Source organism: Pteronotus mesoamericanus, unplaced genomic scaffold (genome assembly GCF_021234165.1).
Source record: "Pteronotus mesoamericanus isolate MK-2021 breed Mesoamerican mustached bat unplaced genomic scaffold, CSHL_Meso_final scaffold_651, whole genome shotgun sequence".
NCBI classification, from domain to species: Eukaryota; Metazoa; Chordata; class Mammalia; order Chiroptera; family Mormoopidae; genus Pteronotus; species Pteronotus mesoamericanus.
The window spans coordinates 32,742,669-32,867,700 of NW_026555325.1; the positions used below are offsets into that span (position 1 = coordinate 32,742,669).

At 41.0% G+C, this 125,032-nt stretch overlaps 3 protein-coding genes across 4 annotated transcripts; 2 read left to right on the forward strand and 1 right to left on the reverse strand.

Moving 5' to 3' along the window:
• Positions 1–13,339: 13,339 nt before the first annotated feature.
• Positions 13,340–87,396, forward strand: METAP1D (methionyl aminopeptidase type 1D, mitochondrial). The gene is made up of 10 exons (XM_054562346.1): positions 13,340–13,400; positions 69,148–69,305; positions 71,228–71,377; positions 73,008–73,156; positions 73,719–73,761; positions 77,574–77,737; positions 84,437–84,534; positions 85,837–85,884; positions 86,755–86,833; positions 86,961–87,396. The coding sequence occupies exons 1-10, from the start codon at positions 13,361–13,363 to the stop codon at positions 87,037–87,039; spliced, it is 1,008 nt and encodes a 335-aa protein (XP_054418321.1). The 5' UTR covers positions 13,340–13,360; the 3' UTR covers positions 87,040–87,396.
• Positions 87,397–91,450: 4,054 nt separating this feature from the next.
• DLX1 (distal-less homeobox 1) lies at positions 91,451–94,887 on the forward strand. Of its 2 annotated transcripts, XM_054562377.1 has the most exons (4): positions 91,451–91,505; positions 92,241–92,636; positions 93,285–93,484; positions 94,633–94,887. In XM_054562377.1, exons 1-4 carry the CDS (start codon positions 91,451–91,453, stop codon positions 94,885–94,887), a joined length of 906 nt encoding a protein of 301 aa, XP_054418352.1. The 2 variants fall into 2 exon arrangements, with proteins under 2 accessions (XP_054418352.1, XP_054418353.1); XM_054562378.1 differs by lacking the exons at positions 91,451–91,505; positions 93,285–93,484 and having other exon boundaries at positions 92,324–92,636; positions 94,633–94,655.
• Positions 94,888–107,050: 12,163 nt separating this feature from the next.
• DLX2 (distal-less homeobox 2) lies at positions 107,051–109,020 on the reverse strand. The gene is made up of 3 exons (XM_054562413.1): positions 108,627–109,020; positions 107,969–108,153; positions 107,051–107,458 (listed from the first exon to the last, which is right to left on the reverse strand). The coding sequence occupies exons 1-3, from the start codon at positions 109,018–109,020 to the stop codon at positions 107,051–107,053; spliced, it is 987 nt and encodes a 328-aa protein (XP_054418388.1).
• Between the last annotated feature and the right edge of the window lie 16,012 nt (positions 109,021–125,032).

A 125,032-nucleotide genomic window follows, 5' to 3' on the forward strand; every position in this document is an offset into this window, starting at 1 on the left:
CTTAACAAAAAAGCCACAGTAATGGTAAATTGCTTAATATAGTCATACTTTATTTTTATTGAAGTAGAGTATAAATTACTTGATACAGAATCATAAAAGCTTGGTGTTTATAATGTGTGCCAGTAAGGTTATTATATAACCCTAAAAATGGGATATAACTTGAACTTCCCTTTTTTTTTTTTTTTTTTTAACCCTTACCTGAGGACATGTTCATTGACTGTAGGGGTGGGGGAAAGAAACACCAGTGGGAGAGAGAAACATTGACTGGTTGTCACTTGTATGCACCCCGACCGGGAATCTAACCTGCAAACTTTTTTAGTTCATGGGATGATGCTTCAACCAACTGAGCCACAATGGCTAGGGCTGAACTTTATTTTTTAAATTTGTTCAATGCCTAAGGCAAAATCCCAACTTGGACAAGTACCATCTTGTCCTTACATCAGCTTCCCTTCAGTAAAACCTGTCAAACATAGGCTAAGCAGAGTAACTGGTACCCTCTGGACACAAAATAGCTGTGGCCAACAGCATAGCAAGGGCACTAAGCCATCCCCTCAAAATTGGGGTGTTGTAGAAGTTCTCAAAAGTGTATATAGATAAAGCTTGTTGATTTTGAGAGTATATGTATATGCACATAATTTGTTACAGATAGAATAAACTAGTTAGGGTAAAATCCTTCTTGAAACTATGAAAGCAGTTTGTTTCCCATCTAGCTAAATTTTTAACTTTTTATTGAAAATTGATACCTAAACACATGCTCCAGGGTGAAAAAAAAAATCAGTACCATCTAAAATTACCTTTCAACATACTTTTATGTAGAAACCAGTAAAAGCCAATGTGATACCAATTTCTGTACTTTTTTTCCAGCAATATTCTATGTGCAGTTAATGAATAAAGATCTGGTTTAGCAGTAATCTTTGGGACTTGAAAGGTTGCACCTACATTTGGCGTTAGACAGGTAAAGTCTGATAATTAGATCTGCACCTTGTGTAGGATAATTAAATACCAGGATAGACATATAGGACTGTGTATGAAACCTAACACAGCTGCCCTCCAGGGCCTGGTGCTCACTCTCCACCCTCTAGTAGTAGCTTTCACCCCTTTTATCCACATACATGTCTACTGTATTTACTACTTGCCTTTACCTTTTTCACTGTCCTTCCCCCCCTTCTACCTTTAATTTTTTACCCTGTCCTCTTCAAATTGCATTTTCTCTATATGTAATATCATGTTTCCTTTCTGAGTATCAGTTTTTTTGGTATGTAAATGAGGTTGTACTAGAATGATCTCTAAGCTCCCTCTCTGTTCTAAGAGCTGTGCTTATTTTTTTCTCCATCTTTTCTCCTGAAGCTTTTTTACTCAGATGTGGATGTAGATATGAGATATGTCTAAAATAAAGCATTTTTGTAAATGACACAAAACTCACAGTTTATACATGAATTAGTTTGTGTGAGAGGGGAAAAAAAACTTCTTTGTCCCTGATTGCCTCCTAATTGCCAGGGCCCCAGCTTGCTGTACCAGAACCATGTCTATTCTGAAGACTTATCTGATCCACCAGCATCCTTGCCCACTAGAAGAAAATTGTCAGCAAAGCCCCCAATACCGTAACAGAATGATTAGAATCATAGACCTTACAGTCAAATATTTAATTCTTTAAATTTATTCTTAAATTCTTTTTGTTCAAATTAAAAAGCCAGTTTAACAATATTAAATGTTGATTAAATAAGATACCCATAATTCTTCCTTCTAAATGGAATTATTTTACATTTGTATATTATTGAATATGGTAGTTTCTTTTTAACAGATGTTTCCAGTTTTCAAAATAGTTCTCAGATGTACAATATTTCATGTTCATTTGCCCACATTCAAATGAATTGTCTCTGTATATATATTTTTGTATCTGTTAAATCATATTCTTAGATAAATTCCTGGGAAATGCATCTACTGAATCAAAGGTAGGAATATCTCTATGGCTTGGTTACACAAACATGCCATATTTTCCAGAGTGGTTGGTAAATTACTAATAGATATGAGTGTGTATAGTGGCTTTAACAGGATTTCAAAAGCATGGGATGTTGCTTTTGTTGTTTTAATAGGTGTAAAATCTCAAATTTATATTCCTTTTGCTTAATAGGAAGGCTGAACAAATGCTTTCACAAAAACATTTTTCCACGTTTTTCTGAAATTCTTTCCCTGATACGAATTACCCATTCAATTTTTTTATATTTTGTCTTTTAGGATCTACATTCATTTTATAGATGGGCAATAGATCCATATTGTTTAAGGTCATACCTATGAATTCCTGGTAAAGACAGGACTGTAGGCTCCTGACTTCTCCACTGCATCTCATCTTCTGTTAAGTAGGACAAGTAAATCTTAAGCATGCTGGACCACTAGACTTCATAAGAGGGGCTTTTCCCCTCCACCATCTAGAAAATACTTCAGTTGCATAACATCGGCTCTAGTCACCAGACAAATGGACAGTCACCAACTGCCCTCTGGTTTTTATGACCTGAGAGGAGAAGGTACAGGAAAAGGATGTTTGATTATAATGATTGAAATTATTGGTGCCTCATTGGAAGTATGGCTTGAGGTTCCTCATTTCCTCAACATTTTCAGCTTTTCAATATCTACAACTTTTCTGTGTTTCCATATTGGCTTACACCTTTATTGTAATACACATTTAATTCTTGTATTACATGTTTCAGTGGAATTATACAGTGTAATTCATTCATTTATATAATTAGTATGCACGTAGTACAAACAGGCAAAAGGAAATATAACTGCTGTTTCTTACATCTTGCATATCCTTCAGAGAGAGAGAGATAAATGAGCATTTATGTATATGTCTTTTATATATCATACATAGGGTAACCTCCCACACATGTTGTTCTCTAAATTGCCTTTTAAACTTAGTATCTTGAAGATCATTGGAGCCATCTTGTTTAATGGCTACATGGTATTCCATTATATGGATATACCAGAAGTTACTCGACCAGTTCCCTATTAGGTTATTTTCAGTATTTTCCATTACAAACAATGCTGCAGTGCATATTCTTGTACATATGCATCAATGGGTAAGTAGACCACTGAAGAACGCAGGGGTTAAGGGATCCACTCGCCCTCATATAACAAAATCCACCTATAACTTAGGTCAGTCCTCTGCATATACAGATTCCCAACTGGATCAGAAACACAGTTGACTTTTGAACTGTACACGTCCACTTAAATGCAGAAATTTTAAATCTGTATATAACGACCCACACAGCTCAATCCCAAGTTGTTCAAAGGTCAACTGTGTACCTATAGATTAAAGCCCTAGAATCACAGACTTTAGTATGACCTCATTCTTCTAGTGACTATATCATGTTTACAACAGTTAAAATGATTAACAGGAACCAAGGTTACAGAAGTTTGATACTGTACCAATCTGGAATAAATTCTATGCAAACAGGCTCATACTGGACTTCAACCATCCTCCACAGCTAGAAATGTGAATTAAGGCACTGTGAGTGGCATGCTTAGGCCTATGCACATGACTAAAAATGTTTAAGCCCTCAATCCATGAGCCATGCCAGCTAGGGCTAAATATGTTCTTATTGATTTGAGAGAGGGAAGCATCAATTGGTTGCCTCCCATATATACCCCGACTAGGGATTGAACCCGCAACCTTTTGGTGTATGGGACGACACTCCAACCAACTGAGCCACAACCACCAGCCACCAGGGCGTATATGACTTTATTGTTTGAGTCTCGCTTGGCTCTTCTCAAACCTTATCATTCAGGACTGCTCTAACAGCAGGGTTTCTCAACCTCAGCAACACTGACATTCTGGGCCAGACCATCATTATTTGTTGGATGGGGCTGACCTGTGTATTGTGGGCTGGCTTCCCTGCTTCTACCCACTACATGCCAGTAGCACTACCCCAACCTCCAGTTGTGACAATCAAACATGTCTCTAGCCACTGCCATACATCCTCTGGGAGGCAAAATCACCTTTGGTAGAGACCTACTAGTATACGGGGTTGAATATTCTCCCACTGAAAGCACTATTTTCCCTTAGTAATGTTGACATAGTACAAAATTCAAAATGAGCAATAAGAGTACTGGCTGAGAAGTTGCCCTCCCTTCCACCCAGTCATCCAATTCACTTCTCCAGAGACAATTATTTTTATCAGTTCCTTTTTTTCTCCTCAGAGTTAGTTATTAGTCTGTAAACATCCATAAATTTTTAACACAAATGATGATATACCTCATGCACTATTCAGAATCTTTAAATTTCCCTCATATCTTTATTACTACATATTAGAACACATAGTTTGATTTCATTGTGTTTAACCCAATCCTATATTAATGGACATTTAGGTTGTTTCCTATCCTGCTCTAACAAGCAGTGCTGCAGTGAATATTCTTGTATAGACCCCATTTTGTACATGTGGGAGTATGTATGCAAGTTGGTGATGGAATCACTGAGTGAAAGGGTATGATGCTGTAGATTTTGTACACAATTAAGACAATAGAGAAATTTGAATATGGACTCTATTAGATGATATGGAATTTTGTTAATTTTCACAGTTGTGATAGTAGTATTGTGATTGTGTAAGACAGCAATTTTCAACCAGTATGCTGAGGCACTCCGGTGTGCAGCAAGAATTTTTAAAACATGCAATACCTGACTACCCCTTGTGATACCTGACAGTCCCTTGGATTGTCAAATTAAAAAAGTGACAACAGACAACAATAGCCATCCAGGGTGAATGAATCAAAATTATACCTATTTTTTAGTCAGGAAGAAAATATATTTTTTGGTGTGCCACAGAATTTTAGTAATTAATTTATGTGTGCCATGAGATAAAAAAGGTTGAAAATGGCTGGCATAGGAGACTGTCTTTATTCCTAGGAGTCACATGTTTAAGAATTTAGGATTCGAGTCATGATATATGCAAGTTACATTCAAATGATCTAGAAAAAGAAGAATGTGTAGGTGGGGTATTCATATACATACATACATATATACATAGACATCTATATATATAAACAGAAAAAGTAAATGTGACAAAAATTTTTAAATTACTGAATCTAGATGAAAGGTATATATGGGTGTTCACTGTATGATTCTGTCAACTTTCTGCATGTTAAGTTTTCAAAGGAAAAATTGGAAGGAAAAGATATTGCATATATGAAACAAAACCACTACTATGAAAAAGGAACGATCATGAATAAGAAAGTGCTTAGAAATTTTAAATGATTTTTCTAATTCAAGCAGCAGAAACTTGGGGTATAAAGTTGAAGAAATTTCCCAGAACATCAAAAAGAGAGGAAACAGAAGAGATAAGTCAATGGGGGAAATCTGATAACCAGCTTATTTTCATTTTAGAGAGGAAAAGCAAACAGAAGGATGTTACCAAAGAATGAGAAGATAATTCCTCAGAATTGAAGAAATGAATCTTCAAATTAGAAGTGCTCACTGAAGAATGAACAATATTAAATCATCATCACTAACATCTATTGAATGCTTACTATCTGCTAAGTACTTGTATCAGTCACCTCAGTTTTCACAACCCTCTGATGCAGGGGGTATTATCAAGTGAGGTTATTTTGCCTGAGGTCACACAGGAAGTAGCCAGGCTGGGATTTTAGCCCAGGCAGTATAATTCATTTGCATTCTTAAGCACCATACCACTTACCTTAAAAGATCTACATGTAGACTAAATCATTAAATTTCAAAACACTTAGCATAAAATAAAGATTGGAAACACTTTCAGAGGGAAAAACCTGATAGAGGTGAGGGAATTTAAATAGCATTAGACTTCTCAGCCATACTTCAGGCTAAAAGACAATGGAACAATGTCTTCAAAACTCTAATGGAAAATTATTTTGAAACTAGAATCTTACACCCAAACTATGAGTCAAGGGTGAGAGCAAAATAAAGGTGGTTTTGGAATTCTAAGAATCCACAAGTAACTTCACACACTTTCTGATGAAGTTACTTGTAGATCTATTTTAGCAGCATGAAGGAGAAATCAAAGAGCTTGTTAAGATGTGGAGTGCAGTACAAAAAATAGTAAAACTGATTTCAATAAAAAGAAATGTAAGCATGGCAACTGAATTACATGTCTAAGAAAGTAATTGGTCCAAATTAGAATAGAACATTATTAACTCCGAAAAAAGTGTACAAGAAAGTCAGAGCCCAAATATAATAAACTACAGTTGGCATGGCTTTGAGCAATGACCAGAAACAAAACAGTTCAGAGTGGTTAAGTCTGGAGTCAGACTAGGCAGAGGTGGGATGGGAGACTTGCTTTTCATTATAAACCTTGTTATTACTGAATTTTTTTAAAACTATGTGTTACTTTGAAATAAACTTTTATTTAAATAGTATTGTTCAGCAACTGAAGCTTCATATAATTGTCAAACAAAATACAACTGTAAACTAAGGAAAAATTTTAAATAAGTTTATCTGACGCAGACAAATTTTACCTTCATACAGTGAGATTGCACAGCCTTTTACAGGGTAGAATTTGCCAAAAGATAGTGAAGAGCTTTATTTTTTTTAAAAAGAGTAATACTCAATCTTTTTCTTTGGAAATTGATTCTCAGAGGAATCATAGTTTACTTGCACTTGATTTGGCTACCAAAAACAAACTCTCTGCAGTTTTGACACCCTGGTTCTATGAATCAACAAACACTAAGTATAAAACCAAAGCTTTGAAAACTTTCATGTCATAATTTGGGGGCTTTCCATTAACCATATGGAGGAATATAGTGCCATAAAAATGAAATGCCATCTTTTATGAGTATCTGGAGAGCTATTGTGCGTAAGATGCTACAAGAATTGCCTTATAAATGTTTTTAAACAATACTTTTTCAGCCCTGGCTGCTGTGGCTCAGTGGATTGAGTGCTGGCTTGCGAACCAAAAGGTCACCAGTTCCATTCCCAGTCAGGGCACATGCCTGGGTTTTGGACCAGGTCCCTAGTAGGGGGCACGCAAGAGGCAACCACACACTGATGTTTCTCCTCCCTCCCTTCCCCTCCATCAAAAAATAAATAAATAAAATCATTAAAAAATATTTTTTAAGACCTGCAGTGTTATAATGTACACAGACTGGAACAAGGGTGAATCTTGCCTCTCACGATTTTTCTGGACCTGCCTTAAAATTGGAAGGGGTAGAGTTAGAGTTGGATTAGGTGATCTTTGAAGCCCTTTCCAGTTCTTCAACTGTATTCTCCCTTCCAACTAAATAAAAGGCCAGTTGGAAAATGTGCTTTGGTTAGACTCTCAGTTCACGTGGACAGTTTAGATTTTTAATTAATATTTTTGGCAGGTGAATCTGTGCGGAAGTCTTGGGCTGTACAGTTTGTTTGCCTAGCTCTCTGAATCCCCTTTGTGAAGGCTGTGGGGCCACCACAGTGAGGCTCATTTGCTGTCTGTTCCTAGAGCAGCTGCGTCTTTTCTTCCTTTATCCTTCATCAAGCAAAAGAAAATGCAGTGATGTTTGTGTGTGCTTCAGATGAGGAGAATGCTCTCCAGACAGGTTATTCTCTGGGCTAAAGTGGATGGGTGAGCACACAGGAGCTCAGCTCAATGGGAAGAGAGGTCAAGGCAGCATCTGCCCTCTTGATTGTTTCAACAGTTTCAGTTTTGAATATAGAATGTGTTGAATGAGAAGCAAGCAGAAGAAGTTAAGAAATGCACTACTGCTTAGTTTGTCAGCCAGTTTGGGGAGTGGAGGCGGAGAGTGGGAGGAGAGGAAGGGACATACAGCTGGGGTTTGTTTTTTTTTCTATTATTAAATTCCTTGTTATTTCATAATCTCCACTTTGAAGAGTCTTACTGCAGTGTATTCTGCATAACTGTTAATTGACCAAGGAGAATTGTTTCATGCTGATGTGCAGGAAATATGAAAATCACAAATATTTTCAACCTCTGACATTAATGGTCAAGCTGCTTTCTCTACAAACTGGTCTCACACAATCTTACAGGACCATATATTTTTACTCAAACATACTAAGAATTAAACAGCAAACACAGAACCGTAAGTCCAGCCAAAGAATACACACAAAGATGGAAAAATATAAGGAGGTAACCAGGAATGTACCTTCACTTAAAGAGGGAAAGGGAAAAAACCAACAGTACAATCAGTAATATCACAGAAGGGTAGAAACGATCACAGAAGAGAAACAAGTGCAGAGTGAAGGCAAAAGGGAAAAAGGAGAATGCACAGTAGACTAACACAAAGGCAGGTGATATTGTGCCTTCTTGTCCCTTTGCATGTGGTTTGCCTAGTCCTCTGTCTTTTATTCTATGTAGATATGTGACTGGCCATGGTAAAAATACACACCTTCCCTTTGTAAGTCCAGCAAATGGCATATGTGTAGAAAAAAATCTGGGTGAACATGCATCAACTCATTAGCACTGATTACCTGGAGAGAGCTTTTCTGGAGGACTTATACTTTCTGTGTTGTACATTTCAGTATCTTTTAAATGTTTTTAAAGAGCACATTTTACATACATGTGTAAACAGGAAAGAAAAACCAAAACACTTTAAAAATAATTCCAACAAGGAGAGGGAGAGCATTTTCCTTTCTCTTTTTTACAAATGTGGATTGCAGGTGCTAAAGGAAACATTTCTGTATCTATCACCTTCATCTTTGCAAGGAAGTGAAGGAGCTCAAACAGGTGCAATTTCCTGGGAACTTATATAATTAGAGTTCAGCATTTTTCACAGTTCTCAGCAGCCAGGGATAGCCAAGATCTGTAACTGCTCACTCCTGGAGTTGCTCCTATGGGGCTTATAGTCTCAGGGGTATTTGGTTTTTCTCTACGGGCAATCCTGTGAGCATATTAGTCTCAGCTTTCCAATTAGTTTCTCAGGAACAAAAATAATATTGTATCTTCTTGGAGCTAGAGTAGGCACTTAAGCATTAATTGATTGGCTGATTGATCACTGAATTCTCTTGGAAACTTTTTCTTTCTTCCTCACTCTGAACGAATTCTTCATTCTCCAGAAGTGTATAGACAAGTGCTACGTTCTCAGGACTTACTAACTGGGAGTAGATGGCAGTCGCTAATGACACATATGTTAATTAAATTTCACGAGGGCAAACGCACACTTCTGCTTTAATCCAGCTTCCCTCAGAGCCAGTTCCAAGAGATGAGGCCAGGAGAGCCTGGCCCCTCACACCTGCACAGTTCCAAAGCCACCTCTGACCAAAGCAAGCAGTAGTATCAGAAAACTTGGATGCATCAGTGAGTGAGGTCTGGGACTACCCACATCCTCTCCTCTACAGCTTTCCTGTACCTCCCTCCCTTGATCTCACCCAACCATTCCAGGTGGGCAACCGCTCCATCAACAGATAGGCTGTTGCTGCAGCATGATTTCTGCTTACAATCTCCCGTAATATCTTTCAAGCCAAGGGGTTGAACCAGCTTGAAAAAAATATGGGCTAGACTGGGCCTGAGAACAACTCCCTTGGTACAATGTTTTGGTCTTAACCTACAGTTGAGTTAGCCTTGTTCTGGTCCCACTGCACTCCGCTCACCCTGACAGGCTGCTCAGGATGGTGCAGCGTGCTATTTGCTGAGCCCATCTGGACTAGATCTAAACATGACTGTAAATCCTGAAATCTTCAGAATTTCAATGTAGGAGGGGCTTGGGTAGGGCAGTCTTGTTAGAAGGGAGGGGCACTTGAAGCTCATTTGCATAGGAATTATATGACTGAGAAAATGTCATTAGATAAACCAAAAATGAGAGGGGCATGAGGGTCACATACAACTAAATACCCTCTCCCCTCATCCGGGCTCCCTCTTGGCAACAGTAGATCAAGAAAAGGGCACAAGTACAAGGAGAAATCCACGTGATTTCACAACTGCCTTGCATATGGCATTACTTTTCCTCAAAAAAACATGGGCATTTACACATGTTCTCTAAGGGTACCCCTAGATTACCAGTAACATATCCATTATTTTCTCAAATGACTGGTATAGGAAATGACATTCTGCCAGCAAGTTGGCTAAAAGAGAGCCCTAGAAACTTTCTGCTTGAACCGACAATCTTTTGAAGCTGAACCCTATTTTTACAGGAGTCCAATCAACTACAAAAAGGAGTCCCTGTTGTATGTGCAGATTATATTTATGCAGGACTCCTAGTTCTCGGAAAACATGTCTATTTGACTTAAAAAATGGAAATAAATAAAAGTCTTTCCTCAAACTAAAATTGGAGAAATTAGAAGGCAGGACTGGGAACACTATTCTGAAGCTATCGATTACAATGCTAGGAAATGATCCTGAAATCTAAACGAAAGGCTAATTATTCTGATTATCAGATGGCAAAACTGATAAGCAAGTTCAGGAAGGGTGAATGAAGCCTGGATACCAGTCCCACGGAAGCTGTGCAGGTCCCAGGGCACCAGCTGACTTAACAGGCCATAGAACCTGCTCTGCACCCAGTTAAACGTGCCACATTTTTTGTTTTACATGTTCACATGTAACAGTTTTATTCTATAGATATGTAAGCACCTTAGTCTTTATTTAATAGTCTATATTTTTAAGTATCTTGCATTATATGTAATCCTAATGAATATTTAAAATCTAAACTTGTGAAACAAGTTATAAAATGATGTATAACAAAGTTTATTTTTAAAGGATTTCACTGTCATATAATCCCCTAGAACATTTAAAAAATGTGAATGTGAATTACAAATTCAATATATACATTACAGAAACTGGTAAAATTTATTATCACAAACTATATATAACTTTTGAAAAACTTATATGGTATAAGTCTATAATAAAATATTAGGTAGAAGAAGAACGGTAAAACTGACTTCTCAAAAATACAAATATCAGAATTTATTTCTCATTTATTTCTTTTATAAAAAAAGATACAATTTCAAAGGATGCTAATAAGAGATGATCTTTTAAAAACCAAGGTAAAAGACCTATAAAGCAGTAATTAGTCATAATTAATAAAAATATTTTACCATTGAAGAATGAATATTTTGGACACAGAAACTAAAAGCATTAAGAAATTATTCTTTATTTCTTGAACCCTGGTTTTGAAAAATTACTCGACTTTTCCTCAGGAACCCCAAGTACAAAATCTGAATAATAGACGCAGTTCAAGTCAGTGGGGTGCCACACAATATAACTAACTTTCACTTCACAGGTGGGGCGATGTACACAGTGGTGAGTCAGGAGTGGTTACTCATCTAGATGAAAGCATAATGCCCTGTATGCCCAGGATCACAGAATGTTAGACTTGCAAGGGGTCTCAGATTATCAGTGTTCTGGCCCTTTTGGTCAGTGTACATGTATCTCATAAATGGATGATTTAGAGGACACATGCTGGCAGCTTTTAATCCTTTTAATATCAGAAGGATGTGGTATGAAAGAAGCCAAATCAAGGATCAACGGATAAGCTATCACCTGTGCAAGTTACCATCTGCTTCATTTCTTGCTCATCTTAGATATTTACATTTTCTGCTGGACTAAATGGGGATTCCATCATGGTGGTGCCACCTGAGTCTTCATAGTGTTTCCTTTTTCTTGTCCTTCTAGTTACAGAGGAATAAACTGTGCAATTGTTTTTCTCCAGGTTGGCTGACCTAAATCATGTGAACATGTGTCCTATTTAAGACGTGTTTGAAATTGGGTTTAATGCTTTCTGACCTTTCATTAGGAACTTCTGGGTTTCTTTTTTCTGCACATTTCCTGGGACTCTGTGCCCTGCTAACTCTCAGGGTCCTTTACTGTACTCACGTTGTTGGCTTCAGTTTTACAGAGGACGGATTTACCATATTCAAAAACCCTTTCCCTGGAATTGATCTGAGTTTGAAAAAGCTGGGGCTTGAAGTAACCTGTAGGAGTATTTTTCATTCTCATCCTTGTACAGCTTATTTACATTAGTGGGAAACATTATTTGTCTTTATTTTTCAAGGTGACCCCAAAGCATCCAAAACTGGATCTCCAAGAAGTACAGCATGTACCCTCTAATGAACTGCCAAAATCCATGTTCTTTAAAAGTAAAAATATCAGGACTATGTAGTTATTAAAAAGAATGAGCTCAAGCTAAGTTCTGAGATTTGATGTTTATGATGAATAGGAAAGAAATTAAGTCATAACAGTAAGTCTGTGATTCCATTTAAAATATTTACACATTTATTTGCTTTTTTTTTTTTTTTTTGCCTGTAAAAGTCACAGAATGATGCACACAGGAGTGGCATCTAGAGAGTGGGACTGTGGAGTGTAGATGTGTGAGGAAGGAGACTTGCACTTCTTCCTTTACTCATTTCTGAACTGTCTGGATTTTTCACTGAGTATATCATTAAATTAAATTCCTAAAAATTAATTAGGAAACACATTTACCAAGAATCCTTATCAATCTTCACTGCATTTAAAGTCCGGGAAACTGTTACCTTCCTGGTTTGACAGGCTCCACGGAGAGTGCAATTCCCACCGGACATTCCTCGCATACCAGTTCTTTGCTGGGCACCAGGCTACCAAGATGAATAATACCTGATCCATGACAGGATGGAATCTGCCCCAGAACGCAGATAAGAGGCAAAGTGAATTTGGTACAAATGGGCACTGTCATCACTACATCGGCTCCCTTACTTGACTCACAATTGGCCTTCCGTAGTCTGCATCTTTTGGCAGCGCAATTGGCAGACGTCATCCTCTCATTCTTAAAAGTCAAATTTAGGATTACGACTCCAGTTAGTACAGCGAAGCGGGAGCGGGGGTGTCCTTGGGAAATGAAGAAGTCCCGTGAACATACCCACCGGAGTACTCAGAATAGATTTTGCAGCTGCACATAAATCCTGTCTTGTCGTCTGGAGTCTCTGCTGAGTAATGTAGATTATAGGACTGCCGAGGGGCAGCTGCTGACTTTGAACCAAATTTTACCTTTCAACTGAATCCAGGGAAAAAATTTGCAACAATGTGGCAAACAATGCAAAGTGCTATGTTGAACGTTAGATTGTGCTTTATTTTTTCCTCCTAACTTCACGTTTCCATGCACCAAAATGTTGATGCTACAAATATTGGATGCCAAGCTTACCTGATAGGCTTCTTCCATCCCACCTGGACGCCGGGGCTCAGAGCGAGCGCGCGAACCGCGGCTGGAGCCCGCCTCTCGCGGCCGGAGCGGGCTCAGCCGGCCGCGGGTCCCCTCCCTAGCCCGGGTGCCGGAGCCGCTCCGCCGCCCCGGCTCCCGCAGTCAGGCCCCCGCGCGCACGCGCGCTCCCCTCGGGCGGTCTCGGTGCCTCGGGTTTTCCGCAGAGCAGCGACTGGACCGCTCCGGCTGGCGGGACGGGGCGGGGCAGCGAGCGAGTACATGCGGTCACGTGACCGGCGCCAAAATGGCGGCGCCCATCGGCGTCCACCTGCTCGTCCGTAGAGGTAAGCCCCTGGAGGACATCTCCACGCGGCTTCGCACCGTCGCTCACTCGCTGTGCACTCGAGTTCAAAGGGATACACATTCGTGCTCGCACATCGCGGCGCACACGACTGTAATTCTAGTTCGGATACGCGGAAGCACACACGATGACACGCTGACACACCGCAGATACACAGACTAAACATTTGTCACTTGCCTAGACCACATCACTGCGTGGCGTCTATTCTCAGTCACTCCTTGAGATTTGTGGGACGTTGTCTGAAGCTTTCTTCCCCCACCTGAGTTGACAATATGCTTAGTGCAACAAACGTATTTATTTCGGCTGCTGGGTAATGAACCTGAGGTAACTGAAATGCGCCGGGACACCCAGTTGCCACAGAGAATGCGCTTGTACCTGCTGTTTCTGTCGGCATGCTACAACATGTCTTTTGGGAAACTTGCAAAATGGGATTACGCTCTTCCAGAGACTTAAGGTTTAGAAGAGGAGAAATTATCTCTGGATAGCTCTCAGTAAGTGTTATTCTTGTGTGTGGTGAAATTTTAGTAAATATACAAATACTTATGCAGCTGAATGAGGGAAATCTTCGTTGGATTTGAACTAGTTTATGAATCTTTGTTGGAAAGATGGGGAGCTAACATATTTTGAGAGACTACTTACGTGTCAGGCATGTAGGAATAACAGCATGAGAGGTAAATATTATATTTACACTAAATAACTGTTTATTAAGTACCCTGCAGTACATGATACTGTGCTAAGCACATTATATATGCTAACTACCTTATAAAACCCAATGAGTTATGCATTCTTCTATTTGCAGATGAGAAAAGTGAGAAAGGTTAAGTAATATGACTGACTAGTCGTACAGATTGTAAGAGGCAATATAGGCATTTAAACATGACTGATTTTTTTAAGGCTCATTTCTCTACTGCATGGCATGATTTCTCTATAGAAATCAGTGTGCAAAGTGCAAGTGAGACAGGACAAGAATGATGTGTACACGTGCGTATATGTGTGTATGAAAAGCAAAGAGGAAAATGTTTTTATAGAGGAAGGAGGTTGGTATGCAGAAACCTCAGTATTTCAATGTTAGTGGAGATGAGTAAGGAGCTAGAGAAACATTTAAGGTGAGAGATATGTAAGAGGAAGATGATATAGGTGATAATTTTGAACTGGTTCAATGGAAGAGTGGCATCAACGTGAAAGTGCAGCCATGTGAAAAGAGCACCGATTTACATCTCTTAAGATCTGGGCTCCAGTCCAAACTCTATTTACTAATCAAGTTACTTTTCTGTTTCCTCTTTTGACAATAAATAACGGCAGTTAGACTTCTGTTTTGTGCACTGCAGGGAATGGTGAAGAGGATCTGGGGAGACAGTCAAGGCAGAAGAGGAGGCAAAACACTCATATATACACACACCTATATATGTATGTATGTGTATAGAATACACTCTTTGCAGATTACAGAAATAACATATTAATGTTTTTGTCACTTAGGATTTTGACAAATGCTGGTTCAGACAATCTTGGGAAAAGCTACCATAGGGAAGCCAGGTCAGGATGTTGGTTGCGATAATGCATTCCGCAAAACCCCACAGCACTGCAACAACTGAGAACGGGATCTCATTAGAAGAGGAGGGGAAAATGTGTCATCAGGAAGAGATTTAGTGATGGGGAAAGCCCTTTATGGATTATTCAGAGCTAGTTTTAAATTACAGACAGGTTTCCTGTACTACCTGCTCCCCACCTCCCCTGTCCCCTCAGGTTGAAAATGAAGAGTAAATTCATAAAGTCTCCTCTTTCCTCTCTCTTTTTCCTTTTCACACATTTAGAGTGATGTACCTCAATTTACTGTAAACCTTTATGTGCCAAGATTTACCATCAGCATCTGTGTGTACCTTTCCCCCTGGAAAATGGGAGGAAAACATTTTTTAACCTCCTAAGAAGAGCATAAAGTTTTTCTCATGACTCTCAGGCTCATTGTAGCTTTAGTAACAGTATGCTCTCTATATAGTAGTTACCAGCCTCCTCTCACCTTCTGCACTTCTAGATTGTTAGTTCTTGTTGAGCTGTGTCTTCTCTGTCTTAACAAGCACAATACCTGGCCTGAAGTTAAACTCATTAAAAACATACTGAATGGAGAGACTGTTAAGACTTGTTCTCATGGGCTAAGGGGTGGGTAGAAACTGTGAGTAGTGACATTGGAAAGTACAGATCAGTCTCTTGGAACCAAGAGATAACAGCCTTTTAGGGAGCACAGTATCTGCACATACTAAGTACTCAGTTTCATAACTGAATGAAAGACCTTTCAGAACGGAACCTCCTGTAGAAATATTTGTGCACAAAAGTTATGTGGCCATCCTAAAGATTAATTACCTCAAAATGTCAGTTGTCTTCACGTGACAAGCCAAGACAGTAACTTTATTTCTCTCTCTCTCATCTTCCATCTCTCTCCAAGAACAATTTAAGGCAATTTTACTTATTTATATCTTTTCTTGGCATCTGTGAGAATTTAATTCCAGGTAATTTGAATTGTGAGTCAGATTTATTACAGATTATTAGAAAAAAAGGTTAGAATGGGAGGAGGGAAAAAGTCTTAAAAAAAGAAAAAGAAGCTTGAAATTTAAGCAGTGTAGCCTTGGAAGATAAGGAAGTTGATGAAAGTAAACCCTTGACCTAAGCACTGTCCTGCTATCCTTCCACAGTTCATGTGGAGGAAGCTGAAGCTATTGGCAAGTTCAGCAGAAAGTCTAAGAAAAGCCCGATTGGTGCATGTGAGCAATAGTTTGGCTGTTCCAGAGGGCTACATGGCAATGTGCATCAAGGTATAAGGTATATATACCTTTTATCTAACAATTCTGCTTTTAGGAATTTATCATAAGAGATCAATAGGATGAATGTGCAAAGATATATGAATAATAATGTAACTTAATAATAATTGAGAAATATTGGACAGAATCTAAAATGTCCATTGGTAAGAGAATGGCTAAATAAATTATGGTTCATCCATGCAATGGAGTGATATGCAACCATTAAAAAAAGTGATGTAAATGTATGGTAGACTTAAACAGCGATTGACAGACATATACTGGGGAAAAATAGGCAGGGTATAGAACAGTATATCCCACTTATGTAAAGCACATATCTTTGTTTTCTTATATATACACACATAACAAGATATCAAGAATGATGTTCACCTAAATGTTCATAGCAGTTATTCTAGATGGTGAGATTGGAATGATTTTTACTTTCTTTGCATTTGATGAGTTAGGATTTAAACAGTGAGAAGATAGCAGTTTTGTTATCCAAAGTGGTGATTATACTTTTTTTTTTTACTATGTTAAAAAAGAGAGTGAGAAATTAAAAAAGCACAGAATGTTTGACTGGGGTAAGACCCAGGGGAAAATGTCTGTTACTATGCATACTCTCTGCACCAAAGCAAAATGTCTATGTAATTTGTAATATAGGAAAAGAACATCTTTAAAATTTTCATGATCTAAATGCTAGATGGAAACTACTTCTACATACTCATTACTGTAATTTAAGATGCATATAATGCTACTAATATTATATTATTCTTGGGGTTTTCTTTGTTTTAACAAATGTAAAAAACATTTACAAATGCTTCTGTTTATTCGTGACTCTAAAGCCATAGAGTCTTCCACTGAGAATTCTCTTACCAATAGTAGTTTTTCAAAACTTTAACTTCTACATAGGGGAGGGGCTATTGTACATCATGAAATGAGAACTTTGAATTTTGTCAACTGACCCGAGATCCTTACTATCTTGTATAGCTTCTGCAGAAAAATGTGTTCTATTTTGCCAAACTAACTTAGAATTAAATTTTGGTATGCAGTCCATGTGTGATGTGGAAAATGCTAATGTTAATAAAGGGTTTCCAGTGACTTAAACTCTATTTATGTAGCTAGCTGGAGAATAAAAATGGATTTTTTGTTATATGATATTTTTTAAAGAATACCTCTCAAAACTATTATAATACGGATGGTTATTACATAGGTTAAGATATACTTAATCAAAAGACCTAAATCTAAGACTAGAACCTTAAAACTCCTTGAAGAAGACCTAGGCAGTAAAACCTCCAACATTTCTCTTAGCAATATTTTTTCTGATCTATCTCCTCTGGCAAGGGGAACAAAAGAAATAAATGAACAAATGGGACTACATCAGACTAAAAAGTTTTTGCAGAGCAAAGGAAGCCACTAACAAAACACAAGGATAACACACTGAAGGGGAGAAGATAATCACCAGTGACACATTTCATCGGGAGTTAATATCCAAAATTTCTAAAGAACTCATTCAACTCATACCAAAAAAGAAAAAAGAAATCCAATTAAAAAATGATCAGAGGACCTGAATAGACATTTCTCCAAAGAGGACATTCAGATAGACAGCTAATACATATATGAAAAGATGTTCAAGGTTATTTATCATCAGAGAAATGTAAATTAAAACCCCAATAAGATACCACCCTACACCTGTGAGAAGGGCTATCAATAAATCAACAAACAAGTGTTGATGAGGCTGTGGAGGAAAGGGAACCCTTGTACACTGTTGATGGGAATGCAGATTGGCGTAGCCACTGTGGAAAACAGTATGGAGATTCCTCAAAAACTTAAAAATGGAACTGCCTTATGACCCAGTGATTCCACTTCTGGGTATGTTTCTGAAGAAACCCAAAACACTAATTTGAAAGAATATATGTTCATTGCAGCATTATTTACAAGCACCAAGATATGGAAGCAACTTGAGTGCCAATCAATAGACAAGTGGATAAAAAAGTGATGGTGTATATATCCAGTGGAATTTTACTTGGCCATAAAAAAGAATGAAATCTTACCACTTGTGACAACATGGATGGACCTAGAGGGTGTTATGATAAGTGAAATAAGTCAATCAGAGAGAGACAAATACCATATAATTTCACTTACATGTGGAATCTAAAGAGCAAAATAAATGAACAAAATAGAAACAGACTTAGAGAAAACAAACCGACGGTTGCCAGAGAAAGGGGTAGGGCGTTTGGTGGAAAAGGTGAAGGAATGAAGAAGTACCATATTTTGCTGTGTATAATGCACACATTTTGGCCCACATTTTTGAAGGAAAAATAAAGATGGGTATTATACATGGGCAGTACTAATTCTGTATCCATATAAATGTTTCCTTTTATTTATGCTTATGCATTGAAAGTGTAACTCTAGAAAACAATAATGATATCCATATGCAAAATAATACCCTGCAATATGATAGTCGGTTTTGTTTCTAAATGTAAATAAATAATTGAATTAAGAAATTAAGATGAAAGATTTTTTTTCCCTGAAAGTTTGGGCTAAAAACATGGTGCACATTATATACATAAAAAAATATGGTATATATTGGTAGTTACAGAATTGTCTGGGGGATGTAAAGTACAGAATAGGGAATATAGTCAATAATATTGTAATAACAGTATGTGATGTCAGATGGGTACTAGAAATATTGAGAAGACCACTTTGTAAAATGCATGTTTTTCTAACCACTGTTCTGTATACCTGAAACTAGTACAAAATAATATTGAATGTAAACTGTAATTGAAAAACAATATTTTTTAAAAGGATATATTTAATTAAATTATGGCCCTAAAGTCCCTGAAGTCAGATGTGTCCCTAAAGCTACATATGCTTTTATGTTTCTCCTCTGTTTGAAGCAGCTTTCTGTCATACAGAGAGTTCTTGTCTCCCATTGAAGTTGTGAAATTTCACGGTAGGATACAGGACATGTAGACCCTTAATGATGACTACAATACAGTCATTAAGAAACAAAATGATATTAACCTGTGTTTGTTGTCATAGAATGATGTTCACAACATATATTATTTGGAAAAATCAAATTATAGACTGGTTTAATATATAGTCCCATTTTGTAAAATCAAACACCTGTATCTCCGCGTGTGTTAAGTGTATAGCATATGTACACGTACAAAGAGAGAAAATGGCATTTACCTAAATATTCACTTTTTATGAAATGGCCACTTTTCCCAACCATTGGAAATCTTTGAAAAAACAGAGTGGTCGGTACATATCGGGAATTTGGCAAAGGTGGAAGCAGAATAATATGTATGCAGAGCTTCATTTGAACATCTTATGTTACAGTTAAAACAGCTTTTTATTGTGGAGATTGGATTTTCTTTTAAGGTTTTGAGTATGGAAAACTTCAAACGTACACAAAAGTAGACAAAACAGCAAAATAAACTGCCACATGCCAACACTTAGTTACAATAATCACCAATTTATGGCCACTTTTGTTTTATCTTTACCCCTAGCCACTTCCCCTCCCCCAAACTGGATTATTATGAAGCATGTCCCATGTAATTTCATCTGTAGATTTTTTCATTATGTATCTCTAAAAGACAGGGAACTTTGTATTTTTATATCTTGTACTTATTAATTATAGAATTTCCATGTGGTTCTTTTCTTATAGTTTTCATTTATTTCTTGAGATTTCCCAGCTGTTTACTCATTATGTCCATCTTTTTCTTTAAGTATTTGAACATACTTATTTATTCCAGCTCTTTTCAAGTCCTTGTCTGTTAATTCTGTCATCTGGGTGATCTCAGGGTCTGTTTTTGTGTTATTGACTGCTCCTTTTTCCCTCTCTTGATTGTGGGTCACATTTTCTGCTTCTTCATATGTTAACCAATATGTAATTATATATTTGACATACTAGATAATACCTTGTGGAAATTACGTATTGTTGTTTTTTTTCCTTTAAAACATGTTGAAATTTGTTCTGGCAGACAGTTAAATTACTGGCAAATCTTTTTGATTCTTCCAGGCTCAGTTTCATTTGTTTTGCCCTTCATCGTAGAGTGTAGCCCTTACTCCAAAACAGAGATCAGCAAAATCAACATGTCCAAACTTCTAAAACTGGACTTCTAATCTCTTCACTAAAATTTGCTCAACTCCAGATACTTCCCTACTTCAGTTTATGGTAACTTTGTCCTGTCAATTTTTCAGAACATAAACTTTCAAATCACTCCCAATTTTTTTCTTTCTCTCACTCTGTACCCAATCTGTCAAGAAATCCTGTTGAATCTGCCTTTAAAATATACCCAGAGTGCAGACATTTTTGTCACTCCCAGTTTCACCACCCTGAACTGAGCCGCTCTCATATCTGGATTATTGCAGTAACCCACCACTGTGGGCTTCTCCCCTTGCCCTTGTGTGCTTGATTTGCAGCACAGCAGCCAGACTGATCTTTTACAAATATAAGTCAGATCATGTCATTCTTTTGCTCAAAACGGATTTCACTCAGAGTAAAAGCCAAAGTCATAATAATGTCCTATACGGCCCTACTCATAGCACTTAACACTTTTTAACACACTGTATAGTTTACTTATTTTTCAGGTTTATTGTCTGTTGCCCATCTCCCCACTAGAACGTAAGTTCCACAAGAAGCAGCATTGTTTTTTCAGTTCTCTGATGTACTCCTAGCACCTGGAACAATGCTTGACATATAATAAGCATTCAATCAAGTTTTTTTAATGAATAATGAAAAATGGCTAGTTTATGGTAATACAGTAAAGTTAATAATAAATATTTATAAATCAAATAAAATGTTAAAATACATAAAGCAAGAGCTGTTAGAAATAAGAGTGAAATGGGTAAAAACACAATCATAGTAGGAAACTAGCATGCCTCTAATGCAAGTTAGGTAGACATGATGAGGTTTATGAATGTTAGAATGTTATAATTATTAAATTTGATTTAATAAATTTGATACCTGAGATGAAAGGTTTTTGGGTTTTTTTTTACAAATATACATGAAATAGGATAAAACTTGCTGGGTTATGCCAGAAAAAAGCTCAGTAAATTCTAGGAAGAAAAATTGTATAAACTGCATTCTCTGATCACAAAGCAGTAATACACAAATTAATGAGGAGAGACCAGAGATTTGACCCAAGTATTGTGGAAACACAAAAGGAATGTAGATGGTGAGGAACATGCCATTAACACTGTATTGGACTTGAAATACATAGTTCTTGTTCACAGTCCTTTAGGGGAACCAGACATACAAATCAGTTATTATACAGATACGCAGGGAGAGACAGGCAAACAGTGCAGTGGAATCATCCAGTAGAAACAGACATCTCCACCTTCACAGAGGAGGAGAAAAATGGGTTGAGTTCTGTGCAAGAAGGACCTAGTCAGATGAAGGAGCCTAGAGACAGAGAGGGCCTCTTGTCCAAAGGCAGAGAAAGAAGTGGGAACTGTGCAGTTTTCTGGGAACTCTGCCAGGTAATAGGACAGGCAACTAGTCTGAGAACTAGGGAGTTGCCACAAGGGAAGCTGAAGATAGCTACTTTTGGCAGTAGAATATACAGGACTTGGGGACCACCTGGATGGGACAACTGAGGCATGTGTGTGAGAAGGGGTGGAGATACCAGACTCCTGCTCCCTTAGGGTTAAAGGAAATGATAGGTGTACATGCAGATAGTTTTTCACGTGGGAGAAAATTGAAGAAGCTCCTCATTCCCCAAAGATTTCTGTTTCTTTTTGTACATTTTTGCAGAGATTAGAGATGAAAGTGGGTAAGAGATTTGTAAAGGAGGAAAAACCAATGAGGGATAATAGAAGGATTGCCCTGCGCTGTTAAGATGCAAGTGAAATCAGAGACAGTGGTCCCATTCATTGCAACTGTGTGATTTTCTCCTAGTGGGCATCATCTTGTGTGTGTAAAAGAGTGAGGGTAGATAGTTGGACTTACTGGAATTTTCCAGATGGGTGCACTGGAAAGACCAGGGAGTACAACAACAGGAGGGCTTGGCAAGAGGGAGATTAAATTAATGAATTCTAAAATCGAGGCCCAGCCTGGAAGTTTCCTAAAGACATGTGACCTTGTCTAATTGTTTGTTTCTGGGTCCATTATTATTACAATGAATAATCTAGAGTATAGAAGTAAACAGAAGAGGCTGATAGTTTGCGGGGGGGCGGGAAGGGGGGAAGAGTTGTCCTAAGATGAGAATTCCCAGCAAGGTCAAAGAACAGGGATTGTGGTAATGAAGAGAGAACTGGAAATTTTGGGTAGTAACCTGGAGTTTCATGATGGAGGTGACTTCTGAACTAAGATATATATGGAAGCTTAATACATATAACAATGCAAAACAGTATAATCGTGCTCTGGGAATAAGAGGAAGGAAAGATAATTTGGGGCTGGAGTAATCACTTCATAAAAGAAATGAGAGTTGAATTGAGCCTTGAAGGATGAGTAAGGTGGGCCGCAGAGAGGCTGAGCAGTGGAGGAGGGGGCGTTACTGAGGGGATAAGGAAGGGGAACAAAAGGAGATGGGAGAAACAGAAAGCCTATTCAGGAGGAAGGCTCAGCACGACTCAGTAAAGGTTAGAGAATTTGGCTGCGAGGAAGCCCTAGTGACTTAGACCAAAATTTTAGCAGTGGAAAGAATGCATAAAAAATGATAGTTGGTGTTGGCCGTAGAAAACTGCAGAGGTTTGGGGTTCTTTTTTAATAAAAACCTTATCAAGATATAAATCATAGAACATACAATTCACCTATTTAAAGTTTACAATTCAATGATATTTAGTATATTCAGAGTTGTGCAACCATCAGCAATCAGCAATCAATTTTACATTTTTATTACCCCCAAAATGATTCTTCTACCCATTAGTAGTCATTCCCCAACACCCTCCTTCCCCATCAGCCCTTGGTCCTTGGTAACTTCTAATCTACTTTCTGTCTCTATAGATGTCCTATTCTGAACATTTCAAATAAATGAAATCACACAGTATGTGGTCTTTTGTGACTGGCTTCTTTCACTTAGCATGGTGCTTACAAGGTTCATCCATGTATATTGTAGCATATATCAGTACTTCATCCCTTTTTATTGCCAAATAAGATTTTACTTTATAGATGTATCACATTTTGTTTATTCTTTCACCAATTATGGGAAACCTATACAAACTTTAATTTCTTCACTCTTATGATTGGAATGCAACAAATACCTACTTTACTGGGCTGTTATGAGGATAAAATAAATAATCTGTATTAGTTACCTACCACTGTGTAACAAATTACCCCAAACAGCAAAGACTGACTAGGTCACAGTTCTGAGGGCCAGGAATCCAGCTGTGGCTTAGCTGGGTGCCTCTGGCTCAGGATCGCCTCAGGTTGCAGTTGAGCTGTTGGCTGGAGCTGCAGTCCTCCCACAGCTTGACTGAGGCTGGAGGACCTGCTCCTGGGCTCACTCTCATGGCTCTTGGCAGGGCTCAATTCCTGCTGAAGGTTTTACTTTCTTGCCACCTGTGTCTCTTCATAGGACTGCTCACAACATGGCACCCTGCTTCTTCGAGAATTGGGGATCCAAGAGAGAGAACCAGAGTGCCTGTGACAGAAATCAGCCTTTTTTAACCAAATCTCAGAAGTGACTTCCCGTCATTTGTGCCATTATGCCCTTGGTCACACAGACCAGCCAGAGTGGCAGGCCAGGTGTGAATACCAGGAGTTTGGGTCATTGGGGGACCCATTGGAGGCTGGCTACCACAGCAGCTCTTAGCACAATGCATGACACATAATAGGCTCTTAACTATTCATAGTGGTAGTATTGAGATATTATAGAAATGTATAAAGAAGAAAGTAAAAGTTACCTGTGGTCTCAAAATAGATAGAAGGATTAGGCATTTTAAAAATAATTTTTCCTCCTATGAGGGGCTGCTCATAGTACAACCATGGTTTAAAAAAAATTTCTACCACATCCATAAGAGAAAGCTTATTAATTACTAAAATATTAACTTTTGAGATCCTTTTATTGCTCACTTTTGGAGTCCGTATATCACACTCTTATTATCCTTCTATCCAGCATTGTGATAAACCTGAATTTGGGGCATCACATATCCTGTCTCTGTCATCAGTGAGATTATGATTTTCCAATAAGATCAAACAGAAATAGGTCAAGGATGAAAAGAACACCCTTGTCATGCTCTCTGCCAACTGGCTCATGCTGCTGAAAACCAACCCCTCTAGGAATTGCTATTTCAAAAGACAGCTCCTCTCTGTTTTCTTCTGTCATTTCTTCCCTACTTTATACTCTGTGAATAGCAGCTGTTCAGGGCATCATTGAACACAGGGGAGCTGCAATCAGAAAAGTGAGTGAGTGACACAGCAGGAGAAGGCTGGGGCGTAGGGAGGCTGTTCTCTGCTAATACAGTAAGCGGGAGACACGGATAAACAGCTAGATAGCAGTTTGATGGCCCATTCGGAAGCACTGAAAGATTATCAATTACTTAGATTTAAAAAATGAAAGCCCTTGAACGTCTCATTCACCAGTCACTTTTCAGTAAAGCTTTCTAACTTAGGGGACAAGGAGACAGTACGTGTTAAAGAATAATCACAGCTGCCCAAGAGAGTCTTATAAAGTCAGCTTAGGTAGATTAGTACTTGTGTTAGCTTCTTTTATAAGGGTCAGATTAATTTTCCAATACTCTTTTCTACTTTAATGTATTGCTTTAATCATTAGACTACCACCAATTCCTTCAGGCAATAGGAAATGATTGAAGATTTAATGAGACTCATATTGCTTATGCTTAAATGTTGATGACTTCCTGCATGCATATTAATCATTCCTGACCTTGATCTTAAATTCCTTCCCAGTACAAATGCTCATCAGGCATACCTACTAGATAGATCCCTCAGTGTTTACCAGATACCTGGTTTGTTTCCAAAAGTACATTAACTCTAATGTTCAGGATGTCAGGTTTTTCAGTACCCTCATCTGAATTGTCTTCCATTTCTTATTTAGGACTATAAATCCGGAAAATTGAGGGGGAGAAAAATCAGCAACTCTTAACAGGAAATTTAGCCTAGTTTAAAAGACTGCTCTGTTCAGCAGACCTCGAACATGCCTTAATTGGTTGTCTAGGTCAGTATGTCCAACTGGCAACTCTCAGACCCCATCCAGGCCCCAGCGCGTCTCTGTGTGCACTCCGGCTGTCGACGGCTGTCGAGCAGCAGGACTCAGCCTCTGCCCTCTGCTTTGGCGGCCCCATCTTTTAGTCTACGCCCACCCCCTCCTGCCACAGAGGCCTGGGAAACCCTGGCTGGCCACCTGGTCTCCTCATGTCCCACATGCATATATCTGCACCCCACCCTTGCCCCAATTATCCCTTCAGCCACCCTGGCAGATTTCCTGACCAATAGTCCTGTCCAGAACTAGGACTCAGGGCAGCAGTTGTTGGAGCATGTAAATGTAGAAGTAAGGGGGCCACGGTGTCTGAGGGAAGATGAACATGAGAGTGAAGGAGTTGAAGAGAAAATAGGTATATAAGAAATTGAAGGTGAGGGGGGACATATGCATGGAGACCCAATGTGAGTGGGAAGTGTGTAAGAGGTGAAGAAGCTCGTGTATGGTGATCCCCATCAACAAGATGAAAAAAAAAGAGGTAAATTTGTGTGTGAAAGAGGCCACAGGTGAGAGCTGAGGAGGAAGGAGAGAGCAAAACAACAGCTCTGCTTGGCTGAAGGTAACCACGCACAAGCGCATCATTGGGAAACAGTATGATTTTTTCAGATTTACGAATATATTTATAACAATAAAAGTATTGTTACCAAAAAGTTAAACCACAAATAGATATACCCATAGGAGATTACATTACACATTGAGGTTATTTTAGAATGTCACAAATGTGTAGTCCTTTGCTTCAGAATCACAACCTGCTTGTTGGCATGTTGATTGTTTTAAACGTGGCGCATCCCAACCAAGAAGTTGGACAGTATTGATTTTGATGACTTAAGTGCTTACCATTTTTAAAAAAATAAATGGATAATTTCTGCATTCAAATAGCAGTTTTTTCTCTTTTAAAATTAGGTAATCTTCTATTGGTATTTAACTGAATAGGTGGGAGGTACCCATTTTGTGAGGTAGATTCCTCATATTTAATGATCAAAATCTTTATCTTTTAAAAATAGCCACAAATTTCATACCTTTTAACTCAGTTATTTGTCTGCTTTTAGAAATCTATATTCAGAAAAACCAGAGATGCTAGCAAAGATTTAGTTTCAAGGATGTCTATCACAGTGTCACTTATATTACAATGCAAGGAACTGGAAATACACTAAATATCCAATAAAATAAAGGAATAATTAAACAAATTCTGATATATTGGTATGAGATGGTCTTTTGTGCAGTCATTAAACTACCTCCTCCAATTCATGTCCATACTGCAGACAAGCAGCCTTTTTAAAAACACCTTGGATCATTTCTTTCCCCCCTTAACACCTTCCCCTGGCTTCCCATTGCACTGCCATGAAGAACCTGACTTCCGAGGTCCGCTGGCCTCGTCCCTCCACTCCTTTCTACTGGCCTGCTTTTCAGGGGCTCTGATTCTCTAAGCCCTTTCTTTGTGCTTAAATTGCTTTTCCCCAAGTTTTCATTTGGCTAACTTTGGCTTATTCTTGAGGTCTTAGCATCATCAGAGGACTTTCTTGACCTTCTCTAGCATCCACACACTCCACCTCCCAGGATGTTCTCTCATTGTGGTCTGTGCGTCATAACACATACCACGTTTTAAAATCTTGTGTTCATTTGTATGTTTGTTCTATTAATGACCAGGTCTCCTCTGGACTTTATCATTTTCCTCTCTTCTTTCTGGGAGTTTCTCAAGTTTATTCTCTGCTCCTTTAGTTGAGGTTTTTATTTCTGTTGTTAATGTTTTAATCTCCAAGAGTTTGTCTTTTTCCCTGAAATATATATTTTTTTAAGTTCAGAGTTTTACACCAACTTTATTTTTAAAAAATTTTTATTGAATTTATTGGGTGACATTGGTTAATAAAATTATGTAGGTTTCAGGTGTGCAATTCTATACTACATCATCTGTACATTGTATTGTGTGTTTGAAAGTTTTTTTTAAATAGTATTTTGTTCTTGTTTCATGGTTGCAATATTTTTTAGTATATTATGAATAGTCTTCTAGAAATTTTCTTCTATGTATATGCTCTGTTTCCTCTGAGTTTTTTTGTTTGTTTGTTTGGTATTTATCTTTTATATAAAAGAGGCTTTCTCAGATATCTAGAAATCCATGGTTATTTGCTTTTATGTAAGACTGGGGGATTTAATAAGCTGATTGGGCACATGAAAGACAAGGAAAGATGGAGAAACTGTCACAAATTTGTAGAAAACTAAGAAGGCTTAACTAATTACATTGTGGAATATTGATTGGATCCTGAAACAGAAAAAAAGGCATTAGTGGAAAAACTGGTAAAATTCAAATAAGATCCACACTTTAGTTAACAGTTATCTACTAATGTTAATTTTCTGGTATTGATGATAAAATTATGGTTATGTAAAGTGTAACATTAGGGAAAACTGGATGAAGGATGTATGGAAACTCTCTGTACTCTTGTTTTCCTTTGTACTATTTTCTGTAGGTCTAAAATTATTTCAAAATGAAAAGTAAAAACACGACAAACTGAATGAAAACTCTGAGCAGGTTGAGTGAGCAGGTTGTTATGGGTTAGCTCTGAGCTGTGGAGTGATCTGATTGGGCCATTATCCTAAAAAGTCTCTTGTCAGTATCTTTAGGTCATTTTTTTCTAGGCTATTCAGAGTCCCCAGAGGTGAAAGCCTGGCTGCCAACACTGTGGAAGCTAAGTGCTGGGGCTAGAAGTGGGGAGTGGGTCTCTGCACCCAAGTATGTACTTATTCACTTAATCCTCTCTCTTCATTGTAGTACCCCACCCTCAACTCTTCCCGTTCTCCACTCAGAGACCTTCTTTCTGCATGACTCTGTCCTGAGAGTAATTCTTTTACCAAAATGGTAGAGGAGCAGTCATCTCCCTTTGTAGAGTATGAGAGCTGGAGGTTTATGTGTGTCTAAATTAATGTAGACTTTCAACCACTCTTTCTTATTTTAGCTCAACTTCACCCTTACATAGAGAGAAACCTTGTGCCACCAGTTGGCTCCTGGGAATTATCACTCTCCACTTCCTGAACAGGATTCAGTTTTCTTGGTTCTACGAAGTCATTTATGTCCCGTCATCTGCTTTTCAGCTTCCAGTTTTCTTTCCCCACACTTCACTGATCTCTTCCCCTATTCTCTCTGATCTTCCAGGTTCATTCCTTAATCTACAAGAGACACAGTAAAAGTAGATGATGCACATTCAGTTCACCATCTTTATTGACTACTTTTCTTGCACCTTGGGCAGAAATGTTGCTCTTATATATGTCAGGTTTTGTTTCATTTTACTTCAGTTTTATAATTTCTTCTGGAGGATAACCTTCATCTAATTTTCAATCCTTTTTCTTTACCCAGTGATAGTTATTCAACTTGCTGAATGGTTCTCAGGGTCTTACCTTCTCAGGTATGATGAAAGTTAAGGGGTTTTGAGTCTTTCTGCAAGTCCTTTTCTTTTTCTGTTAAATCCTGGTCAACACTCTTAATCTTTGAAGATTGATATAGCCACAAATCACATTTCATTTCTATTCCTAATTCTTCTTCCTATACTTTCTTTTGCTGTAATACTTCATATCTGGTAATTTCATTAGTCAGAAATGCTTCAAGCACTTACCGTGCCTGGGACTTCAATGATGAAGACATAGTCCCTGCCTTCAGGGAGCATACAATCTAATGGAGAGTACAGAGCAATATGGTGGTATTAGCAGTGCATGTATTAAGGGCTGGGATGAAGGTAAAGTGTCTGTAAAGCAGAGCATCAGGACACCTACTCCTGTCTTTATTTTATTTTATTATTTTTTTTAATCTTCACCCAAGAGACTTTTTTCATTGCTTTTAGAGAAGGGAAGGGAGAGAGAGAAACATGGATACAAGAGAGGAGCATCGATTGCGTGCCTTCTGTACGTGCCTGGACTGGGAATCAAACCACAACCTTTTGCTTATGGAATGATGCTCCAACCAACTGAGCCACACCGGCCAGGGCACCTACTCCAGTCTTAAGGGATCAAAGCAAACATCCCAGCGAAGGATTTTTTAAGAGATGACTTGAGGATAAATGATACTGAAGTGGAAGAATATTCAAGATAGAGAAACAACATATAAATTAGGCCTAACAGGGAAAGAACCTATCATGTTTGAAGCAGATAACACCATGACAGTACTGGGGCAAGGGCCACGTTTTAGGTGATGAGGCATTAGAGGTAGTCAGGATCCAGATCATAAGTTTATAAAGTACGTTAATGTGGTAGATTGCAAAAAGGTTACAAGTTCTTCTTTCTTGTATGTGTGTTGCTTTGTAGTGTGACTTTGAGGCTGCTGCTATCAAAAGATAAACTCTTGTTTTTCCACTGTTTGAATCTGGGCTTGGCCATATAAGTTCTTTGGCCAATTGGATGAGATAAACAGAGGCTTGAAAAGCACTTGTGTTTTGGAGCTTACTTTCTGCTGCTCCTGGGAACCCTCTGACCACCACCATGTGAATAACCCCATGCAGGCCTATGGGATGATGAGAGATACAAGGCTGAGTCTTCACCATCTCTTCAGCCAACCTTCAGACATGTGAATGAGTCTCCACAAACCTCCAGGTGACTACCATAGAGAGTAGCTGAGTTGGCTCAGACCAGGAAAACCACCCAGTTAGTCAGGGAGTTGAGTGAGAAATATTATAAGCAAGGGGATAACACATTCAAATTAGCATTGTATAAAGATCTCACTGGCTTCAGGAAGGAGACTGGTTTGGAGGAGGATGACTATAGAAACTGAGAGAACAGTAGGGAAGCAATTACACTTGTTTGGGATGAAAGATTATAACAGCATGGACCAGGGTAGTGTGTTGGAGAGAAGTAAATGATTTTAGTAGATATTCGTGAGGTAGATGCACAAAAAATATTGCCTGGATTTATGGATGGTGGTGATGGAAAAGGACAAGTGGTGGATGAAGGTTCTGGTTCAGGCAGTTGAGTAGATAATGGTGACATTCATCGAGAATACTGAAAGGAGGACAAGGTTTGGAAGACTCTATGATCAGTTAGCACGGGTCATGTTGAGTGTGAAGACTGGAGACAGCCAAGTGGAGATTTCTGGTTGGCAGAGGAGATAAACAAATTAGGAGAGTTCTGGGGAGGATCTGCGCTAGAGATTCAGACGCCATAAACGTAAGATGGCAATAGAAGCTCCCTAGGGGAAGGTGGGAGACTAAGAGGAAGAGGAACTTACAGAACCCTAAGAAAAACTGATATGTAAGGAGTGATCAGGAGAGGGAAACCTATAAAAGAGGATGAGGAATATCTAGAAAATTAGGAAGCCTTTGTTAATTACTTTTCAATTAATACTTTAAAATGTCATCAAATTTTGAGGTAAGTTCCCAGATTCAATATGATTGACATGTGTCCTCAGCACCAATCCTGCCTTACCAAATGCCTTCTAGACACCCTTACATGGGATCCTGCTGCTACTTTATATTCAGTACATCAAAGCCAAACTAAGACTTCCCCAGACCAGAACCAACTCATCTTTCTGTGCTCCCCCTTTCTGTTAATGGCACCATTGTCTTCAGAATCACCTTTGACTCCTTTCCCCTCATCTGTATCTGTACATATTTAACCAATTGTCAAGTTATGTGAATTATACAAGGTCTGTCCGGAAAAAGTCCAACCATTGTTAATATAATGAGAACAGTCTGTGTGACATTGATGTAACCTGGAAGCCAAGGAGTGTGGACTGGACTGCATGTGCATGAACAATGACAACTTCACTGCTTACTCGTCAGTGGGGTGGTGGACCTGTTGAGTGAGCATGTGGACTGTGTGGCCATTACATTCAAAATAACTGAGCGAGTAGAGCAACGAATCTGCATCAAATTTCACATCAAGTTTAAACATTCCTCCGTGAAAACTATTCTCATGATTCAGAAGGCCACAGCTATGGGCAACTGGTGATTGGCAGCTTCTTCACAACAACACACCTGCTCATTCATCACTCCTCATGGATAATTTTTGGGAGAAACATCAAATCACTCAGGTGACTCAGGTTCCCTGCATCCCAGATTTGGTGCCCTGTGACTTCTGGCTTTTCCCAGAACTAAAACCACCTTTGAAATGGGAGAGATTTCAGACTGTTAATGAGATTTAGGGAAATACAGCGGGTCCACTTATGGTCATTGGGAGAGCTGTGTGAGGTCCCAAGGTGCTTACTTTGAAGGGGACTGAAGCATCATTGTCTGTTGTACAATGTTTCCTGCATCTTCTTCAATAAATATCTCTGTTTTTCATATTACATGGCTGGATACCTCCAGACCAACCTCATACCTCTGCAGTCTCTTGCCTCCATCTCCTTTCTTATACCCCTAAATTACTACAAGGTTTAATCCCCATTACTTCTCATCTGTCCTCTTATAATAGCCTCCTAACTGTACTACATGCTGATTCTCTACTCCAATCCATTTTACTCTTTTAGTTTCCCTAAGGAGTCATTTCTGATATTTGCATTCCTCTACTCAAAAACTTCACAAATTGCCAAGTTAAATCTAAACTCTTCACCCTAAGCACTTTAAACCTTTCAGATTATGGCCTTTTTTACTCTTCCAAATAAGCCTACTCACTACTTTAGCAAAAATCAGACCACTCAACACTTAATGTACTCTGAGCTGTCATAACTCTACACTTTTGTTTATATGTTACCCTCAACCTAGTATGCAGTTCCCTTGCCCTTCATTTTTGTCAAAATCCTATCTATTTGTCAAGGACTGTGTCAAGAACCACATTCTCTATAGGTCTTCTCTTGGTCTGCCCCAGTAATTGTGATCTTGTCTGTCTGCCTCCCTTTTTTACACCAATGTTGGAACCCCACCAGTCGGGGTTACATTGCAGGAAACTAAAGTCGTTCTAGCTATTTCAAGTGGAAGTGCCTTTACTATAGGAACTGGGTGTTCTTAATCGTTGGGAGATTAAAGAAATAGCCTGTAGCCTGAGCCTACAGGAACAACTTCCAGAATAGCTCCTCTGAACTGGCCTACCAGGGGAGCTAACCTGCTCCCACCTCCAAATCCTACTCAGCACTCATTGAAGCTATGGGACACTAAAATGCTGCTCAGGAAAATCTAACATTTCCACAACTGTGCTCACCACCAGAAAAAAAAAAATAGCAGAAGCAACAATAAGGAGGCTGCCACCACATCTCCCCATGCAGATCCCCCATGAATGCATCTTAGAGTGAAATTCAGCTGTAGAACCCCCATGTAAGAGAGTCTGGGAAATGAAGTTCTTAACTATCCAGTCTCTCTGGTATGGAAGATAACTTAATAAAGGTTGGGATAATGGGATGCCAAGTTCATTTCCTCGATAGCCACTTACTGTGAGACATGGGCTGTTATATTTGTAATAGTTTTCACACTGACCTTATCACACTAGTGGATTTTCAAAACTGCTAAAGCAGGAAATATGTATAATTTTTATACCTCCGCCATGGTAAATATACAAGTTTATATAGAAAGCAAGAACTAAATAACTATTTGCTAAATGAGTGAAATTTAGTCATCTTGCCAAGAGTAGCATCCTTACTTGGATATAAGAGAAAACATTTTAATATTAACCCAACACAAGACAAGGTAGTAGTTAGAAGGGAGTCTTAAAAACCCCTGGGTTTGTTTATGTAAAAAAATAGAAATTTAATTGAGACTACAGCTACAAATATGGTAACTCTTTTTCCCAACATTGAAGACAGCATGTGAATGGTCCACTGAATAGGAGGGAGTGTCATATGGGAGAGGTGCAATAGCCACTGAACATCGTGTTTGGAGTGAGAAGATTCAGGAAGGTAGATGGAATTGAGTCCTATGAATTTGTCTCTGCTAATTAAGCACAGAAGCAGATGACCTGCTGTGATGATTAAGATATAAAAGCAGAGAAGTTTTAAAAAGAAAAAAGTGTTATTAGAAAATATGCTCATGTGGGAAATAAGAGGAACTTCCATGCCACAGATAGCAAAGGTGATTGACTTGACTTCATGACTACTGACAAATTTATGAGAATGTAAGGACTCTAATAATGAATTGCAGTCGGAGTTTGAAAGATAACTTGTTATATTAAGATGCAACAAATAAAATTAGCTGTATTATAAATCTTTATCTGAAATGAGGGGCTTGCTTAAGAGACACTTCTGAGTAGTGCAGAAGTAGGATCACAAGACTGTATGAGGAATGGTAACTTCAGCTCTGGTTGTAATTTACCATGTAACCTTGTGTCTTGGTTGTCAGCCTATGGCTTCAGCTGCCACTCCTTTCCCATCTATCTATGTGTCTATCTCATTCCCCAAAGGTAACTTATCCTTTGGAGCTAGAGATTAGTCTGTCTCAGTGGTTACAAACTTCAGTGTGCATTAGAATTTGGAGGGCTTGTTGAAACAGACCTAAGCTCCACCTAGCTCTCCAAATTTATATTTCTAATGAGTTCCCAAGTGATAACAGCCTGGAGAATCACACTTTGAGAACCACTGCGATGTCATCGTGTCCAAAATAGAATTCATTATCATTGCCCAAAGAGTCTGCCTCTCCTCCTCTTTTCCCTGTTTGGGTTAGTAACTCCACCCAGGATCCTAGGCCCGAGATCTAGGGGGAGGAGAGAAAGGGATAAGTAATTCCTAGACTTCTCCATCTTACTTATCTCACACACAGCCACTTTGTCTCAGAAAGTGTTTTTTCTCAGTCACTCATCCCCTCTGTACTACAAAAGAGTCTTTTCCTTTATCTTCCTGCCCCTAATCTGCCCTTAACCCCAGTTCACTCTATTCTTCAGAAATTTAACTTAAAATTAAATTTCTACAACTAAAATATGATCATGACTTTTCTTTGCCCAAATCTTTAATGTCTTCCTCCTGTCTTTAAGATAAGCTCCTTATTTTAGAACACAAAGATCTGCATGTTTTGACCCTCTGACTTCATTTCTAATCTTGTGATAGGCACTCTTCCCTCAAGCTATAGCACCTATAGATTATACAGAGATTACTCTGTGTGTGAAATGCATATACCCCCACTGATATTCATCTAACAATCCATTTCTGCTCAAACTTTAGAGTTCAGATCAAGTATACTTTGATTTATATGCACTACCTCTTGGTTCCAGCAGCATCTTGATCACACCTCTAGTGCCATATTGTAACTGTGGGTTAAACAATGTATCTTTTTTTTTCTTTCTAGACAACATAGCTATTGTCAGTACGTTTGTAGTGGGTGATAGGAATCTGATGTTCAAACGAACTTCTTGGGGGATTCTGAAGGGACAGACCTCAGTTTTAAGTGGTTTCTAAGACCTACTTCAACTCTGAAATATCAAGGCTTTTTCTACTTGCATTTTAACTGGTGTTGTCAAGGAGGAAAACAGCTTTTGGGTAGTTGATTAAAAACAACAAAAAAACGTATTGTAATACTTTTTTATACCTACAATAAGAGCTTATTACACTGAAATACAGAGTAAGGTAGATAAATAGAAATAAGACAAATACCCTTATTTCATTTAATAGTGTTTTCTTAATTTCTTCATCAACTGTTTATTCATCAATTCTAAGGCTGTTTATTGAAGGTTTGCTATGTGCCAGACACTGTTCTAGACATTTGGAGTACATCAATAAACAACAGACAAAATTCCCTACCCTCAAGAAGCCTGCATTGATAGGCAATAATCAAATATAATGAGTAATTCACAGACTATTTTAGAAGGTAATAAGTGCTATGGAAAATGGAAGAGGGGCATTCTTTTATTTTGTGAGGACATAATAGTGAATCACTAGAGGCAAAAGTTTACTTAATTTGAGCTATTTAAATAAGCCATACTTTAAATGGCAGTCTTTAATCTGCACCCAATCAGAAGAGAGTTTAGGATTTGCAAAATTCAAGAATGGTTTTCTTTTCTAAAATCAACAATAACTGGCTTTCCCATTTTGTCAGTGGAAGAGAAATAGTTTAGGAAATTGCTTCCAAGGAATCCTAAATGAATTATGTGTTATAAATTTTTTACTACTATAAATAAAATGAAAAAATTAAGTCACAGACTAGTAAAAAGAAGTTTGTGTTTTATACGAATCTACCAGGCTGATTTAATTTTATTATTTAAAAAAAAAAAAGAACTTAATTTCCAAACCTCTTTTCTTGTCTCCTTACTTCCCCATTTAAATTTTTTGTTTTTGCTTGTTTGGATTTTCATATTTAGGTAAGAAGTATCAGTCCTTTTAGAATTTATAGGGAAGATTCATGGTGTGGATGAGAAAGCTTAGGACTTCAGCTTTACCTCTCTGGGGCTCTCAGAAGTAAGAGAAACTGGTTCCGTGGGGATCGTTTCTTCGTCTTTACTTTTAAATAACCAAATTAAAAGAGCTAACATTTCACTGTAAACACTTTTAAAAGTTAAATTAATGTCACCTGCAGAGTAAGCTAAAAGAGTTATAAATATTTTTTGTGCACAGCAGTTGAAATTGTTTTCAGAGTCCTAACACAATGAAAGACTTTTCGTGCTCTCCTTAGAAACTAGAACTGTGCGGTAATTCTGATGACTGTCAGTTCCTGTGGGGTGTTTACACAAAGGTACTTACAAATGAAGAGTCATTTTTAGAGCAATTAGAGAAGAGGCTAGACAGAGAATAGCCAGCTCAGGGGCCTGGCAGGTCGGGGTTAAGGTTTATTGACAGGACAGGGTCAGGCGTCTGCTCCACCACCAGTGCCCCTCTACCTGCCCTCCGGATACACCCAAGACCTCAGCCGGCCTCCGCTCCCTGCCTTAAGCCAAACTCCCCTGCAGAATGTGGAGAGGAGAAAAAAGAGAAGAAAGAGGAGAGGAAGTTCTGCCGAAACTTTACAGTTCCGTATGGAAATGCAAGTTTGAAACTATATGTGTGTATTTTTCTAGCCCAGATGTTGTGTCACATTAGGAAGAAGAAATTTTGAAACATACAAAGAATTGTCTGTTCTTTCAACTTTGTAGTTTGCAGTTATTGCATCCTGAAGAAAGAAATTGCCTGGCCAAAGTAGTCTTTTAATTTCATTTTTCAGTTTTGAGTTACAGGTTTCTGGCAAGCTCCCTGACCACTACTGTTACCTGGTGGCGCCTATATTTCATCAAATTTAGACATGCAGACTACCTGGATCCAGGCCCAGATGAACTGTTGTGACTGATAAACATGATCCTACTCTGGCCCCGTGCATGCTCCTGCTTTTCCCTTTAAGGGAATCTAAGACTTTGAGTCCCTAGGTCCCCCAGGGAGTTAAAGAAAAATGTGTTCCGGTTTTCGGTATTCGAGTTTGTTCTGTGGTTTTCTGCGCTGCATCTCTGCTTGCCCCAGAGGCTGGGGAGCATCCCAGCAGTGCCCCCTGCTTCTCCTGTGTTGGTAATTAATGCAGGGAAAATTTTTTGTTTTTAATAAAAGCAAGAACATCTATCAGTACCCACAGTCAAGGCAGAATTTGTTTGACATCTTGTGATTGCTGCTTACAAAGAAAATGACAGCAGTTATTAAACAAATAAGAAAAAAGATGCTGTTTATTGGTAGTTTTAAGATATCTTAAAAATATCCTTGTAATATTACTGCCTTTGCTTGCACGAGTAGAACATAGTAGAATGAAAGAATTATTAATTTTTGAAATCTGTGTTCCATTAGATTTAGAGAAATAATAAGAATTCAAATATTAAACAAGCGTATTTTTAGCTGTGTACTATACTAGGGGCTTTTCCTTTCATTAGAATATATTTTAAACATTTGGTTTTATGATTGCAGGAGGTGTATTAGCATTCAATGTAATTAAATTGCATTTCCCATGTGAATTATTTTTAGTCTCTTTTTAAAATGCATTTATGACTCTTCTTCTGTATTAGCTATTCCTGTAGGTCTGCCTTGATAAAAAGTTATGAAAAAATTGTCTGTTTGCTGGGAAACAGTCAGAAGTTTAATTTAGAAGTTTTAATCTAATTTAGAAGTTTTGAAATAAAACTTTGGGATATAGCAAAGTGGGAAAAGCATGAAAATGTTCAGGGTCTGATGTTTTTGTTTTCATGTCATGTTCATAGGATCTAGGAAAAATAGTTGATCTGTCCTGTGACCTAAATTATCCTACTTGGGAAGTGTTACAATAATTTGAGTCCCACCTCACCAGACGATGTAGAAGCATCAGACCATGTATTTCTGTAGGTACTGGGTAAAGGTGGGATTGCTGGGCAGGAAGGAGTGGAACTTCCTGGGCGTTTGGTAATAGTCTGTATCTTGATCAGTATTTGGTTACACAAGTGTATACATTTGTCAGAACTCATCAAATAATATGCTTAAGATTTGTGCATATCATAGTATTTTACCTCAAAATACAAAAAAAAAGAACTCTAAACACATATTGAAATTTGGTTAATGGATATATATGTTGAAGGAAGGGGGAGTGGGTTACTGATCTTTTGAAACTCACTTTGAATTGCATCCAAAAAAATGGATAATAAAATGTTTAGAAATGTGGTGAAGAATAACTGTAGTACAATGTTAATTGTAAAATGTAGGCAGTTTACTATGTGTTTACTGTAAAATTCTTTGAACATTTTTGTATGTTTGAAAATTTTCATAACATTTTGGTGGAAAAATGAAAGTGCTTGTTTCTGATCATTAAAGGACCTGTGTACCTCCATATTTAATTCTTACCTACCCCTTAAATTCAGAATCAAACCACTTGGATTAATACCAAAATGGGGGAGGGTGTGCATATAGCCATTTAGATAAATAGAAAATTGTGCCCACCTCATACTTTCTCTAGTTACTTTTTGAAAGGCCATTACAAGCATGGAAGCCAAGGGTGTTTTTACAAACAAGAACTCTGGGAAACCCAAACCATGGAGCCCAATCAGTGACCTGTCTGGGCAGATAAAAATTGGCCTCCAGAACCCTCACTGTGGAAAAGGACATGACCTCCTGACACATAATCTTCACCAATGGTAAGCAGGTGATCCCCCTGCTATATACCTTATACCAGCGCCCTATCAAATGAAAATGGGCTTTCGGTCTTCAGCCAAATCCCAGAGATTTGGCCATGAACACCTGCACTTTCATCAGAATGCCAAGCTATCTCTTACATCCTGATAGAGCTCTCTTTTTAAAGATATCTTACATGGGACCCCTGCAATACTTATGTTGTGTGTGTTGTAGCCTTAAAGGGTCAAAAGGGTAAATTGGTTCTGGTGGAATTTGAACCAAACTTTTAAAAGCTAATGATAATATATTTTAAAACCACGTTCCTTAGTTGGTGCTTGAACTGGAAAGTCAAGATTTGAGAGACTCAAAGATCTCAATTATTTTAAGGTCTCGAAGTGAACTCTGACCAGTTAACTTATTTTCATCCTTTTATTTTCTCACTTGGAAAGTGAGAGATGAAACTGATACAAAATGCCCAGTCACTGGTTCTCAAACTTTAGTGTTTATAAGAATCACTTATGTAAGAAACTTTAGTGTGTGTAAAAATCATTTAGTTTGTTAAAACAGAGATTCTAGCTCCCATACTTGACTTTTCTGAATCAGTATGTCTGGAACAGAGCTCAAAAATCTGCATTTTCATAAACACATTGTGATAGTAATGCAATTATTGGACCATGTGAGAACTGATATAGCCGTGTTTTGATGGGTGCGATAGTAACTGATAAAAGATTTTTCTTAGGGAAAATTTTAAGCATATACTAGAGAGAATAGTATAATGAAAAACTTACACGGGCCAATCACCCAACTTCAACAATCTTGGTTTACTTCTACACTCATCTATTCCCTGTATTCCTCCTCCACAGATTATCTGTGGAAGCAGATCTTAGATATCCCATTACATCCATAAATATTTTAGTAGGCAACTTTAAAATATTAAAACATAAGTACTTAAAAAATACACCATTGTTAAACCTTACAAAATTTGAGAATAATTTCTTAACATCAAATATGTCAGTGTCTTGATTTCCTGGATTTTTTTTCACAGTTGATTTGTTGGAATCAAGAACCAGACATAGTCCACGCATTGCATTTGATTGATGTGTCTCTTTAATCTTTTAATCTTTAAATAGGTTTCCCCTTCCCTCTGTTTCCCCCTTGTGATTTATTTGTTAAAGAAGCCAGGTCATTTGTTCTGTAGACTTTCTCAGTCTAGATTTTCTGATTGGATCCTCATGATGTCATTTCACATTTTTCTTTCCCTTGTATTTTCTATAAACTCCATCACTGCCATCCTGAAGTTTGAGCAGATTAAATGTCTTTAGGGTTTTTGTTTGTTTGTTTGTTTTGTTTTTTGGCAGGAATACATCACAGGTAGTATCATATACTTCCATCAGGAGGCACATATCTGGTTGTCTCTCTTTTGTCATGTTAGCAGCCATTGATGATCATTGCTGAGATCTGTTATTTTCTAGGGAGAGCCCCATATTTTAACTTAGTAAGCAGCTCATGAATGGACCTTCTCCCTCTCATTGTGGATTTGTTCTTTTCTAAGCAAGGATTTTAACGCTTTCACAGTGAACCCATTGCTGCCTCCTTAGATATTGTATTTGCTGCAGAAAACAGAAAGGCTTTCTTGCTTTCACATCTTAGTCTCATCTTCACAATTTGTCTTAGTGTCTTCAACATTTATTTCAGTTTTTGAGACATTGAAATGAATAGATGACCACAATTGAAGAGGAAGTTTGGGGCCCAATAATGAAACCACAGTTGCAGGCTAGTTGATCTGCTATAAGTACAAGTGAGTCAGAGCCATCAGTTGTGTACCACCATCCCATCCTGAGGGAAGGCAATGAGTTTTTAAAATCTATATTTATTGATTTTTGTCCTGAAAGCAAACATGAGGTTTCTGGATCAGGGCAGACACTTATTACTTAGAGCAATAGCCACAATGGTTCCTTACACCCATTTTCCCCTTCAGTGCAATGTGAAGGGATCTAGAAGAATGAGGTGGGATATACCAAGATCACTTCTAGAACTGGGAATGAATGAGTTCATCCCTTCATTCAACAGACACTTGCTGATTGTTGACTATATGCCAGACATAGAGCCAGCACTAGGGTAGATGATAAATACTAGATAACACCCAGCTGAACATATAACCATATACCTCTGTGCCTAGATTTAGCCATCAGATATCATATTTATAGGTAATCAGCTATATATACATCTATATACAGTATCCAGCAAAAGTAAGGTTTGCTTCAATGTGATTGGTAGGGTAAGTGAATGTTTTGCACAATTTGAACATTTCACCTAAAATGTGCTGGAATGTGATATTGTTCTGTTACAGAAGTAAATGCTTATGATTTTGTAATTAAAAAGGGGCGTTATTTGTGCCAGACCGTCTATATTACATATATGTGTATGTATTTGATTACACAGAGGAATTGCTTCCAGGACACCCACGGATACCCAAATCCTTAGATGCTCAAGTCCCTTATATAAAATGGTGTAGTATTTGCATATAACCTATTCACACCTTCCTATAAACTTTAAATCATCTCTAGATTACTTATAATTCCTAATCCAATGTAAATGCTATGTAAATAGTTGTTGGACTGTATTGTTTATAGTATAATAATAAGAAAATATGTCTGTACATGTTCAGTACAGATGTAACCATCAGTAGGCCTAAATGTGGGTTAGCCAAAAAGTTCATTTGGTTTTTTCCATAAGATGGTTCTAGTAGCTCTTAGCTGTCTTTAACTTCATTTGAAAAAATTCAGTTAGGTTGTATTGTGACAGCTGTCATATTGGCGTGCATTTGAAAAAACATCAAAATTGGTGAATTTTTGGTAGCCATTTTAATATTGAAGATGGAAGAAAATATGCAACATTTTTTTGCATATTATGCTTTATTATTTCAAGAAAGGTAAAAATGTAACTGAAACACATAAAAATATTTGTGCAGTATTTGTAGAAGGTGCCGTGACTGACTGACTGTGTCAAAAGTGGCTTGCGAAGTTTCATGCTAGATTTTTCTCGCTGGATGATTCTCCACAGTTCGTAGACCAATTGAAGTTGATAGAGATCAAATCGAGACATTAATTGAGAACAATCAACATTATACCATGCGGGAGATAGCCAACATACTCAGAATGTCCAAAATCAATAAAGTTATTGGTGAAAACGAAAAATGTGTACTTTATTTTATGGAAAAAAACCATACAGACTTTTTGGCCAACCTATACATAGTACACATCAGCAACAATGTAACTTTTCCCCACCAATGCAGTTGACCCTTGAATAATGTGGGGGCATTTTCTCAAATGCCTTTCTCAAAACTTTGACTCTCTCAAAACAGCTGCTACTAACCAGCCTAGTGTTGACTGGAAGCCTTACCAATAACATAAACAGCCTACACAACTTTTGTATGTTATATGTATCATATACTGTATTCTTACAATAAATTAAGCTAAATAAAAGAAAATGTTATTAAGAAAATCATAAGAAAGAGAAAATACATTTTCTGTAATTATTGAAAAAAAATCCATGTATAGGTGGACCTGCACAGTTCACACCTGTGTTGTGCAAGGGTCAACTGTATTTTCCATCTGCAGTTGGTCGAATCCGATGATGCAGAACCCATGGATAGGGAAAGCTGACTGTATGTACATAATTTAATACATATGTAGGCACATATATATGATTGTGTATGTGTTATTTAAATTTCCTCTCTGACTGACATTATAATTTCCAAAACAATTGTTTACTTCATTTTTAATTTATCTACAAATGCCATTTGCCCTGAAGTTTGCATGAAGTTTTCTCTTCCCCAGCTCTTCAGAAAGCAAATGATTTGACTATACTTGACACCTACTGGTTTTTGCTCATGTGAATAGTTCTTTTGGCAAGAAAGTGAAATCCAAATTTTAAAAATTAGACTCTGAAAGAAGAAAATCCAGATGTAGCGTACTAAAGATTTTACCAAGCTGAAGAGGTCTAAAGAAAGAGAAGGACAAACCCCAACAACTGCTGTGGTAAGGGCTCGAGTTTAGAACTTGTGGTGTTGGTGTTCTAATAAGGAGGCAAAAAGACACAGAAAACATGATAACACCAGAATGGGAAAAGTTCCTTGAAGGAAATAAGTTAAAAGTGAGTGAGTAACTAACTGGGAAGGCCACTTTGGAGAGAGTGCTCCCAAAAGGCATCTGATGAAATGACATTTGAGCTGAGGCCTGAAGGATGTGAATGAGCCACTCATGTGAGGAGCTGGTAAAAGAGCAAATGCAGAGACAAGAAAGGACTTAAAATGTCTGAGGAACAGAAAGGGATCGCTGTGGCTGGGGGGCAGCAAGTGACAGGGAGAGTGGAGTGTGAGGAGGCCAGAGAGGTGGAGGGGGCGAGACCATACAGAGCCCTGTAGACTATAAGAAATGAGAATTAATGTAACACTGAAGAATTTTAGGCAGGAAAACTTAATGATCCTCTCCAAGACTTGTTTTTTCAATGCATGTGCAGATGTCTATGTATGTGTGTTTTTAGTGACATCATACTATACATGATCTGCAACTTGCTCTTTCATTTACCAATAACATCATGGGCATCTTTGAAAGGAAGAGTTGTAAAAAATAAATAATAATAATAAGTTTGTTTTGCTGTGAACTACTTGACAGATTTACATATGTAAGAATTTGAAGCTATGGTAAAAAATTAGTTTCTTGGTCGGGGTTAAAAGAAGGATAGTGCTTGTTTTTAATGTCAATTATAAATACACATTCACTTCAATAATTTAAGAACATTAAAAACATATTCTAACTTCATTCTTGATTTTCTCAAACTTATCGTGATTCATATGTTACTTTAACCATGAATTTATTTGTTAAAGCAACTTTATAGGCCATTTTTAGTCTTCTAGATACAAGCAAATCCTGAACAAAGAAGGAAAATAGAGAAATAGGAATTCAACAGGAAGTACCTGGTCAAACCATAACAAACCAGGAGAGGTTCAATTAATTCCACAGAGAATGTATTACCTTTAAAAATATAGTTTACTATTTTCAATAATTATAAATTTACTTATGTATTCTCTTTTAAAATATATTTATTGTGAAAAATACACTTAAAAATCCTTGAACTACAGAACTCCAGCATCTTTTAGTTCTTGCCTATTTGCAAATTTTAAGCAAAAGCATGAATAGAAGAAACATCCTATGTTACGGTAAAACAGAGATAGAGATAATGTTTTCTGGTCTTCAAGTCCCCTATTTTATGGGCATCTACAGCAAACATTTTCCAAAATACCAGATGAATGAAAGAACTATAGCACACAAAAATGACCACCTCAAATTTGGCTCATTTTTATGCCTACATTTAAAACAAAAAAAAACAAAAAACATTGCAGAAATGGAAACAAACTAAAGCAGGCTAGAAGTAAGGGGGTCTGAAGATGTATAACACAACATTGCTATCATATTACAGGAGGGATACTCTGGACAAAACCCCCGTCTGCATTCTTAACCGATGAACTCTGGCCCAAGCCTTCAGCATTTGAAATTATCTTTCTGAATTCAAATTTTTGATATGTTCCTGGCTTTGTTATAAAGTCAAAAGCAATAGTAATGCAGTTATCAAATACCTTTCTGCCTTTTATCTTAAAGTCACTGGAGCAACATCAATTAGTGAGAAATATTGTTTCTTAATAAAATCTTTCATTTAACTTCCTTCTGTACTTAAAATTGAAAATACACTTAGATTCTCCAAATATTTAATTGTATGTGATCTGTTTGTTAAAAGATGTCTTAATTCCATGATTAAAAACACACCTACATGCATGCATGTTATATATGTCATACATCAAAAAAACTTCCTGTTACTTAGTTTTAAGAAATTATTTTGAAGAATAAATATGAAGGACAATTTAGAAAATTCATTTTCAAAAATTCGTAATTCAGAAATATTTCACTAGAAGGGAAGACTAAAGACATTTATAGCACTTCCCCCAAAGCTTCATTTTTTATGAAACATTATTAACAATGGTGTACCTGAAATTATTGGAAAGGTCCAATTGCCCCAAAATATCTTCCCCTACAATCTGTTTGGAACATAAAATTTCCAACTACTAGAATCGTTCCTTGGGGTTAAGGGACTGCCTGCATAAAGCATTAGTTTAATTGAAATTATCACTCCTGTTTTGCTAAAATTATCTTAGAATGAGTTGACATGTTTTGATAGTCTTTGTAAAGAGGAGGGTAAGGATTCACGGTGGGATAGTAGGGAGACACTCCACTACCAACAGATCCAAAGGAAGGCTCTAGGCCGCGGGAAAGGCAAAGCCCCGACTTCATAATTATGCAGTGTCTACTTAGGTGAGAGCTGTATTTAAAACTGAAAGTACTGTGTACTCAGATCTGTTTCAGAATGAATATAAGATAGACCATCTCATTCCTGAATACTTTTGTCTCTTTTTGAGTATAATGCCAAAGGGTTTGCAAAAGAACTTGGCACTTTCACTTCCTCCACAGATTGGGGGTAGAGTCCAGAAAACAGTCTAGTTGAATTCTCACATGGGTTTTTGGCAAGAAGACAAAGTGGCTTTATCCAGCTTGTCTCTGATGTTACTCATTGAATGTCTGAAAGAAAAGGGAGGATTTGTGGACCTGATTAAAACAAGGAACTAACCCAGTGACTTAAAGAATCCTAAAATAAAGGCCTCCCTCGTTGACTTTTCAGCCATGGGAATAACCAGTTGCTTCATTGTGTGTTTTGTCAAAGTGCCTCAGCCATTTGGCCAGCCTGATGGTTACCTGCTGCCTCTTTTTATAGCCTCTGTGTCCTTTGTTGTTGCCCTGCTGGTCAAACATGTGTAACGGTGCCCTGGGGCACCAAGCGTGCCCTCAGGGAGCTAAGTGCTGCCAGATGTGGAGAGCAAGGGTTGATTCACATGGCCATAATTTCCAATAGCTAATTTTACCTGTTTTCTTTTGGTTTTGAATTTCTTTCTTAAAGAAAAATCCATTTGGAGTTGGGTTTTTGCCCCCTTTAAATTGCAGTCTTGTCTTGTTACCACTATTCTTCTAGTGGTAGCCCCACCCCACCCCCAAAATGAAAGTGTGAGAAGAACAGCGTGGAGAAGATACGTGATTTATTAAATCTGTGTGATTAATGTTTTACTTTATGATAAAAATTAGTGAAGTATTTTTGTTTTACTGGACTCAGACCAGTGTTTTTGCTTCAAAGTGAAATTAAGTTTCACTGATTCAGTCTTTTACATAAAAATTATTTACACAGAAATAGATAATATTTTAGATCAAACCTTTCAGACAGAAATTTTACCTAATCTCTGATTGAGAGCATTGAATTTGTTGTTCAAAGCTGTGGGTTTTTAAATATCTATTCTGAAAACTGGTTAAATAAACAGAAAGGATCCTCAGATTGACGAAATAGTTTGACAAAAGAAAATTTTTCTTTATAGAAGTATTCCTGCCAATGAATGAAAGAGGTCTGATAAAATATCACCACTTGGCAAACCCCTAATGAGTGAATAGATTGAGGCGCTGGCCACCAATGGTTACTAACATCGCAGAAGGAGAGACAGCTGTCAGAGTACACCTCCTTCTATTAAATATTCTTGCCAAAACAAAAAACAAAACTGAACTCAAATCAGAACAGCTCCCTAGGTTTAATATCAGTTAGAGGAATATAAGAAAAACATGTTAAATGTCACCATTGAGATATAGCTATTGAATTCCAGAATGTGGGCGATGCTAAGGACAAAGAAAGGCATTTCAGGAAAAGAGAGGACTGATTAAAACAGGCATAAGAGACATGTCAATCAAATGCAATATGTAGACTTTTTAAATCCTATTTTAATTAACTTTACTGAAAAGAATAAATATATATAACAGAATATCAGAAGACTGTCCAAATATTTGATAATAGTAAGGAATTACTGTTAATTTTTTAGGTGTGATATGGTTATGCCATTAAATCATTAAAAGGAGTCTTTATGTTTTAGATATGCATACTGAAATATTTACAGATGAAATGATATATCTAGGATTGGCTTTCAAATAGCTCATTGGGAAGGGAGGATGGTTGTAAGTGAAACAAAGTCGGCATAAGTGGATAATTGTTAAAACTGGATGATGGGTACGTGGCAGTTGGTTATAGTCATCTGTCTATTTTGTGTATGTTTGAAATTTTCTACAAATAAAAAGATTTTTAAAAATACACACTTAGGTTTGAAATCTAGATTTGCCTTTTGTGACTTTTGTGATCTTGCAAAAATTCCTTAACCTCCTTGAGCCTCAGGGATTTTTGTCTGTAAAATAAATACAATATCTTCTCAATTTACCTTAAAACAGGTTTTTGTACCAAATTAAAAAATATGTATGAGGTTATTTTGTAAATTGCTACAAACATATCAGTGGTATTATTATTATTATTATTATTATCATTATCATTATTATTATTAAGCTTCTGAAAGGCTATAATTTTCCTTGTCATAGGGATGTAAAGTACAGCATGGGGAATATAGTCAATAATATTCTAATAACTAGCTATGGTATCATTTAGGTATGAGATTTATCAAAATGATCACTTAGTAAGTTATATAATGTCTAATTGCTGGGGCATACACTTGAAGCTAATATGTCAACTATACCTGAAAAATAAAAAAAAATGCTTCAGCAAGCCAGAGTGTTGTCTAATGTATACTATATCAATTTAAAAGCTCTGGAATTGAACAGATACATGCACAAAAATGAAACTAGACCACCTTCTCTGGCAGTAAAATCTCTGACATTTCTTTTAGTGGTATTTTTTCTGATATATGTCCTAAACAAGGGGATCAAAATAAGAAATAAGCCCTGACCAGTGGGTCTTGGTTGCTTGGTCATTGTCCCACAAAGTGAAAGGTCACTGGTTCAATCCCCGGTCAGGGCGCATGCCTGGTTTGCAGGTTTGGTCCCCAGTTGTGGTGCATGTGAGAGGCAACCAATCAATGTTTCTCTCTCCCATAGATGTTTCTCTTTCTCCCTCCCTTCCCCTCTCTCTAAAAATATATTAATAAAATATTTTAAAAAAGAAAAAATAAACAAATGAGACTACATTAAACTGAAAAGTTTTTGCACAGAAAAGGAAACCATCAACAAAATAAAAAGACAATCTACTGAATGGGAGAAATTATTTGTCAACAGCACATCCGATAAAGGGCTAGTATCCAAAATTTATAAAGGACTCATTCAACTCAACATCAAAAAAAATAAACAATCCAATTAAAAATGTGCAGAGGACCTAAACAGACACTTCTCCAAAGAGGACATACAGATGGTCAATGGACATATGAAAAGATGCTCAACATCACTAGTCATCAGAGAAATGCAAATTAAAACCACAATGAGATATCACTTCATATTTGTCAGAATGGCTATTATCAGTAAATCAACAAACAGTGAGAGTTGGTGAAGATGTGGAGAAAAGGAAACGCTCATGCACTGTTGGTAGAAATGCAGATAGGTGCAGCCAGGATGGAAAACAGTATGAAGCTTCCTCAGAAAAATTAAAAATGGAACTGCCTTATGACCTAGCACCTCCACTTCCGGGTATATATCTGAAGAAATGAAAAACTCTAATTTGAAAGAACATATGCATCCCTGTATTCATTGTAGTGTTATTTACATTAGCCAAGGTATGGAAGCAACCCAATGCCCATCAGTAGACAAGTGGAACCCTGGCTGGGTGGCTCAGTTGGTTGGAGTGTCATCCCATGCACCTGGGGCTTGCCGGTTTGATTCCCTGTCGGGACACGTGCCTGGGTTGCAAGTTCGGTCCTCAGACTGGGTATGTGCAGGAGGCAGTGGATCGAAGTTTCTTTTTCCTTTCCTCTCTCTCTAAGGTCAGTAAGCATGTCTTCAGGTGAGGATAAAAAAAATTTTTTTTAAATAGACAAGTGGATAAAAAGATGGTACAAAACATGTACAGTGGAATATTAGTTAGGCATAAAAAGATGAAATCTTGCCATTAGCCTCAACATGGATAGACCTAGAGAGTATTATGCATGAAATAAGCCAGTCAGAGAAAGACAAATACCATATAATTTAACTTATGTGTGGAATCTAAAGAACAAATTGTCACACATATATAATAGAAACAGGCTCATAAATACAGAGAACAGACTGGTGGTTACCAGAGGGGAGGAGAGTTGGGGAACTGGGTGAAAAAAGGTAAAGAGAGTAAGAACTACAAATTTGTAATTACAAAATACTCACGGGCATGTAAAAGTAGAGCATTGCTAAAATAGTCAGTAATATTGTAATAACTATGTATGGTGCCAGGTAGGTCCTGGAAATATCAGGGAGACCACTTTGGAAACTATATAATTGTCTAACCACTGTGCTGAACACCTGAAACTAATACAAAATAATTGGAATATTTTAAAAAGTAAATACATAAAGAACTTCTGAGTCTAGCAAAAAAAGAAAAGAAATATAGATACTTGTGTACGCTTATATTTCCTAACTCACTTCATTGAAGGAAATAGAATAAGTGATTTTCCTAGTAACAATCAGCACACTCAGTGCCCATATCTTTGTTTCTAAATACCATTCTGCAGTAAAGAGAACTAGGGGTCCTTGGATTGATTTCAAGACTGGGCAGAGGAAATACAAGATGAGTCTGGAGCATCTTGTGATACCAGAAAGTGAGGGATGCTGAAAATAAAGGAACAGTACATGAATTGGATTATAACTCAAAGAAAAGAATAAATATCCACAAGCCCATATTGATATATAAAAGTAAATTTAAAAGAAGGTAAAGGAGATCACATACATATATGGTGACAGGAGACTAAATTTTGGATAACAAGTATGCAATGCAATATACAGATGACATAATATTGTACACTTGAAACTTATATAACCTTATTAACCAGTGTCATGCCTATGAATTTAATTTTAAAAATAGGAAGAATTAACATCATCAAAATGTCCATACTGCCCAAAGCAATCTATAGATTCAACACAATTCCTATGAAGATTCCAATGACATATTTCACAGAACTATAACAAATATTTTTTAAAATTATATGGAACCACAAAAGGCCCCATAAAGCAACTGCAATCCTGAGAAAGAAGAATAAAGTTGGAGTAATCATGCTACCTCATATCCAACTATACTATAAGGGCATAGTAATCAAAACAGCACAGTACTGGCATAAAAACAGACACATAGATCAATGGAACAAAATAGCCCAGAAATAAGCCCATGGCTTTACAGTCAATTAATATTTGAAAAAGGAAGCAAGCACATACAATGGGCTAATGATAGTTTATTCAGTAAATGATGTTAGGGAAATTGAACAGGCATGTGCAGAAAAATGAAACTAGACCACCTTTTTACCCCATCACAAGAATTAATTCAAAATGGATCAAAGACTTAAATGTTAGACCCAAAATCATAAAAATCCTAGAAGAAAACACAAGCAGCAAAATCTCAGACATAGCTTCTAGCAATATATTATCAGATATATCTCCCCAGGCAAGGAAAACAAAAGAAAAAACAAACAAATGGGACTACATCAAACTAAAAAGGTTTCGCACAGCAAAGGGAAACATCAACAAAATAAAAAGACAACTCACAGAATGGGAGAACATATTCTCCAATACATCTGATAAGCAGTTAATATACAAAATTAATAAACAACTTAAAAAACTCAACACCAAAAAACCCCTATACGAACCCAATTAAAACATGGGCAAAGGAGCTGAATAGACACTTCTCCAAAAAAGACATACAAATGGCTAACAGACATATGAAAAGATGTTTAATGTCACTAAGCATCAGAGAAATAAAATTAAAACCACAATGAAATACCATCTCACACCTGTCAGAATAGCTATTATCAATAAATCAACAAACAACAAATACTGGTGAGGCTGTGGAGAAAAGGGAACCATTTTGCACTGTTGGTGGGAATGCAGATTGGTGCAGCCACTGTTGAAAGCAGTATGGAGATACCACAAAGAACTAAAATGGATTTACCTTTTGACCCAGTGACCCCACTTCTGGGAATATATCCCAAGGAACCCACACTAATTCAAAAGAATGTAAGCACCCCTATGTTCATTGCAGCAGTATTTACAATCTCTAAGATATGGAAGCAGCCGGAGTGTCCATCAGTAGATGAGTGGATAAAACAACTGTGGGACATTTACACAATGGAATACTATTTGGCCATAAAAAGGAAGAAAGTTTTACCCTTTGCAGCAGTATAGATGGGCCTGGAAAACATTATGCTAAGTAAAATAAGTTAATTAGAGAAAGACACATACTGTATGATTTCACTCATATGTGGAATCTAATGAACAAAATGAACTAACAAGCAAAACAGAGACAGACTCATAGATAGAGAGCAGGATGACAGCTAAGAGGTGAGGGTAAGGGGTAGAGGGATTGAACAAAAACAAAAAAGGACTCATGGATGTGGGCAAGAGTAGTGATTATGTGATTGTAGGGGAGAGGAGGGGGATATAAGGGGACTAAATGGTAATGGAAAAAATGCAATAAAAATAATTAATTAAAAAAGAAACATTAACCAATGTCCCACCAGTGAATTTAAAAAATGCAAAATTATAAATAGAAAATTACTATTAGAGAGTATCACAGGATTCACCAATGGATGCTAATCTTCGTGAGCAAAAATTTAACCAAAAACAGATTTGCAAGTATCCCCTGCAAAGTATTGAATAATTACAATGGCAAATAGTGCCTTTTTCATTCATAGTGATAGTAAACCTATAGTGAGTGACAGCTTAACGTACTGATCTCTATGTGCTAGGCACCATGCTAAATAAGTACGTAATATCTATGAACTTTTTTAATCCTTACAACAATTTTTATTTTCCTATTTTTAACAGATGAAGAAACTAAGGAACAGAATGATTAAATAACTTGTTGAAGGTTGACAGCTAGTAAATCTTAGAGCCAGAACTGAAGCTAGATAGTTCAGTTACAATGGCTCCACCTAAGTTATGAACAATTACTAACTACACCTCCTGCCCATATTGGTGAAATCTGGATAGAGTGATCATGGTCTTCCAGAGCCTCCATGTTTCCTATCAGGGTGGCTGCACTGGGGCCTGAGATGTTCACTCTGATGTTAAGGATTAGGTAAGAGGGGTTGCTGGAACTTCAAAGCAGACTTGATTTTTTTTCCCACTTGCTCTAGAGTTGGTAAAACGTTGAAGCAACATGAGAATCCTGGCTTTGAAACCGGTACAGGTTTTATAAGAAGGGATGAGACTTGGCCTTGGCCTTGTCACTCTAGTGCTTTCAGTGCTGCCCAGCCTCCATCTTCTTTCCAGTTGAGAGGACGAGGCTGAAAATGGGGGGTAGGAGGCAGGAAATTGGACTTCTCACTTTTCCCAATTGTCCAACAATGTGGAGCATGTTTTCTGTTAGAAACCATATTGTAAATGGCAGCAACATTCCCAAGGCTAGCTCAGTTAGCCTATAACATAGCGAAAATACTACATGCTTGCAGCTGAATGTTTCCTAGCTTTTTGTTTCATTGCAGATATGTAGTATTTCAGCTAAATTATGAGCAAAGATGCTAGCCTGAGAGCTTAGCCACATTGTTTATGTAAGAAAATGCTTTCCAAACAGCTAAGTCTACATATTTATCTTGGTGTAGAACCAACTTTACCTATAGTATAGATCAACTGCCTGAATATATTCCACTTCAAGCACACTACAATATGCAATTGTTGTTTTGATAGTAAAGTGAAAAACATCTCTAATGAGATAGAGAATCATAGACACACTGTGGCTCATACCAAACTTTAATTAATGAAGATAGTTTAAAAATTCTAGCAATACAAAAAAATTCATCTGCTTTTCATTTGTCATATATGAGCTTTTGTTTACCAGCCTACCTAAAACATTGAAACATATTAATGTAGCTAGCTATCTGAACCACTTGTAGATCTTCAGACTTGTGTGGCAAAAGGAATGATAATTATAATCTGCTTCAGGCTACAGGCTAGAATAATTCAAAAGGAAATGTGCATAACTAATACGGTAAAGCTCATAAATTCTCAATGTCAGTTTGTCACTTGTGGCTGAAAATTGCAGTCAGGCTGGTTGGCTAGAGGCAAAAAGACTAGAGTTACATAATATTTATGAGGCCTGAAGTTAGCAATCAGCAAAACGAAATATTTCCAGTCTTTTTCAGATTACTCTATGAGGTCAGCATCATCTAGTGCTGCCAATGGAACTGAGAGCAGGATGGACTTGGTAATGATGAGACATCAGATATAAGTATGAATTCTGTCCATGTCAGTCCACTGCCACCTCCTTTATGGATTTATAGCCTCCCTATTTTATGCACATTATTCCCAAAATACCTACCTGGGAGGTCCTATCCCATTATGCAAAAATCTACTTGCTGTCTCAGATTTTATAACACAAAGATAGAAGTAGACCTTCCATCACACTGCAGCGTTCTTCAACATTTTCCATTGCTGAACTCCCATGCAGACTTTCCCTTTCTGCCTCTCTGTACACCATCATGACCAACAAGCCCCAAACAATTTTTTAGATCCCAACCAGTAACTTATATCACACTCAGAAACTAAGGGTCCAGCCTTGTGCTCCAGTGCACTTTTAAGAGTTTGCCTTGCTTGGTATATGAGCAGCTAAAACTCTGGGCCCCAGGATTACTGCTGTGGCTGTGAACTGCAAATTAAAAATGCGTGAATAACTTTATAGCTCCACCATCAAGAAGCATCGGTCATGGGCTGTTCCGAGCTTACAGCCCAGGAGCAACTGCAGGTCAATGCTTATTTTAAATGCTTTGCTTTTTCATGTATTAACAGCATCCCAGATTTAAAATAACCCTTCCATTTCCTACACTTCTCAGACTTCTTTAGAAAAGATAATTTTTTAGTGCTGAATCAAGTACTTTTAAAACTTTTATTATTGAAGATTCAAATATAAGAAAAAGTAGGGAAAAGGATCTAACAAACTCTTTCATGCTTTTGTCTGTAGATAAGATATTTTTTATGCAAAAAAAAGGTCATTTTTTTCTGTCAACTGTATAGCATGGTGATTTTCCAAACCTGTAGGCGGAGTTAGAAGTAGTATCATGGAGAAAAATACATCAGGAGAGCATTCGCTCAAAAGGGAGCAATGGAGAGAGGATCCCCGCAGCCCTTCTACAACTTTAAGATTTACTGCTCTTTCAATAAATCAAGCTGAGTACAAGCGGACCTTAGGAACTAGTGCTATACAGAGTCCTTGTTCAGAAGACTGGCAAAGACTAAACTGTAAACTTAGATAAATAAGTGTAGAACAATAAGTCCAAAAATGTTCTGATTCTCCTCCCTCCCCCCATGATTAGGTCATCAATTTTTGGAAATATTTTAAATATCAATCCCCACCCCTAGTCTGTCCTTTTCTTTTTGGTGCCTTTAGTTTATTGGCATTTCAGCACCTGTTAGCCCATGCAGTTCAGCACTTCACAATAATATTTGGGGAGAGACAAGGTAAGAGAGGAGTGAGTTGGCAGTGATGGAAAATATAGTTGAGCCCAGGTAGTCTCAACTCCATTTTTAATGGAAAAAGTGTGAGTCTGTATGTAAGTTTTATTTTTTTACATATTAAGGAACATAAAAATATGACACTAGAGTATCATACTTCAACTTGTAAAACTAAAGAAAAATAAGTTTAAGATTACTGCCCTATATGTAGGCAGAAAATATAGTGGAAAACTATATTTATAAAGCAACCAAGAATATAAAATACCTAGGAATAAACAAATAGTAAGAAATGGACAGGGCCTATATAAAGAAAACATTAGATCTCTACAGAGGGATATTAAGAATACTGCAGCAAATGTGAAGAAATCTCATCTTAAATAAAACAACTAAATATTTTAAAGAGTTATATTCTTCCCTAGGTTCATCCATATATTCAGTGTAAATCCAATTAATTGTATGGCCAAAAACACTTTACATACTGTTGAAATGCAAATGGCAAACTGAAAAAATATTTGAAACACTGTAGTACATAGATTCACGGAGTAATCTTAGGAATAAGTCAAGTAAAAAACAACCGAAAATCTGCAGTGTGATATGCAGATCTTGTACTGTGGAAATGCACACTTGAAACCTATATGATCCTGTTGACCAATGTCACCCTAATTTTCAAAACCAAGAGGCCTAAAGGGAGATTGCACAAATGAATATAAATACATAAATAAAGGGAAAGATCTTCAACCTCAGCAGCATCTGAAGAAAAATAAGTAAAGGTGAGATACCATTTTTCATTTATGAGACTGGCAATAATATTGGTGAGGGTGTAGGGAATATAAATTGCTATTTTGTGGAGAACAGCTTTGCAAATATGTCAAAATTTTGCGTATTTCTTAACCGAAAGAATTCTACTTCTAGGAATTTAAACTAAAAAGAATAATTGGTCATATGTGCAGCTGTATTTGTAAAAAGTATATTATGCAAGGAAAAAAACCTAAGGAAAAAAAAACCCCTACCTAAATGCTCATGATTGGTTAAATAAAGTACTATGTGACCCATCCATACAAAGGAATACTATGAAACCACTAAAACAACCCAAAAACCTAAAAAGGATTATGTAGATCTATATTGTTTTGTTAGAGACAGATATCCTCCATATATTGTGGAGATAAATTAATTGCTTTCAAAATAGCACTTTAAAAAAACTACATGTAGAAATAGAATATGTATAAAATATGAAATTAATATTCTATAAAATATAATAACAATATATATTAGTGGATGCATAGAGAAATGTTCTAAAGTATATTTGCTGAATGTCAGCAGTGATCAATTGAGGAAGATTTTTGCTGGTTTTTTACTATTTACTATTTCTGCTTTTTCATGATTGTTATAAAAATATCTAATACCATGTATGTACCATTTTCATAAGGAAAACAAAACATAGGCTTCTCATGAACTCTGGCTCATTCTGTGTGGTTTCAGGAGAGGGCTGAGCATACCCACTAAGGATGACCTATCAGAAGGGGATTCAGAATGAAAGTTCATGCTAGACACTGTCTTCACAGCTGTCAAAGACCCACCAAAGAGCTTCCCTTGGGCGGGATGTGACTATGTGTTGCTTCCATACTTGTTTTTAGAACGCACCTGAATCATAAGGATCAAAGTGGTGGGATGGTTGTGCAGAATAGTATTCTAGCATGCTGAGTGGTAGACCAGATCATCCCTCGACCAGGACCAATGTAAAGTCGTTCGTGACAATGCAAAGAAAAGGAAACTGGAATTGCTATTTGTGAGTTCATGTCTGTTGCTTTCCATGGTCCTCATCAGGTTCTTTTCTTGTTAACTCAGGCCTGAATCCAGGTGATATGCAGCTCTTTCTAAGAGCTGGTTCTGCTTCTTCCTGTTCCCCTTCTCCTCTTCACTTTCTAGGAGCCATTAGCAGGCAAGTCAGGATTGTTATCCAGAGTGAGGGCTGTGTCCTCATCTGTGTGGCTGTGTATTTTCATAGACACCACATGTCTGGCCCTGCCCTTGGGACCCAGCCTCATTTGGAGCTGGGCTCCCCAAATTTTATTCTTTCTTCTCAAATGAAAAAGGTTGTATTTTTGTGTATGTGTGTGTTTTTTTTACGGATTTTGATCTAATGCTTTTTTTGAAGTTACACTTTGATATCTCAGAAATCTGTCCCTGTGGGTGTTCACTTGGATTCTGAAAATGGAGCTAGGATCTTGAAGTGGTTTCTGAATAAATAATGAAACATGTGTTCAAAGTCTGCAACTCTTCCTTTTCCTTAACCACATCCTAGATAACCCGCCAATGGTGAGTGTCATTTGTGTGAATAGATTCTCTAGTTTTAGTTTTCAAGGCCCTTTTTTTTTTCCATTCTAGCTGTCTGAATGATTAATGTGACTAGGAAAATACTGTTGACCCATTTAAATCATGTCAAACAACATCCATTGCTCATCTACATAATGAAATACACACTGAACATTACATCTTAAGTGTGGGAGCCAGTGAACTAAAAAATAATGTTTTACTTATGTAGCTTATGAAATAAATTATAAGACATGAGGATTGACTATAGCATTAAACATTGAACTATTCAAATGGTAATTGTCAATGAAAATAACCTATAAACTGAAACAGCTAATAGCTTTAGTTATTAATTAGAGGAAGTGGGGGTGGTTGCATGCAACAGTATGAGTTCTAAAAGTCTTTATGTCAAAGTGTGGTTTAATATTATTTGGTTATTACAGGATTTATTGTATATAGTTGAGTTTTTCAATTATTAACCAGGGATTGTGAAAATAACAGTTTGCTGAAAAATTAGAAAAATGATTTGACATTTTTATCATGCTTTCATTAAATCGATCCTTGAATAATTTTAAAGACAGCTAATTTATAGTTGAAACTATTTTGATCAATGATCAGGTAACAAAGATAAGCTTTGACTACTTTTGAAATAATTAAATTTTGTAAAGACATCATTTACACAGTGTTTAAATAAGTGGAAAATTTTAAGGCACTGAATTTAGGTTATCAGGTTTCCATGGTGACACCTTTGCAAGTTATTTTGTGTATTGTGTAAATAGGTCTGTGAGTCACTGATAATTATTTGTTTTTTTGTTTGTTCTGTTGGCAATTCTGTGTATAGCTGAATTTAATATAGTTCACATGGCTTACTTTGGTTTATGTATATTTTAGTGTTTGTGATTGACAGTGATTGAGCATTTCTTATGGAGTGCTTGCCTTTCTTTTGTCATAAGTGATGTATGTTGGTAGTGCTTGAAATGTAAATAAGTTCTTCCTGTATCACTGTTTAATAAACAGGAATTTTTATGCAAAGAAGACTTCTTGGTGCATTTAAACAATAAGGTTTGGTAAGTGCTAGAATATTTCTATTAAATAATTGCACACTAAGACAAATATGTTGAAATTCTTACAAACTTTAAGTTATTGAACTTACCAAGAAAACAAAACAGTTTATGGATAAGCACAACATTGGCTAAACACTATTTAGTAACATAATAAAAATAGCAGTGTTCTGACCTAATCCTTAAACTTGTGATAGTGAGCTTTGTAGAGAATGTCTTCACTACCAAGTGGAGTCTTTCTATAACATGATTTCTACCATTCCACCCTTTGCACAAATATAAAAATTATTCTACATACTAATATGTTCGGAAAGATATGATTCTTGAGAAAATCTGGGGTCTTTTATGTCTGTGAATAGACGAAAAGGTTTTCCTTAGACTTCACAATTAGACATCAGCATCTTAGGAAGGCTTCACCAAGAACTCTCAGAAAATTTCTCAAAATTGGGCTGTGCATGATTTATTTATTGAGTTTAAGCATTCTCTGTGTACACTGCAATCATGAGATGCTGTCTAGCTTGTAAAGTATTTATACATCTGTGATCTCATTTGATCATCAGGTTGGTCCTGTGATTAAGGTAGAAAAGGATGACGTGGTTTTTAAGTAGCTCTGGGACCAATGTACTTTGTGAAGTACTTGCTTTTTGAATTATCCAAAGCAGAGTTTGAAATTCAGGCTGGTTTCTACTTACTGATAGTCCATTTCAGAGTGACCTTCTCCCACAGTCAGGCAACAAATGATCATAATTACCATTTATTGAGTGCTTACCTTGTGCCACTTTCCATGCCTCATGTCATACAATTATCATAGCAATCCTGTTCAGAAGGTGTACCTGTTAATAGATGAGGAAACTAAGGCTTAGAGAGCTTAACTAATTTGTCCAAGTAAACCAACTAGTGCCAGAGAAGGAAACCAATTTAAACAAGAACTCCAATATAATTAGGAAGGCACATTTTTGGAAGAAAATCCCATTCACTAGCAAAATATAAAGTGTTTTAAATTCCACGATATTTCCTGCTTTTTACCTACAAATTGGCAATATTTTATTTAAGCATTTTGGGATTGGTTTTCTTTTTGTAACACTCTGATAAAAGCATAGTTCAAAAAAATATTCAGTACCATCACATTAGATAATAAGCATGTTTCAAATATTGTACACATCAAAGATTTCAGTATTGTAGTTATGTTGGAGACTTTAATCTAAAAATGAGATGATGAATTTGTCATTTCACCAAGTGTGAATAATCTTGGTCAGCTAAGGTTTGCAGTAAAATTGTGTTTTCAGTTATAAGAGTCTGCCTGCCTTGTACAGTTAAAGAAAGAGTACATATTTTGTTAGCCATGGTGGTGGTTTTAATTTTTAATCTTCAGTACAAAAAAATAATGGTTTTATAGTTGAGCATCCATATCTGAAAAAGAAAAATACAAGGGCCAGTTTGTAAAGAGGCTTCTATTGGACTCTTCTTTTAAGCCTGCCCCATTTTAATACATGCCACTTTTTTGCATCGATGCTTAAAGCTATGGAGTGATTATTTATTCACATGGTTAACTAAGTTTACACAGTGGAATTGAATATAAAATTATTTGTGACAACATAACTACATCAGTCCAAAAAGCTGCCTTTTAGCCATTTGGAACTTGTTTTTCACTAAAGAAGATACTGTGTATTTTCTTTTTATTTTTCTTGTGAAAATAATGCCTAATACATGACCTCAGCTTGCATTGTCTTTAATCTATGTAATCACAACTACAGACATTTGGAAATAGGTTGTTTTCCTGGAGCTTTAGCTTTCTCATTTTCGGTTGTGATTATTGACCTCCCTCCCTCCCTCCCTCCCTCCCCCCTCCCTCCCTCCCTCCCCCCCTATAGCCTGGTTACAGGGCAGAGACAAAACTCCCCCAACTGTCATAATAACCACTGTAGTGTTTGATATTAAAATGTTTTCTTTTTACTTCATGCCTTTCACCTTGGAGTTATACCATGAAAACATTTTCAGGAAAATATTAAGATGGTGGGTTTTGGAGTTTGTTGGGTTTTTTTCCTTTTTTTCTTTTTTTTTGGTATTGATGCTGCAGTTTGGTCAAAGCTCTGAGCTATTTTATACCAATTGTTTGCATAAATAACATTAAATGACTCATAATAAGGGAGGGGGGGAAAGAAAGAAATACATCTAACAATATAACTGAAGCATGTTGTATATAGCATTCAGTTGACACTATTGTAAGATGAAGACCACAATTACATTCCTTTCCAATGCTTTAATACAATTCAAAAATATTCACATCAAAGCTGTTACTTTGATCATAAACTAAAAATCCCAATGTCTTCTATTACTGGATATTTTTATCCGAAATACTAATATTTTAGTAGTATTTTCATGAAAGCAGTGTTTATGAATAGGCTTTTGAAAAAATAATTAAAGAAGGACTTTCTTACTATATCAATTATTTTAAACTTATGGTATTTTTATATGGACTTTCTCTAAAATTGAACTCCAAGTGTGGTTTCTGTGAAATTGTTCTTTGATTCTTACTTATGTGCTTGAATATAAAATTTTCCTGTTTTCCTCTTCTTTAACCGCAGTGTGTGAGGTAACAGGGTTTTTTTTTCCTAGAGACTTTGGGAAGTTGAAGTTTGCCAGATGTTCTGTGCTAACCTAGAAGTGTGCATTCTCTGGGTCTCAGGACTGTGTGAAATTCTTTTTTGTTTCTTTGATGGAACGACATTTGCTTTTGGTTCATTTTGGTGTTGTACTTCTGCTCTGATGAGAGCTTGTCTTTTATTCTGTATCTAAATGATATTATGGCATCCAGAAAATCTCGCAAAGAAAATGATATTTTGATGACATTTTTCACAGGGCTCAACTAGAATGAATTATTACATTTTAACCATAGCCCTAATAAACAGCTCCTTTATTTCCCCTGAGTAGAATACAGTATTTCTTTGTCCATGAAGTTGCCTGAGTATATGTATTGTTAAAGTGCTAGAAAGCTGCTTTCTCTAAACTTTAGCTGAGAGACAATAGGATTTTCTAAGCATATACTATTTCAGTGTGACTCAATATTTTATGATTATAAAGATGAATTTACATTAAAATTTTGAAGTAAACATTTTCTACCTTAAATGGGTAAATTTCATACAATAGCCCTATTTTCTTTTGCAAATTAATCATTTCTATAAAATTTCCATTTACCCACCAAATGATCTGCTTTTAGTTTTAGATTTTGAGTTCTTAATTGTATCATTAACACCCCTCCCCAGCTGTGGTTGGACCAGCCTAAATAAATTTTTCCCTAGACCCACAAACGTGAGTCTACTTTATTAAGTAGGTATATTTATTAATCTGTGTTTCTAGAATAGGTGGGGTGTTTTTGTCTCCCAAGAAGGAGAGTACTGCCTTTTGTTAAAATCATAGATCCCAGGGTGCTAGTGTTGTTTGCACGTTAATGAATCATCACATGTTACCCAATTAGCTTCTGTAAAGAAGCAAAATGAAGTATTTTCTTAAACCCTTTCTGAACTTGTCATTGATGTTATACTACATCAGTTGCTATTGATAAATTTTAAAAAGAAGGAGGGATGTACATGTAGCCGACTTCCTGATGGAGCCTTGGGGAAGGTCATGTTTTGCCACGACCTGGGCATCATTCTTGAATGTTATTATTGGAAGAGAATGCCCTCAGGCTGCAGCCCTTCCTTTCCCCACAAGTACTCTAACTATGGCTGACTTTCCAGCTTATCTCCTCTAGAACCAGGACTCCCAGGCTCTGCTGTGTGGCTTGATGATGAGCTCTGACATCCACAAGTTAGTGCCCGTGGGGAAGACCTCTATCTCACCTTCATTTGACTACTTACTTTGATTAGTGGTTTATGAGAATGATGAAGTCTCATAGATACTGCAAACTGGGAACTTTAAGCCACTACAACAAATTTTTATGTTTCAGCATAAAAGTGACTTGTGATTTTTTTTGTCACTTAAAATATTTTACACATTTCTTTTTTATTCCTGTGGAGTCTTTGTTACTGTTTTTAACAGTCTTAGCTACAAATAACTTTACCTTTTAAGACCACAGAATGTCACATTACAGTGCTCTTAAGGCCAACACTGTTGGATGTCAAGTAGAATCTTTACTTCAGGCAAGTATTTATGCCAGTGTACTTGAGACTGAACTGTGCTTTACATTGAGCATTAAAGAAAATGATCTGTTTTCTAATACCTGCATAACTCCTGGGTCTGCATTCTCTTTATAAATGTTGTTTAATAAACACTGTAGCTTTATCATTCAGAGGCTGTTGCCAAATGCTGTTAATTAGGGGGAAAATGTTTTTTAAGGGTTTGTGAAACAGATCTACTCTTCTTGTAATGGCATCTTAGCTTGAAATCCAGGAAGCAATGGTATATGGTGTCCATATCCATGATTTCCTGAATTGGAGAAAAAGTGTGGAAAGCATCTGGGGAGAAGGAGGCTCTTTACCAGCTTGTTTCCTGTAAGCTCAATTGGAAGACCTTGTCTGTGCAAATAGATTTCAAAATAGAGCCTGCCCTTTGACTGTCTCCATAATTGCATGGCTCGCTCTGTATTTTATTTGGCAGCCCGAGCAGTTAACCCCTGGAAGGAAGGGGCTGATGGCATGGTCAGCGTGGCTCCCCAGACATGTCCACGGGAATGAATAAACCACTGTCTGGAGAAGCCCATAGCCGAAAAACACCCCAGGATAGTCTTCAACTGAACTGAAACTTTTTGAAAACAAGTTTAATAATGTTTATTGTGATTGGTTTAAAAACTTACTTTTTCCTTATTGTGTAGGGGCTAGAGTGATATTAATTGTTGGGTTTTTTTTTTTTTTTTGAAAAATTGGAGCTGGAAGAGTTTCCTTGTTTCTTTGATGTAATCAGCATCTGTCAACAGAATGAATTTGCTTTTGTTTAGTATCAAGGGCCCTTGTCCTTTAGCTTTGCCCAATCAGTATCTGCTTCAGCCTGGGGCATTCCCTTAACTGGGGGGTTTTTTTGTGTTGTTTTTTTTTTTTTTTTCTTCAACAAATGCACAGGTTATTTCTTGTGAAACCTGAGCTTCTGTTTTAGTCAAGAAATATAAGGCATGCATGCATTTACACTGTTCTCTTTGGGACTGAAACACACAGTGCTGTGAGAGCCTGAGCTTCTCTGGGTTGGAGTTCATGAAGTGTGATCTTCCTGTGGTTCTAATTCTGCCTTGAAAGTGTATTTCTATGGTGCAGTCCCTTCTGAGCCTACTGTGGGAAGCAATATTTCTAAACAGTTACAAATATCTGTTTGCTTTTTTAAGATAATGTATTATTTAAGCAAATCATTTGGTTTAAAATTTAAATTATCAGTGAGTGTAAGAGCTGTATTTGAAAATGAATTAGCAAAACATTGTTGTTTTCTCTCTTAGTAATCATAAATCATTTAAATCTGGCAGGCATTCCTCCCTTCATCCAAAATAATTGCCTCTATTTGTAAAATCAATTAGATGTTGATACGCTATAAATAATAGTTTTGTTACTAGACTTTGGCATTTGCTGATCATTATGAAAAAATACACTCAGTAAGACATTTTACAGGTGTCTTTTAAATTACACATTATCTCTGGTTGACATTGTTGGCTAATATAAAGTAGTATAGGCTACTTTATTGTGTTATTTTATATGCAGATATCTGATACCTCTGAAATGTAACATAACTGGGAATCGATGGCATGCCGCAGGGTGCAAGCACTTCCCTGGAAATGTACAGTGAAAAATAAAAGTATTGGTAGCCCACACTTGAGTACAAATATGCTTTGTTTAGTTTTACAACTGCTTAAAATAACATTTAAATGTCTCTTCGAAAGTTCATTCAGGCCTCTCCCTTAAAAATACTTGTTGACCAAAAGAAAACGCATTTTCAAGGGTAAAATCAGCTTAATTAAGGGTCATTGGTAGAGGTGCACATAAAAACCCAGGGCTCAGTGGGTGAAATAGAAGCGTTTCATTATGTGGTATAGAATGCATGAGCAGATAACAATTAAACTGGACCCTGAGTAAGAGGCCAGTAAATATAGGGCATATTTGTGTAGCAACATAAGTTATTTAAAATGCATTCCTCCCTCTCTCATACTTGAATTCTATAATCCCACCTTTCAGACCTAATCTGTAAAGGTAGATAAAATGCAGCTTGTAGAAATTGATGCTATTACCAAATATAGAAGTATTTAAAATCATAACCTAGATTTTATTGCAACACAGATTTAAAATATGAAAAATGTGCTGCAGGATCCAGAGGACATACAGCAATTTCAAGAGACATGCAAGCCGCACAGTGTGCTCCTCTGTGAAGTGAAAGATGCAGTTGCCTATAATTTCCAATGTTCAGCTGAAACTAGGCACTGATAGAATTTTTGTGACAATGAAAATAATTCTTATTATTACCCGTGATAACAGTAAATATTCTAGTGTTCATAACAAATAACATATAGATTTACTCCCTAAGAATACCCTATGTAGAGTTTTTATTACGTAATCAACAGTAACAGCACTTGCTACAATGGTGTCCTTTAACATCAAAGTAGTCCAGAGCAGCTCCTTGCAGATCTGCGGCTCTTGCACTCTCATGAGTTTTCTCATGGTTTTCTACTGACATCTCCTCACCTTCAGATTAGTCAGCTTGCCCCTTGCAATAACTAGGACACACCTGAACCTTGTTTCCCAGAAATAGCTTTAACAAAAGAGGATGTGCTGTGTGTCCTGAGAGAATAATGGTGCCCAGAGATGGAGAGACAAGAGACCATCCCTGAGGCTGATGGAAACCTCGCTGGTGTGTCTGCATCTCACGATGGATGTCATGCATCAAATTAGGTGTAACGTTGAAAGTAGCCAGTTGGAAGTAAGGCGTAGTTATAAGAAGGTATCAGCAATGCTTTTATGTATTTATTTACTTATTTTTTAAATTGACATATAATTGATATATAACTTATACTAGTCTTAAGTGTACGAAGCAGTGCTTTTAGAAGGAAACAGTGCCTACTATAGGAAATTCAGCAAGCCTTTTATAGAATGATCTGTAGCGGATACTGTAGGTTAGTTAACCTGTGACCCTGAATATCATTGGGACTGATATTCACTCAGGGGATTTTAATTTTGTTCATTCTGCATTTAGGAAATTTGTTAATTACGATATGGTAAAGTTGAGGATCTTGCCCCCTCCCTTTTTTGGGGCCACGTTAAATGGGGGACCATTATCTTCAAAAGGCACATATTGACCTAATTCATTTCTTTGTTTCACCTGCGAAAACACTAGTTTTTTTTCTGGTTCGTAATGAATAGTGGAATAAAATGGTATGGTACCTTATTATCCTATTACCTTGTAACATTTATAGGATGTCATTTTATTAGACTGAAAGAAAAGATTTTGCTTCACATAAGAAAGTATCTTATGAAAGTGGAATTGCTGAGTACACTGCTGAACCGTAATTGTTAACAAACTGGATATATTCAGGCTGTTTCCAATGTTTGTCATGTGTGGATGTGCCTGCGTCTTTTTGGCAGTGAGCCCATCGTTTGTAAAAGCAGGTACATTAGCAATACTGTTCATCCTAGAAGTGACTGTCTCAGAAGCCTCATCCTGATATCCCTGAGGAGGCCTGATGACTTCATGCTTTAAGTTTAAGTACATAGAAAAGATTTCCTCTGTAATGACTATGTACTTGAACTTAGTGATACTGATAAAGATGAACTCTCTTTTGTGTTATCTGCCACACTGAAAAAAAAATCTTCATGAGTCCTAAAACTGGTTAGAGTCTATATCATCCCATTACCTGTAATGTAGCATGATGATCAAATGCTGCTGAATGAAGGCAAAAGTGTCAGAGTTAAAAGGGAACTCACAGATTATGAAGTCCCGCTCCCTTATTTTCACGAAGCATGCTATGTCACTGGTAGCATCTGTGGCACCAGTAAGCTCTTAGCCAGTGCTCACTGTTAATGTTACTGCTCAAGGTCAGAATTAGCTCTTGGCTGGAGCTGGAGTAGAAGTTAGCTTGCACGTGCCATCCAATGGTGTGTTACTCTGGCCTGCTTTGCATCATGTATATCATCATTTGATATAATCTAATATATCTGTTTGCCTCATGTCTGCATCCCACCATAGAATATAAACTCCATAAGAGCAAGGACTTTGTCACATTGTTCACCTCGCCTCTATAGCATATAGGAGGAGCTCAGTAAGTAGTTGTTGAATAAAAGAATAAATAAATGCAGAGGTCCAAGGTAAACATGTCAAAGAATTGAGAAAGGAAAGGACAAAATTAACATTCATGGAGCGCCTACTTTTTTAAAGATGGCTTACATATACATGTTGTCTCAGCTAATGCTCACAACATCCTAGTAGAGAGGAAAGCGCTGCTATTCCCATGTAGAGGTGACAAAAGAGAGGCTCAGAAGTGTTTGTCATTCAGATCTGACTGGCTTCAAAGCTCATGCTATTTTCACTGCCACAATGTTTCTCAGTTAAGTCAGTTCTAAGAATTTTCATGGGAAGTACCTTTATGCTAAATGTTGGCTCATTCCATGGTATTTATTTTTTTTCATGATTAAAAAAAAGCTTTCCTCAAAATTCATTTCCTAAAAAAACACATTCTAAAGCAAAGCATGCTGGCTGCTAGAGCCCCTGCTGCTGAAAGGCAGCTTGGGGTGGCAGACACGGCCCTGGATGTGGACCTAGAGGACCTGAGACAGAGCCAGCCATTGACCCATCAACCAGAGGCCGAGCCTTATTTCCTCATTTGTAGAATAGCGACAACAGCTGCCTGCCCACCTGACACACTGGATAAGAGCTAATGTATGTAGAGCACCTAGCACTGTGCTTACTTAAAGAATGTGGCCGTTAAATGTTAACCACTATTATCGTTACTATTTCTATCAATGTTCTTATTATTAATAGTATCATAAACACACTTTCCTCAGAAAAATATGTCTTTGGTCCGACCTACTAATGCAGTTAGGGGGCCCATAGTCATAGATTCGTTCCACTTGAGTCTTTGCTTTGCTTTAGCTGGGGCCCAGATTTTCTATTCCATATCCACAGACTGTCCACCCAACTTCTCACTGAATCATATGTTTGGTCAACAAAGGGAGCTTGCCTTGAGAGAGCAGATGGATTAGGTCAACCCACTACTACTTCTGGAAAAATAATTAATAGTAGTAACTTTTAATAGTGTATGGTTCCTTTCACACTTTCTGGGTGTTTCCATGTGTGTTAGCTCATTTTTTCTCATGCATGTGAGAAAAGTAATATAATTTGTGGGAACAATCCAGCCTGCTTTCCCCCCGCTTTGGCGCTTACTGTATGTCCCCAGGGAAGTTACTTACCTTTGTGTGCCTCACTCTTCAGCTGTGGAATGTAACAATTTGTACTTTATAACTCATAGGGTTCTTGGAAGACTAATGAGATAACATATGTAAAGTGCCTAATATAGTAATTGACACATAAGTCTTTAGTATTAGAAGCTGTAGCAGAGCCCATGTTTTCTTTTTGTTTTCTTTTTTTTAAAGATTTTGTTTATTTATTTCTCAGAGAGAGGGGAAGGGAGGGAGAGAAAGAGAGGGAGAGAAAGATTAATGTGTGAGAGATACATGAATGGTTTGCCTCTTGCACGCCCCCAACTTAGGAAACTGACCAGCAACCCAGGCATGTGCCCTTCCTGGGAATGGAACCTGCAACCTTTTGATTTGCAGGCTGGCATTTAATCCACTGAGCCACACCAGCCAGCACCCATGTTTTCTTTCTTATTTTACTTTCCAGGTGTTCTTGAAGGAACCATCATTTATTGGGCATCTACTAAATGTAAGGTGCTACCCATTCTGTGTTCCAATTAATTCTCACCTGAGACCCAAAAGAAGAAACTTGTTCAGGACCACACAACTAGCAAGTGATAGAGCTGAGATGAAACTCCAGACTTCTGTTTTCTAATCACCTGCTTTTCCTGACACTCAGATATCACTTGACAATCTTGGAATAGTGGTGTCTGTAGGGGAACACTGTACTTTACAAACTTTAGAGAATATGTACATACCTTGGGCTACTTTTTTAAGGCGATATGATAGATATTTTGTCCAGTATTTGGAATTATTAAAAATAACATTTCTGTAAGGTTAATTCAATAATATTAAACTGAACTTTATGGAAGAACATAATTGAGTAAAACTTAGGACACTCAATCACTGACCATTGGGGTTTGTTGGCACCAGCTCTTTTTTTCTTAAAAAACTTAGAGATCTTGAGTTTTGGGGTCAGAACTCATCTGCAGTACATGTTTCCATTTTGTTTGACAGCTGAAAGGTTACTCTAGGCCAGTACTTCTCAAACTTGTGTGTGCTCAGAATCACCCTGAGGGCTTGTTAAAGCACAGATTGCTGGCCTCATCCCAGAGTTTCTGAATCAGCAGGGGCCCAAGAATTTGCATCTTTTTCCATACAATGCTAATCTTGCTGTTCTGGGAACAGCATTTTAAGAACCAGTGTTTTAGATCAGGAGTCTGCAGCTTTTTTAAGGGCCAGATGTGTCTCAACTACTCAACTCTGCCACCGTAGCTCAGAAACAGCCACAGACAATTGTAAGTAAATAAGGGTAGCTTTGTTTCAATAAGGTTTTATTTAGGAGGACTGAAATTTGAATTTCATATAATTTCACATGTTATAAAATATTTTTATTTTGAGTTTTTTCAACCATTTATAAACATAAAAATCACTTTTAGGTGGTGGGCTATATAAAAACAGGCAGCAGGCCAGACTTGGCCTTTGAGATGTAGTTTGCCAACTCCTGACATGCAATTATAACATGTTGGGGATTTTTTAAACTACTATTTTAATTATAGAAGTTATGCAAGTGAGAGGTTTAAAAATTCTAACACTATAGAAGAAATTAAAATGACTCAAGAAGTCTTCATCCATAGCCCCAATCACACATGCCCCAGAAATAACCACTGTTGATGAATATCGATTTTCAGAAATATTATAGGTATATAATTTTTTTACATTAATGGGATTGATACATAATGTTCAGCATTTGCTGTTTTCCTAACAAAGTACTGTGACCTCTTTCTATATCAATACTTAGAGATGATTTAGCTTCTTCTCCCTAATACTCATAGGTCCATAGATTTTTGTTGTGTAGATATACCATAATATATTTAACCAGTCCCCTCCTGATGGACATTTGGGTTATTTCCCATTTTTTCCTACCACAAACAATGCTGCAGTAGTGTTCACCTTCTTATAGTCATCATTGTATAATCTCTTAAAGGTAAAGTCTTAGGAGAATGAATTGCTGAGTCAAAGGATATGTGCACTTAAAATATTGATAGGTATTTCAAAATTCCTGTTCGGGTAATTTGAGACACTATATTCATTTTCTTTAGGGGTTACACCCTACATTTTTGCTATCTAGTCTTTATTTGACTTGAGCACTCATCACAATGAATTTCAGTATGATGCCTCACTGCACATGAACTTAACACAGAGTAGTAATCCGATCGAGGGCAAAAAGTGCAGCTGGCAATTTGTCCATGACTCTTCACAGCTTTAAAGGATGAAAAGCCACCCAAACGGTGCCCTAAATCTAGGGTCATCCATGACATTGCTGCATAAGGTACCTTGCAGAAATTGTTCTTTTTTACAGACCTGGTGCTCAGCAGATGTTTCTATATGTTTGTTTCCCTTGAGAGTAGAGTTTTCCATTGTCAAACATTTATGTAAACATAGTATTAGCTAATAAATATGCCATGCTACTATTGTATTAGAACTCAGAATGCCACTGCTTTTCTATTTGGGGCTTTTCCTTTTTGAGCCAGTAAAGGATTGGAATAATGATTTAATAGGTGACTACGCAACATCTTAAAATTTAGCACTGTGTTAGGTTTTCTTTACTTAAAATATGTCTCTTTCTGCTCCTAGGTTGTTATAGAATTTTCTCTTCACCACTCAATCATATCTACTTACACAAGCAGTCAAGCAGTCAACAAAGCAGAAATTTCTTTTTCCGGAGACAAAGAGATACTTCACACAGTATAGTTTTGCCGGCTACAGTTTCTTCAGCTCATCCAGTCCCTAAGGTACTGTATTGACTATTATCTGCTGCTTTTTTCCAGCCAAGATAAATGTTAGCTGCAGAACCAATCAAATGTTTTTGCACCTTTGATTTCTAAGCTGTCTGAATCATAATTTCAAAACTTGGTTTGTGATTTTAAATTATGCTTTGAGAAGTTTTAATATGCTGCAATTCTATAATACCAATGTTTTAAAATAAAGAGCTGATCTTATAACTGCTTAGTTTATTTAGAATTAAAATTTCTATCATGAAATTTCCTATATTAAATTTCTAACATGAAGATAAAACTACATGTATATAGGTTTTTTTATAGGAAAAAATGATTATAAAATTAGGATCATTCAAGAGAGATTACTTGAAACTAATGCACTAGATTTTTTCTTTACCTGAAGCCTGCTCTTATACTTTTTATTTTCTTAACGCTGCTCTCTTTGAATCTCCTTGAGGGGAAATTAAACATCTTGTCTCAGAGAATTTGTCCCTTTTTTTCCAGAAATTACAATTCTGTGGGAAGACAACCTATCCTTTTTTAAAAATGCAATATAGAGGAGGTATGTGGGTTATTTAGGAAGAATGAGAATAGCTGAAAGAAATATGGATTTGTCACAAAAAATCACCTGCTTTCCCCCTTGTATGCATTTTTTTTTACAGTGAACCCATATTAAGTATATATACTTCCTGAAGGTAAGTGACCGACCCATTTTTGTGACAAAAGGGCTGACAAGACAGGCTACCAGAGCCCAAAGTATGTTCCTGGTATTTCTTAGGTAGAAAAGAAAAAGAAATCTCTGGAGAGTTGAATGTATTGTTTTAGAATTTCAGTGACAATCCAATAGTCCTTCTGCCTGTCGTAACCTGGCCAGATCACAAAGCAGAGACAAGAGCACACAGTCTGTCGGGGAGACTGGGAGCTTTTGTGCCACCAGTGCGAGAGCTGCAGTGGAGAGACGCCCATCCAGAGCTCATGCAGTGGCAATGCAGGCAATGGCTTATCCGCATCAGAAAGGCCCATCTGAACAGGAGAATAAGGGCGGGTCCTTAAATCCTGTGTGGTGCCCCTCCGGAGTTGCTGTGATATCAATTGAATAGTGTTATGTCTCTCAGCTTCCTGTCCCCAACTCCTTACTGGGTACCATTCAACAAGGCTTATGTAGCAGTTTCCAGAAGTAGTTTATAAAGAGCCGTGCAGAACTTTGAGATTGAGGAAGCTCTGTGTGTAAGATAGTGTTTATTTTCTGAATACTGCCCATGGATTTAAGTGATGGAGAATGTTCTACAGGGGTAATCAGAGTTGAATTTTGGGGGTTACTTTGTCAGTTTTTGACAAATGAGAGAAATGTTCCTGGTATTTTTTATATACTTAAAAAAGAAAGGCTGTTTTCTTTTATTTTCTAGTCCCTTATTAGCTTGGGTACAGTTGAGAAGGGTAAGAAAGTGTATATGTAATGGGCTTCAGTGGCCTTGACAGTCAGCCTTTTACATATATTCATTAAGAGAGGGTGTTGTGAGCTATCTTTTGCATAAATTTTATCTTTGTGTTAAGAAGATGAAAGTGCTCTTAATTAGCCATTTGACAATTTGGAAGCTTGGTGCTATTTTTCATCAATGACAGTATGGTTCTAACAGGGTTGGGAGAAGGAAGAAAACTACTGTTTGTTTTGACCAGAAGTCTACTTCAGTCCAGTTTGACTCAAAGCACAGTGAGGTTAACAGACCATCCAGAAACAGCACTAACAGGCAATGTTAAGTTCAAAAGGGCAGGGGAAGGAACTGGGGGCAGCCTGGAGGGTCTGTTGTGCTGGCTTCGGAGGTCGGCGCTCCGGCAGGAAGGGCAGAGCTCCATGAAGCAGGAGGTTGTGTCCGAAAAAATGATCCCATTGTCGTACACTGGGTTCTGATCTTCGTTTTCAATCCTTTTTCCTCAAGCACATAAAGAAGCCAGACTATGTGACGACAGGCATTGTACCCGACTGGGGAGACAGCATAGAAGTTAAGAATGAAGATCAGATTCAAGGGCTTCGTCAAGCTTGTCAGCTGGCCCGTCATGTCCTCCTCCTGGCTGGGAAGAGTTTAAAGGTGGCATTTCACCAAGCTTCAAGACTTATATAAGGGGCAACAAATCCTCTTGTTTTTCCTGTTTCCCATTTTAACTCTTCTTTTGTACACATCTAATTTGTTAATAATTAAGTAAGGCCTCGGGATGAGGAAAAGGGATTAAATTCTTTTATGTATTTATTCAGGAGATTATTTAAAATCCAAACTCAATTTTAAATTGCAGAATTCTGGAGATGCTCTGGGCTCAATCAGCCTATCCAAGTTGATCAATGGCAGCCAGCTTTGACTTTTGCCCCCTTCCTCCTGCCTGTAGTTTCTGCTTTTATTCCCCACATTATTTCCGTTATTTTCATGTGCCTGAAGAGTTGCTTGCCTCAGCCTTTGTCTCCTATTTTCTTGCATTTGCTCTGCAAAAAAGATCAGACCGGGTACACAAAGCTGGGTAATAGAGCAATGTTATTATGTACAACTGTCTTAATACAAGATTTAGTTCTGTCAGAATAATCTAAAATACTCTGCTATATAAGGATCACAAAAGAAAATATGGGCCTGTAGGTTCAAAAACGTGGGTGGAATTTAGGAAGTGAGACTCAACAATGAAATTACTTAAGGTATCATCTGTGTCATAAACATGTTATAGCAACATAACTAAACATAATTTGAACATAAAATAACACAAAGAAAATTATTGAATAGTTAATTTTAATAAAAGATTTTGTTTTCGAATTTTATTCATGAGTTTATGAAGATAGTCTTCATGTGCTCACAAAGCTCAGTTATAGTTTTCTTTTGGTTTGAGAACAATTGGATAGCTTCTAGTAAGAGAAAAATATTCTTTAAACACACTGACTTATTTAGTCATGAAAGAAATCAACATCAGTGAAAATCAAATCTGTAAAAAATGGGCCCTGGCCAGGTAGCTCAGTTGCTCAGAGTGTAATCTATATACACCAAGGTTGCAGGTGTGATCCCTACTCAGGGCATGTACAAGAATCAACCAATGAATGCATAAATAAGTGGATCAACATATGGATGTTTTTCTCTCTTTCTTTCTCTCCCTCTCCCTAAAATAATCAATAATAACTTTTTTTTAAACTGTCAATTTTTTTAAAATCTGTAAAAAATGTATCAGTCTGATTTTTTAAAATGATGATTCATAATCTCCATGCCTTTGCTGCCAAGCCCATGTAATGTTTCTCTGAGGTATAAACATATGGATTGACCTACTTTTCAGGTTTTGTCATCTAAACTGATGAGCCTTTTGAGTATTTATTTATATCCTTCTGTTAGCCCAGCATACTTACTAACCATTGAGGGAGAAGAAGGAATTGCCTAAGTACATATTTTTGAAATTTTCAGGCTAAAAGGGAGTCATGTTATTTAATGACTCACAAATGATCTAAAAGATATTAAGAGTTTAAAATTGCCATTTCCTAACAGTCTATAACACCATCGTATACCTAAATGATTGTCAAAAAGGCATAATTTAAGATTTTAATGTTCATTATAATTAAGTAACATCTCGTATCACAAGTTTATCACAGTAGATTTATACAGTTTCACCTGGAAGTTCTGTAGCTAAAAGCATAGTCAATAGATACAGGAAATGTCTTCAACTGTCACTGAGCAATTTCTTTATTTAATATTTTAGGTTGACATGACAACTGAAGAGATAGATGCTCTTGTTCATCGGGAAATCATCAGTCATGATGCCTATCCCTCACCTCTAGGCTATGGAGGTTTTCCAAAATCTGTTTGTACCTCTGTAAACAACGTGCTATGTCATGGTATTCCTGACAGGTATTCATTGCTTAATAACATACTGTTCCTCTGGAAACTAAAACATGAAACTAAGATCTATAACATATGGTGAAAAACACTATTGTTTAATTGAAACCCACCTGCAAACTTTTGAAGCTAATTATGGTAAAACAAAAAATTTGAAGTATTTTGCTTCTAAGTGGATATGATACCCCATTTAATATTAAAGCTGTATGTAACCCCAAAAAGTGGTTGTGCATTAAATACTTCTTTTATCTCCTTATATTTTAACCATATAAATGGTAAAAATCCAAATGTAGGCAAATATTGATTATCAACTATTATTTTGGCTCTTTGCAAAATTAAGGTAACTAGTAAGTACATTTTTTAAGAATAGTAGACCTATAAATGGTAATATTCTCCTACTATATGATGTGACTAACATAAGTTAAGGATTAGATATAGTTATTTCACTCATTCCTCCTCTACTCCAAATTATCATTGCAATTTATTGGGTTTGTGATAGCAGTCATTAGGTATTTATTTTTATATTCCTTTTATTGAGATCTGTCTATCACCATTTTTCCTGTTTATGTTTCAGTCGACCTCTTCAGGATGGAGATATTATCAACATTGATGTCACGGTGAGTAAATCATATAAAAAATAGTCTTTGATCAACTTCAGAATTGCTGGTAGCAACAGGAAGAAGAGCGGATTGAAAATATGAACTGCACCGATGGCAGTGCTGTTTACTTCTGGACCCAGACGCAAGCAGCTGGTTTCCTTTTTTGTCTTTAACTCTGTGTTTATTCCAAGTAAACCCAGGCCTGACTTGAATTTAGGGCTGGAATCAGATGCACTGAGATCAATGTTGGCCTAAGTGAAATGTCAACCCAATCCTGCTATGTGTCATGTTTTTGAGAAGGTGTAATTGTTATTGATCCACTGTGTAGTTAATGCAGAGCACCACAGCACTGGGCAGCTGCTGAAGCTAGATATGTATGAGATGAGCTAACACGAAGAAAGCCAGCATTTTTCCTTCACTCTGCCAAGATTGATCTTCCTCTTCCTGCTGATTTTGAGTGGGGCCTGTCATTATCTTACTCTGTCATTAGGGGATACGTTGGCCTGTGTGTGTCAGTCTATTTGGACAGCAACTCTTTTGCTAGCAGTGTGCCTTAGATTTATTAAAATCCCTGAAGGTAGCATCGTGTTCCATTTCTTGTACAGACAGCCTTGAACTCAGGGCATACAAGCAGAGTGGTTTCCTCTCTGAACTTCACCAAATGGTTAACAGCCTTTCTTCTAAATAACAACCCAAAATAATTTAACATGGGACCTTCAAACTGTACAAGCTCTAAACTTTTTCTAATATTCTTAGCTCTTGACTATTCTCAGATTCGGCTTCTTTGTGCTTTGGCAGTTCATTTTGCTAAGAAGTTTTGTAATGATATATCTTTGGATTATATAGATTATAAATAAATTCCAAATATCTGATGATTAATAAATAAGTTTTAAATAAATATAATTTATACATCTGATGAAAACTAGTTGAGATAGCATTCAAGGAGTACAGTTTCTATTAATGAAATATTTTTTTGCTTGAATTTTTTATTGAATTTATTGGACTTACATTGGTTAATAAAATTATATAGATTTCAAGTGTACAATTCTGTAATACATCATTTGTATCTTGTATTGCATGTTCACCATCCAAAGTTCAGTCTCCTTCTGTCACCATCTATCCCCTTTTACTCTCTGCCCCTTCACCCCCCTTTCCCTCTTGTAATCACCATACTATTGTCTGTGTCTATGAGGGTTTTTTTTTATTAATCCCTTCACCTATTTGACCCAGCTCCTCAATATCCCCTCCACTCTAACAGCTGTCAAGACTGTTCTCTGTATCTTTGAGTCTGTTTCTATTTATTTTTGTTTATTTTGTTCATTAGATTCTACACTTAGGGGAAATCACATGGTATTTGTCTTTCTCTCACTGGTTTATTTCACTTAGCATAATACTCTCTAGGCTCATCCATGCTGTCACAGAAGGTAAGATTTCCTTCTTTTTTACAGCTGAGTAGTATTCCATTGTATAAATTTATCACAGCTTTTTTATCCCCTCGTCTACTTATGGACACTTGGGCTGTTTCCAAATCTTGGCTATTGTAAATAGCACTACAATGAACATAGGGGTATAGAGGAAATATTTTTAATAATAGATATTCTATATCCAGACCACAAGACCTAGGTAGGAGTGGGAATGAGGTAGAAATTGGCATCCAGTAATTGACTTCAGTCATATTTTTTGGTCAAATTAATTCAACCTTTTTCTTCATATAAATGTGTGTGAAGATATAGCCAAAGATACTTTTATTGATATAGGAAAGACATCCTTTCCTATATCATTTCATCTTACTTATAATAAATACTTGAACATTTGCTTCACATGTATTCTGTTGATATCTCTCCAACTCAAAATCATGTAGAAGGAGGTATTTTATGAAAGATACTTGAAATGAAATATTTTTCATGATACACTTTTCTTTTGGATTGTACCTGATTTGGGGGTTTTACATTTATTATGTCACCTAATCACTTCCTAATAAAATATTGCTGCTTGGAATGAAATTAAGTATACTCTTCCCTACCACTTTCAATGTCAGTGTGTTCAAAGAGAATATTCCATGCCTTTTCTAAGTTTCCTGAAGACTTTCAATACACACTTCCATTTTAAACATTCAAATAATTTCTTAATGGCAAAAAAAATGAAAGTTTCCATTATTATAGTCTATATTTTATTATATTAGTGTCTATATTTTATTAGAAAATACTTATTTTATTTTATAATTGTTTATGTCTAGTATATATTACAGAAAATAGACTTTTTCCCCTTAAACATTGAATTTTTAAAAAAAATAGACTATGCAATGCCCATAGTACTTAAATAGCAGTTATACAAGCATTCAGTTAGAAGATTTTTAATAATTACTCTTTTATTTGTAAATATAATATACTTGTATATGAAATTAAAACTTGTACTTTCTTGGATTGCAAATGGGAATAAATGTATAAAATGCTTTCTATTGCAAGATAATTACAGTACTTTGCTACAGTAGAGAAAACACTAGATTATAAGCCAATAATGCATTATATTAATCTGGATCTACTTCTATATTCTGCCACTAATCTTAGACAATCTACCTCAGTTTTCTGACTCTAAATTTTTTTAATTTATTGATTTGAGAGAGAAAGAGAGAAAGGTAGAAAGAAACAACAATTTTTAATTTCACTTATTTATGCATTCATTTGTTCATTCTTGAATGTGCCCTTACTGGGGATTGAACGCGCAAACCTTGGTGTATCAGGACGATGCTCTAACCAACTGAGCTACCTGGCCAGGGCAGTTTCCTAACTTTTAAAATAAAGACATAATAAAGACTTTTCCTACTTCCCTCAAAGTGTGTGGAAAAGGATTCTTTTTAAATGCAGAATTGTATATAGTTTTAAGACATTAATTCAGTATTAAAACAGAAAGCTCAGGTAAATTTTTGTAACATTTTCTGCATTCTACTTCATGAGAAAGAGAAATGTGAAAAATAATTACATAGAGCAAATTTATGCAAAATAGTAAGTTCCATGTTACATCAATGGATCAATATTCAACTAGTCTTCTTAGCCTTTTATATTTATTATAGTGGTTGGTAATTATTGATTCTTATACTGAATCTGGTATCTTTCAAGATCCATCAGGAACTGCTGAATTATTGAAGTTATATTTTTTATAATTTTATTCTTAACACTGTTTTTGAATATTCTAAGTCTTTAAATATTGATGTGTAGTGTTTTCTGTTAACATTCTGTTATCTGGAACATTCAATTAACATTTCACTTCCAGGCAAGATTCTTCAAGTCTATATTGAGCCATTTCAGTTCTTGAAGTTAAATTCTCCTACTGTTTGTTATGATGTTGACGTGTCTATCTTATTTTTTCTTGTCATTATATATGACTTACAAGTATAGAACTGGTAAATAAAAGATCAGTTATCTTCAAGACATTGAAGAAACTGTTCACTATGTTAAATATTTCTGGTTTCTCTAAACCTATTATAGTAACTGTGGGTCAGTGTCTTTGGTAACTAATTTTTGCATATATAGTTTTGTCTTCTCAAAAATGAAGTGAGGAATCAAAATGTTCCTAGAGCATTGTTGATCATAATGATGAAATAGCCATACTAGTCACTTGTTTATTTTAAAACTTTGTAATATTTTCATGGCTTCATCTTTTAAATCCTTGCAAAGTTTCAGCATATCTTTTTTTTTTTTTGTAGGTAAACTTAGTAATTCTGGAAAGGTGAAATATATGAATGTACCAAATACATAAATGAATCCAATGTGTACTTTGGAAGAGTATATTTTTAAACAAGGACGTATTTTGAAATTTCTGCCTGTGTTTAGGTCTATTACAATGGCTACCATGGAGACACCTCTGAAACCTTTTTGGTGGGCAACGTGGATGAATGTGGTAAAAAGTTAGTGGCGGTCGCCAGGAGATGTAGAGATGAAGCAATTGCAGCTTGCAGAGCAGGGACTCCCTTCTCTGTAATTGGAAACACAATCAGGTAAGCCTTACACTGACAAGTAAAGGGAGGGTTGGCAAATGGTACAAAGGTTATTGGTGGCTTGGTATAAAGTTGATGACATGTTTTATGATTCAGAACCATCATTTCAGTCTGATATCAGTATGTGAACTGCCAGGTTGCAGTGTTGTTCCTGGATTTTAAAAAAAGGATTAAAAAAAAGTGACATATCCAGGTTAGCAATGAAATTTATAGAAGCAGCAAGCAATATTTATAGGACTGCTTTTGTTTTAGCCTGACACGTTGGTCCGTAGCGTTCCTTTACTCAAAACCACACCAAACACGGAAGAAAGTACCTAAGGAGGGACTAAGCATCCCAGCACTTGGATAATGATACAGGAGAAAAGCAAAATTTTATAAAGGAATGAAGTGAAATTGTATTCCTGTGATCTGGAGGGAAAAAGCATTGGTTCAAGCAAGCATTACCATTCAAATTAGTGGATTAGCAAAAAGCCTGAAAGGGTGATCTTCTGTCCTGTTTGGTCTGGTTCATTTTTTCTGTAAACCGTTGTTTATTTTCCACCCAGCGTTCTGTGCTTGCTTTTTGAGTGTATGTGTATTTTCTGAATTCAAGACTTTTCTTTGTAATCTGTTACCTACTTTTAGATCTTTTTTCCCCCATAACTGTTTTGAAGTAGACATGCAGAATATATGTTTTCATGTAAAAGTAATACATTTTGTTAAAGATGATCACATCAGTACCTTTTAAAGTACTGTTCTCATTAATATGAACCATTGAATACTTTCCATTTGTCTGAAGGATGGACAGCTTAGTCACCTTGAAAAGATGATGCCTTTTTTCTTCATAAGCCTTCAAATGCTTTAAGAAAAAAAGGCAGTAAAATATCAGTTAAATGTATTTATGGCTTTAAAAATATTGTAACAGTGTCTGAATCAAACTTTAGTAAAATCTCTTTGGGTTATATCTGAGAAGCTTTTATTGAAGACTTTGAACAAAATTGTGTTTTTGACAGTTTGAAATTATAGGCTAACTAGCCTGGGAAAAAAGGATAGTGTCTCTCTGTTCTTTCATAGGAAATGTTGAATCAGACCCCTACTGGGAAAAGAAATTTAATGCATATCTCACTATCTTACTGTCCATGAATATAATAGAAATGAATTCAAAATGCAGTTTTATTTTTGCAAATGGGATGAGTCGATAGATGTACCTCATATTTTTGAACACCTAGGGTTCAACAAATTTACTGGTGGTGCTCTTGCATTTTAACAAAATTTATTCTTCAGTAGAAGGGGGCAGAGAACACTAGATTCTTATTCAAGCATTCTATCGAGCTCTGCATTCATGGCTGTGTCTAAAGGGCATGTCAGCCTTTGATTCTCTCTGAGAGGTAATTATCCTTTTCCTGTCACGGAACAACAAATGATAGCTAACTACAGAGGCACATTTGCAGTAGTCACATTCATCAACTGCAGAAAAAAAATTCAATTTAATTGTGCAACACAGCTGCACATGGGCTTTTGAGCATTTCTGTTGTTCTCCCTGTCTCGCTATTCCTCCCTCCAGATCTATTTTTTAAACTTTTTTTTCTGGTTATTTTTTCCCCTTTTTGTCTCTTCTTCCATTTTTACTCTCTGTACTTTCTTGTTAAAGTAATTTTCCTTTGTGGCTCTCATTCTTTTTTCCCCATTGAAGGCTATGAATGTAGAAAATTATCACAATTACTCATATAATTGAGCCTCTTTGTAGCAAGTGCAACTCCAGTAGCCTTTCTCCATCATGAAAATGGTTTCATTATAGGGTTTTTCATATTCTCTGACACCATCTACACAGAGGAACAGGCGTGCAGATGAGATGTACTAGGAACAGGCTAGATCAGTAAGGTCACAGTAGGAATAATTAGCTCTGCTATGGAAAGAGCATCTAGGCCTTTTACTGCTACATAAATGTACTGTCCGTGGCTTTTAGTCACAAAAAAACTTACTAACAAATGGAGCTCCCGCCTACTACTTTGAAAAAAAGATTTGTATCAACACTACAATTTTCCATCATTAAGACTAATAACACAGAGCCTAGTATACATCAAGGGGAATAAAAAGAAAAATCTCACATTCAAGTGGCGGCTGGGTGCTGACCTTTGTTCCCTTTTTTTTGTGTACGACTTAACTGTTTACAAAAAAGAGCCACACGCCACACCAACATGCAGGTGAATTCCAGCTAGTACTAGCAAAGCATAGCATTCAGTAGGAAAATCTGATAAATCTCCATGTAGGATAATGCATTTCATTACATATTCACTGCATTAATTCTAGATACATAAAAAAAAGAGAAGAGTAGAATTGAAAGTGACATTGGATTTTAGCTCTTTAGATGCAAAGGTCAGTTTTTGCAGACTTGGATTTGCATGTACCAGTCCTTTGAAAACCAGATCAGTCCCAACAACAGCACTTACAAAACTATGTAAAAAATAACAGACAATGAATTTTTTACTTTTACCCTAGTACATTTCATTATTTAGATGGTTTATGTCTGCCACGGACAGGAAACTGGCCCAGGTTCTAACCAATGTTTGCTCTAATGGATGGAGCCTCTGATTCCGGACATCTATTATCTCACCTTTTCTTATTCAGGCATACTTTCAGGGGAGTAAATACAGAAGCAGTCTCCACCTTTTTGCCAAAACTTCTTCGAATCATTACAGACCAAAGGTTTACAAACGTCTTTCAACTCAGTCTTGTTTATTTTAAGATATTCACCATGTTTTGCATAGCCTCCCTCTATTGATATATCATGAAAAAGAACAGTCAAACATCTTTTATTAGTATTATGTTACCAAAAACCTAGTGGTCTTTACAGGAAATCTTTAAATTCTCTGAAACCTAAAGGATAGGATATCTCTGAAAAAGTATTTGCCAAAATAGTTTAATGAAAAGTATTCTTCTCTCTGTGTCCTTTTGTTTCATGAGGGTTAGTGATCTTTGGATTACAGTGTGTTATTATCTTCACTGTAGCTTCATTTGCTTCAAAATATTTCTAAATCTGTATTTTTATAATTGTCTCTAGATGCTATGATCTGCACATATGAGAATATTGTGAATGTGTAGATTTGTGCATCACAAATATGTGACAGTTCAATCAAAAATAATTTAAACTTATGCTTGTAAATGTCATGATGAAAGTATCAATAAATGCTTTTTAATGTTTAATTCATAAGTATATGTTTTGATATTAATTTAGGAGAATATAAAGCAGATTTTTAAAAATAATCTCTTTCTATTAGATTATGCACATTTAAACAATAAGTGGCTCAGGCAAAATAAGTCATTTTAATGTCATCTGTGATGGATTTTTCTTGACAGCTACTGTAAATTACAATTATACTGCTTCTCTTTGCACATGAAAGTAAGCATTGCAATAAATTATCTTTTATTTCAACCCATCATGTCTGCTTTTCAGTAACAGAAAACCTCAAATAAAATTTCAGGACTATTGTAAGAAAATACAGTAATTTGTGATCCAGTTTAAAACAAAAAAAAAATGCACTATTCTTTTGGAAAGCAATTGTTGGCTTTCAAAAAATATTACTAATTATACTTAAACATTCCTTGTCATTAGAGAGAATCCCTGGATTTGTGCATTCCTTCATTAAAAGAGTACTGCTTAAAATAAAAGTCTGGAAACATTAAGGTAAAATTTCATAACTTAGAAAATCAGATGCCATTTGAGATCCTTTAATTACAGGTGTGACCATTTAGAGAGTAGTGTTGTTCATTGGATTCATGTAAAAATGGTAATAAAACTATTTCCATGTGCATTTTTTATTTTAGAAGAGTATGTACTTAAATATAGTACCTTCTGCTCTCTTGGGGAATGTATTCTTAGTCATAAAAATGTAGTTGAAATATATTAAGAATTTTAATTTATCCAGACAGTACTTCAGTTAAGGAAAACTGCCTTATGAAAGGGAATTAAACTGAAGAAAGTGGTCACAAGATGAAATTTCTTAAGAGAGATTTCTCTTTCAACTATAAACTATAACTAAAACATGAACTGTAATAATATAGTATAATTTAAAAGTAAGTTTGTAAACTACTTTTATATGTCTTCTTCTTTCTCTCCCTTTCTCCCTTTCCCCAAATATTCCATATGAAGGGCTTCAAATCATAAATGTACTCAGGCTCATGCAGACGTGTCCTACTGTTTTAGAGCGGTTTTAGTTAGAAAAAAAAATCAGAAGAGAAGAGCTAATACCTGGAGAGTTCTTTTCAGTAGATTTCAATATAGAGAAGGCAGACTTCATTGGTGAAATGTCCAAGGCAAGAAGACCTTTATGCTCAGAAATAGTCAGGGCCCTATGATGGCTGGTGTTGGGGAGCACCTACGGCACTTCTTGGGCACCCCCGCCCACCCAGCTTTCCATGTATTCCAAAATAATAGAAGAGGTGTGCTTTTAAATAGCAATCTAAAAGTTTCCATGTTCCCAACACTCCAGTCAAAAGAAGCACACATGCTTCACCTTGCCATGCCACGGCTGGGGTTACCAGTTCTTGCCTTCATGTTAGAGTGACATTTGCTACTACAAATCACTTGGCTTGTCTCTATGAAGTTAGTTAAACCCTAGAATTAGGTAAATAAATCTTGTGCTTCTCATATATTCCAAAACAATAGAAGGGGTGCTCTTTTAAATAGCAATTTGGAACATTGATGAGATTTTTATCCCATTTAGTCCCTATAGATATGTGTTAAAAAGCTAACTACCAATCCAAAAGGAAAACACTCTGAAAAGCACACAGAAGTGCATATTTAGCTCCTGGGAATCAGGCATTGAGATAGGTGCTCAACCAAGGAAGTGAAGGAAATTTGTCCGGTTCTTTCCACACGGCTGTGAAATCCTCTCACCTTTGCTTTCATGACATATACATTTACTAGTACTCCTATAAGCAGAAGTTCCAGCAGGATCCAGGCAGTAAATTGTTGTAGGAGAATGCACTCAGATATCTTTAGCCACCTAGTAATCGCACAGCTTCTTTTATGAAGAGGAGTGAGAGGTATGATGGGGGGAGGGACCCCAAGTGGTTTTTCAGAGTGGGCTTTCTTCCTCTCCTCTCATTGGAAATTAAAATGAAGACTGCCGTTGTAACGTACATTTAAGATGTAGCTGTGATGGCTGCCAATCAGTTAGAGCCTTTAAAAAAGAACTAGTTGGTTTTTTTTTTTTAAAGAAATCAAAATAGAATGGTTTATATTGAATGCTCTTAGAATCACTGAGGTTTATTGAAACCAAAGTAACATAACTTACAGGTTTAGGTAGAGTCCATTTTTGTTTAAAAAAATCTAGATTATTATACCATATTAAATAATATCTCTTCTACCCTCTATTCACTCTCCACCCTCAGTTTCTATTCAGAAATTGTGTGGTATAAATAGAAAAGCTTTGAGAAATTTGTTTAACCTCCTGCCCAAAGTACCAAGACACACAGAAATAACCATAAGGTACAACTTAGATAAAAAATTGACTTATAATTCCTGTTCTCAGCACATGCATAGCTTACTTATTTCAGTGCTATCAGTTACATGGAAATTAAATATGAGTGAGAGTCTACCCAGCTGCTGTTTATTGTGATATCCTGGTCTAAGTGAAGATATTTTACAGGTCTGGAGATGAAGGTTAAAAATGTTGAGAGAAAAGTATGTTGACAAGACATGCTCATAAAGATGCTGGCTAAGTGCCTTTGAGTTATGTTAAACTAAATGGAGAGTCTTTTGGAAACTCTAGTTTGGGATCTCAGAACTTTGATTTTGTTAAGAATTCCATTGTTATGGTTAGGGTTCAGGCACTATACCCTTCATTCACATGAAAATATAAATTGTTAATAGTATATATGTTCTTACCTTTCTGGCACTCCCAGAAATAAACATGCACACCTATTTCAAAAACAACTTTTTAACCTTGTAGGGTTGGGGTATATGTGCCATATTTTATGTATACAGAATAGATGGGACCCAAATGATTTGCATGTAGAAACAACGAATGAAGCATTAAGAATTAGGAATCATAATACTAGCTTTAAAGTGTCACAGTGATTAAAAAGCATTCTTTATGAATTCTGTTAATGGTGTAGGTCTTGAGGGGGAATCATAAATGATCACAAAGTTTTGGAGTGTTTCAAGAATATGGACAAAACAGATTGGACCTTTTGTATGAGTGTGACTGTTGGCAAAATGTATCATGTTTTGAAATAGACCAGAATAAGGAAACTACAGAAGTAGGAAGTCACATTCCTAGATTGTACATTTTTTCCCTCTGGTTCCTAAATCAGTAGTAATTTGCACAGCCTTTTTATGAAACCCCATACACACCAGGCAAGTTTTTACAACCTGCATTAGATGCGCATGTATCTTTGTTATATGGATCTATATGTGCGTGTATGCTTGTTGTCTAAAAGTGGTCTTGTTTGGGTGCTGTACTAAGGTAAATGAAGCAAACTACTGTGTTAGATACATACCTTTTTCTTCATTTATTCAAAGGGAATTTTACAAGCAATGGCAAAAAATTTTGTTTAATTTATTCCAGAATAGTAAAAATATTGTTATTATCTGACTCTAAATATAACTGATTTTTTCTTTTTCATAGAATATTTTAAAATGACTTTGTCTTATCTATGCATGCACTTAAAACTTATCTAATTTAATTAAATGTTTTTGTTTGGTCACTTTTAAAGCCACATAACGCATCAGAATGGTTTTCAAGTCTGTCCACATTTTGTGGGACATGGGATAGGATCTTACTTTCATGGACATCCTGAAATTTGGCATCATGGTAAGAAAGTTAATTTGGGAGCTATTTATTAAATGGAATCTGGATAAGGCAGTTTTGCTCCTGAAACTCTAACTTTGAATCCACATTATCATCCTTTTGTGTGTGTAGATGCAAAATTAGAATTCAAATGGGTATTTAATCATAACCAGCACATTACTATGTTACTGGATTAGAGCCCAGTAGTTTCATTCCCAAAATAAGGTTTATTTTGCTTTGTGTCCTCTCTTGGAGACTGATGGCTGGAAGGCACAAGGAATATTTGTCTAGGAAAAGTTACTGAAAACAAAACGCCACTGCATCAGTGCCCCAGCAGCATGCACACATGACTGTTTTCTGTTTCCTTTTTCTACGCCCTTCTTTGACTGCTGACTGTTGTGGTTAAACTTCATTACATCCTACACAGCGTTGACAGCTGATGTATTTAGCAGCATGTACTCTTTAGTGATTTCTGGATTATACCCACCCTGTGTTCCTTCCCCAGAATCTCCTGTTTTTCACTGCCTGGGTGTGCACCTCACAGTGGGAAGGCAGGGGTGGGCCGCAGTGTGGTGGTGGGGGGGGTGTTGGCACCAGGGTAGCAGGGAGGCCTTTGAAGTACCCCCAAGAGGAGACACACCTACAGTGAGACCAAAGGACCCTGTGCAGGCGTGCGCCCCCTTGGGGGTGGGGTAGGAGCAGTCCCTGGAAGAACTCCTGCCTGGAACCCACCTGCTGGAAGACCCCTAGAGAGGCAACAGGCAGAACTCCCCTTGAACCAAAGAGCTCCACCTGAGGGAGCTCAGAAGAGGTCCAGGAGGAAGTGCAGACAGGGCCTCACAGGCATGGGCTCTACCCAGATCCAGTACTTGGAGTTGTTTGAAGTCACCCCTGACCTTGCCTCCTATTGCAACTCACCCCCCCAGGTGGCTGCCTTACCTTTGCATCTGTTGCTCAAAATGTCTTTCTCTTTGTGGTGGGGGTGGTTTGCAAGGCTCAGGACACAGCAAAGCCAGGCGACCTCATAACAAGCGGCCAGGAGAAGAGGGGATCCTGACAAGTGTCTAAAATACCCAGGCTATCCCTGCCAGGCCTTGACCCCAAGTGCAGGAAATGCAAAGGCTGAGACCCAGGAGCCCAGTGTTTAACTCCTGGTTGGTAGCCAGCGCCCAGGATTCTAGAAACCTCCACCCTCCCTTCTATCCCAAGAGAAAAAAAAAGTTACCAAATTTTTTGAGCAGCCCCATTCCTCTAATTCTGTTTCTCTTTATTCTTCTCTCTATTTCCCACTCCCACGCCCCCTACCCCATGTTTTATTTTTTACAGCAAATGACAGCGATCTGCTCATGGAGGAGGGAATGGCCTTCACCATAGGTCAGTGCCGGAGCTGCACTTCGGAGATCCGTGGCTCCCCGAGCGGGAGCGGAAGTGCTGGCCTGGGCCAGGCAGTCCCGTGAAGGACTAATAAAGCCAATCAGCATAATGAAATAATTCAGATGCATAGTAAATCTGATTAAATAATATCCTCAAGCCCCATCTTCCTGAATCAGATACTTACTGACACATTTGGGAAACGGCAGCCCTCCAACCTCTAATTCTGTTACCAACATAATGTGGTATTTGGGTTTTGAGGGGGTGTGTGTGTGTGTGTGTGTGTGTTTTCATTAACACCCAGTAACTGGAGGTGATTATGTCCCTAGCTCTCCATTAGCAAGTGGCATGTATTCTCTGACTGATCATGTGATCGGTGTCACCACCAAATTCCAATCACCTAAGACCCGGAAGGCATCATGTTTCTGACTGTGGGACTTAATGGAGAAGCAATTAGAGTGAAATATGAAAATTGTTATTTGCTGATTAATGAACATTTTGAGCATGTTTTAAAAATTCAAATATTTTTTAAAACTCACTGGTATTTATAAGAGGAACTGGTGTTTGGGTGGTTATTATCCACAGGGTCCTAATTAAGGCTTGATTAAAATGCCCTTTTTCCTCTAAAAAATTACGAACTAGGCAACTTCATACATTTTGAATGCCGTAACGTTTCCTCTTCCTACTGTTTAGTTTGTAGTATACTATGTAAGCAACATCAATTATCAGCCCTTGCGATATGACAACATGAACCCGTGGGGGAAGTACTTAGGAGGAGGGGGGAACCTTCTTATTCTTTTTTGACAATCAGCGGAAACAATGTTTGACAAGAACCTGATTAAATCACTCCAGTAAATATTTTTCCTCTTACAGAGCCAATCATAACCGAAGGATCCCCTGAATTTAAGGTCCTGGAGGATGCATGGACTGTGGTCTCCCTGGACAACCGAAGGTGCTTGCTTGTGCCCAGTTGCTCTCAAATTGTGTGGGAAGGGAAGGTTCGTCCCGGCGCTGACGAGCTGTGCTCCCAGCACCGCCCGTGCTAGCGCGGGTCCTGACCGCTGCCTTCTGTGTTTCAGGTCCGCCCAGTTCGAGCACACAGTTGTCATCACGTCGGGGGGCGCTCAGATCCTGACCAAACTGCCCCATGAGGCCTGAGGAGCGGCCCCCACGTCGCAGAGGCTGGGCCCCTTTCCTCCTAAATTGCCGAATTCCAGCTGGAGAACTTTTAGGAGAAACGGGCGGAGTGCAAGTCGTGCAGCAGCCAACCTAGTACCTAAAGGGACCTTGAAAAACCCGGTGGGGATTGGGGGCAGTTAGGAACTCAGATCCGAAGCCCTGCTTGGCGGCGCGGCTGCCGAAAAACTGATCCTGGCGCGGACTCGGCTTCCCAGGTCGGGAAACGTTTCTGCAGGGGTGTGGGGACGCCTTCATTTGGAAGACAAGGGGTTCCTAGAGGTACATGTTTGCCTCTTTCCCTTGTCTTGATAATGCCCAAGTAAAAAGCTTGCACCTCTTAAACCCATTGTGTCTGCGCTCCTTGTCTCTGACAATACTACTGGGGGAGAAGAGGGTAGTTGGTTAATTTTTGAGTTTCTGAACTTTTCACAAGCGCACGCATGAAGAAAATCTCGAGCCTAGCTGTCAGCTGGAATTTTTTTAAAGTCTCTTTTTTCTCCCTTGTGGATCCTACTTTGGCTGGCCCCGAGGGCGCTCCCAGAGGTCAGCTGCTCCCCAGCTCTTCAGTTCTTTCCCCTTCATAGCAGCTTTGCAATGAAAACATCAGCTCGAATGGAAGGGTTGGTTACAAACCAAACCTTTTTTTTTTGGCCTGTGGATCCTGGAATCTGGCCCTTCTGCAGGGCTTTATCAATCTAAAAACATGACTCTCTGGTCCCCTGCAGCTTCTCCTCCGAGGTCTTCATCTTGCCCTGCAGTGCCATCCCAGAGGTTACTTCTCTCTCTCTCTCTCTCTCTCTCTCTCTCTCTCTCTCTCTCACACACACACACACACACACACACACACACACACACACACGCTGGTCCGTTTTTTGCACTAGGAATTGAAGCAAGAGCCCCAGCCTGGTCTAGCCCCTAAACTAACCTCTCCCCATACCGGTCCCCTTTGGACAGTGGACAGAGCTCTAGCACTGTGGTGCTGGAGGAGACACGGGAATTTTTTAGGGCAAGGGCCTAGTTAGCAGGACTGGAGCCAGTGAGTTTCATTCCAGTGCGGCCTGCCTGCAGCTCCACTTGCTTCAGGAGCAGGAAATCCAGTCCTCTCCCAAGACCTATTTTTGCCTGGAATACCTTCCCTTTCCTTGCACTACTTCCCCCCGAACCTGTTCACACCTGGACTCGGGTGAAGAGGGATTGGGCTTCTAGCAGGCCACATACAAAGTAGTGTCCCTCTGGTCATGGTTTTAGGAACAAGTCCAGTTAGGGTGTCCTCGCAGTAAGTGCTAAACCTTGTTTCTACTAAAGCGGGTTTTGCAAGGTTGCCATCCACTTAAATATAGCTTGGCCTGGAGAGCACTAAGGAAATAGAGGGCTCCTAGAGTTGCCATGACAAATGGCTTCCGTGATTGGGGTCCGAAGAGCAAGCTCCTGTCTGTGACACAGTGGTGGGAAAAGAAATAGGAAACTGAGGCTAATGAGCATGCTGGGAAAAGTGTTCAGTTCGAGCTTTTCCCTGAACTCGGGATTCTCCTGGGCATCCACCAACCCCTCTGATTCTCTTTTTATGTGTCCAGGGATGGAGAATTTAGACAGAAATTATTCTCATTCTAGTGGATCTGAGAGCTGGGAAAGACAAGAAAAGGGTTGAAGATTTTCAAGGTTCATAGAAAAACTTTTGGGGTCCTGAGAGGCGGCCAAGCAAAGGCCTACAGGCCGAGGTTGCTGCCCTTGAACAATCTGGAGTCTCTAGAGAGGAGCAAGGCCCAGGAGTCCTTGGAAGAGGTTTGTCTGAAAATGACTTCGCTTGCAGTAGGATTGCAACAATTAGCCCGTATCTTATCTATGGATCAGGTTCCCCAAGAATAATTGAATTAGGACCAAAGGATTTCATCAGCCACTGGGATAACACTGCTTGTGCAGCAATTATTCCAAGGTGGAGGTTCATTATGGGACAGGTTCATAACCCATTTATTAAAGTAACTAGCCTAATGTTTAAACATTGTACACATGTGTGTTTGTGTGTGTGTGTATGTAAATCTCAGCACCAGCCAAGACTCTGCAGCTCTGTAAGAACAAACTTCATTTAGACCGAACTCCCTTTAACGTGCTTTGAAGTTAGAGAGTTAGGAAGCGAAGTCTAAAACACCTGGTCCGCTCTCCACCTCTCACCGCCAGCAGCTTAACTGGCTCCATATTTCACCCAGGGCAACCGGGATTCCAGCCCTTGCGTGGCTACAGCTACCACCACCAGGGACCAGTCCTGCAGTGTCTCCAAGAGGTTCTACTCGCAATCCGGGACTTCGGGGATAAATGGAAGAGTTTCATTTCCTTTCATAGTTGGGACAGGCAAAGATCTAAGCAAATCGGCGTTTCAGGACAGGTGTCGCCTTAGCGGCACGGAGAGGAAGGGCTCATAGAGTAGAGATAAGATCGCAGTTGAGAAGCTAGTCGAGGCCGGCGTTTCTGCGCCCGAGGACCCCAGCTTAGCCTCCCCTCCCTAGCCCTGCTTCTGTGGGTCTAAGAAATGATTCCGGAGTGTAGACATTACCTCGCCCACAATAATTCATTTCTAAAATGCACAAGGCTCTGAAACCGTTTCCCTTTAGCGGGGCGCGTGAGGATCTTTTGTTCCCCGGAGCCAGCCCCGTTAACTGCGCTGTGAATGTCGGGTTTCTCCAGATGTGGACGGACAGAGAGCCCTGGAGACAGACACTCGCGACCTGTGGCAACCTCTCTCCATGTCCCCCACCCTGCAGTTATCTGGAATAAACTGGCCATGCGTGGCCCAGCTGTCGGGTTTCCTCACGCCTTGCCCTGAGCACCTGGAGTCGCCAGCCCCGCTTCCCTCGCTTCCAGCCCCAACCCCAGCCCGGCGCCAGGCGCGGCGATCACTTACGTGGTCAAGGGCCCGCAAGGCGCACGGGAGACCAGAGGTCCGGCGGCAAACGTGCTGCTGTGCAGGGCGCACCACACCACTCTCCAACACCCCAAAACAGGCGCTAGGAAGGAGCAATTAAACCCACAAGTGCAACAGAAATGAAAGAGGAGTCCAGCAGCTCCTGGAGTTGTCTGGTAGCGGAGTCATTAGCTGGTTGTTGCTACAAAGTATCACGGTGTGGTTGGGTGATTAAGGGAAGAAAAAAAACCCCAAAACAAAACGTTTTTAAACGTTGGCAAGCCCGTTATTGGTTTGGGGGATTGGTTGTGGGTTTTTTGTTGTTGTTGTTGTTGTTGTTGTTTGCTTTTGTTTTTCCTTTTGCTCCAACCACGCTGCCTGAAATATTTCTACCCCCTACATTCTGCCCTTAAACCAAAGGAGAGGAATTCCGCGGGCAGCAGCTGCTGCTACTGAAGTTAAAAAAGAGAGAAGCCCCTTCCACTAATATCTGTAACGACAGCACCGATGTAATTTGTTTTGAATGTTCGTTTTTATTGGTGTTCTTCTGCCAAAATGTGCTTGATTACAGAGGTTTGTCCTGTGATCATTGCGCACTCCAGACAGGGGAAGGTGCATCGCCGAAGGTTCAGCTCAGGCCAGATCAAATCCCGGGCTGTTTAACTCTGAAAGGCTGCGTGTTGCTATTAGTGTTAAATATATGGCTAATTATGCGTATGAAAATTAAACATCAGTGTTATGCTAATGGGGCGCCTTCAGCTGCGGATCCGAGCACTTGAGACTACCATTTAATCAAATGAATCAGTAACTAATACATCTGCACGTGTGAACTTTCACAAGATCATTTCCCCGTTCCCGCCACACCGCTATATTATGAAAGAAATAATTCTCAACACTTTCTAATTACCTAACAAAGTAATGACAGCAGGGGTGGGGTGTGGGGTGGCTTTGTGCACTTTTCTGTACCTAGCGCTCCTGAAGACAGAAGGCGGCTTGGCAGCTTTTGCCTCCACCAGCCCTGCCCCCAGGTCCAGTGGCACCCGCTTTGACCACTGAAGATAAGGAGGATCCCGGGCAACAATAAGAGGCATATCCACACACAGACATGTGAGCCTACCATTGGCCTGCTTTTGCCACAGGTTTCGGTGTCGCACGGGACTCCCAAACCCACGGTACTCTCGCCAGACTCCAGGAGGCCGGAAAATGACCACCTGGCGTCCGTGGCTCAAGCAACACTGAGCCTGCCAGCTCCTCGGCTCCACTAGGCGCCGCGCCCTGGGGGAGAGTGAGCGCTAGGCGCTCCGCGCAGAGGGAGTGGAGAGAGGAGGGGGTGGTGGAGGAAGGTTGGGAGGGGAAGGGGGGGAGTCTTGGGGGTAGGGGGCGGTGCGGCTGCCTTTCCTGGGAGGAGAAGCGCGGGTTCCTGGCTCTCCGCGCGCACTGCTTTTATCAGACCTGTGCAGCCTCGAGCTGGAGGGGCCAGCTGGGCCTGGAGCAATGCGAGCCGGCCCCAGGGAGCGGCGGCGGCGGCGGCGGCGCGGCGGCCGAGTGAGTGAGTTCACCCGCAGAGCCCCAGACCTCACCCTAGGGATGTGGCGGAACGGACCCAGGCTAGGGCGGGGCCTCCGGGAGAGCGGTGCGCTAGACGCTAGAAGCTGGGGAGGAAGCGCTCTGTTGGCCGCCTCCAGCGCCCCCCAGTGCGCGACTTCGCGTTCTTGAGGCCGCCGCCAGGCTCGAGCTACCCTAACTCAGCGCCGGACCAAGTGGCGGCGGCGACTAGGAGAAGCGATGCCGGGATCCCCGGTATTGGGGGCGGGAGGAGGATGAGGACTGTAGGGGGAAGAGGGTGGCCGCTGGGTCGCAGGTGGTTTTCTGGGAAGTAAGGCACACCGGGAGGCGGGGGGCTGAAGAGCCGCGGGCCGCGGTAGTCCTGGCGCGGGCTCCACAGCCCATTGTGCTCCCCACCCGGTACGCTCTGTTGCAGAGGCGAGAGCCCCGGCCGGGAAGTGTGGACCCGTCTCTCCCGAGGCCCAGCCGCCTAGCCCGCTCTAGTCCAGCAGAGCCGGAGCGCCTCGGACCAATCCCCGGTGATTATGCAAGGCAACGGACCAATCAGCTCCGCCAGCTCATGAATATTTATGACCTCGGCTGAGTCAAAGCTTTGAAGCGAGTTTGGGGAGCTCAGCAGCATCATGCTTAGACTTTTCAAAGAGACAAACTCCATTTTCTTATGAATGGAAAGTGAAAACCCCTGTTCCGCTTAAATTGGGTTCCTTCCTGTCCTGGGAAACACAGAAACCCCCAAAAGGAAAGCAGAGGAGAGAGAGAGAGAGAGAGAGCGAGACCCACACCCAGACCCCTCGAGAAGAGATGACCATGACCACCATGCCAGAAAGTCTCAACAGCCCCGTGTCGGGCAAGGCGGTGTTTATGGAGTTTGGGCCGCCCAACCAGCAAATGTCTCCTTCTCCCTTGTCCCATGGGCACTACTCCATGCACTGTTTACACTCGGCGGGCCATTCGCAGCCCGACGGCACCTACAGCTCGGCCTCGTCTTTCTCCCGACCGCTGGGCTACCCTTACGTCAACTCGGTCAGCAGCCACGCGTCCAGCCCCTACATCAGTTCCGTGCAGTCTTACCCGGGCAGCGCCAGCCTCGCCCAGAGCCGCCTGGAGGATCCAGGTACGTGCGTCTGCCCGGGAGAGGGAGATGAAGAGGTACGAAGGGTGAGAGGGAGGGGAGGTGGGAGGGGAGAGGAAGAGAAAGAGAGAGAGAAGGGAGAGGGTGAGAGAGAGGTGGGATGGGGGTGGGGAGGGCGCCGGAGCAGTGGAGGTCTCGGGTATCAATCTATGAATCCTAGTCACGGCAAAGAAAAATTTTAAAAATCCATCCAACTAACAACTATCCCACAAAGGATAAATAAATCCAAGAGCGTCCCCTGGCACTAGCTGGACCTCTGGGTGGCTCCGTGCGCCGAACACACAGTGCCCCACTGGAAAACTGAAACCGACATGTGCACATATTAGTCTCGGTAATTATTTATTGCGTAGCGCTATAAACAATGTATGCAATTAAGAGTAATTAAACCTCAACTACTGCCTGCAAAAATAGCAAACTTTCCCTGCAAAGGCAGGAGCTGCGCGCTTGGGAACTGCCCCGATCCGCCTGCAGCGGCCCAGGTCGGGCCCTCGGATTTTGCAGGACTCTTCCCTGGCTTTCGGAGTGTCTTGAGCGTTCTCTCTCCTGGCCCTGCCTCTGCCATCCCGCGGTAGCCACACTAAAGGCTGCCCCTCGCATTAACAACTGCCCCCGCTTCTGCCATCCCTCCAGGGGCTGACTCCGAGAAGAGCACAGTGGTGGAAGGCGGTGAAGTGCGCTTCAATGGCAAGGGGAAAAAGATCCGCAAACCCAGGACGATTTACTCCAGTTTGCAGTTGCAGGCTTTGAACCGGAGGTTCCAGCAAACTCAGTACCTAGCTCTGCCCGAGAGGGCGGAGCTCGCGGCCTCCTTGGGACTCACGCAGACGCAGGTACCTCGCTGCTGCCCCACCGCCACGCAGGATTCCCACGGCCCGCCTGAGCCCGGAGCTTCATTTTTGGCTCTCTGGCCCTCATGGTGGGGGGCGGGAGAAGGGGTCGTGCGTGCGTGTTTGTGTGTGTCCGCCACTCTGGCTCTCCCAACGCGTCTCTCCTCCCTCCCTCGTTCTCTCTGCTTCGGCTCTAGCTGCACTCTGTACTCCTCACTGCCTGCCGCCCAGCCCTCAGTCCCTGGACAGTTTGATTAGCGCGCAGGGAGGATTTCCCCAGACGTTTTGTTTGGGGATTCGGAGGTCACACGTGCCTGAACAACTGGAACAATAGATGCGGGGCTTAATCCCTTCTTTGCCTTTGAAGTGTGTGGCTAATCACTCGGGGCCTGGTCCTGAGCCTCTGCCCCCCACCTCCCCTGGCCAGGGGGAGGAGAGAGGGGATCCTTTCTTTTACCCTCTCACACCTCCCAAGTCCCAGACCCTGGAGAAGAACCGGGACCTTTCTTCCCAGATTTCTCTAAGACTCTGGGGAGCCCATGAGCGTTTTGATACCGACTGGCGCGGGTTTCCAACGTCTGGGCCGGGATTTGTAGCAGAACTAGGGAGAAAAACAGACGCTAAGGAATGGCTGACTTGTCCAAAAGAAAAGTTTAACAAAACCTTGTGGCCTCCTCGGTCAGCCCCCAACTCACTCAAGGGCAGAAAGGATGGCAAAGAGACGGCGGGTCGCATTGCAAATAAATTTCCTCCACTCCTTTCTTCTACTCGATTCTTTTATTTATGTTCTTATTGGAATTGACGGCTCTGTGTTGTGCAGGCACTGCTTCTTCCCCAGACGATTGACAGCCAGGGTTGGGCTGAGCCCCTGGCAGGAAAAGGCCTAGATCCTCTCTCACCCCTCACCACCACGCCCCCTGGCTCTCAGAGAGCTGCCCTGCTGGCCACCAGCGGCCCGGGTCAGGCATTGGAACCTTTGGTTCTTGGTGGTGGTGGTGGTCTGCTCCCCAGGCTGGGAGATGTCCGGTTGGTCGGTCGCACAGGGCAGCAAGAGGCATTTTCTCTAGTTGTCCCACCGCCCCCTTATCTTCCCACGACCACGAAAGGCACAATGGACCTAGCTCGAGTCACGTTGCTGTCCGCTCTTGCAGGTCAAGATCTGGTTCCAGAATAAGCGCTCCAAGTTCAAGAAGCTGATGAAGCAGGGCGGGGCAGCTCTGGAGGGTAGTGCGCTGGCCAACGGCCGGGCGATGTCTGCCGGCTCCCCGCCTGTGCCACCTGGATGGAACCCCAACTCCTCATCCGGAAAGGGCTCCAGCGGCAGCGCGGGCTCCTACATCCCCAGCTACACGTCATGGTACCCCTCGGCGCACCAAGAAGCTATGCAGCAACCCCAGCTCATGTGAGGTAGCCCACCCGTTCAGCCTGCCTCCTTTCTGTTTCCCCTGCTCCGGGCCCCTCCCGCCTCCCGGTCCATCCACCCCATCCGTGTGCCCTGGACCGAGAGAAAGGCCCAGAGGGAAAAGAAGAAGGAACTGTGAAGGCAGGACACCCACTGCCTCCTCAGAGTCCCTCGCTGTCTGGACCAGCTACTTCCCTGGTCCCCACACTCTTGCCCGAACCCCTGCCTGGGCCGTGAGTGACCGCAGAGAGAGATCTTGGAGCCACGGGAGACAGCCAGAGCAGCAAGCCAGCCCGCTGGACCCAGCCCGCTGGACCGGACCGGTGACCCTCACTCAGCTGTGTGGGACTATCAGGAAAAAACAAAAGCAATGTAGAAAAAGCAAAAGCTATTTTCTGTCCTGTCCGTGTCTTGTCTCCTTTCGCTCTGTATCTGTGCGCTGACAAGTCGAGGTCCTCGTCTGTCCGCTGTCCTCGTTCTGCGGCCTCTGAAAAGTCACCAGGTCCAAGAAGGTGCGGTCCACCTGGCCGCCCAGTTCCGGATACTGGGATGTTTTGTCTTTTGAGACCTTTTCCTGGGCCTGCCCAAACACCTGTGTAGCTCGTTCTGGAACTGGGGAAATTTGGAGGGAGGGGGGTTTATTTATTGAGAAATGGACTTCGCCTGAGGCTGAATGTTGGCCAGTGCGTGGCTCTGTAGGGCAGGAGGAGAGCACTGTCCAAACATACCGATTACTTTAAATGCACCCGGAAAAAGAAAAAGAAAAACAGATAAGGAGGACCTGGTGATTTTTAACTTATACATTAACTTTTGTACTTCACTGGTATAGAGAGGTTGGAGCTGAATGATTTACATATTTTACATGTCCCATATTATTTTAAGAAGAAAAAAAAGAAGCCAACACAATTTCTCATCTCGAGAAGAATGCTTAGTCTCCTTGCCTGGACAAGAAGGAAAATCTGAATTCCCTCCTTAGGGAGAAAGAGAAAGAGGACCTATGGGCAGCGATGAGAAAAAACAGGCGGGTGTGAGCGCGTGCCCTAATGCCAGTGGGCTTTAAAGTAAGACAAAAGCAGCTTTACAACAATCCCCAGAGGCTTGACCAGAATAATTCCAGTCACCTCCCTGAGTGCACAGTCTCCAGTGCAGGATCTAATCGCTGTACATATTATTATTGTTGTTATTAATTATTATTGTTATTATTATTGTTCTGTAAACATGTTGCACAAGCTTAGCTTTTTTTTCCGTTCCGTTGTGTGTGGCTGTAAAACCTGATGCTTTGTGAAATGAGAATCTTGACATTTTACTTGTGAAATTTGGAAAATGTGATCAATTGAAATCAACCGTGTTTTGTGTTCTCTATGTCAAAGTTTAGTTTTATATTGAGAATGTTAACTTATTGCTTTGTATCTTGGAAAAATGAACTTTGTAAATAAGTTATAAAGTTTCTTTGAGACAGTAAAATTATGGTTTCGAGAAAGAGCTGCTGTACGATGTGCTGTGTGAGAGGTGCTGGTCTCTGGGCCAGACTTACAACGCCGGGGCTGCGACCCTGACTCCAGACATACCAGGATAAGGAACCTAGGTCCACAAGGCCCCCTCAGAGACCGCTCTTCTTGCCTAGCGCCTAGCTCCTGGCTGTCAAGGGGTTCGATGGGTTTGATCCCCACCTAGGTTAGAAGGGTCCCTGGGAAGGGGGATCAGGAACAGGTGCTGCATGGCAGAGCCAGGGCTCGGGAACCAGAGGGGCTGTGAAGGCCGGCTGACAGGAGGAGATCAAAGCAGAACCCAAAGACAGCCGACCTGTGAGATTTGAGTGATGCCCCTCGTACACACACGCACACACAAAGTCACTTTGCGGGAGGCCTAGAAGCCTGGAGATCAAGCCACACGACTTTGCCCCTCGCCTCGGCGGGAATCTGGCCTCTCCAATTTTGCTTGCCGGGAGGGCGCTGGATTTCGATGCGGAAAAGACGCGGCCGGACGCCGTCAGGATACGTCTGTCAGGCTACCCGCCAATCAACCACCGAGCTCCGGGGACTGTCTCAAGGCGCTACCCGGGGCCCTCCACAGTCACTCCCATCTTCAAGGGCCCGTCCACAAGGAGAGGCCCATTCCCGCCTAGTGATCCCGGGCTTTTCTCTGTGCCTGGGAGAGATGGAGGGGCGAAGGGAGGACCGGGTGAGTTCCGTTTACTCGTTGGAACCAGAGGGCTGGCCGAGTCGAGCCCCCTACCCCAGCCCGAAAATCTCCAGGTAGACCATTAAGGGGGGGCACCTCCAATGAACCACTCAGATCAGTTCTCTCTAATGAACTTGAGCTGGGAACAGGTGAACCAGCCTGGCTCCCTCCTGCGCCCTGTGGCCGGCCGCCTCAGTCCAGCCTTAACTCCAGATCCTGCGGCCGAGCTGAGAAAGTTGGGGAAAGCTGTAGGCCCCGACGGGCTGCTTTAAGCGATTCCTGCGTCTCTCACATCCGCCTTCAGACACCGGTCTCCACCTTTGGGGCTCCCCTTTGCAGCGCGCGGTGGGGAGCAGAGTGGGGAAGGCAATGATCTGTGTTGTGACAAGCACCCATTTTTCAATTGGCGCTGGTGAAAGATCAAATGCGCCAGGCTCTTCCGACGCCCTTTGGGAGAGGGAGGGGAAGCGGCAGGGGGTGGAGGTGGGGGTGGGGGTGGAAAGCTGGGAGGTAGTGGGGGATGGAGCTCGGGACCCTGAGGCCCCTTCTGGGCCTGGGGACGGGCTTTTCTTCTCCCTCAGGTACCCAGAACCTGGAGCGCAATGAGGAGAAATGAGACCTCAGAAACCGAGTTGTTCGCACGGACCGGCCTCAAAGCTGAAAGAGGGAACCGACTGCCCAGGCTGGGCTCCGGCGTCAGGGCAAGGATCTTCCTGGATTTGTCTTCCCTGCAAGATGAGACTTTGCTAGTGGGGAGATTTTGGCAGATTTCTCTCACACATCTGACTCGGGTTCCTCAGACGGCAGCCGGGGCCCAATGCCTGAAGCCACAGGCAAAATCTATTTGGTCAAGCGGATTTTAATACTTTGAGATATTAGCTTATACTAATTTAATAATCTCTTGCAAACAGTTCAAATAGAGAAATTATTAGTTTTAGCTCAACGAAGGCGGTCTTTAGTTAGGCTCTATTATAATTATAAGCAGTTGTACTTTTAAAAAATGTTAATCTCAATATAGGCCTAATTAATGCTGCCTTGTTACTGACAAGTAGTTCATCAAATATCTGATTCAAAGATTTTCATAATGAGTATATTAATTAAACTATGAATAATCTAAAGGTGGTTATATTTAAACAATACCTCATTATAATGATTAAATACTGATTTTGAATACTATGTCTTAACAATTGTCACTTAGAAAACACAACCTTTCCTTATGTATGAGTCTGTAATGGCAAAATGCAATTTTGGGATTTTTCCCCTTGTTCAAAAAATGTGAACCTCATTTTAAAACACTTCTGAAATAGGTTACACACAGCTTAATGATTATCAAAATGACTCTTTTCTGCAAAAAAAAGACCCCAAAGTGCGTGTACAGCTGCAAACCCAAGAGGGTCAGCATCATTTCACTGTATTCTCTTCTTGATTACAAGCCGGGCCCATCAAACACAACATAATTACAGTAATTTCAGGTTTATTTATTCTAATGCAGTTTCCCCATCTCTCTGGTAATTATGAGCAATTTTTTCGCCCAGGGAATCTTTTTGCATTAACAAAAGAGATAACGCACTGAAAGCCAAATTTGCTGTGCATTGAGAAAAGGAAAAAAAAAAAATCAAATAGGTACGAGCTGCCATCTCTGCAATTCTCTGGTACCGGAGCTGGCAAATTGCTTGCAGGTGTATGGAGCAAGCTTGTCAATGGCCGGGCCTCCAAATTAGCAAATGCACAGCATTGAAGTAATGAAGACAGACTTAGCAAAATTGCCAAACAACAGATACCTCTTTAATATCTTCTCTCTCACACACACTCACTCTGAAAGGGGTAAGGGTAGAGGTGGAGGGGCAAAAGCAACAATCTGAAGTCCTCTCCTCACTGGTCTTGGGTTTCATAAACCTGAAACTGAGTGGTCCTTCTAGTGGTCCAATTGTGGAAGGACCCAGCTTCTAAATCTAGGCAACATTTTTAAAAATATGAAATGGAAAATGTGTTTATAGAGTTCACAGCTTTCCTTCATGTTTTAGTTTTCTTTCTTTCTTTTTGGGATCTGCACCTGGGCTTGAGCAGATAGCTCTTCAGCCTTTCCTATTCTGCACCAATTTTAAGAGCCAAAAAAAGTTTAAAATTTCCCCTTACCTATATGCACAGAAGTACGTTTTTATTCTTAGAATCAATTGATGTAGAAATTAACTAAATCTCCCCCCCCCCCCTTGAAGAAATCATCAATTTCTGTCACCTGGAGAAAGCTAGGTCTGGATACTGAATATAGACCCTGAGATACCTGATCCCAAGGACAACTGGACAGAAAGAAGCAACCCAGGCCTCCAGCTCCGTATTTTTATTCTGCTATCTATCTCTTTCATTCTGTATCTTTTAAAAACCGATCTCAGAATTCTCTAGTTTTTGTTATCCCACAGCCTGGGTTAATAATCCTGAAATCAAAGGCTCAAGCAAACTTTTCTGCTTCAGATCCCTTACGGCCATAGACACTTCCATCAAATGCAGTAGAGAGTAAGGGGCTCTCTCTCCCATGACTCAAAGAAAGCTTCCTTTGGTCCCCCGCTCCACAGCAAACCCCATTTCCAGTGTGGACAGGCGAACGGTTCTAAAGGGTGCCTTCCCCAGGCTAAAGAAACATGTCACCCCCCACCCACTCCTTTGCTACCTCCCGCCCTCATCCGCCAACCTTCAGGGATTAACACTTCCTGAAACATCAAGTGTTTTAATAAAAAAGGAAAAAAAAATAATCCTGACATCGCTGACAAGAAGTTTTGATGGAAGAATTAGCTGGTGCATACATAATCACTCCCCCACCCTCCTACTCCCGGAGCGGGAGCCGCCACGGCGGGCGCAGCTCAGCCTTCCAACCCTCTGAAAAATGAAACCGGTTTCCACCCTTACCTTCTTCAGTGTCAATTTCAGATAATCTGGACACAATCTTTGCTACATCAAATCAAAAGGGTCGAAGGCGGCTTTTGGCTGGGAGAATGACAGGAAAGAAAAAGGCAAAAAATAAAAATAAAAAAGAGGAAAAGGAAAAATAGGAAATACAAAACCGACCAAACCAGAGCAGAACAAAACCAGGAAACCAAAAAGAATCCCCCAGCCCCATCCTCCTATCCCGAGAGTAAAGAGTGGAAAAAGGTCCCCAGGACCAGGCGCCTCCGAGCACCGCAGGCTTTTTGCAGCGCTGTGCTTGCAAATAGGACTGAAATTTTCGGCTATATAGCCTCTGTCTTTATAGCTGATGAAAAAAATTGCAGATTATTAGCATAAATGTTTACTCTTCATTACGCTGATGACATTGTGCACTCGAGATCTTGGTAATCTTTGGGAAAATTATGAGTAATTTTTAAAAATTTTAAAGCAGCAGCAGTTACCATGCAATTCAGGCTAATTCTGCGTAGGCTCCGAACGGATATAATTATCGAGGAGTCAAGATGTTATGCTAAAAACTATGCATTGATATTCCCATTTATTATGTACATACAACTTTGACAATGTTGATGCTTGAAATAGCAGGAAATTGTCTTGCGCAAAAATTACAGTCCATATTAGGACATCTGAAATTGCGAAGAATTATATAGTAATTGCAGGCTTTCAGATGGGAGAGCCAGAATGCTCAAACTAGTGCAAATGTGGATAAAATTACAGATCAGAGCAAAAATTAGGGGAAAAGGGGGTCTGGGATTTTTCAGGTTGGCTATAGGATTCCGGAAGTGTCTAATGCCACATGATTGCTGCAGCTTTAGGGTAGACATTCATGCCTCAAATAGCGCCTTGGCCAGGGTGGCTTTAATTGAATTTCTTGGGCTTTTTCTTTTAATAGGGGCAAATGAGAAAATTGGCCACCCAAGGCAAATTTTCGCTGTTGTCCCTTGTGCACGTCGGGAAGAGAATCCCTTTCCCCGCGTGTCTGCTCTCTCAGGTTTGGATGCCCCCGAGGCCCCTGGCTCCCACCCTAAATGAGGCAACTGAGCATGAAAGCGACAGAGCCGCGTTCCCGGGGCCACCCCTCCCCCTCCCCCACCCCAACACCTCTTCCTTTCTTTTTCTTTACAGTTCTCCCCTCCTCCTTCCTTTGGCCCCTTTCCCGGATTCTAGCAACACGGGTGGGGCTTTAGAATCTGCAGGCCGGGCCCTTAGGGCGGGAGGCATGGAGCAGAGTGAGCGGGCAGCTGGTTGACTAAGAAATTGCTGTGAGGCGACCTAGCACCCCGAGAAAGAGTGTTAACTGTCTCCCAGTGCCGGCGAATATGAGCCCGCTATTTGGAGGCTTTGAAACGAGGACAGAAGAGCCTCGATTAGGTCCTCGGGGCCAGCTCCGCGACCACCTAGGCTCTTCTTTTGGTCTCCACCGCGCCGAAGTAGCGCCCCCCCCCCCGAAAATCTCACTCCCCAACTGGGCGGCGCTTCTCTCGGGCTCTGAGACACCCTGCGACTTTAAGAAGTCGGTGCCAGGGCGGTGGAGGCACGGGGCGGGGCGGAGGAGGGGGCAACACGGCAGCTCCGGGCCGGGGGAGCCACCAGGAGCGAAGCCACAGCTCCGAGCAGCCCGGACTCGGTCGGGCCAGAAGTGCCCATTGTTTCCAAAGGGACGATTTCATCTCTAGGGTGTCTGAGACTCCTGGTCCACAAAAAGGAGGGCAGGAGGGGGAATGCGAACAGCTCGCCATGTTTGCTCTGTGCCGCCCCAGGTCGGCTCTCTGGGATTCCCTCAGCGCGCTCCTTGTTCAGTCCTTCCCTCCCTCTTGACTCCTCTTTCCCGAAGTTCTAATCCTCTGCCCCGCGGCCCCAGCCTGCCTCCTGGAGCCACCCTCCACCTTTCCGGGTTCTGCACCCAACCCTCGCCACCCGCCTCGTCCCCCAGCTCCTAGGACTGGCCCGACCCGATCTGATCCCGGACACGGCCAATGGCACCGGGGCTCCGGAGGATCCCTCAAACGGGCATCCGGAGGACCCCAGGAGCGCTTCCACGACCCCCGCAAACTGCTAAGACACCGCAGTGTCTGCAGTCTGGCCCGACCCTGAGGACAAACTCGGAACCAGAACCCGAGGCAGGAGACTGTGCCTGCGCTCTCACGCGGAGGCGCCGAGAGGCTGTTCCTTGAGATCCGCCTGCTGTTTCTTTTCTGGAAACAGTGTCTCCCTGGCCCCGCCCGTCCCCAGGCCCCAGGGCGGAATGTAACATCTTGTAATGTGACAATCACTGACAAACCGGTACCCGAGAGGGGAAATCCCGCCAGGGGTGCCTCGGAGGGATGTGGGGCCCCGGCATCCGGCAGCGCTGGGCAGTTAGGAAAAGGGGCGGGGCAGTGGGTAAAGCTTTCGGGTCAGATCCCAGGTCGGGAGGGAGGATCCGAATCGGGGGAGGCTTTCCTGGGGCTGTTCTAGGTGACTCGACCCTGCCCGAGCCCTCCAGTCCCTGGAGAGCCCAGTCTGACAGAGCCAGGGGCCCTCCCCACCCACCCACTTCCCGCCTCTGGGACCCCAAAGCCTAATGCAAAGGGACCTGTAGGAGGAAGAGAAAATCTGTAGCTTAATTCTCAAAGAGGTCTCCGACCCTACAACAGGTTTAAGGCACTGGTGATCACTGTTTCTTGGCGGGAAAGGAGCTGGCTCGAGACTTTTGAGCAAGTGCTTGGGGCCCGGCCGAGGTGGGAGGCGGTGGGAGGCGGTGTCGGAGTGCGGGAGTCGCTCCTGGGTTATACAGTCAACGAGGACGACTTTTCTTGAAAGGCAAGGGAGCTTTCTGCTCCCCGGCGCCCTTCTCCTTCGCGGGGGGTCCTAACAGCGGAGGGGACCATCTGACCACTTCCACACTCTCTTTACCCGTCTTGGCCCCCTCGCCCGCTTTCTACTACAAAACTGTTTGTAAACAAACCTGCAGCCTCCTCGCGCGCTCTCCGCCCCCATCGAACCTGATACTTCTCCCAAACTCACCCCACCACTCTCGGAAATCCTTACACAGGACGGATATTCACAATTTTCACAAGTAATCCTGAAAGAAGGCTGAGGGGAAGCTTCCTAAACGGTCCCACATTGCAGCTGCGCTGATTAGGCCCGGGATTCGTTCCCTTTTCTCTCTGCCCTCCCCTGCCCGGGAGCGGCAGGGCGGGCGGCTGGAATTCTGGGGGTGGCGAGCGGCGGGCGGGAAGGAGAGGAAGGGGGCTGCCGGCGCGCCCCGGCTGCCAGCCTCGGCCATTGGACATCAGCGCCAGCGCTCCTTAGGGGTTCGGAGCAAACCTGCCAAGAGGTGGAGCGGAGAGGGTCGGGCACCCCTCACTCTTCGGATTCCCTCCCCCGGCTTCCCAGCGCTTGTCATATCCTGTCTCTGGCCTGATATTTCACGCGAGCGAATGGGAGGGAATTGCAATGAAGATTTATGTGTGTTCATAGTGCGACTGCTTTCCCAGTGTAGGGAAACGAGACCACTGCTTCCCATTTCCATTTTTCACTCGCGCTTCGGGGAGCGCAGTAGGGCGCGGGGGGAGCTCGTCTGCGCGGCGGCGGGCTGATCACAGGGCTCGGTGTCTCCCAGCGGGCCGCGAGACTGTGAGAAAGGCTTGCCAGAGCTTTGCCCCCGGAGGTCTGGAGCCGGCCCCCGCCTACCCCAGCCGGGCTTTGTTTCTCCCCGCTCTCCCCCTCCCTCTCCCGCTCCCTCACTTCTAGGACCCGGGCGCATCCTCGCTTTCCCTTCTCTTTGCCCCTCTCCTGGTCTGCGGAAACGCCCCCTTCCTCTGGCCCCTGCACCCTTCTGCCCTCTACTTCGCTGGTTCCCCGGGGAAAGGCGCGCGGTGGCCCGGCCCGACCCCGCCGCCGCCGGGTGCCAGGTTAGGTGACTCCGGCGAGTCTGTGGGGCCTCAGCCCACCCCGGAGCTGGGGCCGCCCGCCCTCCCGGCTCCCAGGCTCGCTCATGCCAAGGCCTGTTGCGTGATTCCAACTTGGGCTGACATTCCCTGCCCCGGGCGCTCCGGCGTAGGCCTCTTAATCATCTTGTCTGCTGCAGATCCTCGACACCAGCCAATTTACTGCCCCGTCTCTCCTTGCCGGTTTCAGGAGGGGGAGGGGAGAGCTCACAAAGGAGGGGAGCGCAGAGTAAACCGCAGGAGGAAGGCTGGCACCAGCTATTGGCACTCAAAGAAAACCACGGAATTGGGAGCTGGGGGAGGGAGGACAGGAATGGAGGTCTTCTAGGCAGCGTCTTCTTAGGGAAGCCAGGATCGCGAAGTCACTGGGACTCAGCCCAGGCCTCCCTAGCCTGGGAAATCACCCAGGAGTGCAAAAGGACACAGAGTTGTGTAACATCCCTTTCTTCTGCAGAGCTCCAACTCTGCGTCCCGTACTCTGTGGTAAAACACACGTGGTGCAGGCCCCAAAACAATCTGGCCAGAAAAGTTGGGATTACTCCCAGGATGATACCACTGAGCCTAGAAAGTCGCTCCCGTCTTGTCTGTTTTCTTGGCAGAGGTGAGTTGAAGACACACAAGTATGGCCTGAATAACCATCCTAGAGGAGGGAAGGCCTGGGTCTGGCAAGTAGGGTTCTCTGGCTTGCCCCCAACCTCCTCTCCAGTACAGCCCTCCGTTCAGGGGGGTTGACCAAGGTTCAAGCTTCAATGTTGGAAAGCACCAGAGTCTCCCAGTCCTAGAGTGCTGCTCTTCCACACAAGATGAGGTTGGAAAGGCCTCTGGCTAACTCTGAGCCTCATGATTATGAGCAAAGTAAAGCTTCCTTGTTTGGGGGCACTGGGCTCCAACAATATACTACTAATAGCAAAACTGTATTGAGTGCTTACTCTGTACCAGGCACTGCATTTCCTCATTACATGCTCACAGCTCTGAGATAGCTCTTTTTATGTTTCCTCTCTTACAGATCTTCACACTGCAACACAGAGAGACGAAGTGGGCAGCCCAAAGCCACAGAGTTAGTGATTGAAGCTTGAAAGCTGTTACCAACTGTAGGCCCCAGTGCTTTCCCAGAAAAGGAACTTCCAATTCAGGCCTGCATTACTCGCTTCATCCTGGCGAGTCTGCGGGGAATGCAATAAAGTAGGGTCACTTCCAAAAGTTGGAAGCTAGTTGGGTGGGACCCAAGGTCGTAAATCGAGCTGAATGATGTGTGGATCTTTTCACCTGGGAATGTGAGATGGAAAGATGCCACTCCCACAGCAATGAGCATCAGTCTCCATGTGAGTGTGCATGTGTGCATGAGTGGGCATATGTGGGTTTGTATATCAGTGTGTGTGAATTTGTGTAATGTATGTGAGTGTGTCATTCAGTGTGAGTGAGTGACTTCTGAGTATGTGATAGTATAAAGGTGTCCGCAAGAGTCACAGTGTGTGCTTGTTTGTGTACTAGAGAAGCCCTGTGCGCCGAGGTCGGTCGCCCTGCATTCCTGAGCAGAAATCGAGTCTCCTGAGGGCCTGGATGACTCAGTGAGTTCTCAGCTCAGCCATCCCCAGAAGGGCCGCGGGGCAAACGGAGGGGAGAGTCCACTGCAGGAGTCTGACCCGGGCTTCGGCGGTGTTTAGGCTCTGGCTGCAGTTACCCCGCCGCGCCTGGGAAGCACTGCCCCGCCAGCACTGCGGGCGCCCAGGCGGCAGAGACCGCCCAGGCGCCGGAGGGGCAGGGCGGGCGCAGGCTGGAGCCGACAGGCACTGAGTGACTCACCGCACCGCGAGCTGAGGAACCCCGCGTCCGGACGCGCGTGGGGGTAGAGCGCGAATATTCTGCGGGCCCCTGAGCGGAGGGAGCCTGTCTCTTCACCTCGCCGCGCTTCGCTGAGCTCACAGCCTTCCAAAGATGGACATTTCACTCTTGGTAGACCAGGTTCCCAGCCTGGACGGCGGCTCAAGCGTCCAGGTTGCGGTATCAAGGTGAAAACGCACACATCCAATGAAAACAATAATTTATTTAAATAATCTCTTCATATTGTAAAATCAACATTAAGAGCATGTTGTTTTCATAATAAATAACCCCAAAATACCTTTCATTTCAAGAACAAAAACTTTAGGATAAGATATAACAAACCCAAATCAGTAGCTTAGTTCAACAGAAAATTTTCGGAACCGTAGGGACTGCTGAGGTCACTGCTAATCTGCAGTTTTCACAAGTGGGGGTTTACAAAAAGAGTCTGAAAAGATGAGCATTTTTATACAAATAAATCAGTGGGAAAATCTGCACAGACACCTTTATTTACAAACTCCATGTCGAAGTCCATGATCCTGATAATCCTGAATAGGTTTTTTAAAAAAGATAATTTAAACACATTTTTTGCAGTGTCCACATATTAAAAAACCATTTTTCCCCAACATCAAAATGAGGTCATCCGCAAAGGCACCTAAACTTTTAAAAAAATAAAAAATAAAAAAAAAAACTCCACTGGTCATGAATGAGGAGATAGCTAAGGGGGAGAGTTTCTGGCTGGGAGGGCTAAGGAGGGAGAAGGATGGGCTCCCAGGGCTGGAAACGGCAGAGCGGAAAAAAGCTGCGGGCCGCCGGGGTCAGGGGGGCGCGTGGGGGCGGGCGGGCCGACAGGCAGGACCCAGGAGGTCAACAACCCGGCGGACTGCGCCGAGCCTGGGGGCGGGCGAGGAGAAAGGAGCTTCTGAGAGCCTGGGAAGCCTCGCGGGCGGGGGAGGAGTCCTTTTCCCGAACTCAGCTCACGGCCCGCGGCGAGAGAGGCGCCGGACAGCCTCGCCGGGAGGGGAGGCGAGGGGAGGCAAGTCTGAGGCGGGGCTCAGGTCGGGAGGGCGGCCGTGGCCCGCGGCCTTCACCGTGCAGCGGCGGGGGATCTCCGAGAGGAGCCTTCCAGTTCCCGGCCGCTTGGTGGCCGCGGGAGGGAGTAGAGCCTGGGGCAGGCCATCCCGGGCCACAACCTCCGGTAGGGGTGGCAACAAGCGGGCCAGCTGAACAGAACCCCCTGGCTTGTGTGCGAGCACTAAAGGGTCTCTGCTCTCAGTCTTTGGCGCAGTCTCCCTGGGGTTAGAAAATCGTACCGGCGCTCACCGGGGCGCCCCCGCCGCCGTGGTGGTGATGGTGGTGGTGGTGTGGCTGCGGGGTCTGCGTCGGGTGCAGCAACGGAGCTGCGGCCTGTAGATGTGAGGCGGAGCCCGAGGCCTGGTGGTACCACGGATAGTTGCCCAGGAAAGCCGAGGCCGCACTGCTCGGGCTGGAGCCCGAGCTGCCCGCGCCGCTGCCTCCGCTGCCCGGGCCGCCGCCGCCGCCCCCCATCCGCGGAGGCGCGCCGAAGTCCCAGGAGGCCGGCGCCGAGACGGGCGGCGAAGCACAAGGTGGCGAGGCGCTGGCCCCAGGGTGCTGCTCCGAGGGGATCTCCCCGCTCTTCCACATCTTCTTGAACTTGGATCGGCGGTTCTGGAACCAGATTTTGACCTTTGTGGAAAAGGGACCCGAGCATTAGTGGAGGAAACAGCACTGAGCAGGGGAGGAAGCCTAGAAAGACCGACAGGAAGAGGTGGGCACCGAGCGCTCTGGGCGCACAGGCGGATGGCGTGCCGCGGCTCGGGAGGCTGCGATGATTTCTGCTCTATTGGGTAGTCATCTCAAAAAGCCTAAGGCAGCTGGTGTGTGTGCCCGGTGGCGATGTTGACGGAGGGAGGGGGTCTGGAGGGCCAATTATTTTACCCGCTTAATCAGTAGTGTCGAGAAAAGACAACATGGTACCGGATTCTACCCACCCCGTCCTTACCCTGGGGGATTTCAGTTTCGAATGTAGACGTTTACACCGCCCAAGGCGCAGGCCTCGAAATCCTTAAGATTATTTTAAATATATATATATTTAAAACATTGTCCTGACCCGCCTGCTTCCCAGCCCTCCCAGGCCAGCGCCCTCCTCATCCTTCCTCCCCCACCCCCGACCCGCTCCCAGCCGCGAGCCCTTACCTGAGTCTGGGTGAGGCCCAGAGACGCGGCCAGCTCTGCTCGCTCGGGCAGTGCCAGGTATTGAGTCTTTTGGAAACGCCGCTGAAGAGCCGCCAGCTGGAAACTGGAGTAGATGGTGCGGGGTTTCCGGACTTTCTTTGGCTTGCCGTTCACTATCCGAATTTCAGGCTCGAGGTCCTCTTTCTCTGCAACGAATCCCAACGGTAAGAACTGCGTTAATCAGGGAGCTCAAGAGTTCCCGCCCGTGGAGAGGCCCGGCGTGTGAATTGGCCGGAGCCGGGAGACGGATTCTCAGGCGCAACTTCGCAATGGGCGGAATGGTGCCGGCACCGACCCCGGAAGCTGGGCCCTCCAGCCAAGGGGAAGACAGGCGCGTGCTGGGGAGAAAGGAGGAGCAGGTGGCACAGAAATGAGGCTACCATGAAGCGTGCCTCGCGCGGCCCCCAGGGCCACCCAGTCCGACAAGCTGAGCACGGAGGGACATACCCAGTGACCCTCGGCAGATTGGAGGTTAAGAATGGTGAGGGCGCGGACCGGGCCGGGAGCAGGTAGTGGGAAAGGCCAGGGCTCCGGAGGGATTCCCCGCCCCAAACATTTTTATCCCACCCATCTAGTAGCGAGACCGACGTGGCGCCCTTGACGCCAGCGTGTTGCTTACCAGGTTCGTTGTTGGCCGGAGACGAACTGGTCCCATAGGGCGCGTAGGAGGTGTAGGCGGCGGTGTACCCCAGGTCGTAGCCACTCTTGGCGGAATAAGGGACGTTGTTGAGGCCGCTGGCGTGGTACTGGTAGGAACCCATGTGCGCGTAGGGCGACCCCCCACCGCCGCCTCCGCCCGCCGGGTGCTGCTGGTTGGTGTAGTAGCTGCTGTCGGTGGCTGTGGACACCGGCAGGGTCGGCGACTCCTGAGGCTTGTGGAGGCTGCTGACGTTGCTGCTGCCCGGGCCAGCGCCACCACTGCTTGGGGGCTGCTGGTGCTGGTGGTACGTGCTGGAGGCCGTAATCTGGGTCGAGTGCATATCAGCCACCAGACTGTCAAAGACTCCAGTCATCCTGGCCCGGGACGGGAAAGAGCAGGGGTGGCGGGCGCGAGGGGGGAAGCAAGGCGCCTCCTCTGTCTCTCCTGTCCCCTCCAGCAGCCAATGTAATTGCGGGGGGAGGGGGGCCTGGAGTGGGGAGGAAAACAAAAAATGTGGCAATGGTATAGGCAACTCCTCCTCCGGGGGAGGCGATCACCGTGCACAGCTCCGGACAGTTGCCGCTGGCCGCATCCTCTCTCCGCCTCTTGTCCCGCTCGGCTTCTGGCCCAACGCCGGCTCGGACGGGGGTCGGCAGTGGAGGGGGGGCCGGGGTGACGGGGCTGGGCCGGGGATCCGGGAGGCGGGAGGAGCTGAGCAGCCCGCAGCGGCTATACGATTGTCTGCGGGGCGGGCTCCTGCAGGGTGGGCATTTAACACTCATCACGTGAGCGCAGGCAACGTCACCTAGCAACAGCCAATCAGAAGCGCGGGGCCGCGGGGTTACAGACACCCAGGAACGCTGGGCGGGCAGGCGGGTGTCACAGGGCGGGCGCTGCGGCTGCTGTGGTCGCGGGTGCAGACGGGCGGCTGCCGACTGTGAGCAGCGAGGCGAGAGACTTGGGGGTGGGGTGGGGAATTAGGGTGGCCGATGGCAGGAGGACAGAAGGCATGAAGACGGAGACTGGCATTTCCTATTCTGTGTACAAGTGCCAACCAATTCCAGTGGTTCTTACCTTCAAGTCTGGGGTCAGCTTTCAAACATTAATCAAAACAAAGCAGTGCCGAGAGCCGGGCCAATTCTAGCGACGCTTTTCCTCAGTGTCTGGTACTTAAACGTCTTCTTGCCAGCCACTCGGCACCTGACATAGTCAATTGATTTAAATTATTCTTAAACGACGTACTTTTTATTAATACCTGCTTCCTAACTAACCCGCAGGGATATCAGGACAATTAATTAGGTAATATTTAAACGATTTTTTTCCTTGTTGCTTTAGAGGAAAACTATATAAAAATCAAAGGTATTGTTGCTGATGATATACTATTTGACATCATTTTTCCTTGTGTTTTCCTGACACGTGGGGATTGTGTGTTAGACAGCTAACTGACACCCGAATAACTATCCCGGGGATTCCCTCTCTAGGTTGGAAAGCTACCAGACGGACCAGATGGTTTTCAAAGTTCATTTTAACTCTAAATTCTGTGTTTTTATGAAAGAAGAAATGGAATACTACTTAGGTGAGAGAGTCGTCTCCATACCACAACTTTTGGAGACTTACAGCAACAGATAGAAAAGTTTTATCTCATGCATTTAACCCTATTTTACAGCTTTTCCCTTTAGGACCCTGTTCCTCCCTAATATCGCAATTTATTCGTTTAAATCGGAAGTGGAGGCTTCCTCTATGTCTCTATTTTCTGGTGGTTGGGAGCTGTTGTCTGGAGTTGGGGGACACTTGCCCTGGCTGGACTCCCAAGTCCGCAGTTCCTGCGGCAGTACCTACCTTGTAGCGACACCTGCTGGAGGTGTGCATGGTTGCGGCGGGTCCAGGAGACAGCCTAATCACGCTGCGGCGCCAGCCTCTGAAACCCCCCAAAAGAACAAAATAGTAATTAAAAGCCACAAAATTGTGGTAGTGCGCGCCATCTGAAGCACCCCCTTCCTAAAGACATAACGTGTAGCTGAAAGAACTTGTTACAACAACTGCCTAATGGAAAACAAGTTGATACTTTGAAAAATATGATCTTTGGTTTTCTTCCCCAGAAAAAGCAAGTGTGTAATTAAAGCTACAGCATCCACACAGCTCAGCCTCGGTGGAATAATGAGGAAGGTAATCCGCCTTCAAATCTGCCTGGATTTAGTTCCCAGCCTTCCTTCTGGTTAATGGAGAAGAGTGAGATGCTTAGAAATGCTTTGGGAGGTGGGGCTCACCGCGACGGGACCACACGGCGGCCTCTCTGCACTCCGCCTGCTGCCTTTGTGGGCCCCAGTCACAAAATTAAGCTCTAGATAATTTAATCAAGATTGCCTTTTGGTGCCTTGACTCCAAATTCCAAGTCGTTCTGTCACCACAACGGTAGCTGTTTTGACCTAATATAGAAACCTTTTTCCCCTGCAAATGAAATAGAAAAGATTCAGTTGCAGTCCTCTTGCCTTCTCTGTTCCTTTGTTCCCACCACAAGCATGTCCTCCAGGCTTTTTCATAGTGGTGAACTTTTTGTATTTTCTTATCTACGAGAACTTCCATTAATAGCCTTAGATCCTCCTCACCTGAGATCTAGAAAATGGCATCTTCCTGCAACGAAATATGACTCCAGTTCTCTTTTAACTGGAAAACAAGGGACTGTGTGTGTGCGTAGGAGAAAAGGAGAGACAGAGGAAGAGGCAGAAGTTGCAACTACATTTGCAGAATCAAGACTCGAAATGGTAATTACGATGATCCAGATACAAATCTGGGTTTGCCCAAATTATCTGATCACTGCGTCACAATATCCAAATGACTTCCTCAGTTTGGTCTAAAGTCAGGGAAACAGTCCCATGTAAAACTGATACTCTGGCCCGCAGCTCCGAGCAGACTGATGGCCCTCTCTAAAGTGCTGTGAGAAGAGTTGAGAGGGAACTCTGAGTTTGGGCGAGCAGAGGTGCCCCCTTTCCTCCTCTGCCTCAGGGCAACATCCTTCCTCTTTTTTGCTTTAGCTTCTCTCTCTCAGCCCAGGCATTCTTTCACTCCGCAGGGATCTAGAGAAGGATGGGGGAAGGAGGGGAACTCAGTGTCTCTGCTCTGGCCTTGTTATGTTTCAGTCCCATCGCAGAGACACTCTTGCTTTGGATCCTGTGCCCACCAGTTTGTCGCCACAGCACTTTATCTGGTCACGGAGTCTCACTGTCTCTGAACCTCATGGCAACCCTTGCAGGTAAAGACAGAACACGGGCGAAATCATCGTTCCCATTATACGGATGAACGCTGAGGCTGGAGGGCAGGCACAACTTCCTTTGAGCTAGGTAACCCTTCTTTCTCTGTTACCATGGTTCAAGCCACAGGTTATTCACTGTGAGCCGCAGTTGAAGAAGTCTGGGTCTCCAGTAGACCATGAGCAGTCCTGGAGAACAGGTCACTGCTTTCAGCGAGCTCCCTGCCCCATCATGGGCCTGCGTCAGGGTTTTAGGACTTAGGCAGTACAGTGCCTCTGCACAATCTTGGGGCGTCCTCCATTACCCAGACCCTGAAGGCTGTGGCAGGGGAGAGGTTGCCTCCTGCCCACAGAGGGCCGGCAGGGAGCTCAGACGGCTCTGGGGTGCCCTTTGTGTGCAGAGGGACAGGCTCATTCTCACTGGCCTTCCTCACTCTGGGGTCACCCACTCTTTGGCTGGACTCCCCTGTGGCCCCACTCTGCACTCTCTTATCGAGGGTTCCAGAACACTGAATTGCTGGGCTATTGGTTTGCAAGGCAGTCTTTGAGTAGTTCTAGGAACCTGCGGGCTCCTAGAATGGTGAGAATCTCTTTGGGGTTCATTCTAGAACTCAAAGACGTTGGGAGAGGGTAGGGGTTTGGTGTGTGGGCACTTCCCATCTCCGCCTTTCCAGGACTAGACCTATTGTGCTTCCATCCCTTCTTCATTGGTCTTTGCATCTTCTCCAGGTCAGCTGAAGCCCAGTTCTTTCTCATTGCTTGCATCCTCAATCTGGTTTCTTCTGCTTGCCCCTAGAGTGGCCTCCAGGGACTCAGGATGCAGTCAGCTCCTTCCCTTTGGTCCTTAGGCAAATGAGATTAGATCCCTGACTTCGTGGTCTGCAACCTTGGGTTCCACTTTTTTTTTTCCTTGCACAGATTCGATGAGAGGACAAAAAGGAAACATACCCATGGGGGAGGGGTGTTGCGAAAACTCTGCAGGGACGGTCAGTTGGACCCACAGTTTTGTGACAGCAGGAATTGGCTGTGCAGAATGGATGGCCCCCAAGTCCTCTGCCTTCTGCTGCACTTTCGCGTCCCCCAGCCGCATCCTCAGGACTCCTTTGCCTTCAGCTCAGAGGTTATCTTGGATTTCCCTGTTTGCAGCGGTCCCTAGCTTTGCCTCTCTCTCCATCATCTCCCCCATGAACTTGTAGGTCTCAGTCAGACACTTTCTTCCCACCTACCAAGCCAGGCGCTGTGCCAGGTGCTGGGGAATCCTGTCCTCCAGTAGCTTACAGGAAAGTGGAAAAAGCAGATATATTGCCATAACTAATAGTAATGACTAGCATCTATTTCTTGAGAGTTTGCTGAGCGCCAGGAGTTCTGTCAAGCCCTATGCTTTTGTTATCTTACTGACCCCTGGGAACGGTCTTATGTGGTGGGTACAGAACTATTCACATTGAGGAAACCAAGGCTTAGAGAGACTGAATCATTTGCAAGAACTCTGAGCTGAGTCGGCTAGAACTTGGCCGCTGCGGATCGGGGCTGGGTTTCTGGCCTGGGGATCGCCCAAGAGGGCCGCGCCATACCCGCCCCCCTTTGGGATTGTGATCGCAAGGGGACGAAGGCCAAAGGACATTGATAGTCCTGAAATGAGCTCTCCTCTCCGGCCCCAAAAGCCGACCGGAAGGAGAGATTTCCCTTTTCGGGACTAGCAGGTGCTCGGGCCAAGCGCAGGAAGGAACCACGGACCGACCCCGGGAAGATCCCGGAACGGACCGAGGGTCACTCGGGAGGCGGGCGAACCGAGTTCGAGGCGGGTGTTTTGTCCGTGCTGAGTCTCCGCCCAGGATCACCTTCGCTGCCTGCTAGAGTGCGAATAAGCACAGAAGGCTTTAGGAGGTCGGGCGGGCACTTGGCTCGGCTTTCACAGCCAGGACCCTTCCGCGGTTGGGTCAGGACCCCGGCTTGTTAGTTCAGCATATTTCTGCAGCGTTCAGATTCACTTTCGCTGCCTGCCTTCTAAGTCTCCCTGACGCTTGCTAGGCCCATTTCACTTTATTGCCTATTCAGTGGTTAAACAGAAGAGAGAAAGTGAGGGTTCCTGACAGTGGCGGGCGCCCAGCAAGGAGCCAGAGGCTCTGGGAGCCTCCGAGGCGCTGAGCAGCGGCCTCACTGTCGAGACTGAGCTCACAGGCCAGATACTCAGAACCCAGGACGGCGAGCATCAACAGACCAGAGAAACGGTTCTTCTTCAATGGCTAAAAGCTGCCAGATCTTGGTGTCCAGGTCGTGAGGGATGAGAACGCTGATGGAGTGTTACACTCTCCCCCCATCCCACCACCGCAAGGACAAAAACTCAGACCGCTGGGATGTTCGCTTGGCACTTCCAGCAGCATCCCCAATGCGCGATGAAAGGGGTGCAACCAAATGGCCCTCACCCGGTCTGTTCGCAAACCTGAAAAAACCCTGATGTTTCCCGCGCCTACGCTCCCTGTCTCCAGCTCCTGCCACGCTTGGGACCGTCCGGGCCCCTGACAGCGGACGTGCAGCACACTCAGGGACTGCGACCAAAGGACCGGAGACCGGGAAGGGAGAGTTGCCTGGGTCCCGGAATCCTGGGTCTGGACTGTGTCCCCAGTGTCCCCCCACTGTCAGAATGAAAGGGCTACTCCTCCCCTCAGAGCGGTGGAGGTGAACTTCTGTGCTGAGACTGGAAGTTCACCCCGTGAGTGTCGCAGCGCTGGGTTGTCAGTTTCAGCATGTTTCTGGAAATTTCAGTTGCATTCGCCTTCCCCAGTTAGGCCCATTTTACTTTATTGTCTATTTAGTGGTTTATTTTTATTTTTGGAGAGAGGGAAAGGGAGGGAGAGAAACATTGACGTGTGAGAGAAACATCTGATGGGTTGCCTCTTGAATGTCCCCAACTAGGGGGACCTGGCCTGCAACCCAGGCATGTGTCCTGACAGGGAATCAAACCTGTGACCTTTCAGTTCGCAGACTGGTGCTCAATCCACTGAGCCACACCAACCAGGGCAACTTTGGTGTCTATATAGTGGTTTAAGTGCAGCACACAAAAGTGCAAACATGTACCAGTGTCAAACAGGGAAAAGAGCTTGGAAGGAAACCAAGTACCCTTTTGAATACACAGATTCCTTTCTCTGCTACCCACTCTTTTTCTCCACTCCCTCTCCTTCCTCCTCCTGCCACCTCTGAAGGACACAAAGGGTCTGTGATAACACCTGGGCTCTGGGGCCAGGCTTTGCTGTGTTGAACCATTTTTGTTGCTGTGTGGCTTTAGGGAAAGGACTTAATTTTTCTGTCCTTCATCATTAGCATCTGTAGAATGCAAGTAATAAAAACAATACCTTTCTCCTGTGATCACTGCCTGGGAATACATCATTATGTGGTTTTTTTTCACCTGCTGTCCCACTTGTTCTCTGGCCTAGGCTCTGCAGATCTTAAGAGGCCATGGTGAGGGTGTTGCCCTACTTTCTTGACCAATGTGTAAGAAACTCATTGGTTTGGACCACAGTGAGTGAGAAGAGGGTGCAAGAAAGGGCTGGCAAGGTAGGCAGAAACTAGATCGTGTAAGACTAATAGGTTTTTAGCCTAAGGACAATGGACGAATCTAAATGTTTAAAACATTAAAAAACTAAACTTCTTATTTTAAAGTTTTAAATTCACATGCAATTATAAGGAATAATAAAAAGAAATCTTTTGCACTCTTTCTTCAATTTCCCCCAATGGCAGTATCTTACAAAACTGTAGTGGAAATCACAACCAGGAGACTCACATTGATATAGTTAAGATAACAGTATTTTTGTCAACAAAGGGATTCCTTATTTTGCCCTTTTAATGCCACATCTGCCACTTTCTACCCTGTCACCTCCTTGACCCCTGGCAATGACTAATGTGTTCTTCATTCCTATAATTTTATCTTTCATGTATGTTATTATAAATGGAATTGTATGGAACCATCGGGGATTAGCTTTTTGCACTCAGCATAATTCTCTGGAGATTCACCCAGATTGTGTGTCTCAATAGTTTTTCCTTTTTTGTTGCTATGTAGTGTTCCATGGTGTGAATGCACCACAGCCTGTTTAGCCATTCATTCACTGAAGGACACCTGGGTTGTTTTCAGATTTTGGTTATATATGAATGAAGCTGCTATGAACATTTGCGAATATTTTTATGTTAACACAAGTCTTCTTTTCTCCGCAATATATGCTCAGGAGTCCAGTTATTGGGTCATGTGGGAGCTCTATGTTTAGTTTTTAACTGTCTGTTAGGAGCAGAATTCCCTTCCCTCTACCCTAATTCGTATATTGGAGTCCTAACCCTCAGTACCTCAAAATGTGAATGCATTTGAAATAGGATATTTAAAACAGTCATCAAATTAAAATAAGGTCATCAAGGTGGGCCCTTATTCAATACGATTGTGTTTTTCAAAAAGAGGAGATTAGGACACACACACACAGAGGGGGAGGACCATGTGAAGACACAGGAAGAAGAGAGCCATCTATAAGCCAAGTGGAGAGGTCTCAAAAGAAATGAGCCTTGTGAGGGAGATGTTAGCTAATGCTATGATGATAATCACTTTGCAATACATAAGGGTATAATATCAACACTTTTTTTTCCCCTTAAACTTACAGAATGTTATGTCAATCATATCTCAATAAAACTGAAACAAAAGGAGAAGTCAACCTTACCAACACCTTGATCTTGGACTCCTAGCCTCTGGAATTTTAAGTAAATACATTTCTGTTGTTTTAGCCACTCAGTCTGTGGTAGTCTGAGATGGCAGCCCTAACAAACTAATAAACTGCCAAATGGCCAGAGTAGCTGTAGCCTTTCATATTCTCACCAGCAATGTATGAATCCAGTTTCTCCACATTCTTACCAGCATTAGGTGTTGCCATTATTTCCTATTTTATTCATTCTGATAGGTGTGTAGTGTATCTCATTGTTTTAATTCACATTTTCCTCATAGCTAATGATGTTGGGTATATTTTCATATGCTTATTTGTCATATGTATATCTTTTTTGGTGAAATGTATCTTCATGTTTTTTGCCCATATTCTAATTGGATTGTTTGCATTTTTACTATTATATTTTGAATGTTTTTTTAATGTATTTCAGTCTTTATTAAATATGTTGTTTGCAGATATTCTCTCCCATCCTGTAGCTCATTTTTTTCATTCTCTTAACAGGGTCTTTCAGAGAGTTTTTCTTGTCTTCTCTCTTTTTCTTTTTTAAAGGACACTTTGTTGTGTGAAGAATGAACTATAGAAAGGACAAGAATGGATGAATGGATGTTGCCAGAACAATTAAGTGGTTTTCCCTACAGCTTAGGTGATGGTAACTTAAACTAGGTGGACAGAGGGAAAATGTTGAGTGTGAAGAAATTTCAGAAACATTTAGGAAGTAGAATTAATAGAATTTGGTGAGAGGAAGGCATCAGGCTGCCTGCGAGGTCTTTGGCATGAAGAACTGGATGGATGTTGGTGTTATTTATTGAGATGCGATATTGGAGGAGGCCCAACTTGGGAAGAACACTGTGAGTTCAGTTATTTTTAAATAAAGTTTTATTAGAACATAGTCATGTTCATTTTTAATTGATATACATTTGACATAACATTGTATAAGTTTAAGGTGTACAACATGTTGATTTGGTATATATTTTATTAAGATTGCCACTGTAGTGATAGTTAGCAACTCTGTCACATAATTATCAACTCTGATTTTAATTTTAAACAACTGAGTTTTAGGTATCTTTATCAGTTAGCTATTGCTATGTCACAAACTACCCCCAAACTTGGTAGCTTCAAAAGTAAGCATTTACTATTGTTCCTATGTCTGTGGATCAGCTGAGCATGGCCAGGCTGCTCTTGCAAAAAGTTGCTCATGTATCTCTGGTGGGCTGAGTTGTCATTTGGAAGCTGGCTTGTCTGGAATGGCTTCAGTCACATAGCTGGCAGTTAGTTGGCTGGTGGCTGGGGTGACTAGGGTGATTGGACCACATGTCTCTCCTCATGTTTCACTGACCTGTGCTTGTTCATTGGGTAGTGTCAGGATTCTGAGAAAGGGGAAAAACGCATATGCCTCTTGAGATCTAAACTTGGAATTTGCATACTGTCACTTCCACTGCATTCCATTGGCCAAAGCAAGTCACAAGACCAGCCCAGATTCAAAAGTGGCAAGTAGACTGCCTCATCTTGGTTTGCCCATGGTTTTCCTGGTTTTAGCGCTCTAAGTCTCTTGTCTCAGGAAACCCCTCGGTCCTGGGCAAGTTGGGATGGCTGGTCACCCTAAGGAAACTCTACTTCTTGGTGGGAAGAACTACAAAGTCACATTGCAAAAAACATGGTTGTAGGGAGGGATAAAGAGTTGGGATATTTTGTAATCAGTCTACCATAAAGCCTATAAGATACACAAGGAGAGGTATCAGGTATAATTTGGCTCTTAGAAGAGAGGTTTGATCTGGAGATAAATTTGGCATATAATGGGTGTGTGTTGTGCTGAACAATAGAATGACAGATACTAATATAATAAATTACTTATTTTTAATCCTCACAAATTACTAGGAAAATATATATGTTTATTTTTATTTTACAAATGGAAATAGGAGTTCAAAGTATTGTTTGTTGAGATAAAAGGAAAGCAAGATAATAGGAAACTGATAGCCAGGGTAGAGATAGAAAAACTACCCAAAGCTGATATATGGCCCACAAACACAGCAATTTTAGGCTAATTAACATAGGGTGAATATTCTGACACAGCTTAATTAGCTTCTGATGGATATGATAAATTGTTAATATTTAGAATAATGAGTTTCGAGTAACTCAGACAAAGTTGGAATATATTTAGCATGCATTTCTAATTTAATTCCATTGTGGTCAGAGAGCATACTTTGTAGGATTCTAATCTTTTGAAATTTATTGAGACTTTTTTCATGGCCCATATATGTTCTGTTTCTATGAGTGTAATATATGTTCTTGAAAAAAAGTGCATTCTGCAGTTTTTGGGTATACTCTTCTAAAATGTCAATTAAGCCAAGGTGGTTAATAGTAGTGTTGAGAATTTCTCTTTTTATTCTTTGGGGGACTCATTCTAACAATTATGAGAGAAGGGTATTAAAATCTTCAATAATGATTGTGTTGTTTTCCCCTTTAATTTCATCAATTGTTTATGTACCTTGAAGTTTGGTTACTAGGCACAAACACATTTATGACTTATGTCTTCCTGATTAATTAAATCCTTTATCATTGTGAAATATCCCATTATATCTCTGGTAATACTCTGTCTTGAAGACTACTTTATATGATAATAATATAGCCAGTCCATCTTTTTTTATGTTTATTGTTTGCAGGGTATATATTTGTTTACATTTTTCCTTTTAACATACCAGTCTTTATGTTTAAAGTGCCAAGTGCTGTATCAGTGAGAGGCCAACCAGGAGACAAAAAGTACACAATAATTTCAACCAGGGAAGTTTACTATAAATAATTATTAAGTAAAATTGGGGATTAGAATAATGAAGGATTGGCTAGTAAGAAGTGAAGGAAATTCTAAAGACTCTAAGAATAGCAGATATAAGTAGCAACCACTGTCCCTAAGGCTAAGGTAGGGTACCCCAGGAAGAGTTTCTCCTTATCTCTAGTGCCCCCAACCCCTTCTTACCAAAGCCAAGAGCTAGGCCTCATTGGAGAGGATGAATCATGGCATGCAGGAAGGCAGAGAAGTCACTATGGTACTGCATTGACAGAGCTTGCTGGGAATCCACCCCCTGGCACTGTCCAGAAACTTGTCATCTATGGTGCTGAGGAAAGTTATGCATGCAGAGGGATTCTCACCAGTAGTGGTTTTTGCTTTGAAATTAGCCAGAGGGTGCTGGGGAAGCTGCTGGCTGCTGAGTTCTACTGACCACTGGGCACTGCAAGTGTTGGACCGTGGCGAAGCTGACAGTACTCTATGTGTCTTCTGAAAGAGCACTCCAAAATTAGGGAAGAAAATCTTTTCTTCCTGCAATGTGTCTCCAGTATTCATCACTGACAAAGATTAATGATGTGCCCAGTGGCAAAGGAGAAATATTCAAATAACCCAGCTCTGTTTTTACAGAGCCTGCAATGAAAGATAATTTTGGGGCTGAAAGGCAATATATTGATATTTGGCACAAGTGTGTCTCTTATAGAAAGCATATAGTTGGGTCTTGCTTTTCTGCCTTTTAGTTGGAGTGTTTGGTTTATTTATATTGAATATAAATCATTGATAGATTTGAATGTAGGTCTACCATTTTGCTGTTTGTTTTTGTGTTAGTGTGCGTACATTTGTTGTTTGTGTGTGGTGGTTTGTAAGATTCATCCATGTTGTATGTGTAGCTGTAGTTTCCTCATGTTTGCTGCTGTATAATATTCCAATATGTAAATAGGTATATCTTAATTTATCCATTTTATTATTGATAGACATTGGTGGGTTAATTGCTGTTATGAATATTTTTGTATACATCTCCTTGTACGTAAATATGTATTTCTGTTAGATATGTACCTAGGAATGGAATTCCTGGATCATAGGGTATGTGTACCTTATACTTTAGTACATATTTCCAAACTACTTTCCAAAGTTGCTGTGGTGTACATCTCTGCAACATATTAAAAAAAAATGCCCTGGTTGGTGTGGTTCAGTGGACTGAGTGGTGCTGGCCTGTGAACCAAAGTGTTGCGGGTTTGATTCCCAGTCAGGGCACAGGCCTGGGTTGAGGGCCAGGTCCCCAGTAAGGGGCACGTGAGAGGCAACCACACATTGATATTTTTCTCCCTCCCTTTCCCTCTGTTTAAAAATAAATAAATAAAATCTTAAAAAAATAATTAGCCCACACCAGCCTGTGTGGCTTGGTTGGGTGAGGCCCCGCAAATGGAAAGGTTGCTGGTTTGATTCCCAGTTAGGGCACATGCCTGGGTTGCAGGTTTGGTCCCCAGTCTGGACATGTGCAGAAGGCAGTCAATCAATATTTCTCTCTCACATTGATGTTTCTCTCCCTCCCTTTCTTTCTCCCTTACCTTCTCTCTAAAATTAAAAAAAAAAATTTAAAAAGTTTTCATGGAAAAAAATGCACAATATAGAGAAATAAGAATAAAATAAGTCATTCTTGGGCTTCCAGTCAAGATGGTGACGTAGGCAGACATGGCTTGCCTCTTCACACCACATCAAAATCACAGCTAAAATGTAGAACAACCATCACCCAGGACTGTCAGAAGTAGAGTTGAATGGAAGTCTGACAACTGTGGAATTGAAGAAACCACATCTATCCAGACTGGTAGGAGGGATGCAAATAAGAAATGGACTGGTCCCTCACCCATATGGATAAAAACTTGGGACGGATATCTCGGGAGTCCCAGCCCCACACCAGGCCCCCCAGCCCAGGATTCGATTGCCAGGAAGTAAGTCCCCACAACTTTTGGTTGTGAAAACCAGTGGGGATTGAGTTGGTGGAGGAGGCTGCTGGAGCCCTAAGCATTTCCTCTTGGGGAACCCACACATGGACTCACCTACTCATACTCACTCCCTCTGAGCTCCAGCACTGGGATGGCAGCTTGAAGGGCACCAGTGGTGTACATGGAGAGACTGAAGTATCTGGCATTGGGGCAGGCAGAGACCATTGTCCCTTTGCTGAGCTCTCCCTACAAAGAGCCAGTAGGCTGGTACCATATCTGAGACCCCATCAACCTGGCTAACACTGTGTGAGCCACCTTGGAGATCCACAGAGTCTCTACCCCACCCAACTTACCAGCCTACCCAAGCTGCTTTTCGATAAGAATGGCTGGTCTTGGCTCCTAAATCCTATCAAACAAGCAACAGCTAGTTTCAGTGAGCTCTAGCAGCAGCCAGATTAGAGTCACAGCTTGGCTTCACCTGGGATTCTCCAAGCCCAGCACAAGCAGCAGTCATCTCAGGTTACTTTACAGCTCAGGCAGGGTGCCCGGGGGAAAAACACAGGTGGTGGGTGACTTGGGCCTATACCACCCGGGATACCCCAGGGCCAATGCACCCAGTGGACAGCTATAGACCACATCAGAGCACCACCACCCTGCCCCTGCACAGCTGATCCTCCATGGAAGGCGAAGGTTGGTGGTCGGGGGTCACAGCCAGTCCTTGCAGCTGACTGGCCTGGGTAAGTCCCTCCCATTGATCTGTCAACAGCAACCAAGGCTCAACTACAAGAGAAGGGTGTACTCAGCCCACACAAAGGGCACACCTTGAGTATCCAGCTTGGGTGATAATGGCGGTTGTGCCACTGGACCCTATTGGATATCTACTACATTAGGCCACACTACCAAGACAGAGTCAAAGAAGCTCTACCTAATACATAGAAACAAACACAGGGAGGCTGGCAAAATGAGGAGACAAAGAGACATGGCCCAAATAAAAGAACAGGTCAAAACTCCAGAAAAGGAACAAAAACAAAATGGAGATAAGCAATCTATCAGATACAGAGTTCAAAACACGGGTTATAAGCATGCTCAAGGAACTTAGCGAGGACCTCAACAGCATAAAAAAGATCCAATCAGAGATGAAGGATACATCAATTGAAATAAAGAACAATTTACAGGGAAACAACAGTAGAGTGGATGAAGCTGAAAATCAAAGCAATGATTTGGAACATAAGGAAGCAAAAAACAACCAATCATAACAACAAGAAGAAAAAAAGAATCCAAAAAAAATGAGGATAGTATAAACAGCCTCTGGGACAACTTTAAGAGGTTCAACATTTGCCTCAGGGGTGCCAAAAGGAGAAGAGAAAGGGCAAGAAATTGGAAATCTATCTAAAAAAATAGTGAAAGAAAAATCCCCTAATTAGGTGAAAAAAATAGACATGCAAGTCCACAAAGCACAGAATTCCAGTTATGATGGATGCATAGAGGCCCAGGCCAAGACACATCATAATTAAAACACCAAAGATTAAAGAGAAAGAGAGACTCCTAAAAGCAAGAGAAGTTAGTTACCCAAAGGTTGTCAGATGAAGTAGGGGAGAATGGGTGAAGAGGTGAGGGGATTAAGAAGTACAAATAGGTTGTTACAGAATTGTCATGGGGATGTAAAGTACAGTATAGGAGATGGAGTAGCCAAAGAACTTATATGCATGACCCATAGACGTGAACAATGGTGGGGGAATTGCCTGAGGGAGTAGGGGGTGCCAGGTAGAGGGAGGGAAAGGGGGAATAATCATGGCAACTGTAATAGCATAATCAATAAAATATAATTTAAAAAAGTAAAATAAGTCATTCTTAAATATGTCTGTCTGCTCTCTCAGATCAATGTAAGTGGGCTCAAGGTCAAGTAAAGTGGTCCACTTTCATTATTGTTCTCATTCTAGGTGCTTCGGCCTACCTATGATATCATGGTAGCTCTCTAGGGGAAACTAGTGTGCTTATAGACTGGTCAGACTAGTGGATTGTAGGCAGGACAAGACCTGAAGGCTCTTTTCACAGGCCATGCCCTCTGTGCAAAGTTAGAGGTTCCTTTGAGAATTTCTTTTCTTTTCTTTTTTTCTCCCCCTTTATACCTGCTTTCCTTAAAGCTGTAATCACTTCTGGAGTATGAGTTTTGCTCAGAGTATGTTCTTCTTCCATCTGATGTTTTGGTTACAGGGAGGGCCTCATTTAAATTCCCTGCCCCCAAATTGTATGGCTTGTTGATTTGCAAATGGCTAAATCCAGAATGAGTTAGGGAAGTAGTTTCCCACTTTTTTATTTTTTTAAAGCAGAGCAACCAACTAAAAACTTTTTTCTTTTCTTTTTTACTGTGGATTTTTGAAAACATATGCAAAAGTAGAAAGAATGATATTCCACAGATTTAGCTCTGAACTTCAACAACTACCAATTTATGGCCAACCTTGTTTACACCTTACACACTCCTAGTCCCACTGGTTATTTTTTATTTTTATTTTTTGTATACAAGGTCTTGAATAGAAATGAAATGAGAAAAACACCTCCCCACTAGCCCACAGGAGGCCGAGGGCGGAGAGGAGGGGGCGGGCGGGGGGGCGGGGTGGGTAGGTGAGGATGGCTGGGCACAGTCCTCAGCTGGCAGGCACACCCAGTGGTCACTGCTCCTCTGCTCCTAGCACGTTAAGTGTTTGGGGTACAGCTGGAGGTGCTTGCCTTTCTGTGGGGGCTCAAAGCCATACTCTACTACGTGCTCAGGATCTCAAATTCCCTCCTTGAAGTCCTTCTAGATGGCGGATGACGTTGCTTCCCAAAGGGGCGTCTGGGCCCTCCCGGGCACCGTAGTTCATGTGGACAGTGAGTCCACGGCCCGCGGGCTTCCGCGTCACCAACTCAGGGATCATTTTCATGGCCTGCATGAATTTTTGTCCCCGGCGTAGACGCCGGGGCCCTTGATGCAGTGGCCCTTGTGAAAGGTGTGTTGGCTTGCTTGCTGGCCTAGGTAGGTTGTCCATCCGGTGGACACCCCACACGGAGCTGTGAGTTCCTCGCTCAGTAGGTCCATGGCCCTGCGCGACCCAGCGCTCTCACCACCTGGAACCCAGGCCTCACCGCCCGCCCCACTGCTCCGGATCCTGCGGCGGCCACTTCCGCTTCTGGAGCCCCCACCGGCTTCCGGCCCTGGCATTATTTTCAAGGAAATCACCAACAACAAATGATTTCATACACAAATGCTTCAGCATGTATTCCTAAAAAGTAAGTAGTCTTTAAAAAAAAATAAAAATAAAAACACAACCACAATGTCATTATTATATTTTAATAAAGTTAACTTATAATTCTTCAATGTTATTGAATATCTTCTCAGTGTCCAAATTTCCCTAGTTGTCTTTTAAGTGCCATGTTGTGGTTGGTTCATTGGAATCAGGGTCTCCTGAGACTGACACATTTCATTTGGTTTCTATATCTTCGGTCTCTTATTCTCTATTTTGCTCATCCTCTTTGTTTTCTTGTTATTGATTTATGGAATAAACAGGATTATTTCCAGTAGAGGTTTCTTATCTTACATATTTTATTTTATGTTATTCTTGTGTTGATGCTAATTTTATTTTTATGGTGCTAAAGGTCATTGTGACAATAGTAGTACTTTAACATCCTTTGAGTAAGAAAATACTTAGTAATGAAAGGCTACTATAAATCCAGTAACACTTTCA

What these genes read in the sequence shown, in the direction of transcription:
- METAP1D (XM_054562346.1), top strand. Translation starts at nt 13,361, where the DNA reads ATGGCGGCGCCCATCGGCGTCCACCTGCTCGTCCGTAGAG. An exon ending in GTAATTGGAAACACAATCAG is followed by an intron (nt 77,738 to 84,436) that starts GTAAGCCTTACA and finishes TCACTTTTAAAG; the next exon opens with CCACATAACGCATCAGAATG. An exon ending in GGGAATGGCCTTCACCATAG is followed by an intron (nt 85,885 to 86,754) that starts GTCAGTGCCGGA and finishes TTCCTCTTACAG; the next exon opens with AGCCAATCATAACCGAAGGA.
- DLX1 (XM_054562377.1), top strand. Translation starts at nt 91,451, where the DNA reads ATGCGAGCCGGCCCCAGGGAGCGGCGGCGGCGGCGGCGGCGCGGCGGC. An exon ending in GCGGCGCGGCGGCCGAGTGA is followed by an intron (nt 91,506 to 92,240) that starts GTGAGTTCACCC and finishes TCCTGTCCTGGG; the next exon opens with AAACACAGAAACCCCCAAAA. An exon ending in GAGCCGCCTGGAGGATCCAG is followed by an intron (nt 92,637 to 93,284) that starts GTACGTGCGTCT and finishes CCATCCCTCCAG; the next exon opens with GGGCTGACTCCGAGAAGAGC.
- DLX2 (XM_054562413.1), bottom strand. Translation starts at nt 109,020, where the DNA reads ATGACTGGAGTCTTTGACAGTCTGGTGGCTGATATGCACTCGACCCAG. An exon ending in TCCGGCCAACAACGAACCTG is followed by an intron (nt 108,154 to 108,626) that starts GTAAGCAACACG and finishes GATTCGTTGCAG; the next exon opens with AGAAAGAGGACCTCGAGCCT. An exon ending in TGGGCCTCACCCAGACTCAG is followed by an intron (nt 107,459 to 107,968) that starts GTAAGGGCTCGC and finishes TTTTCCACAAAG; the next exon opens with GTCAAAATCTGGTTCCAGAA.